General features: G+C 45.0%; 1 protein-coding gene and 1 pseudogene across 1 annotated transcript; both read right to left on the bottom strand.

The window, feature by feature from the left end:
- Positions 1-35,387: 35,387 nt before the first annotated feature.
- Positions 35,388-83,674, bottom strand: ATP6V1B2 (ATPase H+ transporting V1 subunit B2). The gene is made up of 14 exons (XM_040346129.1): positions 83,501-83,674; positions 59,946-60,001; positions 56,895-56,993; positions 56,382-56,475; positions 55,945-56,022; positions 55,209-55,348; positions 52,931-53,032; positions 51,889-51,986; positions 51,635-51,758; positions 46,106-46,256; positions 45,911-45,993; positions 45,729-45,833; positions 39,987-40,116; positions 35,388-35,928 (listed from the first exon to the last, which is right to left on the bottom strand). The coding sequence occupies exons 1-14, from the start codon at positions 83,625-83,627 to the stop codon at positions 35,786-35,788; spliced, it is 1,530 nt and encodes a 509-aa protein (XP_040202063.1). The 5' UTR covers positions 83,628-83,674; the 3' UTR covers positions 35,388-35,785.
- LOC120933990 lies at positions 62,685-62,767 on the bottom strand (annotated as a pseudogene).
- Positions 83,675-106,475: the final 22,801 nt, after the last annotated feature.

The following is a 106,475-nucleotide window of genomic DNA, read 5'->3' as shown; positions in this document are numbered from 1 at the left end:
CCCTCTGTCACCCAGTCCCTCTGTCACCCAGCTCCTCTGTCACCCAGCTCCTCTGTCACCCAGTCACTCTGTCACCCAGTCCCTCTGTCACCCAGTCCCTCTGTCACCCAGTCCCTCTGTCACCCAGTCCCTCTGTCACCCAGTCCCTCTGTCACCCTGTCCCTCTGTCACCCAGCTCTCCGTCACCCAGCTCTCCGTCACCCAGCTCCTCTGTCACCCAGCTCCTCTGTCACCCAGTCACTCTGTCACCCAGTCCCTCTGTCACCCAGCTCTCCGTCACTCTGTCACCCAGTCCCTCTGTCACCCAGTCCCTCTGTCACCCTGTCCCTCTGTCACCCTGTCCCTCTGTCACCCAGCTCTCCGTCACCCAGCCCTCCGTCACCCAGCCCTCCGTCACCCTGTCCCCTGTCACCCAGTCCTCTGTCGCCCTCTGTCACCCAGCCCTCTGTCACCCAGCCCTCTGTCACCCAGTCCCCTGTCACCCTGTCCCCTGTCACCCAGCCCTCTGTCACCCACTCCCCTGTCACCCAGCCCTCTGTCACCCATCCCCCTGTCACCCAGCCCTCTGTCACCCACTCCCCTGTCACCCACTCCCCTGTCACCCACTCCCCTGTCACCCAGCCCTCTGTCACCCAGCCCTCTGTCACCCAGCCCTCTGTCACCCAGCCCTCTGTCACCCAGCCCTCTGTCACCCAGTCCCCTGTCACCCAGCCCCCTGTCACCCAGCCCCCTGTCACCCAGCCCCCTGTCACCCAGCCCTCTGTCACCCAGTCCCCTGTCACCCAGTCCCCCGTCACCCTGTCCCCTGTCACCCAGCCCTCTGTCACCCACTCCCCTGTCACTCAGCCCCCTGTCACCCTGTCCCCTGTCACCCTGTCCCCTGTCACCCTGTCCCCTGTCACCCTGTCCCCTGTCACCCTGTCCCCTGTCACCCATTCCCCTGTCACCCATTCCCCTGTCACCCATTCCCCTGTCACCCAGTACCCTGTCCCCTGTCACCCTGTCCCCTGTCACCCAGTCCTCTGTCCCTCTGTCACCCAGTCCTCTGTCACCCAGTCCTCTGTCCCTCTGTCACCCAGCCCTCTGTCACCCAGCCCTCTGTCACCCAGTCCCCTGTCACCCAGTCCCCTGTCACGGGCCCGCTGATTTCATGATACGCCCCTGCCCCCAAAACTGGCAAAAAAATATGTAAAAAAACGTATTTTTTTTTGGGGGGGGGGGGGTGTCCCTGAATGGCAGTTTGGAAATGTGGTCACCCTAGATGGAATCTCTACAGTCATAAGCCAAAAAAGCAAATGTTTATTGAGTTACCAACTGTCCTTAATTAGTAGGAATGTTTCTTATACTTATTACACTTAAAGGTGTTGTAAAGGTAAAAGTTTTTTTTACCTTAATGCATCCTATGCATTAAGGTAAAAAAACATCTGACAGCACTGGCCCCCCACGAGCCCCCGTTTTACTTACCTCACCGTTCGAAAGTCCCGGGCGCGTGCTTGTCATCCTGGCCGTTGATTGGCTAGGCTGGGCGGATTGATAGCAGCGCAGCCATTGTTGGCTGGCGCTGCTGTCAATCACAGCGGATGACGCGGCGCGCCGGGGGGCGGGGCCGAGTGATACAGTCGGCGGCTATGGCCACCGCTGTTTCACGGGAGCGCGCTCGCAAAAGCTTTCCACCATGCGAGGGAGCTCGCATGAACGTGGAAAGCTTTTGCGAGGAGGAGCCGAGACAGCCGCCGAGGGACCACAGAAGACAGGATTCGAGGCCACTCTGTGCAAAACGAGCTGCACAGTGTAGGTAAGTATAACATATTTGTTATTTAAAAAAAAAAAAAATTCTGCCCTTAGTGTCCCTTTAAGCCAGCCATAGACGGTTCCAATCTCAGCCGGTTCAGCAGAGACCAGCCAAGATTGTACCCAATGGAAATTAATGGACTAATAAATTGGACTTTTGGCGGTACAGGTAGTTAATGTAAAAGATCTATAAATATTTATTTTGTAAAAAATGCATAAATAGAAACTTTTATACATAATTTCATAAAACATATGATAATATGATACGGTTTTATGAAATTATGTATACAAGTTTCTATTTATGCATTTTTTACAAAATAAATATTTATAGATCTTTTACATTAACTACCTGTACCGCCAAAAGTCCAATTTATTAGTCCATTAATTTCCATTGTCACTTTCCCGGGACGTTGGTACATTAAAATTAGTGCATTCACAGTGATTAGTCACCCTGTGATTATATGATGCAAGTCTGGCAAGGCCCATTTTTTTTTTTTTTTATAAAGTGTATTTTGTGCGTGTACTCGAGAGAGGAACCGGACTGCAGGAGTTGGGAGTAGGCAGGCCTCCCCCAGAGGCAATCTGCCACCTTTCTCCATGCCCCGGGTGGCAATGGCGGGTGTGTGAGGGGGAACAGCCCACCCCACACAGCCCACCCTACCTGCCTCGCTTTGAAGCCCAACGGGGCAGAGGGACTCCCTATAAGAGAGTGAGAGGATTTTGCCTGCTCAACCAGCCCCGTTAGTCCTTCGCCTCTCTTTTTTAGAGACCGCGTGGTCAAAGTGCGTGCATGTTAACCCAATTTCAAGTGCGTGTAAGTGTGGTGGTTTTTGTGGGAGGGGGGTGGGCGTACTAAGCGCAGGCTTACCTCGCATAGCACACCCACCGGGAGCCGGGCTGAGACCACCAAACTCAATTCACATGTAGCCGAGACCGGGATCCGAACCCCTAGCTGCAGAGGTGAATGGCTTGTCAGCGCAGTGCCAATCGCGTTGAGCCACTGCAGCTCCCGCTCGGCAAGACCCATTTAAAGATTGATATGCCCCCCGAAACATGTCATCTTGGTAACCAGCTAAGTGTACTGTTCCTTGGTGTCCCTTCAGTTTGTTTCGGGTCAGCAGCTTCTGGGTTCTGGTGACATCACTTCCTGGTTTGAGGCCCTTGGGGCTTTCTCATCGTGGCTGGCAGCCATTTATCTCCCTGTCCTTACTTGATGTTTGACTGGAGATCAGCACATTACATCTGCTCCCAGCCTGCTCACTTTCCATCATTGCCTGGGATTACTGCTCAGCACCATGTAAGATTTATTTGATCATTTCAATAAAGGTATGTATCTCGGCCCATTCTTGATTCATCAGGCCTTAATAATTAGAAAAGTATGTGGACTGCATAGAAGGTAAAATATATGGTATTGACCACTGTGTGAGCTAGCACAGTGTTCATCAGCTGGTTCTGGCAGAAGCGCACAAGAAGTATGCAAACCAAGGGTTCTGACTTTACTGATCTGCATGCCTATCCCACGTCAATGAAATATTCTGACAACTAGTGATTTTAGGAGGAGGATAGGATTGGTAGTCCTTGGATTTCTCTCAGCACAGGTTTCCTTTAAAGCACCCACAATGTGTCCCTGACTGTAATTAAATCCTCCCAAAAGGTAATGTTGCACCTCAGGGTTACTCATTAGTTTTGTCCATAACATTAAATAAAACAAGTTTAGTAAATCTGTGTGGACGTAGAAAGGTTAAGCGAGCAACCCTTTACAGGGTATGGAGGCCAAACATTTGATAACTATTGTGTTATGTTATATGAAGCCATATTAATGTTATTGAAATACACCTATCAGTACCAAGATACAAACAGGTTCTAGAACTACAATGAGGGCAACACGCAGTTTCTACACATCCCAATATGTCTGAAATCCCGAAGGTGTAACAATCTGTAAGCTTTGACTTTAAGCTTAAAAGAGTTTGCCTCCTTCATATTCCCATTGGCCCATTACATTGTGGGATGCCTGTAGCCCCCAAATGTCCCTGATTTCGAGGGACTATTCCTGATTTTGAGGGACTGTTCCTGATTTGGAACAATGTCCCTCTTTTTTGGTCTGATCTATATAGTTGCATATATAATTCGCTTTTTTTAAAAAAAAAATGTGTTTATCGGTGCTAAACCTTTCAACTGATGTCTAAATTGCTGCATTTGTGAATTTTAAAAGCCAATATAAAGATATAGTATATAGGTAAAATAATAACTTGTGGGTGTAACTAATGAATTATTTTAATATCATTCTCCTTTAAGGGGGCGTGGCAGGCGGTGTGTCCTATGCATACATACCTTTGCTAATAGGTATCCCTCATTCCCTTTTTAAAAAATTGGGAGGTATGCCAACTGTCCAATAGGGATATGTAGTAGGCAGAAGGTTGCAGGCCAACACTTAACACAGCCAGGAGATGCTAAAGTGTGTTTGTTATAGCCCCCTTGGATTTTCTGTGACTGATGTGCTGAAGAAACCATGTAAAAGAAGGCATTGCTAGGTGCCTGTATTGTAGTTGTGGGGCAATTTAGTACCAATAGCTCTCCCAAAACACCCAAACCTCTACCACCAGAGATGCATACTTCCCGCCATCCCAAGGCTGGCGGTTTAGCCTGCCATAATGTTGACAGCCTTCCCTTCTTTGTACTTGATACCCATAAACCTTATGGGACAGTCTCCTGAGCATCTCCTACATCTGGTTGGAGAGGATGAGGAACTTTAGGGCAGTGACCTGTGTGATAAAACACATTATCCTGTCTATATGGATTGCATACAGGCTTTGCAGTGCTTTTACTTCATGGCTAGGCTGATCAACTTGGAATCTGTGGCTCTCTTGTGGTAGAGCACACAGAACATGTGCCCCAGCAAAAGTTTGACGAGCAGAGGGTGGGTGGGCTGTTCATATTTCTACAAGTCTGAAAGTGCATTTACTCTTTACTAGAAGACTGAATACAGCCTTTCAGCCTACCATGTTACTCTCTCTCCCCTCCACACACCCATCAGTTCTTCTGGCTGATACCAAAGTTGCCAGAGTGCCAAACAAGGCCTGCTTTTGATATCGAATACCAAATTATGTTTGGTTAAATCAAGCAGACGATTATATGATTAGCAGATTACCTGTTGCAGGTCAAATAAATAATCTGAAAGTGTTTTCTATATCTCTGTTACCAGTATGTCTGGAATTTTACACTACAGCATAGGTGTCAAACACAAGCCCGCGGGCCGAATCCGGCCCTCCAGGCCATTTCATGTGGCCCTCGCACTTCCAGCCCTTACGTTTTGCTTTTAAGCAATGCATTCAGCTTCTTCCCAGGAGCAATAAAGAAAGGGATGTGCACTGTGATGTAAGGGAGAGTGGGGGACGACTTCTGATGGTGGGGTGGCTCTTGACATCTAATATATGGGGAGGGAATGCGCTGGTCATCTAATCTTACAGATACAAGATGCCTTTTCAGGGCACTCATATTGCTGATGCGGCCCACAATGAAATTTAGTTTGACACCCCTGCACTACAACATACATATCACTATATTATTATTCCACACATTTACCAGCACTTACGTATTCATGTTCTGGTTCTCATCTCACCAGAGGATAATTAGTCTAATTTCCACCTCTTTTCGCTAATCAGTTCCTTAAATGCTTACAACGTTTTTTTTTTTTTTTAGGTGCAGGAATAACTGTAGCAATTAAACTGTCACTTCCCCTAGGTGTGTAGTTAGGTGGCAGGGATTACTATTGTTCCGCTTCCCTCCCATTGGAATCCTATGAACACAACTTTCACCTGGGCACGTTGAGATGCAGAGGTGTCATTTTGACCATAGAGCCGTCATCTTTATGCAACACCTTCCAACTTTCTGTGATAGGGAAAAGGGATATGTTAAAAATAGAATCCCAAAACAATAAAAAATGGAAAAAAAAAATTGAATGGCTTTATTGTAATTCCAAAAGCAGGATATTCTTCTGCATTTATTGCTATCACTAGATACACGGCATGTGGGCATAAAAGTGCCCTGAAAGCATGGGTTGTGTATTACTTCTATTAGGGTGTGATTGGTAGCCTCCTCCCAGAGCATATACAAGGGGATAGGGATCATTGGGTGTAATTTCTGGCCACATAGACACAGCAAAGTAAATCTGTATTCTCATAATATTTATGTGTCCAGTGTACAAAACTAAGAAAATGTAATTATTACAGTAGAATAGTGGCTAGGGTACAAGCATTTAAATATTTTCATATACCTAACAAGTAGTAACCTATTTACATCAGTGCAGTACATTATAATGCATTATGTGGCACGATAATGTGTTGCGTTGATTTCAAGGGGCTGCCAATGCACAAAAATGTCCCACTAATTTTAACACAACACATTGCACTACAACATACGTGCACTGGCTTAAAGGGGTTTGGTAAGTCACATACAATCATTACTTGTATCCTCTCTGTTTTAAAAAGATCTAAGGTACTGTAGGTGTGTTTTTTTTTTAATTATAATCCTAAATATCTTTTCTCACATCGCTGCTCTACGGTCACATAGTTCCCCCCTCTGCCCGATCTAAACAAAGCAGCAGGAGGGGCTGAGATTCCCCTCTGATGTCAGAAGTCCAGCAGAGGGAGGTCACATGACCACAGGGCCGTGATGTGACAGGAGGTATTTAGAATTATAATATAAAAACAATTGACCTACAGTGCTTTAGATCTGCCCAAAACAGAGGGGATGCCAGTAATGTGGTTATGTTGGGTAGCAGGATTAGCGGCAGGGAGCAAAACAGCTCACAGACAGACTGAGCTGACAGGCAGGGAGGGAGAGAGAGACTGCAGGCTGACATAGGCACATAAACTGACCACAGAATCATGGATCAGTAGCCATCATTACCATGCCCAGCACACGAAGGGGTATACAGGAACAGACAGGATCAAGCAGGCATTTTACAGCATAGAGAGGGGAAAGGTACACTGCAACAGCTCTATGCTGTCATTCATGCTTTAAAGGAACAGGAGATTTTTTTCTAGGGTTACAACCCCTTTAATTCATTAAAAAAATGGCACTGCAATGCATCAGTGTGTGTTTTTCTAATCTGCACATTCCCACAATGCAAATGCACCAATACACCGATGTCTGTAGCTGATACTGGAGTAATTTTAGCTGACAGCTGTGGAGTAATTCATCTTCAAACTAAGGCTGGCCAAAGATTTCTTTCCTGCAAGTACAGACCGTGTTGACAGGGGAATACTTCCCGCCGAGCCATTGTGTTCCCCCAGAAGGGGGGCGGGGGAAGCCGTCCCCACCAGGTGAACTCGGTGATTATTGCTAGTGGCTAGAGCAGTCACTTACAATAATCATGTAAAATCCAGCAGGCTGGTTGTAACCAAGTTAATCGATTGGGTACATTCAGCCTTCCCATACATGGTTTGAATCTTGGATGGTTCCTCCTGAACCTTGTGACTACCAGGGCTCTCTTTCACTTCCTGTTGTGTCTATGGGGCAGGAAGTGAAGGGAAATCTCCCCAACGGAACACAGATGGCATTAAAAGGGTTATAGCCCTTCCTTACTATATCCAAAATGAAAACAAAAAAGTCAAATTTCACTTTCCCTCCCTCTCTCTCCACCCCTCCCCTGAAAAAGTCTTCAGGCCAGTCCAGTGTCTTTGGGCATTAAAGGATATGTTCACAGAGCTGTGTAAATGAATGATGTGGATGGAGCAAAGCATGGGCGTGCTGATTTAAAAAAGTGACAGCTAGTACAGGGAACTCCTCCCCGTACAGTTGTCACTGGAAGGGGGGGGGGGTATGGGGGGAATCAGGCAGTGGCTGCAGCATTGGGAGCATGTTACATGCTCTACCCTTAAAACGAGTAACGTGTTCCCAAAGGTGAACTTATCCTTTAAAAACTTAACTTCAGGTTGGAAAAACAGAATTTATATTTCAGTTTGAGAGTACTGAAAATTTTCAAAAAAACACATTATAAATCGTAAAAGAACATTGTCACCTTGACCATACTGGTTCCCCAAGATGAACTTACATTTACCTTACCAGCATGGCCCTTCTCCTTGGCTAGCACTTACAGTAAATTCCCAGTGTGGGAAACAAGGGATTGGGGGCTTGGGAGCAGTAACTTGGTGACAGTGCTTGTGACACTTGGTGATTGGCCAATAGACCCAAGCACCTGTTTCACCATACCCAAAAGAGCCAGGTATTGTCACCTCATTGGGTGGGGGCCTTTACAGAAACACTTTAACTTTGGGCAAAAAGCAAAAGAACAAAAACATACAGCGCAAAAGGGTTAAGTGAATGTCACTTTATAGTCTGTAATGTGTGGAAAAACATATATGCATGAAAAATTGAAAAGTTGAAAAAATTGAAAAAATTGAAGTAGCCACTAATAGCACACAGGAAAATAGCACATTAAAATTTTTTTATTTTTTTTTAAAAATACTAATAACAATAGTCCGCATAACATAAGCAGCAGTTCACATGGAGATGGTAGAGTGAAAACACATACACTTCGGGGGAGATGTTAGGAGTGTATCCAAGTAGTGTGCATACACTTGTATGCAGAGGTAAAACAATACCTCAACAAAAGTCACGGCTCACCAGTACAATCTTTGATGCCCCTATATGTTTGCAGCAAGCACACTGCAGCTGATGTGTAGTGCCGACACTCGGGAAATCCTCTCTGTGACACTAGCGCCAGCATCTCTACTGCTCATTTTCTGCCCTCACTGATTGGTGCTTTGAGTCACCTGACGCTGGATCGAAGGTGTTCGGACACCTCCTGCTCTCTGTGTGACTCCATCAGGCTACCATCCCCCTTTCCTCGCTCCCGTGTGACGCGGCTGCGTCACTGAACCGGCTTGGTGGCTCCCCTCCAGGACTTCCCCTGCCGCTGGAGATCTCTGTTTGCGAGGAAGATCTCTGTTTGCGAGGAAGGTTTCCTTTCCATCAGCCCCTGAGCTAGTGGTCTTTAAACGGCAGTATCCATCTCTGCATGGATATAACTTTTACATCTGCTCCCAGTGTGGCTGTCATCATCCCACCAACGGATTCAATCTCCCTGCATTGAGACGTAGAAGCGGCTGCTTTTGTTGAGGTATTGTTTTACCTCTGCATACAAGTGTATGCACACTACTTGTATACACTCCTAACATCTCCCCCGAAGTGTATGTGTTTTCACTCTACCATCTCCACGTGAACTGCTGCTTATGTTATGCGGACTATTGTTATTAGTATTTTTTAAAAAAATTTAAAAAAAATTTATGTGCTATTTTCCTGTGTGCTATTAGTGGCTACTTCAACTTTTCAATTTTTCATGCATATATGTTTTTCCACACATTACAGACGATAAAGTGACATTCACTTAACCCTTGTGCGCTGTATGTTTTTGTTCTTTTGCTTTTTGCCCATGTCTCCTTAGTGGTTGACAGCTGCACGGATTGTGTTTTAGTGAAACTTCTTTAACCACTGACAACACTGTGGTTTACCGTCCTTATGGTGTAGCGCTTCATGCGGGTGTTTCTTTGTACACTTTAACTTTGGCCTGCATGGACATTAATATCTTTGTACAGCTGAAAATATCCCTGGAATTCAGATAGCTAGGAACTATTCTCTTTTATTTAGTGATGTGTCTAAACCAAGGCTGGACAACCAAGTTCAGGGGGCTTAAAATAAGCCCTTATAGTGGAACTGAAGTCACCATATTTACCCTCTCTCTAAGCCCTTAAGGGTTCCCACACCGGTACTGGCAATTTCTCCCCCACTCCATCATGGTGCGGGTATTCACCTGTCTTCAATGGCCAGCACAGGAGGATGGAACTCCTGCACATGCACAGGAGTCAGTTATCTGAAAACATAGGGACCGTGCCAGCATGTGCAGCTTAGTGTACATGCCAAAGAAGACTGAGCAGGTAGTAGAGCTGCACGATTCTTGCCTAAATGAGAATCGCGATTCTTTTGCTTAGAATGAAGATCACGATTATCGCGGCGTAAAATTTTTCACATTATACAAAAAAATGTGGGCTAACTTTACTGGTTATTTTTATTTTTTTAATTCATTAGTAATTTTTCCCCCAAAAATTTCATTTGAAAGACCGCTGCACAAGTACAGTGTGACATAAAAGATTGCAACGACCACCATTTTATCATCTAGGTAGGTGGGATGTTCTTCATGTATGAGGAGAAAGGTGGGATTCCTCCTCATGTGAGTCTGGAGTAGTCTGAAGAGGCTGGCAATGAATGGGGTCCTGTGTGACTCACCAAAGTCCAGGAACTGTTTCATAGAGAGGGGTGAGGGGGAGAACTTGGAGTAGTAGTCCACCAGTCCCTGGGTGCTGGTGAGGGAGGCACTTCTCATGAGGGCCCTGAGCAGCCTCATTGTGTGAGCAGATGGGGCTCTTTTCCTCTCCAGCTACCACATAGGCACACACCGCCTCCCTGCCATAGGCCGCACGTCCCGGGCTCCCTCCATTACAAGGATGCAGCTTCTCCACTCGCACACGTTCCTCCCGCGCTATCCAATCACAGCCACAGGAACACAGCCAGGGGGTATGGCTATACGAATAAACAACCATCGCCATGTTCCTCCCCCTGGCCAATCACGTTATCCACATAGCTTTCTTAAAACCAATGGAGGACCGTGTCTTATGAATGAATGAAAAACTTATATAGCGCGGCACATGCGAACTGAATCGCCTCTGGAATCGTAGATTCAGAGAAAAGCATTTTCCATGAATGCAGCACCCACTCCATTGCCATGAATGCAGCACACAGAGTGCATCTATACTAGAGTTGCACGATTCTGGGAAAAATGAGAATCACGATTCTTTTGCTTAGAATGAAGATCACGATTCTCAAAAACTTTATTTGAAAAATGTACAATCTCTGAACATTAGGTTATCAAACCAAAAAAATAAGCCATATAGAAAAGGGAGATCATCACTATGACACATGAATGTGAATGTAGCGGCGACATCCCTGGATTGTATAGAACAAACAAAGGACTGTTCCCCCTTGGATGGGACTTTTAAGGCCACAAACACTGAAGTGCGTAGTAAATTAATTTATTTTTACATAAAGATAGATCACATACAATGATCAATGGTTAAAAAGCATAATTTGTTTTGCTTTGTTTGTCACATGTATTATACCACATCTCGTGGTTTATGCCTTAACCATTGATTATTGTTGTGTGATCTATCTTTTTATGTAAAAATCAATAAATTTTCTAACGCAGTTCAGTGTTTGTGGCCTTAAAGTCCCATCAGAGATTAGGGGACAGTTCTTTGTTCTAAAATAAGCCATAATACTGAACTCTGGCTTCAAGTGAACAAATTTTAACCACTTAAGCCCCGGACCATTATGCAGCTAAAGGACCAGGCCCCTTTTTAGCGATTCGGCACTGCGTCGCTTTAACTGACAATTGTCATGCAACGTGGCTCCCAAACAAATTTGATGTCCTTTTTTTCCCACAAACAGAACTTTCCTTTGGTGGCATTTGATCACCTCTTCGGTTATTTTTTGCGCTATAAACAAAAGCGACATTTTTGAAAAAAATGCAATATTTTTTACTTTTTCCTATAATAAATATTCCCCAAAAATATATATAAAAATCTTTTTTCCTCCTCAGTTTAGGCTGATACGTATTCTTCTACATATTTTCGCAATAAGTGTTTATTGATTGGTTTGAGCAAAAGTTATAGCGTTTACAAAATAGGGGATAGTTTTATGGCATTTTTATTATTATTTTTTTTTTTTTTTACTAGTAATGGCAGTGATCAGTGATTTTTTTTCATGACTGACATTATGGCGGACACATCAGACACTGTTGACACTATTTTGGGACCACTGTCATTTTTACAGCAAACAGTGCTATAAAAATGCACTGATAACTGTAAAAATGACACTGGCAGTGAAGAGGTTAACCTGTAGGGGGCGCTAAAGGGGTTAAGTGTTCCCTGTGTGTTTATTACTGTAGGGGGCGTGGCTAGGCATGTGTCACGTCACTGATCGTCGTTCCCTATGACAGGGAACAGACGATCAGTGACAGGCTCACTAGAAAGCACGGGAGAGGTTTGCTTACACTTTCCTCTCTGTGACCCGATCGCAGGACACTGGCAGCGATCGGGTCCACGGGTCCGGTCACGGAGCACAGGACCGGGTTTGCGAGCGCACCGCCGGTGCGCGCTCGCGACCCACAGCTGGACTTCTTAAAGGGGTCGTACCTGTACGTCCATATGCCCAGTCATGCCATTCTGCCGATGTAAATAGTCGTGCGGCGGTCCTTACAATGAATGTAATGAAAAACAATGTGAAATAAAGAAATAACAATTACATTCAAAACAACATTCAGGTATGTCAGATAAAGATAAACAGATTTAAAGATTTTTAGCTAGAAACACAAGCCTATCCACATTTTGTGGCTTCAGTGCAGAACGGCGACAAATGACAATGTTGCCCCCTGTGCTAAAAACCCTTTCAGAAGGGGAACTGGTTGTAAGAATGCAAAGGTATTTTCTGGCCAGTGCAGACAATCTCGGATACTGCTGCTTGTGAACCTTCCACAACATCAAACCACAGAAGTTTTGGGATTGTGTTCTGTGTTCTGTGGACTGATGAAACAAAATTAGAAGTGTTTGGGCCCATGGATCAACGCTATGTTTGGAGGAGGAAGAACAAGGCCTATGATGAAAAGAACACCTTGCCTACTGTGAAGCATGACGGGGGGTCAATCATGCTTTGGGGCTGTTTTGCTTCAGCAGGTACAGGGAAGCTTCAGTGTGTGCAAGGTACCATGAATTCTCTTCAGTACCAGGAGATATTGGATAACAATGTGATGCAGTCCGTCACAAACCTGAGGCTTGGAAAACGTTGGACCTTTCAACAGGACAATAATCCCAAGCATACCTCCAAGTCCACTAGAGCATGGTTGCAGATTAAAGGCTGGAACATTTTGGAGTGGCCATCGCAGTCACCAGACTTAAATCCGATTGAGAACCTCTGGTGGGACTTAAAGAAAGCAGTTGCAGTGCGCAAGCCTAAGAATGTGACTGAACTGGAGGCTTTTGCCCATGACGAATGGGCGAAGATACCCGTAGATCGCTGCAAGACACTTGAGTCAAGCTATGCTTCAAGTTTAAAAGCTGTTATAACTGTAAAAGGATGTTGTACTAAGTACTAAGATTGAATGTCAATTGGGGGTTGAATAAAACTGATAATGATGTGAGCACAGAAAAGACATTTGTGGTTATTTCATTATAAATGTTATGTTATATTTGTCTGACCTACACGTGCCTCTTTGATTTAATTGTAAGCAGGATGATCAATGTCAAACTTGGCAAAACAATCAATTTCAGTGGGGGTTGAATAATTTTGAATACAACTGTATATATCAGTCCTCCCCATGTCACCATGCTGCACCACCCACAGATCTACATTTTAAAATGGTCAATTAAAAATCAAAAATCTATATCAACGTTAAACTCAATAAGAAAAAAAAATTATATAAATATATATATATTTTTTTGGAAGTTTAACTTTGATATAGATTTTTATTTTTTTAATTAACCATTTTAAAATGTACATCTGTGGGTGGTGCTGCATGGTGACATAGAGAGGACTGAGATTACCCCATCTATGTCATGAGCTTTATGGATATCAATGTGCATTTGTGTTGGAAAAAGCATGCCATGCCTGGTGCGCACACTCCACAACACACACATCAAAGAGGGGCCCCTGATCCCATCTAATACAGGACACATTCATTGCCGGATGTCAGTGAAATCAATAGATCGTTTTATTATTGATAAAAATAGATGGGCTTAATTATTTACCTGGAAAATGAAGGTTGCTAAGGTGACAATGTTTTCATGTTTCAGCAGCTCCTGGAACGAAAACACCAACTGTCAAATCAAATATTTTACCATAAAACTGCCAATCTGTTACTCATCACACCACAAACATTCGGTTTACCTGGCTTCAGGACTTTTATTTTACAAATTCCATCCCTAAAAGGATCGGAGAGATGCGACAAGGTTTTTTCCTTATTTTATTGCAACCAGCCAGGTCGGAGCACTGCGCAGTCACTGTAGTGTTTCCCGGGCGGCTCTCTCCGACGATACGTGGTGCCGCCCAGGTATCACCGCAGCGCATCACGTTCTCTGCCCGACGTCCGTTCCTGTTGCCGACGTCAGTTCCTCCATCTGCGCCATTTGCGTTCCACTCTGGCTCGGACGTCTTTTCCTACGGTCCTAAAAATCGTGGGTAATCCAGGCTACAGATCGCGGGGGGGGGGGGGTGAATCGATTCTCATACGATTAATCGTGCAGCTCTAGCAGGTAGGTAAGTTTATTTTATTGCAGAAGAGACATTGCATGAGATAAATAGCCTGCTTTTAAGTTTTTTGATATTACCTTTAGTTGTGCTTTATTACCTCTTAAAGGCAGCATATTTAATAGAATTAAAAAATGATAATTTAACCACTCTTACACCGAGGACGTCATATCACGTCCTAGACTTTGTGCGGTGATTTCTGAATGATGCCTGCAGCTACAGGCATTATTCAGATATCACTTTTTTCTGCCGGTGATTCTGTGCCCGATAAGAATGATCATAGCGGCAGTTCCACCGATTGATCGTTCTTATAGGCGCGGGAGGGGACGTTCCCTGGGCTCTCCCATGCTATCGGGGGCCCGGAGAACAAATCGGCCGGTGCCAACTCATGACGATAGAGATTTCCAGTCATCTCCATGACCGTCGGAGGCCCGGGCGTACCCGTAAGTAAACAAAGCCGCAATCGCGGCTGTCAGCATGAGATCGTGAATTTTTTTCCTGATCTCATGCTTTCTAGCCTGGAGGAGAGATGTGGGGTCTTATTGACCCCGCATCTCTCCATAAAGAGGACCTGTTATAATTTATTACAAGTGATGTTTACATTCCTTCTAATAGGAATAAAAGTGATAAAAACAATTAAAAAAGTGGAATTTTTTTTTAAACGTCACTGTCCCCAGTAGCTCGCGCTCAAAAGTGAACACGCATGCAAGTCCCGCCCACATATGTAAACGCCATTCAAACCCCACGTGAGGTATTTTTTAAAACAACTTTTATTGAACTGATGGGAGGCATACAATTATGCATAGACATTGTACATCAATCCGAACAAAATATATGGTGAACAGCAGGAGACATAAGATCAGGTACAGATACAGAAGAACAATATCAGGCTAAAACAATATCGCCAAATGCAATTCAGAGTATAACATTCGTCTTCGGAAGATACAACAGGAAACATTTTCGTTTTTTTTACACGTGAGGTATATTGAAAGCGTCGCCTATGGAGATTTTTAAGTACAGAAGTTTGGTGCCATTCCATGAGTCTGCGCAATTTTAAAGCGTGACATGTTGGGTATCTATTTACTCGGCGTAACAATTTTAACATTATACCCAAAAAAATGAACTAACTTTACTGTTTTGTTTTTTTTTATTCATAAAAACTTTTTTTCCCCCAAAAAAAGCGTTTGAAAAATTATTGCGCAAATACCGTGCAATATAAAAAGTTACAATGACCGCCATTTTATTTTCTAGGGTGTCTGCTGAAAAAATATATATAATGTTTGGGGGTTCTGACTAATTTTCTAGCAAAAAAATATAAAAATTGGATTTTGTACTCACCGTAAAATCCTTTAGGTACAACCCCTCTCCCTGCACACAGCAGCTTCAGTTCGTCAAAAAGCAGTACAAACATAAAAAGGAGGGGTGGGTGCTGTGTCCGTCCATGAACTACAGAGAAAAGAATTTTACGGTGAGTACAAAAATCCTATTTTCTCTTGAGTTCATGGACAGACAGCAGATTATCTTGACAATAGGGACGTCCCCAAGCAGTGTAAAAAAAAAAGGGGGGTTGGAACAGCAAACAAAACGTCACCCCAAACATAATCAGAGCTCCTCAACAGAGAAGATGCAACACTAGATGGCCGCCTGCAAAACCTTGAGGCCGAAGCAAGCATCCGAAGATGCACTCACGTCAACCTTGTAGAATTTTGTGAAAGTGTGAACGGACAACAAAGTCGCCGCCTTACACACCTGGGAGACAGACGCCTGATGTCGGAAAGCCCAGGAGGCACCTATCGACTGGGTAGAATGCGTTGTGACAGGAAAAGGAGGCGCCTGTCCACGAATGGCATAGGCCTGAATTACGACCTGTCTAATCCACCTAGAGATGGTGGTTGAAGAGACCGCCATACCCTTCTTAGGACCAGCCACTGACACAAACAGTGAGTCAGACTTCCGGAACGAAGCAGGAGCAGACAGGTACACCCGCAGAGCTCGGACCACGTCCAAGGAATGTAAAGCAATCTTTTTTGAATGCGATGGTCGAGGGCACAAGGACGGAAGTACGATTTCCTCATTGAGATGAAAAGCCGTAACGACCTTAGGAAGAATAGAAGGCACCGGGCGTAGCACCGCCTTATCCTTGTGAAGGATCAGATAAGGAGCAAGACAAGGCCGCCAACTCAGAAACCCGTCTGACTGACGTAACAGCCACAAAAAAGGCCACCTTCTGAGAGAGTCAATAGAGGAATCTCCCTAATGTTTTCAAACGGCAGTATCTGAAGCACCGAGAGGACCAGATTCAAGTCCCACAAAGACAGAGGTGGATGCACCGGGGGAGCCACATGTCAATTACCCCACGTACCAGCAGATCCTGAACTGTCCCAAACAGGGCTGTCCGACGGGTCAGCTGAAGCTGGAGGTTGGAGGGGAAAAATCTGTTTGGTGGGCAAGAGAGAAACTATCTTGTACCCTGAGGAAACTACTTTGCAAACCCACCGGTCGGAGATCTGCGATGTCCACTGGGTCGCGAAGACATCCCCCCACCCGAGAGATGGGGTAAACCTTCATGCATTTGTTCGCAGGCTTGTTGGGCTTGCGAAACCAGGGACGCTTCTGTCCCTCAGCTAGCGCTTTATTGGCCTGGGATTGTTTACTGGCCGCGCTGGGCGGACGGAAAAAAACGCTTGTGCACGGTGAAGGAGGGCCCTTGCCTACGGCGTGGCTCCTTACCCTTTTTGGATTGTGGGAGCAGCGTACTCTTACCCCCTGTGGCATCTTTAATGTTGTCACCCAGGGATGCTCCAAAAAGTCTGTTGCCCTTAAAGGGCAAATCCATCAGGGCCTTCTTGGAAGATTGGTCCGCAGACCAACACTTTAGCCAGAGCAGATGGCGTAACACCACCGCATGGCTTGAGACTCTGGCCAGCAGACGAATAGTGTCCAAGGCTGATTCGCAGACAAATTTTAGGCCTTGTACAAACTGGTCGGCTAGCGCTACCTCGTCCGAGGGAGCCCGACGTGCTTTTAACCCGTTGTGCAGCATCTTTGCCCATTCAGTGAGCATCTGAGACACCAAAGCCCCAACTATCGGTGGGCGCACAGCTGACCCCACCACCGTGTATAGGTTGCGGGAGACCACCTTAGCCTTCTTGTCCGCAGGGTCCTTGAAAGCAGGAGCCCCTTCCACTGGAATCGTGGTTACCTTATTTAGTCTGGACACAGGAGGGTCCACTATCGGAGGAGTGGTCCATTTTTTCAGGAAACGCTCCTCAAGAGGGCAACGCACCGCCAGATTTTTAGGGACAATGAAAACCTTCCGTGATTTATCCCATTCCTTGTATAAGAGTTTGTCTAGATAAGGCACACAATGAAACACCTTAGCAATGCGGGACGGCTTACGGAACCCAAAAGGGACCAAAGCCTCTGTTGCTTCCGCAGACTCCTCTATTTTTAGAGCATCTCGCACTGCGGTGATAAGATTACCTATCAGAGCCTTTTCGTGTGCTGACCCGGAGTCATTCTCACTGTCCGGCCGGTCCTCAGATACATCAGAGCCAGGGCCATGAGCCGTAGCTGGACCCAACTCCGCATCAGAGTTGTCCCCAGAAGATGGCGGGGGAGGGGGGCATTTTTTACCCCCCCCCCGTGTTCCTACGCGCCACTTCCACCATGGCAACAAAAGCATCTAGGATTGCCAACATAGCATCCAATACATCAGGTGCAGGGGCAATCAATTTCTAGCTCAGGTGTTTCAGGGGAAAAGGCTTCTGCTTCAGACGCCATGCTGACCCACACGTCTGACACCCACAGGGACTCCAAGGCAAGGTACAACAACCCACCCTCCTAGCTGCGAGAGAGACGAGGGGTTCCCCCCCCCCCCCAGAGGACTCACCACCCTTGACAGTATAGTACGCTTGCAAAGCAGGAACAAAAATTGTCTCTGGACAGCCGCACTCTGAACAAAATGTAGCCTTTTATTAAAAGAAGGACAGCACTACAAGTCACAGCAAAATAAAATAAAACCTGACCTCTGACAGGTTTTGCACTGAAACTAGTGCTTAGTCATAGCTTTGCTAAGTGCATGGCCTGCACCTGAATTGTCTGCAATGGAGGATATTCATCTGGGTTCCCACCTGGCGCGGCTATTCCCTTTTCCCATAGTACGCTTGCAGTCTGCTTCCTGCTTGAGCTGCTTCCTTGTCAGCTGTCTGTGTCAGTCTGACTACTGCGCAGCGTGTGTCTGCAAGTTTGTGCCGTTTAAATGTGATCCAGCGTGGACAGCAAGAAAATGGCCACTGAGCGGCCGATAGAGGCCAAACAACGCAGCGGGCCACAAGAACATGGCCGCCGAGCGGCAGGTAGAGGCAAAAACACAGTGGACCAGAGCACAGCGTGGATCACACGCAAAATGGCCGATTAACAGATAATGCCAAACAAGGCGCGGACCACAAAAACATGTCCGGGGGAGGGAGGGAGGAAAGATGAGACCCCCTACTCGACCTCCCCGGGAATGTCCAGCTATGTCCTCCTGCCAAAGCAGGGGATTACTACTTGCCCTTCCTGCATGGATTCTGCTGGAAGCATCCCAGACAGACCATCTTCCGCATGGTCATAGAGGTAACTGTCGGCCCGGCCGCTACGACTCAGCCCTATAGACCGGTCATATGCTAGCCCTCTAGCGTGAAGCTCACCGGCCACCTGTAAAGCGACGGGCATGTCGTGGATGACCCAGCGCATAGCTACAGTTGGCACACGCGCGATGGCCGAGACTACAAGGATCTGGGATCCAGCCTGGCACCCAGTCGGCAGTTGATCACAGGAACAAAAAAAAAATTCAATTTGGAATAGATCTTCAGGCCTATGGGCCTGAAGGGAGCGATGTCTTCTCCTTAGCTAGGCAGACAAAAAAAATGATCTGTGAGATGCAGAGAGAGAGGTTACTGTATGGTGTGTTTAACACTTTCTATAAGTTTCTGCCTAGTCACTCCTGAATGAAGGCTAATACCCACTTTGTCAAGATTAAGGCTGTGTCCGTCTATGAACGAAAGAGAAATTAACCACTTCAGACCCGCGCTATTGACAAAAGACGTCAACAGCGCGGCTCTCAAGTTGCCCGGGTGGACGTCTTTTTAAAAGCATTACCCGCTGCGCGCCACCCAGTGGCGCGTGCGGGTAATGCTTTTAAAAAGACGTCCACCCAGGCAACTTGGGAGCCGCACTGTTGACGTCTTTTGTAAACACTGTCCCGGCGCATCGCTGAAGAGCCGGTGCGTGTACCTGGCGGCCGCGATGTCCGCTGGGTACACGCGATCGGCGGTGACACAGCAGGTGACAGCAGGGACGTGGAGCTCTGTGTGTAAACACAGAGCTCCACGTGCTGTCAGAGGAGAGGAGACCAATCTCTGTCCCTTGTACCCCCCCTCCCCCCACACAGTTAGAACACACCCAGAGAATACATTTAACCCCTTCCTCACCCCCTAGTGTTAACCCCTTCCCTGCCAGTCACATTTATACAGTAATTAGTGCATTTTTATAGCACTGATCGCTGTATAAATGTGAATGGTCCCAAATTTGTGTCAAAAGTGTCCGATATGTCCGCCGCAATATCGCAGTCCCAATAAAAATCGCAGATCGCCGCCATTACTAGTAAAAAAAAAATTTAAAAAAATCATAATTCTGTCCCCTATTTTGTAGGCGCTATAACTTTTGCGCAAACCAGACGCTTATTGCGAATTTTTTTTTTTTTTAAATTGGATATTTATCATAGCAACAAGTAAAAAATATATATATTTTTTAAATTGTCGCTCTTTTTTTGTTTATAGCGCAAAAAATAAAAACCGCAGAGGTGATCAAATACCACCAAAATAAAGTTCTATTTGTGGGGAAAAAGGGACGTAAATTTTGTTTGGGGGCCACGTCGCACGACCGCGCAAATGTCAGTTAAAGCGACGCAGTGCCGGAAGCTGAAATTTCGCCTGGGCACGAAGGGGGTTTATGTGCCCAGTAAGCAAGTGGTTAAGTTACCACAGCACTTTCTACAGTATGGATATTACTAGCACCAGTGCTATGTTTAACAGACTTAACAGACAGTGCCCGCTATGCCAAATAACAAGTTCCAGCCAGCTGCAATCACCAATAACATGTACAATATCTGAAAGTGTATGATGTCCCCAAGGACCGTTCTTCTAAATCACTACTGCATAATTGCAATACTTGGCTGGCATCTAAGACTGTTATAATAAAATCGATGATAAATTATTCATTTTGCAGTTAGTTTTAACAATCAGGCAAAACGGGAGACTGCAATTAATTGGCATTTTTAATTTATCTGTCATTATATTAGATCTTGTATACATTGCACTGAAATCTTCATCTTGTATTATTTATAAAACAAATAAGTCTAAAAGGAAAAACCTAGAACACAGGTGCAAATGAAATGGTATACTTGTACTTGCAGACTAAAGCCTTATACACACAATCAGGTTGGACGAATTTGTCAGTTTTGTTGTTGTCTGCTAGTCTCCAAATCGAAAGTGAAGAGGAAGCCCGAATGGGTAAAACATGTTGGACATTCTACTGTATATAATATCTCAACAATCAACTATTGGTGAAACTCAATACAATATTTGATTTTATTCTATTTTTGTATGTATACAATATGTAAGATTAAAATATATCTTTTTATCTGTAAACTGTTTCTGGTGTACGGTTTCTGTGGTCTCAGAACTATCCAACTGCATTCGTACAGTCCCATGCCCCATCCCTTACTGGGATAATATATATATCCTTATTTTTAGGGACGGTAATGCTTTTGGCTACCCATTATAATATTCTTTGTGCACACTCTATGCTTTATTAAATTTTCTTTTTCAATTTTTTGGAGCCTACACATCCAGTTTTTGTCTAACAAAAATTCGTAATTGGCTGTCAAATACAGCATACCAACGATCAGAAAATCGGCAGATGGTTCATCGGACAAAATTTTACTTCAGATTTTCCGACCTTGTGTAGACCCTTTTCACACCTGAGCGGTTTGAAGCTTCTGCAGAATGTTTCAATGCTCGACACTAGGCGTTAACACTACACTCAACCACTATTCAGTGGTGCTCAGTGTAGTGTTGCTTGAAGCTCTAAAAAAAGGTACTCAAACTTCTTTTGGAGCACATTGCACATTCTGGCCCCAGTAGGCTTCAATGGGAAGAACTGCCAGGTTGTAACCCTTCCATGCTCTATCGAAAACAAATTTAGCAAAAGTTATTTTGACTGCTAGACACCAGAGACTATGCAATATGTACATACAATATTTTCTTGTGCTTGGGCTCCCTTTCTCGGTAACCCAGAGTTCCTTCTGGGGATGGATAGTCCCAGCTTCTTTAAACCACTGGACAAAATCTTCCTACAGTACCCCAGCAGGTGGCTCAGACACTTCTTTACGCACTTTTTTGAATTCTAGGGACCAGAGATCGCTGCATAAACAACCTGAAACGGATCAATCACCTGTGCAAAATTATGGAAAGCCTGAAAACATGACCTGTTGGGGTACTTGAGGACTAAAGTTGAGAAACATTGGTCTAGACCTGTTGGGGGTACTCGAGGACTGGATTTGAGAAACGTTGGTCTAGAACATGAAAGACCATAGTGGGCTTCCTAGCAGATGTGAGGCATAGGCTACCCTTTGCGGGCAAATGCTTGTTTGGACCAACCTTGAACGCCTTTATCCAGGAGGTTAGACTGTAGGAAAAAGCAAGCTCTTATTCCTTTAATAAAAAAATAAAAAAAGTCTGAAGTGACAGGTCTGAAACCGGTGCTGCCTTTGGAATACACATACTTTTTCGTAAGCAGAAACCTATGTCCCAGTTCCAAGAGACTAACTGGACCCCAGAATCCTCTGAATCTGGAGGCAAGTCCTTTTCACAGTAAAGGGGCACCCCCACTTACACAGGTGAGGGGGATGTCTATCTGCTTTCACAGCCATCTGGACTCGAAGTCACAGATGTTTGCGTCTGCAGCAGGGGCGGACTGACCATTCGGTCCGTCGGGCACTGCCCGAGGGCCCCGTGGTGGGAGGGCCCGGGCTGGCTCAGTCCGCCCATGGAGGTGCCTGCAGCAGCGTCAGCTTCTACAGTACACAATGAAAAAAACCCAGAGAAAGCAGTGCCTTGGATCCCTCTAGCTAGGTTGATGTGGCTGCGCTGTTGTATGAGAGGCTTGTGAGGTGTGAGCTGGAGATGGATGGAGCCGTGCAGGGATTTACAGTCACTGTGACAGGCGCTCCGGCCACCTCTCCCCCCTGTGGAATTCAGCTGAGGGGGCGGGGCCGTAAGTCACTGCCGCGGAGGACTGTCTGTGAAGGAGCTGCTGGACTCGGAGGCAGAGTGAAATGTGAATTGCACAGGCATGGCATCCACACTGACCTGCCTGTGCAGAAGCAGGTCAGTGTCATAATGAAAGCACTGTCTGTGTCTCATCTGTGTTATAAGAGCCATGCTGATTGTTACTTTACCTTCTTTCCCTGTGCTGCGTCTGTGCTTATTTACCAGGTAGCAGGTCAGGTGCTATTCACTAGTGCACATGATGAGCCATCCATCCCAGCCAGCTCATCCCTCCCGAGCCTCTCATACAACAGCCACATCATCCTAGCTAGCAGGATTTAATGGTTCAAGACACTGCTTTCTCAGGGGTACAGACTCGTTTTTTTTTTTTATTGTGTATGATAAGCTGCCACTGCTCCGGGCACCTCCAGGTTTCGGACTGAGCCGGCCCGGGCCCTCCCACCACGGGGCCCTCAGGCAGTGCCCAACTGACCGATTGGTCAGTCCGCCCCTGCACACTGATATACTAAAAGTAGTTTCTGTATAACCTTTGGCGACTTCTTGGTGCAATTTCCATAGACATCTGTGCAGCAACCCGCACAGACGTCTCTGAAATCACCCGCCAAATTCACACTGACATGCGGGTATGAAATCGTGCGAGTTTAGCTGAACTGTCTCACACAATTTCATTCCCGCTGTCAGTGTGAACCTGGACTAAGGCCTGATTCACATCTATGGCATTTTTTGTGCTTTTTGCATTTTGTAGATTTGCACAACAGTCCATTTAACATGGTTTCCTATGGAACACGTTCTGTAGTGCAAATCTGCAAAATGCAAAAAGCACTAAAAATGCATACTGTAGGTGTGAATCCAGCCTAAGTGAGTGTTATTCCCTATATATATTCCTTACATTGGTGATCAGTGAGAAGAATGTTCCTTACATTGGTGATCAGTGGGAAGAATGTCCCTTACATTGGTGATCAGTGGGAAGAATGTCCCTTACATTGGTGATCAGTGGGAAGAATGTCCCTTACATTGGTGATCAGTGGGAAGAATATCCCTTACATTGGTGATCAGTGGGAAGAATGTCCCTTACATTGGTGATCAGTGGGAAGAATATCCCTTACATTGGTGATCAGTGAGAAGAATGTCCCTTACATTGGTGATCAGTGGGAAGAATATCCCTTACATTGGTGATCAGTGAGAAGAATGTTCCTTACATTGGTGATCAGTGGGAAGAATGTCCCTTACATTGGTGATCGGTGGGAAGAATGTTCCTTACATTGGTGATCGGTGGGAAGAATGTCCCTTACATTGGTGATCGGTGGGAAGAATATCCCTTACATTGGTGATCAGTGAGAAGAATGTTCCTTACATTGGTGATCAGTGGGAAGAATGTCCCTTACATTGGTGATCGGTGGGAAGAATGTCCCTTACATTGGTGATCAGTGGGAAGAATGTTCCTTACATTGGTGATCGGTGGGAAGAATGTTCCTTACATTGGTGATCGGTGGGAAGAATGTTCCTTACATTGGTGATCGGTGGGAAGAATGTTCCTTACATTGGTGATCAGTGGGAAGAATGTTCTTTACATTGGTAGTCAGTGAAAATGATTTAAAGTAAATACAATTATTAAAAAAAAATGTAAAACACACCCATAATCCCTTCACACACTCTATATAAAAAGGGTTATGTAGGATGAGCATATGTATGTAAACAATAATGGATACATGTATAGTATCCACCAAAACATCAGAGTGAGAGCAATTCTAGGGCCATATATCATAGTTAAAGGGGTTGTATGGGTTCAGTTTTTTTTTTTTTTTTAATAACAAACATGTCATACTTACCTCCACTGTGCAGTTTGTTTTGCACGAAGTGGCCCCGATCGTCATCTTCTGGGGTCCCACGGAGGCTCTCACGGTTCCTCCCCGCAAGAGCTAACCCCCTCTGGGAAGCTCTCTCCCGAGTGGGTTACCTTGCAGGCGCACTCCTGTGTGATACACTTGGCGGCCATACCCGATAAGTGTATGACTCAGCCCCACCCCCTGGCGTGCAACAACATTAATTTGATTGACAGCAGTGAGAGCCAATGGCTGCGCTGCTATCAATCTAACCAATGAAGAGCCGATTGGAAAGCTATGCGGGAATATTGTGCTAATTTATGAAAACCTTAATTTCGAAAATGTACCATTGTTGCACTTTAATGTACATTTTATTTTTCTTTAATTCCTATAATAAACATTTATTTGGAACATAGCATCCAGAAATTCTTTGAATGCATGCAATATGGGCAGTGCAATATGTAGGTAGGATTTGTGTGGATGCAGCTTGAACGTGGGCAGGGACACATGGGCAGAGACACAGGGGGCCCCATGATCTCCTTTTGCCCGGGGGCCCCATGAGCTGTCAGTCCGCCCCTGGTCTGCAGTGTGTTTAGAAGCTACAAACTAAAATGGTCTGCTTTCTACCTCAATGTTTTGTTCGCTACAGAGTCATACTCATAAGTTTCAGCCACGACAATATATCATGGGGTTCATTTTGGCTCTCTCTGGTGTGGAAATGTGTCTGGATTTAAGTACCATCAAGGAACAGATATCAGTCTTGGCCTGTTTCAGAGACCTCTTTCTTGCTAAAAGCCTTTGAATAGGACTTGTCTGTTCTGTTGACGTCTCATTTTGAGCCTCTCCAAGTGATTTCCTTGTTGCTCTTTACAAGCAAGAGGCTGGATTTTGGGTGCTCACAGGGTAGTGGAGTTGGCTGCGTATTCCTGCAAATAATATTTTCTGGTTCGTTGCCAGCAAAAGGTGGTATTGAAGCCTCTTTTTTTTACATAAGGTTTATTCGTTAGGACAATGCATTGTCAATTTTTTTCTCCCAAAGCATTCTAAGAGAATGCTTTTCCAGTGAAGGTGCAGCAGTGTCAGTGCTTCTTATGAAAATTCAGCATCAAGTATCGGTTGTTCTAGTTTGCAAAGCCGATACCTGGTCTTCCCTTCACACATTTGTGTATGTGTGAACAGAAGACCAGGCACTGGCGCAGCTATAGCGGTCGCAATTGTGACCCAGCCGCATGCTCCAGGAGACCTGTTCCTCCTCCCCGATTTACTCCAGGACAGGGGGAGTGGCATATACACAATCTAATGCCCCCCCCATCTTCCTTCAGCAGCTGCTAAAAAAGCCTGCTTCTCCTCCTCACCCACCCCCACCTGCATTCAGCAGCTCCAGGAGGGGGTTGGTTTGTGAATATTCTGCCCCTCCTCTCCAAGTTACTCAGCTCCCCTGGTCCCCCCACATCCCAGGAGACACCAACAACCCTGCTGGAATGAGTTTGAATGAGTAAAGGAGAAACCCATTGTTTAAGGGCATATGGCTCAAAATTACATCTGGCAATAGTGGATAAAAAAGCATGTAGTCATTTACAATAACTTTTAGGCAGGACAAAGAGGGACTCAGCCTTCTGATCAGAGGCTATAGCTGCTAGGTAGACCCCCGAAATCCAATCAGGTAAGGGCAATTTCCTTATGTTTTGGGGTGGACCAGAGGGAAGAGATAAAAAATGTCCTTATTAAAATATAGCTCACCTTAAAAAGTACCAGATACACTCACCGGTAACGGATTTTCTAGGAAATCTTCCAGGAGGGCACACCTGAGACGACAGTCCCACCTGACAGGAAACACAATCAACAACAGAGTTTAAAAGGCCCCACCCTTCCCTCTGTCCCTCAGTTATGACAAAGTATAGACCCACACCGGTGTCAGAGGGTACCTTCTGTGAACACAAAAATCACCAACATTTAAGGGTGGAAAGTAGACCTGTCGTCCTGGAAGACTTCCTAGAAAATCAGTTACCGGTAAGTGTAACTGGTACTTTTCTCCAGTCATCTTCCAGGACAGCACATCTGAGACGATGAGCAAGAAGTTCAGGCCTACCTTAGGGAGGGATCACCGCCTGTAGGACCTTCCTGCCGAATGCCAAGTCTTGAGGGAACAACAGCTCCACTCTGTAGTGCCTCAGAAAAGTACTTTGGCTCGTCCAAGTTGCTGCTCTGCAGATTTGATCAATCGAAGCGCCTGCCCTTTCTGCCCAGGAGGTCGCCAGAGATCTGGTTGAGTGAGCTTTAATGAGTTGGAACAGGTTTTCCTGACTGTTCATAAGCTACTGCGATAGTCTGTTTAATCCACCTGGCTATCGTAGGCTTAGAGGCTTGAAGCCCTTTCTTTTGACCGGAGAAATTAATTAACAAATGATTTGATCTCCTGAACTCACTCACTCTATTCAAATAGGCTAGAACACACCTTTTAACATCTAATAAACGAAATCTTTCCTCTGTCATTTTTTGGGTTCTGACAAAATCCTATGACCTGTGGAATTCAGAGGTCACTTTCGGCAAATATAAAGGATCCTGTCTGAGGATAACCCCATCCTCTAAAAGCAACAAAAAAGGCTCTTTTATAGTCAGAGCTTGTAAATCACTAACCCTTCTGGCTGTCGTGATTGCCAGAAGAAAGGCCATCTTAAGTAAAATAAATTTAACAGAAATTTGAGCCACCGGCTCAAAAGGCTCTTTGGTTAGAGCATCTAGTACCAAGGATAAATCCCAAGGTGGAAACCTGATTGTCTTCACCGGGGTTACCCTTTCCCTGGCTGTCAAAAATCTTTTTATCAGTGGGTTCAGGGCCAGTCTTTGGTCAAAAAATACCGATAAGGCTGCCTCCTGAACCTTGAGTGTATTTACTGCCAAGCCCTGATCAACTCCCTCTTGGAGAAAATCTAGGACCAAGGGGACAACTTGGAGAGGACCTTCTCTAGGTTGAGCCCAGCGAGAGAAAACTTTCCATACTTTAGCATATATACTCCTAGTGACTGGTTTCCTATTCTGCAAGAGTGTCAATCACCTTTTCCGAGCATTCCCCTTCGCCTGAGGATCTCCCTCTCAAACACCATGCCGTCAGGGAAAGAAAACCTGGATCGGGATGTAACACTGGCCCCTAAGAGAGATCGCGTCTGGACGGGAGATGCAGCAGAGGAGCCATCGACCACCTTCTTAATGTGGGGAACCATGCTTGCTTCGACCACCAGGGTGCGATCAGAATAAGGCATCCTTTTGACCTGGATAACTTCTGTAGCACCCGGGGGATCAGTGCCAGAGGAGGGAATGCATAGGCTAGAGTGAACTCCCATTTTTGTGCTAAGGCATCTATCCCGCAAGTGTCCTGCTCTCCTGCTGAGAGAGAATTACTTGTGGACTTTCCTGTTCTTCTTGCAGGCAAATAAATCGATTTATGGTCTACCAAAGTGTTGGCTTACCAGATAGAAAACCTAGTTGTTTAGCTCCCATTCTCCCTGATGAGAGAATATTTTTCTCCAAGTCCCCCAGGATTTCCTGGGTCAGTTTCATCAGCCTACTGGACCTTGTTCCCCCCTGATGATTTAGGTAGGACACAGCTACTGCATTGTCCGAGAGGATTTGTACTTCTCTTCCTTGGAGCTGGTCTTTGAAAAAGTTTAGAGCTTTTCCGACCGCTAACAGTTCCCTGAAATTAGAGGAAGCTTTGCTCTGCTCCCGGTCCCAAGGGCCCTGGGCAAGAGATCTCCTATATGAGTTCCCCAGCCCTAGGCACTTGCGTCTGTAGTCAGAATCAATGGATTATGCTGGGTCCAGGACCACTCCTTCTGACAGGTTGTCTGCACTGAGCCACCAGTCTAGGGAGTTCCTTGCCTCTTCTGAAAGGGACACTGTTATGTCCAGGGCTTCTCTTCTCCCATCCCAGGAGGAGAGAAGGAATCCCTGGAGTTTCCGGGAATGGAATTGGGCCCAGTGAACCGCTGGGATGCAGGATGACATGAGTCCCAGCACTCTCATCATGGTCCTTAGAGAGACCTCTCTGGTACCAAGCAAAGCAGAGACTGCCCTTTGGTGATCTTTTCTTCTGGTAGAAAGATCTTTTGGTTCACGGAGTCCACCTGGTACCCTAGAAACACCTTGGATTGTTTGGGGCCTAGGGATGATTTCTCCTTGCTGATTAGCCACCCCAGATACTCTAGTGTGGACAGCACCTTGTCTCTGTCTGCCTGGAGTTGTTCCAAGGCTGGACTGAAGATCAGCATATCGTCCAAGTATGGGATCAAGGTTATCCCCTGGAGGTGTAGGAATGACACCACCTCGGCCAGAACCTTGGTAAAAATTCTTGGACTGGCCGCTAGGCCAAAGGGGATAGCCTTGAACTGCCAGTGTTGGACGCCCTGCTTCGTCTGCACTGCAAACCTCAGGAACTTCTGATGTTTCGGGGAAATGGGAACATGCAGGTAAGCATCCTTTAGGTCCAGTGTGATCATAAAGACTCCTTCCTGGAGGTGTCTTCTGACCGTGTAGATGCTTTCCATCCTGAGCTTTTTGTAAACCAGGTGTTGGTTTAGTTTCCGTAGATTTATAATCAGCCGGAATTTTCTGGATGGTTTTGGTACCACGAAAATGTGGGTGTAAAACCCCTGGCCGATTTGATCTACTGGAACAGGAATGATGACCTTCTGTTCCGCTAGTTACTCTCCAATAGGCCCCCTTCTTTTAATGGGTCTTTGGGGAGATGGGTCAGGATAAAGTTTGGTGGAGAGGGAGACAGAAATTCTAACTTGTATCCCTCCTTTTTCAGATTTAGAATATAAGGACTCTGCGTGATATTTTCCCACTGAGGGAGAAACCACGGGAGCCTTCCGCCAACTCTTATGCTGGCGTCATTTGGATTCTTTGTTGGAAGTAGTAGCTCCGGAAAAAGGATCCCACCTTTTTCCTTTTCCGAATCCCCACTTTTTCTTTGGCTCCTTCTTTCCTTGAAAAAGTATTTTTGAAGGGGGGCCACGAAAAAATGTCTTCCCTTTATCTTTTTTGGATTAAGCAGGGAACTTCTTTCCTTTCTCTGTGGAACGAGGCAGTAGCTGCTCCAAATCAGAACCAAAGAGCAGGGATCCCTCAAAGGGAATCCCGCGAAGGCGAGACTTGGATGTGAAATCTCCATCCCATGTCTTTACCCAAAGGGCTCTTCTGGCAGAATTTAAAAGAGCTGCTGACTTGGCGGTAGTGCTGACTGTTTCCACTGCGGCATCTGCTAGATAGGCCACTGCTTTCCCCACCACTTCTAGGGAGTCTAGCACTTCTTTGCATTTGCTGTCCTGTGCTACATGGTCCATTAATCTGCGGACCCAAGCGTCTGCATTTCTAAAAACACATGCAGAGGCCAATGCAGGGCCCATAGCAGCTGCATTGGCGTCCCATGCTCTGCGCAACAGAGTCTCGGATTTCTTATCCATTGGATCCCGAATGTTACCAGAATCTTCAAAGTATATATCTGAGTGTTTGGATACCTTAGCTAAAGAAGCATCCAAACGCGGGACTTTGAAGAATCTGTTTTCTTCCTCTGCTTTGAAGGGGCACCTACACTTCCAGGTTTTAAGCCTTAATACCCTGCGCTCCGGTTCCTTCCATTCTCTTAGGATAATATCTTTAAGAGATTGATGTACAGGAAAGGATTTGGTTTGTGCTTTACCAAGTCCCCTGTACAATTTATCTTGTACCGATACCTGCGTGGGCGGCAGCTGGATGTCCTCAGAAGTATAAACTGCTTTGAGGAGATCCTCCATATCCTCCGCAGAAAAGAGGTGCCCGCCAGGTCTAGTATCTCTTGCTGAGATGATTGACCCGGGGATTCCAACTCTTCAACCTAGTAGGTCAAAGACGGCCCCTGAGACCCATCTGTAATACTAGTTTGGGTCTCCACCAATGAAGGGGAATTTTCCGTACTTAGGGGGGCTAAATCCTTATTTGCCACCATGGCTTTAAAGGATTGTAGAGTAGCGAGCATTTCAGTCTGTAAAGCTCTGCACTCTTTCATGGCCTGCGCTGTCTCCCTACCTGCTAACTTATAAATACATTTAAAACAGAAGGGTTTTGTATGGTCCTGTGGGAGCTTATCACCACAGTTTCCACAGCGCTTAGATTTGCCAGATGACTTGTCCCTAGATTTACTGGTAGTCTCCTGGGCAGGGCATTCAGTTTCTGAAAAAACAAACAATAAGAAACCCCTGTTACCCATGAGCTACCCTTGGGGGAGAGTGAATAAAGGGCCACCCCAGAAACACTACCCCCACCAGCCAAGTCACTTACCCCCCTGTGGAGACTTGTGTTGCTGGAATCGATCCGTCCTCCATCTTGCTCAAGGCAACCCCGCCATAGGCAAAGGATCACTGCCTGTAGTGTAGGCTGGGGGGAGATGTAGGACTGTGGACCCCAGCTCCGTTGCCGCTCTGAGGCCTGCACGTTCACCGCCATTTTGGCGTAGTCCAAGCGCGCGGAAGTGACGTCATCCCGGCGCGCCGCTTGTTAGGCTCCTGGACATGCGCAGTGGAATCCTGAGGACGCTGAAGACCGCACAGCTCTGAGTTTTGGCTGTGCCTAATCCTCACAGAGCCTGCACCAGAGACACCGAGGAAAGGCAGCAGTAGCCCGTGCGACTCCTCCCCGGCCCGATGGGACATCCGAGTGGCTCCTCCTTACCACCCACCACTATTGGGTAGGAGGAGAGAGTGGGATAGATGGTCCCTGGAGACATGACACCCTCACGGTGACCAAAATGCCGCCAGTATTCTCAGGAAGCTTTGCGGTAGCCCAGCATACCTTGCTTTTCTGAAAATATAGAATGGGGGACCCTCCTTGGAATAAAGCTAGAGCCTTTATCTGTCCACGCAAACCCCACTGTTTGCTTTTTGGTCAGAATATCCAAGGAGCTACTTCAAAAAATAAATTGTTTCGCTGCCATCCTGTGGGAAACTCAATCTATAACTGAGGGAAGGGTGGGCCCTTTTAAACTGTTGTTGATTGTGTTTCCTGTCAGGTGGGACCGTTATCTCAGGTGTGCCGTCCTGACTGGAGAAAAATAAATGCACCTTTTCTCCTGGCAAAAGAAAAGTGCATTTATATTTTTCTCAAGGCGCCTGCAGAGCATTGCACCCGCGATCAGCAGATCACAGGTGCAATGTCCAGCTCCTGCAGACTGTCGGCATAACCGTCTGCCTGTACCTCGTACGGGCAGTTACCTGAAAGCAGGACGATCAATAGACTACAAGGACACTCTACAGCACCCTCACAGCTCATTGAAAACTACAAGCAGTCAGCCACAATGGCCAACGGCATTCATGTTGCAAATGTGTGGGCGGAGCCCTGCATGGTCACGCCGTTTTCAAATATGACAGCGGGTGCAGGGAGAAGATCCCCAGCCTGATGTTACAGGGAAGGGGGCAAGCAGGGGGAAGAGCTGCAGATGCTCAAACATGTTACATGCTGCACCTTAAAAAACTGGGTGAAACGTAACATGTCCCAAAAGTGAACTTATCCTTTAAGGTGGTTAATCTCAAGACCACCTTGTTCTTGTGCAAAACAAAAGACCTACCAACTCAGAATTAAACCTAACAGGTGTAATGGCGACCAGGAAGTGCTGGAAGTAGTGACAGCTCAATGACTTACCTGTGAAACAAAGCCCTCCATCGCTATGTGCTGATATGCAGTGCACAGTAGCACGTTATTGCATCAACCACCTGGGGCCAGTTTAAAAAAACTGCTTTAAGAAGGCTCTATCATGCTTCACTTTGGTTTAGTGCAGGATTTAGTGCAAATTTGCTTGGAATCTAGGAGCCAGCTAAAAAAAGTTAAGAGCCAAAAAACGCTACCCGTCCCGCTAAGCTCGCACGCAGAAGGGAACGCGATTGGTAGAGCGAGAGCAATAATTTTAGCCCTAGACCTCCTCTAACTCAAAACATGCAACCTGTAGAATTTTTTAAATGTCGCCTATGGAGATTTTAAAGGGTAAAGTTTGTTGCCATTTCACAAGCGGACGCAATTTTGAAGCGTGACATGTTGGGTATCAATTTACTCGGCGTAACTTTCACAATATAAAAAAAAATTGGGCAAACTTTACTGTTGTATTATTTTTTATTAAAAAAAAGTGCGCTGGTAAGACCGCTGCGCAAATACAGTGTGACAGAAAGTATTGCAACAACCGCCATTTTATTCTCTAGGGTGTTAGAATAAAATATATATATATAATGTTTGGGGGTTCGAACACATTAGAACTGCTGTTTTGCTACTTGTAATGTAACCTGTAATGCCAACGGCCAACAAAAGATGGCGCCAGATAACATAAGGAAGCTGAGGCCTGCAGAAGGCCCGCGCCAGCCGGTAATTGAGGCTGCGGCTTTCTGCAGGCCTCAGCTTCCTTATGTGAAGGCTGCAAAGCCGCGGCCTCAATTACCGGCCGGCGCGGGTCCGCCACGATCGCTCTCCGCACCGGCCTTCTGCAGGCTTAAGCTTCCCCAGGCGCCAGGTCACGATTTCTTGTTGCAATTGAGACTGAGCGCCCAGATTTTGTCGAGGCCTGGTTTAGTGGCACTTTTTTTTGTTCCTTTCAACTAAGGATGTCCCGATACTAGTATCGGTACCGATACCTCGGGGGAAATGCTCCAATGCTTCACCCGATACCTGGGCAGTCAGGAATCGGGTGGTGGGGGGAGGTACATATCTTGTTCCCCTGTGCTCATGTCTTGTCCACCCGTGCTCATGTCTTGAACCCCTCAATTTGTCAGGATGGAGAGCGGAGGTAAGAGCCGCTAAACCCGGCTCCTACCTTTTCAGCCCTATAGCGGAGACACTTCCTGATACCCAGCCAACAAACGCAAAATAACCACGGCCCTGTGGTCATACGCTAATAAGGAAGAACACATTGACGTGCTGCAATATGGAGGCATATGAAAAAAAAAATTCAGGGGTTCGGCTGCTGGTGGGGTAATTCGGCAACTTGGCTTGTGTGCCCACAGGTGGCACTGTGCCACGTGTTCGCCATCGCTATTTTAGAGGAACGTTACTCCCAAAATGGAGTTGATTTAAATCCCTTCCTCCACATGGAAAAATTCGTTTGTATGTGCTTTTTAAGAAGAATTTCTCTGGATAAACCCCCCACCTCCATTCTGGCTTAGGTCAGAATGCTGTGTGCTTGGTCCTGCAGCCTCCTTGGATATCTCCCTGTAGACTGCATTATAAGGAACACAGAGCGACCAAAGGGTAGACCCGATGTACAATCGTTAGCTGGCTGCCTGAATGCAAAAGAGTCAGACAAGATGGCAGCACAAGACCCAGGCTATGTCAGCTGAACAACGTTGCATTTGCTGTGCAATTAAATGTTTTAAAGAATGTAGTAACATATTTAGGAGGGGGAAACAAGAAAAACATTGCAATGAGAACTCATGACACATTCTTCTTTCTATCATAATATTTATTTAGATATGCTGTTCTTCAATAAATGTATACACCGTTTACAGATGGAATGGACCAACTATTGCACCAAAATTCACACAAACATCAAAATGTACCCCACAGCAGAAGACAAGCCGCCTGGGAATGTGTGGGGCACGGGGCTTACTAAAGCAAAGGAAGAGACACTATCAGAGTTGGACAGAGGAGTTTGACAATCGCAGATCATACCAATCACAAGAGCCAGAAGGAATGGGCAGCAATCTCCCTGCTGGGAAACCCAACATGTTCAATGAAACTGAAGTACCTGCATAGACTAAGACTGACAATATGTGGCAGCTGTGGGGCTAGCATCCTCTAGGAAAGACAGACTTTAACTCCACAACAGCCAGCCACAAGTTACCTTGACTTATATGGACCAACAACCTTAAAACACGTGTTACCTCACATAAAACAGACTTTAAAAGCTTTCAATCGACAGCTGAATTCACGGCATTTCCACCAACACTTCAGCCTCTCTCAGCCTAAATTGGATGAAAACTGACAGCTGTTCAGTTACACCACAAATCCAATAGAAAGGTAAAGGAGCAGAGGCTGTTTACTTATATTAGGAAATAAGTTGCATCACTTAGAAACTACCAGGATGGGAACCATTTTCTCTGTAGCCATCTGCGCAAGGCAGCAGGTGTTTTAGTCTTTTCACAGGGTCATTTTTAAAGTTACTTCTGGTGAGAAGTAATGCATTAAGACATCTAAAGCATTATGAAAAAATACAATAAAACTATGTGCACATCACTGCACAATAAATAACTTTAGTGCCTGAAAAAGCGACAGTCACAGCATGAAACTGAGACATTGTGTATAAACTCATTCTGTAACCTCTCCTATGTATTTGTACTTCAAGCATGCCTCTCCCAGTGCTGGAATATTACACAGAACAGTAAGCAGCTTGATGGAAGGTAAATCAATGCTTTGAGGCCCAACACCAGAACACAAAACCCCTTATGTCCACTCCCCTGGAGCACAAGGACCACCTTTACTTCTGCAGTCTTCAGTCTGGTCACATGACATCATGGGTACTCTGTCTCTTCGGCTCCATTCACACCTAGGCGTTTTTACGCCCGACGCTATTGCAGCCTGAAATACGCTGGAGGGGTGATGTAACATTGTCGGCTATGGAGATGGTTCACATCTCCACGCCGAAACGTCGTACGCCTGAAGTTTAAAACAAGTCCCGGACCCTTTTTTTCAGGCGGCTTCGGCGTTCGGCATAGCCGACAATGTTTAAATCACCCTCTGGCGTATTTTGGGCTAAAAAACTAAGCGTTTTGTCGTGGCAAATCGCGGTACAATACGCCGCGTTCAGGTGTGAATGCAGCCTTCAGGTGGGCCCTGAATGCCGCAGACTGAAAATATGGGCTTGGCTCTGCTGTCCGCAGAATTCTCCTGTGAAACCAGGGTGGTTCAGGGACAAAATCCAGGGGATGTCATTGAGAAACCCTGGGCTCACAGGAGGTGGGTTTAATAATGCTGCATATCATTCAACCTGGAAGATGATTGCTACCATCACAGAGCGGACAGTATAAGGGGGCAGCACTGAGAGGTTAAGTATTCCGCCAAGAGCAAATTCTTTTTTTTCATTGCAGTGCATTATTATTTATCTAACCTGGAGTTGGGTTTGTATCCAACTATGAGTGTGCTGCATTTTAATAAAGAAAAACAAAAAAAAAACTATGAAATACAGAATATAATGTTAAATAACATTTCCCACTTTACAAACACATGTTGTGTACCCGGCACCCATGTTGACAGCCATTCGGGGGATTTTTCAAAGAACACAGCCATTCAGTATGCCAGAAACTAGCAGTATATTGGTTTACCCACAAATGACTGTTTCCACAATAAAAGGGTGACAGGTGCACTTTGAGACGATTCCTGCCCTTCTCATTCAAGGGGGTCCATAAAAGACTGTAAACTGTGGGGTGTGGGGCGGCTGCAGAATGATGGAGGGGATGGAAAGAGTGGAACTCAGTGCTTGGCGGAGGAGTCTCGGGGGTAGAATTCTGCCAAGGTGCTTGCAGGGATTCTCTTGAGCATTTCTTTGGGGAAGATTCGAAGGAGCTGCCAGCCGATGTCCAGAGTCTCGTACACTGTGCGGTTGTCATATGGACCTGAGGAAGCAAGGAAGAGGTGTGAAAAGCATGTCAGAACATCAAGATCATAAACGGAAGACAGCGGCAGACAGGATAGTACCACTAGACTATGAAGACAACTGTATGTTAATTGCAAAGTTATTCCTCCGATTCTACTGCATGAAATGTCACTTATTGAATCAGACTGTGGCTAAAGATAAAAGCACACACGAATCTGTTGTGCAACATTCTTAAACTGCTGTTTACTGCCACCGTGTGGCAGCTTGGTGGAACATTGCTCTCTCTTATTAAAATACCTATTAAATGTGGGCTATAATTTAGTACGTATGGGGTTAATAGTGGGCCACGCCAGACCCCCCTGGTGCCCTTGCTGCTCCCATCCATGTGTACCAAAGCTGCTATTATCCCTTAACGAGCCACTCGTTGCCTTGGCAACTGACTGCCACCCACACGCACACACATCCCCCATGTGACAGTCCTTCGCAAGCTATTTAAAGGAGGGCTGAACAGCAGGATCGGCAGTGATAATGGGTGACGGCTCAGGACCACCCGGCGCCACCTCACTGCCAAACTCCATTTAACTCCTTCTGTGTTGCATAGAAAGTCTTGCTACATCACCACATACATAGCCATGATAAAATGTTGTCTCCGATACAAATTTACATCATTCACTGTCATCAGTGCATTCAGAGAATTCTGACAAAATCTAGCATATAAAATCTCAGGAACAATTCCTCCTGGAAAAGCAAAGCCCATAAATACCCTACCAGCGTCAAAGAGCAATTAGCTGTTAGAGAGTGCAGGACCACAAATGAGTACAGATTATTTGTACTGTGGGAAAGTGAGTAGCCATAATCAGAAGAAAGAAACATGTGAACCATAACTATCCGCGCAATGAACATATCTTAATGCACCTACAAATTGTAAAGCTTAAAGTGATTGTAAAGTTTTTAACATGTTATACTTACCTGCTGCTCTGTTGCAGTGGATTTGCACAGAGCAGCCCAGATCCTCCTCTTCTCGGGTCCCTCTTCTGTGATCCTTGCCCCTCCCTCCTGTTGAGTGCCCCTACAGTAAGCAGTCAGACACTGCGGTTCAGCCCTGTTCCCCCCTCACTCCTGATTGGTTGACTTAAGGGGTTGCAAACCCAAGCCAAGTGCTTCTCCTAGGGGTTTATATGATGCAAGGGGGATCTGCCAGAGCCTCTAAGGGACCCCAGAAGTCGAGGATCGGGGCCACTCTGTGCAAAACGAACTGCACAGTGGAGGCAAGTATAATACGTTTGTAATTTTTAATAAACGAAGGCTTACAATCACTTTACTTTGAGAGCAGGAGGAGACAACCAAGCCACTAATCAATGGCCGAGGGGTGGATAGAGATGAGGCTCAGGTAAGTATTAAGGGGCTGCTGCACACAGAAAGCTTTTAGAATGCATTGAGAAACTTTCTCCCTTTACAACCCCTTTAAACTGTTGCCAAGCCCAGGACCCTGCACTCACTATATCTGGTGTTACACAGAACATGGAAATGCAATTATTTTAGTAAATATTAACTACTAAATACCTTTTCTGGTCAGCAGCATATAATAGTCTTGTGATGTCTATCAGTGTCTGGTTAAAGCTTGTAGGAGGAGTTTTCATCCTACTCTGACTGTCCTATGAGGCTGCAGGACTCCTGACATTCTGTCTGGACTGTGCCGATTGGCTCTGTGCCGATTACATGAACCAACCCAAGAAAAAAACGCTCTAGCAATACACACAAAACTGAGCATGTGCAGAGTGCCCCCAAAGCTCTGTTCTAAAAGGATATGGATTGGAGACCGTAAAAAGGGAGGATCATAGAAGATAGACTCAACAGCCTTTTTACACAATGCTCAGGATTAACCCCTTAGATTCCACAGTGAGTATAACAAGCATGCTTTACTGCATATACACACAGATTTTACTGTTGTCAGTTTAGTAACACTAAGTGCAACTTTCCTGGACACAAAATGCTGTAAATAGAAGGTTTAGAATTTCTGGATCTTCAAACATGCCCATTTGAAGATCGCGGATCAAATGGTTTAATACCTCATGGATGACTGACCAAATACAAAATACAGTATATTAGGACTTCTGACTTACTGCATACTTGTTTTGGGTCAGGAATTTAAAGTACTGAAACCATAAATCGTGAGGCAGAAAGCATTTTTAAGTTGTTTTTTTGTCGCAGCTTACACGGACAAAATGGATTAAAACTGAAAGAATATTTTGAACAGTCACACTGAAGGGGTCACTTGTAAAGTTTTATTCAGCCAGCGCAGAGCTCTAGAGCAGGTGGGGGATTAACAAAGCTTTATAAGTGATGACGACAGTGTGCAACCCTATGGTCAGATAGTGACAACGAGATGGAGTGGTTTGCACCACGTGGAGACCAAAACTGAGGAGGATCCTTATATGAATCTGCAAACTGGAATATGTTCCTTAAAAAACTATTGTGGTTACCGACGGCTCCGTCGCTTACCGGAGCCGTCGGAAGCGGCGGAGGCGATCGGGTCTGTTCGGCAGCTGTGTGGAAATGCGAGTGAGGGAAAAATTGCCCCCACCCGTCCCCATAGCTCTGCTGGGCGGAAGTGACGTCAAAACGTCAGTCCCGCCCAGCGTCTTAAAGAAACATTTTATTTTTTGTCATTTGAAAAAAATGACATTTTTAAAAAAAAAAATCTTTTTTTGCATTGAAGTCTTAATATGAGATCTGAGGTCTTTTTGACCCCAGATCTCATATTTAAGAGGACCTGTCATGTTTTTTTCTATTACAAGGGATGTTTACATTCCTTGTAATAGGAATAAAAGTGATCAATTATTTTTTTATTTCAGTGTAAAAAATTATAAACTAAAAAAAAAAATGTTTTAAAGCCCCCCATCCCGACGAGCTCGCACACAGAAGCGAACGCATACGCGAGTAGCGCCCGCATATGAAAACGGTGTTCAAACCACACAAGTGAGGTATCGCCGCGATCATTAGAGCAAGAGCAATAATTCTAGCCCTAGAGCTACTCTAACTCTGCAAAAAATGCAACCTGTAGAATTTTTTAAACGTCGCCTATCGAGATTTTTAAGGGTAAAAGTTTGACGCCATGCCACGAGCGGGCACAATTTTTAAGCGTGACATGTTGGGTATCATTTTACTAGGCGTCGCAAAATTTATTGTCGTCTTATCTTAATTCAAAAAAGTGTTTTTCTTCCAAAAAGAGTGCGCTTGTAAGACCGCTGCGCAAATACGGTGTGACAAAAAGTATTGCGATGACTGCCATTTTATTCTCTAGGGTGTTAGAAAAAAATATATATATAATGTTTGGGGGTTTCAAGTAATTTTCTAGCAAAAAAAAAAAGTTTTAGTCTCGTAAACACAGAATCTGAAAAACAAGCCCGGTGGGCAAGTGGTTAAAGAGGTCCCGCCATGTTTTTCTATTACAATGAATGTTTGCATTCCTTGTTCTACAATAGTTGGTCAAACTGATAGGGTGGTGCCCGAGATAACAAATGAATCGCTCTTGGAGAAAAATAAAATTTAAAGAGGAGCTCCTGTTTGGGCAAGTTTTTTTTTTTTTAAGAGTCAGCAGCTACAAATACTGCAGCTGCTGACTCAATATAAGAACATTTACCTGTCCAGGGATCTTCCCCTTTTGGGTGGCGTTCTGCTTTAATGTATGCTTGTGCATTTTTGCAAAATGCTTATGCTTGGGATGGTCCTATATGGCAAATGCCAGGACTGCGGTGTTAAAGACTTCTTGATCAAGAGGTCAGATTCTCAGTTCACCTGCCATGTCTAAGGGTTAATTAATCTATCTACTTTCCAACCAATTTTTTTCTAAATAAAATATCCAACATGAGCAGAGGTTGTCCATTTCTATATCAAATGCAACTACAAGTTTGTCAACATAATAGTAATTAACATCTTTTGACAAGAACGCTGTATTGACTTCTTCCTTCCTATGCCACCTGGTGGCCAAATCAAGAAAACCAGTGTATCTGAAAGAAATTTGAATCTGTCCTACAAGACACAGCACAAGTACTGATCTTAGATGTCCACACTTACCTTGGGCTATGAAGTTCTTCTCAAACTTCTGTAGGAACTCTAGGTACAGAAGGTCATCAGGGGTCAAAGCTTCTTCACCTACAACTGCCTTCATGGCTTGGACATCTTTCCCGATAGCGTAACAGGCATACTAAGGAGACAAAAAAGTGACCACTCAGTTTTCTGTACAAAGTATACAAAATATGGGGAGGCAGAAAGGTGATTGAATTTCTACCAACAAACACTTATACACAATGTATGATCAACAAGATCTCCCAGACTGCTGTGTGTTGGGGTAATGCTGTAAGATACAACTCAGTACGGGTTCAGCCTTTTTTTTTTTTATTCAGGATCTGAAGCGAATAGCAGTTTTTCCGATTATCAAATATAGGGGAAAATATGTGCAAACTTTACTTGCATGCAGAGTACGGCTGTGCTTGGGTCACACATACCCAAAGCCAGATAAGATAAGCCCAACGAAGCCTTGGCACAAAAAACATAAAAGAAAAACACCTACAATTTTAAAGCATATTTATTAAAACTAGATTGCACTAACAAAATAGAGATGAAAATCATACCCATGGAAATGGCAGGGACGCCGTCCGTGTTCCAACTGGTGGCAGAAGTGATGTAGCACGAGAAATGACACGTTTTGTCAGCAGCATCTGCCATCAGCCATGATTAAGCACTAACCAATAGTGCGAAACACGTAGGCTGTAATCTTTATTTTTGCTGTGATTTGTAGTGCCATTTTTTATCTTTTTTACAATAAAGACAACCATCAAGGTTTTTTTTTTTTTGGAGTGCGGCTGTTCATTTATCTATATCACTTGTCGGCAGCATCTGCCGTCATCAGGGGTCGGCCCCGAGGACACAAGACGCTGCTGATGAAACCCGCTGCATCACTTCCGCCACCAGTTGGAATGCGAACGTCATCCCTGCCAATTCTATGGGCATGATTTTCATCTCTATTTTGTAAGTGCAATCTAGTTTTAATAAATATGCTTTTTAACGTTACTGCACTGTGAGAAGCTTCTGTTTTATTCTTTTTGGTTGAATATACCATATCCATTCGGATAACATTATTTGTCTGAGCTAATGTTTCTGGATCCTTGGTCGTTGTCGTTTTTGACTACCTCTCATGGGTGTCAATTTTGTTCGGCGAGTAAGATACTTACCTAGGTAGCTGGTGAAAGGAGACGTACTTCTCTTTGGAGACACCATTGTTTTTCATCGTCACGTTTGATGATGAACTAGAAAATATACTGCCACTTGGTGGAGGATTATTAGACTTTGTTTATTCAATCACTTACCTGTGTATGTTATTTTTGACATGCCTAACTTTTTGTCCCATTTTTATTTATCGTTTCGCACACTATGGAATCACAGTTTTCCTTCCATATTTGAAACCTTTGAGCTTTACTACCTGCTGCTTCACTTACACATTGTATTGTATTATATTGTTTAGCAAATTTTCCAGGCTACGCAGGAGGAAGAGCCCATTATTTTTCTCTTTCACTAGGACAAAAAAGACTGAACTTTCCCAGTGGGAATGCAGACAGCAATAAAAACGTGATGGAAGTTCACTTCTAAGCTTTCATTTTATCCACAATTAGAACTTGAAGTGTAATGTAACACATCGATTTAAAGTGGACATAAACCCTTACATATACCTAGTGAAGTGAATAGCCTCAGGTCATGCACAGGGATTAAACAAATCCTCCTAGTTGTACAACAGCTGCAACATCATTTAGACACCCATAAATTACGCGATCTGTTCCAATCAGGTTTCCGTCCGGGTCACGGAACAGAAACGGCGCTGCTCAAAATATTGGATGACGCTCTAGAGGCCGCAGACGAAGGAGAATCTTGTCTCCTGATACTGCTGGACCTAAGCGCGGCTTTTGACACTGTAGACCACGGACTACTACTGGCTAGGCTAGCTGAAGTAGCCAGTCGTGGAATGTGATTTACCCTGGTTCTCGTCCTTCTTGGAAAACCGATCACAAATAAGGAAACTGGGGTCTTTCACTTCTGAAAAACGTACAGTGTCATGCGGAGTCCCTCATGGATCCCCTTTGTCGCCTGTTCTGTTTAATATCTATCTTCGCCCTCTCTTTGAAACCATCAGTAACCAGAAGTTACTTTACTACTCCTATGCAGACGACACACAACTGTATTTCCGCATCTGCAAAAAAAAGGATCATTCTCTTGGACTAGAGAAATGCCTCACTCTAATAGATAACTGGATGACAAACAGTTATCTTAAACTCAACGGTTCGAAAACAAAACTTCTCCTGTTTCACGCCAACCGGAAAAATCTCCCCACGACAACATGGACACCCCCACCCATTCTGGATAAAACTATCACCCCTAGCACCAAAGTCAAAAGTCTCAGAGTCATTTTCGACACCAACATGACAATGGATGCACAAATAGGGTCAGTAGTCAGCGGATCCCACCATCTGCTGCGCCTGCTGCGCCGACTCACGCCCTTTATCCCGAAAGAAGACATTGCAGTCGTGGTGGGAACATTCATTAATTCCAGACGTGACTACACAAATGCCCTCTATCTCGGACTCCCCAAATACCAAAACGCTCGTCTGCAAGTCGTTCAAAATACGGCCGCTCGACTAGTGACTGGAAAAAAACCATGGGAATCAATCTCACCTTCACTGAGATCCCTTCATTGGTTGCCAGTAAAAGACAGAATCACTTTCAAGGCACTTTGCCTAACGCATAAGTGTATTCACGGAAATGCCCCCAAATATCTATGCTAAAAAATAAAAGCCCATAACCCCAATCGCATTCTGCGATCCACCAATCAAAACCTACTCCAGATACCCAAAGCCAGATACAAGTCCAAAGGAGATCGAAGATTTGCAGTCCAGTGACCTCGGCTGTGGAACGTGCTACCAACCACCATCCGATTGGAGTTGGACCACTTGGCCTTCAGGAGAAAGATTAAAACCCATCTCTTCTAAAGGGGAAAAGGGTTTTACCCAGGGAATGGATACAGCGCCCAGAGGCGATTCAGTTTGCATGTGTTGCGCTATATAAGTTTTTCACTCACTCAAGCAGGGGAACTAGACTGCAGAATGACACACTGTGCTGGATAGAGACAAGTAAAGAAATATGTCCTTTATTCATTTTTCATGTCATTGGCTGACACCGCTAACAGTTCTCAAAACAGTTACATTTAAAGCAGAACTAAACCCATGGATTTAACGATTCAAAAACAGCTACATTCCAAGCATGCCAGGAATGCTAACGAATACATATGCTTTTGCTCCCAAACTGTCAAACCATTGGCTGGTGTCAGAACTGATCACATGTGCAGCACCATGGCAGTGGCAGATTAGAGGCCAAGATGGCAGCTTCCTTGGTTGAAAAGGAAGCATGCCATTAATAGCACCATGTAATGTGCATACTGGAGTGATACAATGTGAATTGTGGTTTGACTATTTGGTTATGGCTTACAATTCACATTGTGTCATTCCAGTATGCACATTATAATATATTGCAGATTCTTTAGCGCTGCACTATATACCATATATGCTTGACTTTGAGTGCCAGCAGCTTTTGGTTTTGTTATTTGGGTTCTAGCGCAGTTTTTTCCCAATTTTTTCAATGGTATAGCACCATAACAACTGCAAATCAAACAGTAGCGAAGATGGAAGCTTCCTCAGCTGTAATGGATAGGGAGGGTTTAGATACACTTTAAAAGTGCTACTAAACCAATCAATTAAATCTGACTCTCAAAAAGTTATAATCGAGCCGTCTAGCCTCTGGTTGTAATTGTCAATTTGACCGTGTGCTTATGTCAGCTCTCAAGCAACTTTCAAATGGCTAGTGTCATAGCTGATCATATGTGCACACTATGGCAACTGCAGATCTAAATAAAGGCCAAGATGTCACCATCTACAGCTGTAAAATCATAGGAGGGTTTAGCGACACTTCAAATTAGTTTTTTTGATAAAAGGGGTTGTAAAGGTTCGTTTTTTATTTTCTAAATAGGTTCCTTTAAGCTAGTACATTGTTGGTTCACTTACCTTTTTCTTCCATTTCCCTTCAAAATGATTTTTTTCTTTGTCTGAATTTCTCATTTCCTGTTCCTCCTCAGTAAGCTGTTCTGACTGACTTTCCACGCCTCGGATGATGGTGGAAAGCTTACCGAGGAGAAACAGGAAGTGAGAAATTCAGACAAAGAAAAAAAACATTTAGAAGGGAAATCGAAGGAAAAAGGTAAGTGAACCAACAATTCACGAGCTTATAGGAACCTATTTAGAAAATAAAAAACGAACCTTTGCAACCCCTTTAGGCTTCATTCACACTTGGCGGACTCCGTCGCCTGCTCCCATCGGCTCAGCGGGAGATCAGTCCGCAGATCTCCGCTGAGCCGACGATGACAAGCTCCTCTCTGCTCACTGAGCGGGGAGGGGCTTGTCGGGCACCGCTGTGTCCCTATGGAGTGATCTGATGAAAACGGACAGCATGTCCGTTTTCATCAGATCTTACCCGATCTGATCCGCATGGACGGATGGGGACGTGGCCCCCATACGTCTGTTTTTAGCGGGTCGGATGTCAACGGACATGTCCCCGCTGACATCCGATGCTCCATAGCGATGCATGGAGCGGCCGTTCAGGTCCGCCGACAGACGGACCCGAACGGCCAAGTGTGAATGAGGCCTTAAGCAACAAAGCACCATTGCGTGTTTCAGCGAGTTTTTACGCATGTTGATATCAGCTTGCATGCGTGTCAGTTAGGTGCCCTGTTCACACCACAGTGTTCATGTGACGTTATTCTCCCCCCCCCCCCCCCCCCATGCAGAAAACTGCATACACATTCCTGCAAAGAAAAAAATCTTCAAGTGACACCAGTGTTGTGGCGTGAACAAGGCACATAGAAAACAATTGTGTTTTTTGTGTTCTTGCAGAACGCGTGCAGAAAAACTGACGTCTGTGGCACCATGGTGCAAATGAGGCCTTAAATTACACAACGGTATACACTGTTCAGAATTGTGGTTGCATTATTTTCAGTATGACACAGCTCTGTAACCATGTTGCTTTCAATTAGGCTTTGCAGACAGCATTCCAGAAAAAGTCTGAGGGATGATACACACCACAATTTATGCGTTCCAGATGTGTTTGTTGCATGCGCATTTACGCACTTTTTTGATGAGTTTAATATGTTCCAGTTCATTTCTGTATTTTGACCATTAAAGAACCTTGGGACAATGTGTCTTGTGTTGCATTTGTGTGGCATATTCATCCATTCTGGTTCATTTACATGCATTTTGCTGCATTCCATACAGAAAAAAAATGCAGCAGGTCCTACTTTTGTCTGCACTGGAACACTGGTGTGAACTAGGGCCATTGGAATACATTAAAAACACTTTACATACATTTTAAATGCAGTATGAAACACACTAAACTGCATCTGTGTGAATCAGCCCAGAGTTTCAGTATCTTCACATCTGCTTTCTTTCAAGAAATCAATACGAGCGCAAAGATTTGAACCTTGCTGGTTACCATGGGTCTCGAATACATAAAGAAGAAAACCCTTTTGAATCTATTCCTGACAATTACTTCAAACCCAGTTTAGACCTTCAGGTTAGATCATGTTAGGTGTTCAGCTTTAGATATTTTATACTTTTTCCAGCTTTAGATATTTTATACTGTTTCCCCCTATAAATGGAACCGTACCCCATGCTGCACAGTGAGGACAAACTAGTACATTAAAAAGGCACAAGGATCACTCACCAGCTGGTTGGACACATCTGAATGGTCCTTTCTGGTCATGCCTTCGCCAATGGCGGACTTCATCAGACGGGAGAGTGAAGGCAGTACGTTGATAGGTGGATAGATCTAACAATGAGAGTTTGTCAACAACCACTCTGTGGGTATAGACACAGATCAAGAGACCTTATCCCATCCCCTCTTACCTGTCTGTTGTGTAGTTGCCGTTCTACATAGATCTGTCCTTCTGTGATGTATCCCGTCAAATCAGGGATAGGATGGGTGATGTCTAAAAAAAAAAACAAGCAGTGTCAGATATTCGGTAGCGACAATATTCTCACGCATTCTCTACAACATTCTGAAAACTAGTCTATGTTCTCATATGTATAGCACACACTGACCATCATTGGGCATAGTAAGGATGGGGATTTGTGTAATAGAGCCATTCCTGCCCTCCACACGTCCAGCTCTTTCATAGATTGTGGCCAAGTCAGTGTACATGTAACCTGGAAAACCTCTTCTACCAGGGACCTCTTCTCGTGCGGCCGACACCTGGATAGAGCAAGAATAGCAGATTTTCAATACAAATTTCCAATCTCAGTAACTATTATGATTTAAGATACAATGCTTCCATTGTTTACAGAAATGGCTACTGTTAAATTGGCATTTAGTAAAATTAAAGGAGTTGTAAAGGCAGGTTTTTTTCTAATGTATCCTATGCATTAAGAAAAAAAAAAAAAAAACTTGTGTGTAGCAGCCCCCCCCCCCCCCCCCCAATTACCTACCTGAGCTCCTCCTCTCCAGCAATGACCACGATCCCCTCAGCCATCCAGTATACTCCTGTTTGGCTGAGACAGAGCAGTGTCTCTAGTGGCTCCCACAGCTGTCAAAGTCAGTAAGCCAATCAGGGGAGAGAGGGGGAGGGGCCAGTCATGGCACAAGCTCCTTTAGAAACGGCACGCTCGTCGCTTCAAAGGGTTTCTAAATTGCGCCTGTGCCGTTGTCTACGGTGCATGCGCCGTAGACATCAGCGCCTGTCTCATTTGTAAATATCTCCTAAACCATGGAGGTTTGGGAGATATCTCGAGCACCTACAGGTAAGCCTTAATCTAGACTTACCTGTAGTGTTTGTAAAGGGTTTACAACCACTTTAAAGGATATTAATAGTTCTCTCAATATAAAATGTGTACTTTTTTTTTTTCTTATAATTTTGCCCTGGCTCCAGTCTACAATTGAAAGGGAACAGGCTGAGGGAGATATGCTTGCTTCACTTCGTTTACTAGTCAGATGTCTACTCAAAAAGCTGTAATATGTTATACAGGGCTTGACAAATTTGCTTGGAATCTAGGAGCCAGCTAAAAAAGTTAGGAGCCAGGAACGCACCCTGTCCCGCAGAGCTCGCACGCAGAAGCGAACGCATACGTGAGTAGCGCCAGCATATGGAAGCAGTGTTCAAACCACACATGTGAGGTATTGCCGCGATTGGTAGAGTGAGAGCAATAATTCTAGCCCCAGACCTAATGTGTAGCTCAAACCATGCAACCTGTAGAATTTTTTTAAACGTCGCCTATGGAGATTTTAAAGGGTAAAAGTTTGTCGCCATTCCATGAGCGGATGCAATTTTGAAGCATGACATGTTGGGTATCAATTTACTTGTCGTACCATTATCTTTCACAATATAAAAAAAAAAAAATGGGCTAACTTTACTGGTGTCTTATTTTTTAATTAAAAAAGTGTATTTCTTCCCAAAAAAGCAAGTTTGTAAGAGCAGTGCGCAAATACGGTGTGACAGAAAGTATTGCAACGACCGTCATTTTATTCTCTAGGGTGTTAGAATAAAAAAAAAAAAAATTATATATATATATATATATATATATATATATATATATATATATATATATATATATATATATATATATATATATATATATTAGTGCTGTCAAGCGATTAAAATTTCTAATCGCGATTAATCGCATTAATGTCATAGTTAACTCACGATTAATCACGCGATTAAGGAGGTTCACCCTTTAAAACATTTTTTTTTTTTGTTTTCTTATTCATTTTATTTTTTTTTATAATATTAAATTGTGTTTTTTTATTTTTTTACATTTTGATCACTTTTATTGCTGTCACAAGGAATGTAAACATCCCTTGTGACAGCAATAGGTGGTGACAGGTACTCTTTATGGAGGGATCGGGGGTCTAAAAGACCTCCGAGCCCTCCTTTGCACTTCAAAGTATTCAGATCGCCGAAAACGGCGATTCTGAATACTGTGTACTTTTTTAAATCCGGCGCCATTGGCAGCCGAGAAACCCGGAAGTGACGTCATGACGCCGCTTCCGTGGTTTCAATGCGGAGACTGAATCAAAGCCGCTTACGGCTTAGTGTCAGTCTCCAACCTGGACACAGAAGGCGGCGGATCGAGGATCGGGTCTCCCGGTGGGATGGGAGGCCCGGTCAGAGCGGCGAAAGGCGGCGGGAGGGGGGGGGATGTCCCCTCCCGCTCCTCCGGCATAACATCCGAGCGGCTTTTAGCCGCATCGGTTGTTATGTTTGGATAGCCGATCGCCCGCTCTAAACAACGGTACCGGGATGATGCCTGCGGCTGCAGGCATCATCCCGGTATAACCCCCGAACGCCGCCTCGTTAATCGCGCGATAAAAATTTTTACGGCGTTAACATGGGTTTGCGTTAATAGCGCGTTTAACTGACAGCACTAATATATATATATATATATAATGTTTGGGGGTTCTAATTAGAGGGAAGGAGATGGCAGTAAAAACAGACAGGGGAAGCTCTATTAGCATTGCTGGTTGTCTTGTCATACCAACGGCCACCACAAAACAGCGCCAGATCATAGAAGGAAGCATAAGCCTGCAGTAGGCCGTAAAGCCGCGGCCTCAATTACCGGCCGGCCCGATTGCGCGTTGGGGGCGCACGGAGACACAGGATACCCAAGCCGTGCCGCTCCAGGTCGCTAATTCTAGTTGCAATGGCAACCTGCCGCCCGGGATTTGTCGAACCCTGATGTTATACCCTCCCCTTGCAACCAATTCAGTTTTAGGCTGCTATATTGTAAGAGGATAAATACTGACTTCAGCTCCACCAAAAGGAAAAAGTATAAAACGTTCAAATATTGGCTAGCTTTATTAACCGTCTCAACCAACACCACTGGATTAACAAGAGCCGTGCAAACCATTCACCTACATAATGGCTGACACCTGACTTTAAAGTGGTTCTAAAAGGCAGAAGTTTTTACTTTAATGCATTCTCTGCAAAAAGGAAAAAACCTGCATGCAGCTCCCCCCCCCCCCAGTCCCCCCCCTTATACTTACCTGATCCCCACCATCTCAATACAGCGATATGCATCAGAGCAGTAGCTATATCCCACCTCAAATGTTCAGACAAAAAAGTGAGATCAACTGGCTCCTGCTGCTGTCAATCACAGTCAATGAGGGAGTGGAGGGCGGGGCAGCACCTCATTCTGTGTGTCAATTGAGTAAGTCGCTTGCTATAGGAGCACTCAGCGAAGTGGAGGGGCCAGGAATGCTGTGGGGGACCCAAGAGGCAGATCAGGGCTTTTCTGTGCAAACTCACTGCACAAGGCAAGTATGACTTTATACCAAGCATTTACAATCACTTTAAAGCTTTTCTATTGCTTTAGGGAAGTTCAAGCTCCCTGGCTCTTAAATGGCCTCCTATATTAGCCTAACAATCTTCTGAGTTCTAATGTGTTTTTTTTAGACCCAAGCATAGGCACACAATAGTGGCTAGCACTTCACTAGGGAGTGCTGTAGCTTTGTATCCAGCCAGTATCATTTACCTGGATAAAAGTATTGGGTTTCTGTAGTTGGCCACCAGGTTTGCACACATCTCAGGAGGGATTTTGTCCCACTCCCTATTGCAGAGCCTCTCCAAGTCACTGAGGTTTCGTTGCCGACGTTTGGTAGCTCCAACCTTCAGCTCCCACCACATATTTTCTATGGGATTAAGGTCTGGAGACTGGCTAGGCCACTCCAGGACCTTAACATGCTTCTTGAACCATTACTTTGTAGCCTTGGCCGTGTGTTTTGGGCCATTGTCATGCTGCAATAACCGTCCACAACCCATTTTCAATGCCTTGCCCGAGGGAAGGAGGTTCCCACCCAATATTTGTGTAGGTTTACAATATTAACCCCGACATCCTTGGACAGCTCTTTGGTCTTGGCCATGGTGGAAAAATTGGAATCTGATTGCTTCTGTGGACCGGTGTCTTTTATACAGTTAACAAGCTGAGATTAGGAGCACTCCCTTTAACCACTTCATTACTGGGCATTTAAATCCCCTTCGTGCCCAGACCAATTTTCAGCTTTCAGCGCTGACGCATTTTGAATGACAATTGCGCGATCATACAACACGGTACCCAAATTATATTTTTATAATTTTTTTCTCACAAATAGAGCTTTCTTTTGGTGGTATTTGATAATCTCTGCGATTTTTATTTTTTGCGCTATAAACAAACAAATACAGAAAATTTGGAAAAAAAAAAACACAATATTTTTTACTTTTTGTTATAATTATATCCCATATTTTTTTCCTCGGTTTAGGCCGATACGTATTCTTCTACATATTTTTGTTAAAAAAAAAAAAAAAAATCGCAATAAGCGTATTTGATCGGTTTGCGCAAAAGTTATAGCACCTTCAAAATAGGGGATAGATTTATGATTTTTTTTTTTTTTTACTAGTAAAGGCGGCAATCTGCGTTTTTTTTGTCAGGCCTGCGATATTGCGATGGACATATCGGACACTTTTGACACAAATTTGGGACCATTCAAATTTATACAGCGAACAGTGCTATAAAAATGCACTGATTACTGTATAAATGTGACTGGCAGTAGAGGGGTTAACACTGGGGGGTGAGGAAGGGGTTAAATGTGTATCCTGGGTGTGTTCTAACTGTGTGGGGGGAGGGGACTGACTGGGGGAGGTGACCGATGCTGTGTCCCTATGTACAAGAGACACAGATCGGTCTCCTCTCTCCCTGACAGGTCGTGGAGCTCTGTGTTTACACACAGAGCTCCACATCCCTGCTGTCACCGCCGATCGCGTGTACCCGGCTGACATCGCGGCCGCCAGGTACACGCATCGGCTTATCAGCGATGCACCGGCACAGTGTTTACCCGCTTCGTGCCCCCCAGCGGCGCGCGTGGGTAATGCACAGAAAAAGACGTCCACTCGGCACTTGAGAGCCACGCTGTGGACGTCTTGTCTATAGCGCGGATCTTAAGTGGTTAAGAGGGTGCTCCTAATCTCAGCTCATTACCTGTATAGAAGACACCTGGGAGCCAGAAATCTTGGCAATTGATAGGGGATCAACTACTTATTTCACTCATTAGAATGCAAATCAATGCATAATTTTTTTGAAATGTGGATTTTTTGTTATCCCTACATTAGCACTGTAAAGTGATTGTAATGGAAATGTTTTTCAAACATGTTACATTTACCTGCTTTGTGCAATGATTTTACAAAGAGCAGCCCAGATCCACTTCTTCTGGGGTCCCTCACCAGCGCTCCTGGCACCTCTCCTTTTCTGAGGACCCCCATAGCAAGCTGCTTGCCATTTGTGACACTCGTGTGGGCTCGCTCCCAAGCCATGCGATGTATTGTCCATCTCCACACATAGTGCGGATCTGCCCAACACTCTTGCCTCACAGGCTGTGATTGACCGCAGCATAAGCCAATGGCTCCCACTGCTGCCTCAATGGCCAGTGAGGAGAGAGCAGAGAGATGCTGCTCTCGAGCACAGCACTGGATCTTGAACGGTTTCAAAGTATTTGCCTGGGGTTGGTTGTGGGGGTGAACCAGACCAGAAGAGCATTAAGGTAAAAACCTACCGTTACAACCAATTAACACTTCTTGGATACAAGTACAATTATTTTAAAAAGCTTACCTCTCTCAGGGCTTCAGCATATGAGCTCATGTCCGTCAGAATGACCAGCACGTGCTTCTCGCATTGATATGCCAGATACTCAGCAGTGGTGAGAGCAAGACGAGGGGTGATGATACGTTCAATGCTGTGGGCAACACACAATATGAACTGCATGACCTTTTCCTATTACAGAACCTCAGTACATAAGCAAACACCCTTCAGCCAATGAGGCACTTCCTCACCCATTCCCCAACAATGCTGGGTTGCATACTTACGTAGGATCGTTGGCCAAGTTCAAGAAGAGACACACATTGTCCATTGATCCGTTCTCCTCGAAATCTGACTTAAAGAAGCGAGCTGTCTCCATGTTTACCTTGGGTAGTAAAAAAAAAAAAAAAAATTATATAGAAAACGTACAAAAAAAAAAAAATTGGAAAATTGGCACCAAGCATGCTGGAACATCAAGGGTATGGGAGAGTGCAAGGCCACACCAGCAGGCTGGTACAGAAACCTTAAAAACTACACCCGACCTACTCTGGTCTTCCACCTCTACTGTAGATGTAAGGACAAGGTAGGAACTGGGAGCATAAAAAAAGTAAGAACATTTTAAAAAGTTCAAACTGATGCTGCATCTGTCTCCCGACGCCTAAACAGCGAACTGAGCAATCAAAGAGCGCTGAACGCTCAGTTCTCATTGAGCAGAGAGCTCTGCTCCTCACTGGAGCACCAGGCTGTAGGAGTGGCTGGCTCAGGCGCCAATTGGCGTGCCAGCTGCTGGTCAGGAATCTGGGTGGATCCCAACATTAAAGTTGGACTCAATCCAGAGCCTGGACTGGCTGAGTGATGTCAGCCGACAGTGGAATTTAGCTTGCTGTTGGCTGAAACCGGGTACAGGAACGCAGAACATAGTGCCCACTCCTGTGACCCATAACAGGGTCAACAGAGCTTTAGCCATACTTCTTTAACCAAAACACCAACTTAAAGGGCAAGTTCACCATTACAGAAAAATCTGTAAGGTGAACTTACACAGGACCCCCCTCCTATACCCTCCCCCCCTCCACCCCAGACCCGCTGACGTGAATAGCGGCAATCTCCTGTTCTGAGCCCCGGAATAGCCAGGCATAGAAATCCCTGCAGCTGAATCCCCACGTGGGGATGTTTCAGGGCATTTTAATTGGTCGGCACCGACCAATTTAGAACCTGCGTAGCCCAACCTGTCAACGGGGAAGACAGCGCGACAACAATGAGGTTTTACACAGATGTTCTCTGTACCTACAAACACTACTTATCCTATACTACATTTTGTCAAATGCTTACCCCCATAGCAGCAAAAACAATGGCAAAGTTATCTTCACTGTAATCCATAACATCCTTGGATTTCTTTACCAGGCCTGCCTGGCGACAGATTTGCGCTGCAATCTGATAGGATACAAGAAAAATGACAGATGAGTACATACATATGGTTACTATATAGAGCTTCCGCCAAATGCTAAAAATTCCCAAAGCAAGAGTTTAGAAGTTTAAAAAATGGCATTTGCTATTCTCTGAAAGGGAAGTATAGGTGCTTAAATTTTTAGATACATAGATTACATACATCTACCTAAATCTTAGCAATGAGTTAATGTTTTACAAAGATTGTTTCTAATCATGTGCAAATATATATATATGCTGAGGGCTTTCATACTGGAGCAGTGCGCTGGCAGAACGGAAAAAGAAAAAGTCCTGCCACCTTTGGAGCGGTGAAGGTGTGTATACCGCTCCTGCCCATTGAATTCAATGGGACAGCGCAGCTATACTGCCGGAAGTGCGCCTCCGCTAGCGGCCGAATACCGCCGCAAAGCCGACGGTAAAGCGCCGCTAAAAATAACGGTGCTTTACCGCCACCGCACCTCCGGGTGGCGGTAAAGCCACCCGGAGGTATGAAAGTATGAAATAGGCCTTAATAGGCGTAAGCCTTACACTTCACTGCATGGCCATTTTAGCTCAACAAGCATAGGAAGTTTTTTAGTAAACATATATTTGCAGTTTTTACTGCAGTATTCGCCTTAAAACAGACATAAAACCCAAACAATGACATCTTGGGAGTGCATGTAAAAACAGAAAAACTTCAGAGGAAAGGAGGGACAGTGGACAACGAATAGCCCACAGATGACCCAGGCAGCAAATCCGTTGTTTGAGCTCGCTCCTCTCCCCTGAAGCCATCCGTTTGTGGGATCACTTGACAGGACCGCCCGGGCTGCACGATTCTGGTCAAAATGAGAATCATGATTCTTTTGCTTAGACTAAAGATCACGATTCTCAAAAAAAATTATGCCAGAACCCCCCCCAAAAAAATTTTTTTTATAAATAAACCTGTGATTTATCTGAAAAATATGAATATATAAAAAAAGAGACCAGTGATATGTCTATAATGTTAAAGATCATAACTCCTATGAAAAAAGCAGAAACAAACTTTGATTCTGCTTTTTTCATAGGAGCTATATGGTCTTTAACATTATAGACATATCACTGGTCTCTTTTTTTTATAGATCAGAAGCAGTACTGCCAACAACCATTGGGTGGCGCATGGATACACACAGTTGTACAGAACTGGGAGAAGGCTGAATACATCACAAACAGTACCGCAGGCAACCACTGGGTGGCGCATGGATACAAACTACTGCAGGCTGCTTACGTCGGTTTTGATATCGGTGGCTTTTGCGTTCCACGCTGGTTACGTGGAATCAGCGGTGAAAACAGAAGAATCGCCGGTCATCCCGCGGGGAGAATCGAAATCGCGATTCTCTCCGCGATTAATCGTGCAGCTCTACTTTCTTCTACTGCCTAGTTATTGGAGTTAGAAGCAGGATGGGAGCTTAAGCTTACTATAAGTAGGGTTAACAGAAAAATAAAAACTATAAAATTGAGGACCATGTTGAGGTCGCCCTGGGGCCCAGAATTTTAGGAATGAGATGGGCCAGGATGTGTGTATTGAGGCAACATAACAGCCAACGTCTTAGTCTGCAAAAGCACATGTAAGCCATGCTTCCATGTAACCTAAATACATTTCACCATTTCTTTATCCTTTGCTGCATATCCTTTTCCATCTGAACTCTTGTAGCCACTTTGCATCCACTTCCAGTCGGCAAGGACAACTGCATGGCATTTCCCAGGATTCATGCCTGACAATCTCAACACAAGAGCACAACTGGGAGACAGCGTTGTCAGGCTACAACAGTAAGTGCCTGATGAAGTACTCTAATGACAGGATAACCATCTTTTATGATAATGAAAGCATATTTCAAAGTACTGCAAATTTTGAATTACATTACTAATTTAATTTATGTATACCTAAATTTATCTAACTTTCCCATATTATATGATTGCACCACTTTATTTTAGCATCGGTGCCCATACCGAGCATTTGCCGACAGTCCACGCCTCATCAGTGCCCATCATTGCCAGCTATCAGTGCTGCATATTAATACCACTGTCACATGACATTAATAAAGTATCAGTATCGGCGAGTACTTGAAAAAGTCTTAAAGTGGTATCGGTGCAACCCTAGTCATACATGTAGGAATTTGTAGCTTATACAAGGTAATGCCAAACTTACCTCATTGTGGGGAAGACCAGCAGCAGAGAAGATGGGGATCTTCTGTCCACGAGCAATACTGTTCATACCATCGATGGCAGATATGCCAGTCTGGATCATTTCCTCTGGGTAGATTCTGCACTGTGGATTAATGGGCTGTCCTGTAGGGAGGGCACACCATGGGTAATGAGACATCTAGCATGTTTGCTGCTACAGTGGCAGGCCTAGCATATTCAGAAAAAATGTATGGATTTTTTTTTTTAACTTTCAATACATCTGAATATGTGCATGCAAATTTATCCACCCTGAAGAGTCCAACAATTTGGACAGTTCTAGTAAAATAAATAAATGATTCTCTCAAAAAAATTTGAAATTATGTTCAGCCATGCTGATTTACATCAGTGTTTCTCAACCTTTTTCTATTCAAGGCATGCTTTAAAATTCTACTCAATATCAAGGCACCCCATTCTAAAAACGTAAAAAACTAAATAGTTTTACATAATGTGGCAAAATCCCCACACGTAGAACCCTCAACATTAGCAAGTAGTCCTTTAAATATTAATGGGATGTAATGCATCTCACCAAATGGAAAAAAACACATGCTGCATTTGTTACAGCTTGATGCATTGCACATTGTGTGTTGTGGTGCACTGTAATATAGCTGTATTGTGAAGGTCTGCTAGGGTGCCATTCACAATGACACAATGGTGTAAAGGAGCTTCAAGAGTTTAAGGAACCCTCACAATTCTCTACTTACCCATGATGTCTAGATAATCCTCTGCCAGCACAGTGGGTCCCCGATCTATGGGTTTTCCTGAGCCGTTAAACACACGACCTGGAAGAAATAGAAAAAGCAATTCTTGAACTTCAAGACAGAAAGCCTCAAAATAAGCATGTGATGGATTCAGAGTTTCTAGTAGGTATGTCATAGTTGCTAATGTTAAAGTGCTGCTCAGAGGAACAAAATACACCATGACAAATTTCCTGAACATAGGGAAAGCTTTCTTACATACAACGGTTCAGTAAACAAGTGTAAATATATATATATGTCACAATTTAAAAAATGTCAAAGTTTGATACAGATAGAACAGATGAAGGCCAAAACTTTTCCAGGAGTTCAACCAAAATAGCACTGACCCTGCAGCTCAGAACAGTCGGTAGCAGTAATTTATTGTATGGTGAGACTTTACATACCCAGCATGTCCTCAGATACTGGGGTTCTCAGAATATCACCAGAAAATTCACAGGATGTCTTTTTGGCATCAATACCCGACGTTCCCTCAAATACCTAAACAAGATGAGACAAAGAACTTGGAATAAAGACAGGTAGGCAAGCTACTCACAACTAGAATAGCCGCCTATTCTCCAAAGGCACACAAACCTTAATATGGGTGCTCAAGTGTTTTTATCGTCCTGATACACAACACATTTTCTTTACACCCTCTAGGAAGCATTCCAAGACCAACATGTGGCATGTTGGTCAAGAAAGGGCATAGAGGATGTCATTTTTTAATGCAAATCCAACCATGCAGACTGAAAACGATGGGCTGTGGAAAATGTTACACATACTGTATTGAGATTAAACCCAATTCCTCATTTGTAGAGGCCAAGATCATGTTTTCATTATAGATGTAACATTTCTTGGTCCCCACATCAAACCTGTACACATGCTATGAATTATGGCACAATTTGTTTCCAACATTTTACCTGTACCACAGCTTTGGACCCACTGACTTCCAGCACCTGTCCACTTCTTTTTGTACCATCAGGGAGAGTCAAGTGGACAATCTCGGAATACCTGGGGAACTGAAACACAAACATGAGTAAGGAAAGTGACACACAAAAGATCAATCAGTTACAGTTTATTGTAAAGTGATTGTGACTATAGCTTGACCGATATATCAGCCGATTTCTGGCACTTTTTAATTAAATCGGCATTGGCTGATTGTTTTAAAAAAAAAGCCGATTTACTTCAAGGCGACTTTCAAATAGCTTCTGTATCATAGAAGTCATTGCAAGTTGCCTGAAGTTTCCCATGGAGTGACTGGGCCTCCTGCCAAGTGTGAGAAAAGAATACAATGTTTCTACTTATCAATGAACTGAACTTGTAGAAGTTCTCAGTTTAACCATTTAAAGACAAAATCTTTTCTAACGCTTGTTTACAATAAAAAATCCTGTATTTTCTGCTAGAAAATCACTTAGAACCCCCAAACATTATATATTGTTTTTTAGCATAGACCCTAGGGAATAAAATAGCGGCTGTTACAATATTATGTCACACAGTATTTGCGCAGCGGTCTTTCAAACGCAATTTTTGGGGAAAAAATACACTTTAATAAATAAAAAAAAAACGAAACAGTAAAGTTAGCCCTTTTTTTTTTTCTTCGTCCAAAATTTTTGATTACCTGTTTTTGTGCCTGCTTCCTGATTCCCTTACCGAAGATGGCCGGGGCAGCACCCGAGAGTCAAAGGAGAGATCGGCTTCAGGTGCCAACATCGCGGGCGCCCAGGACAGGTAAGTGTCCATATATTAAAAGTCTGCAGCTGCAGTATTTGTAGCTGCTGACTTTTAATATATTTTTTTGGGCGGAACTCAGATGCTCCCACACTGGAGCGGACAGGCGTTGACGGTAAAACGCCGCTAGTTTTAGCGGTGCTATTCGGCTGCTAGCGGGCGTTTATAACCCAGCTAGCGGCTGATGAAGAGGTTAAATGCGCCCGTGTAGCGCCGCTGCAGAAGCACTTTGCAGGCGCTTCGGGAGCAGTGGTGGAGGAGTGGTATACACTGCTCCAAAGATGCTGCTTGCAGGACTTTTTTTTTTTTTTTTAACATCCTGCCAGCGCACCGCCTCAGTGTGAAAGCCCTCAAGCATTCACACTGAGACTGCAGGGGAGCAGTTTTACAGGCACTTTACAGGTGCTATTTTTAGCCCAAAAGCGCCTGAAAAACACCCCAGTGTGAAAGGGGTCTAACTGTTCGATTTTATGAGATGAAGGGGAATTTTTTTTTTTTTAAATCGGCCTAACATATCGGCTCAAAAAAAAGAAAAAAAAAAATCGGCATCATATATCGGCTATCAGCCACAATTTCTAAATATCGGCATCGGCCAGAGAAAGAACACATATCGTTGGACCTCCAATTGAGACAACTGCACATAAGTGTCTAAATTATTATCCAGACTTATATTAAAAGCCATGTGCAGTGCCCCTAAAAACTCCAGGACGACGACGTATTGGCATTTCCTTTGAAGTGTAATGGACAGAAAAGTAGATGCTCACGCATCCAAGCCAACAAGGAAGAAATCTGTACCTAATGTGACAATCATAAAACTGCTGATTAATACCAGATGGCACATCATTCCATTTTTTAGTAGAGGCCAGAAAGCCAAACACTGGTGTCTACTTCTTAGTATCCTAGTCAAATAAAAGTAGTACGAAAAATACAGTGAGCAGGCATTCACATTAAAGCCTGCAAACACTGAATGGGCAAGTAAATAACCTATATCGGAGCTCTAGAACCCCAAGATAGAAAAATGACTGCACATTTAGGGCTCATTCACATATGCTGGGCCTCTCCCACAGCTCTGCTTCTGCACAGGATATGTACAGCACATTGATACATATAAAATATATAGATGCGCTAATATTAACTTAAAAAGTGATAAACGTACAGACTAATCAGGGAGATAAAATCTCCATATACTGTGAAATGCAACCAAGTCCTTAAATAGTGCACAGTGATTAGCAAAGTCCCAATCAGGAAAAAACACCTCCTTCAGTATGAATGCTGATCCAGCACTTCACCGCTGTGATCAGATGAACAGGCACTCACAGGCAGGTATTACATGAAAGAAAGAAAGAAAACCTCATTGCGCAATATTCGATGACAGATGGTAAATGTAATTCAGAGCATCAGCATATGCACTCACGAATCCCCGCTTTCAATAAAGCATGAAACGCCACTCAGTATTTTGTTTCCTCAGCTCGACCCGATGCACTCGGATTTGATCGCAGGCTCCTCCCTACGCGTTACGTCACAGGCACGTGACTTACTCATGGGACCCATGAGTAAGTCGCGTGCCTGTGACGTAACGCATAGGGAGGAGCCTGCGATCGAATCCGAGTGCATCGGATCGAGCTGAGGAAACAGCATACTGAGCGGCGTTTCATGCTTTATTGAAAGCGGGGATTCGTGAGTGCATATGCTGATGCTCTGAATTACATTTACCATCTGTCATCGAATATTGCGCAATGAGGTTTTCTTTCATGTAATACCTGCCTGTGAGTGCCTGTTCATCTGATCACAGCGGTGAAGTGCTGGATCAGCATTCATACTGAAGGAGGTGTTTTTTCCTGATTGGGACTTTGCTAATCACTGTGCACTATTTAAGGACTTGGTTGCATTTCACAGTATATGGAGATTTTATCTCCCTGATTAGTCTGTACGTTTATCACTTTTTAAGTTAATATTAGCGCATCTATATATTTTATATGTTTCACTGTTTTGATTTGGTATCACCCAGATAGCAGCTGTATTATTTGTTTTTTTAATTTAGGTGCACCTGGAATTAATTATTTAATAGCGCTGTAGTATATTTTCATACAGCACATTGATGCCGTCACTTATGTACCCAGGTAACGCCTGGGTTTCCGAAAACATTTGGCACACAAAGTGGATGATATCCTTTGTGGATTTTGAGGATTAGATTTAAAAGAAAGTTTTTTTTGCCTGGCGTCCAGCTTTAACCACAACTTTACCTTGACATTGTCCAGGATAACAAGGGGGCCATTGACTCCTGACACCGTTCGATAAGCTGAAAAACAAAGATTAACAGAAATCAATATCAGATCTTCAATAATTGACGCAGAATTCAAAAGTAAGCCAGTCCAATATGAAAGCCAGTACATTAAGGCCCTTCACCAAGCAGGTATTCTACAAAGAACAAACCTCAGCATTCATTTATGAACACTTTTTGCAGTGTACAAAAATTATGCAATATGACCATTTGCAGATCAATAAGGCCTCATGCAGACAGCTCCTGAGTTTTGAGGTGTAAAATGTCTGTTGCTTTCCTGTGCCCAAGAAGATGAAGTGGCGTGTAGAGTCAAAAATATAAGTGAATGGTTCAATGCAGCAGACTGCTTGTTAACATGAAAGGCTTCTGCAGTTGCCCACACATGCACGTAATGAAAGGCTTCTGCAGTTGCCCACACATGCACGTATGGCACACTTCCCTGAAGAAAGTGGCACGTCCAGGGAAACATGCCATACATGCATCTCACTGGATGTACCACTTTCAGAGAAATAAGCTGTATGTGCATACGTGGGTTTACAAGCAGCCAGCCGTGTACAGCCAGTTGTCCGATCAGCTGTACGTGGAACTGTTCCCCCCCCCCCCCAGACACAGGGAAATGCCATCCATTTCCCATTTCTAAATTCAGGGGTGTGTAAAAATCTGTCTGCATGAGCCCTATAGATTAGGGTGACCAGACACCCCCGGTTTCTGGGGACAGTCCCCGGATTGAGGACACTGTCCCCGGACCAAGTCTGTCCCCAGTTTTGTCCCCGGATTGGATTTGAACAGGGGCTGGGGCAATTTCTAAGACAGTCAGTGCAGAATAATAATAATAAAAAAAAAAAAAAAAAAATCTGAATTACACTCATCGCTCCTACTTGCTTAGGGAGATCTATTTGTTTCAATGATCTGTGCCTCTTTCTGATGATCATGTGCTGGTTGGAGCGGAGGGAATATTTCTTCAGTTTCGGTCGCATGCCCATTCAGCTCCGCCCGCATGTTCTTCTGCCTTGGCTCAAGTCCCAGCCAGCCGCCTGCATATCTCCTTGCCTTACCTGGCGGAGTGATCTTCCTCCGCTCCCCACCCAGTAGTAGCCGGGGCCCGGAGAGTAAGACTTGACAGGCTGTGAGGTGGGTGGCGGCAGCGACGGGCAGAGAGTCGCTGATTGCTGCCATTACTAGTGAAAAAAAAAAAAATGCCCCCGGATTTTAAAAATCTTGTCACCTTACTATAGATGTCATTACATCACTGGGCAGGGATAACCTGAAGCACCTCCTGGGAGGTAGAATTTTTCTAAGGCTTGAGGGCCTTGAGGTTTCACTAGGCATAGGCTTATGGTGCCTCCAGAATTATACAGCCATTTAGTCTTCTGGAGGCTTACTATACATTTTATCTGCCCTGTACAATACATGGAGAAGCATTTTAAATAATCAGCATACAATTGCCTTGGTGTTTCCAGGAGAGGAAATGGAGACATCACCCCAACAGGCACAAATAAAAAATCAGATAGTTCCTCAACATGAACCTCTAAAAAACTTCAACATTTGTAAAATGTTTTCATTTGTGGCAAGTGAGATCAGTGGAATGTATTCTATAAACTCAATGTGAACTCGTGCTAGTCACATTGCACATTTTATACAGTATGTGGCATTGTCTCCCATCAACCAGAACACACAATATTGAAAGCCGTTGAGCACTAATGAGTGATTCAGAGCAGTAATTACCTAGAATAAGGGACAGATCTGGATAGAAATGATTGCTGTTCTTAGGAGCCAACCCCACATGGTCCAGATTGTCATTATCTATAGATAACTTGTTGGCTCCAACACAATCCACTCATTGAGAAATATTTGCTTTGCATTCGCTCATTTTCAGTGAATAAAGGAACATTTTCCTGGCAATGCTAGTAGGTCAGTTAAAATGTAATTAAATCCCACGACTGCCGAAGCTTGGGACACAAAATCCAAAGCTTATTGAACAGCTCCACACAGTGGTCAAAAAAGAGCACTACCCAATCTACGCAACATTTTTTTTATAAAGTAGACTTAAAGGGTTAATAAAGGGAAAAAAAATTCCTTTAAAATAAAAATTATGTCATACTTAACTCCACTGTGCAGTTCGTTTTGCACAGAGTGGCCCCGATCCACGTCTTCTGGGGTCCCTCGGCAGCTGTCTCTGGTCCTCCCCGCAAGAACTCACCACAGTCATGCGAGAACGCTCGCATGGTGGTGAGTATTTGTGGGCGCGCTCCAGTGATACAGCGAGCGGCCATACACTTGTGCAAACACTTGTGCAAGTATGGCACCCCTGGACTGCCACTCCAGGGGAACAATCACCATAGGCTTTTCAAACAACCCTGACCAACAGCCCAGGACAGTCACAGCCTCCTTCCCTACCAGGAAGGATCGAGAGCTCCGGAAACTCAGGGAGAGAGCCTGTCGCCTCTTTTGCTCCCTACCTAATTATACTCGGGAGGTACTAGCCCTATGGTACGACCCCCCCTTAACAGTAGGGTGGGGTCGACGTTCCCTCTCGAGAAACTGGCAAGGTTAAGGACTCCATCAAATCCAGGCCAGAAGGCCAGGGACCCAACCCTTCAGCTTTGACCGCATGTTTCTCTGTCCCGATCAGAAGGCTTTCACCTCCACGCCAGCAGGTTCTTCATCTGCCACCGCCATCCCTTTCCACCTCGCCGTGTACTAGGGATGGTTAGCATAGCGCCACCTCCTGGCAACTAAGAACAGATACTACACTTGACCTTAGCCAAAAGGCCGAGAAGCGATGATCTGGCTAATGCTGTCTTCAGCGTTAACACACATTTAGACGCATCAGGCGTTTTTACATCTCAACGCTGCTGCTCCAGAATACCCTAGCCTTTTTACTTACAACTTGAAAACGTCTATGCCACTTACAACTTCTAAAAGCCTATGTGTGCATGGACACATGGAACAACATGGAACAGCGTTTTTAAGCTGTAAAAAAAAAAAAAAAAAATGACGCTGCTAAAAGCAGTAAAAAACACCCTGTGCGCATGAGGCCCACAAGTCTTAATTTGCAGCTTTCATGAATATATTAGATGACCATGCCATGAAGGCTGTCACCATGGCACATTTTCTTCCAACAAAGGCTACAAGTGAATTTCATGCACATTACACAGGCATGATCCACGGTTGTATCCAAACCTATCCTGAAAAGTTAAATTGAGCGCTAGAAGATATGAAGTGAAAAAGCTGCAGGAGATTAGTAGCAATGAGATGCAACGAAGGTAAAAGGATATGTTAATTAAAAAAATAGTTTATAATGCACAGCAAAAACAATCTGTTAGAGCCGGTTCACACAGGAGCAACACGACTCTTTGCGAGGCGACCTGAGCGTGCACCACAGCGCGATTTGGGGCGACTTACAAAGCGACTTCAAGTCGCCTCCAGGACAGGCAACTTTCCAGTGGCCAATTAAAAAAAACAATCAACTCTGTGGGAGGGGTTTGCCTGAGAAAACAATTTTCTCTGCCTGTATTGTTGCTTCAGTTAAGACAGCGATCCGACTTGGAGGCGACATCCATTGAAATCAATGGGTACAAGTTGCCTAGAAGTCGGATTGAAGTAGCACAGGTACCTTTTCTGAAGTCAGAGCGACTTCAGTAGTGTACAATAAGACGGCTCCATTCACTTCCGTTTATTTTCTGAACCGCATGACTTGGGGCGACTTCAAGTCGGATCTCAATTCGCCCCTGTGTAAACCGGCTCTAAAGGTTTATATTTATAAAGCAAAACTTTACTATAAATACATTAACTAGGAGGCTGCAGGAAACCATTCAAAGATTGGCTGGGCAATGGAGCCTCACGCATCATCGGGGGCCTGGCTGCCTAAACCCAAAATGGCTGTGCAGGACACTTGCATGCTTTTTCAAATCAAAAAATTTTAAAAGGCCAAACATTTCTAAAAAAAAAAAAAAAACACTAAAAATCATACTTCCTTTACTTTTTGTAAATAAAAATGCCAGTACAGAACGGAAATTCCCAAAATGAACCTTTTTTGAAAAGGAGACGCCTCGAGGCAATCTCATTTTTTGCGACAGCTTTTTCTTGCAAAGAAGCCTGCTGTTGAGGGGTTGGTATAACGTTCGTCTGCGCATGAGCCAGCTGTGAGGTTGGCCAGAGGATGTTCTCTTTCTTCGTGGCTCCAGTACCGGGTTACATAGTTGGTAAGGTTGAAAAAAAAACAAAAAAATAAAATAAAAAACAAGACCACCAGTTCCGGAGACCTGTCACTGCGACCTTTGAATATGTGTTCCCAGCAGCTGGAGTGTCCCCATCCTACCCATACCCCGTGCTGTGCCCAAGGCTTAGGTTCTGCTGGTGCCTTGCTAATGGTTCCCAGGTTTTCACTTTTTCCACACCTACCCGCTTTCAAAGTGGTCAACCTTTGTGAGGGCATTTTAATGTCTCAATTCACATATTTTAACATACTGCACTAGGAAATGTTTGCGCCTTGTTTTTGATTTTCCAGTTGCCTATAATGAACTGCCCTCACCTGGTTTCTTGGTAACAGCAAATTTTTAGTCAGTTTTATAATACATTTTAGGACTACTTGCATTTACTTAGGCCAATTGTTTTTGTGCATGTACATTTTTGGATGCGATTGTGATTCACTTGACATTTTCTAGTAATCTTGTATTTATCTTTGGTGCTACTGCCTGCTTTGATAATTCCTCTGTTGCATAAGCTCTTTGGGGTTGAGCCCTGAAGAGTCCTTCATTCATTGAATTATCTCTTTGGTATGTTGCTATAGTATTAAGGTGCATGACTGTCAGGGTAGAGTCAGTAGACACTTACAAAGTGGTAATATATGTTCCAACAAATGCAACCAAAACTGAAATAAGGGTAGTTTTAGGTGAAGATCACCTCTAAACATGCTGATCGTGCTTTTTTTTGGGTTGAAAGATAGATTCAGGAATGAATAAGGATCAGAGCTGGGTCCCCTATGATCAGTACTGGCTGCTGCCTCTACCACATTTTCAAGAACATTCCAAGTATGTGAATTGTTGAACAATATTCTACAATATTTAGTTCCAACGTTACCAGATCTCTGCAGAAGAGTACTATGTGGTCCATCATCTCATATTGTAGGATGACATATATATGTGGAATGTGACACTTTAGAATGTACAGTGTGGCCTCATCTGCCTCTCTGTAGCAGTACGGTGCTGTTTCTCACCTCTGCTGCTCTACAAAGACGAATACATAATTGCTTGACGTAGCTTTTTCAGTAAGGCACTGCAATGTACAGTGAAGCTTAAAGTGGAGGTACACTCAAAAAAAAAAAAAAATACACCAAAATCCTGTATATATATAAAAAAAAAAAAATGTTACTTACTAGAAATGGCAGTTGCTCTTCTGCCTTTTTCCATACTGCGGCAGGTCTTCTTCCTCGTCCTCCCCACAGTGTCTTCTAGGGAAAGGAGGGCGCGCTGCCTTCTGGGAACTGTGAAGCTGCAAGGCTCCACTGCCTGTTTCCCTCAGCAAGGATAGCGGCGCCAGGAGCTGCCAGGATCGAGCGATCTGCCTCGGGGGGGGGGGGGGGGGGGGGGGGCGACATCACGGGCGCCTAGGACAGGCAAGTGTCCTTATTAAAAGTCAGCAGCTACAGTGTTCGTAGTTGCTGACAAAAAAAAAGTGGAACTCCGCTTTAAACTAATGTATCCCTGTTTACTGTAGTCAGATATGTGAAAATCCCAGCCAATGCATGACAGAGTGGCCATAAAAACCTAAAAATTAGAATAGGCAAACCACTTTTCATTTTGGAGTATGGGAGGTTTATAACCCCCGGACTTTTTTTTGCATGTCCCATAGCCAAAAAGGAAGTGAGGAAATCCCTGCAAATTAAGGGAATTTCTTGGGGCCCCCCAGAACTCCCATTGGAAGATTACCCCTCTATTACTTTTCTGGGGACAACCCAAAATTTGGGATTTGCTTTTATTTCAATAAATGCCTGACGGGTTCTAATCCCTCTCCACTGTCCAAAACTAAAAAAATAAAAAAAAGTTTTGCCTTTAGTCATAATTTTTTATTTTCTTATTTAGCCTAAACAAAAACGAAATAGTCAGCCACACAATGCGAAGTGTCAGGATACACCTAGTGGCTGCAGATGCTGATGGAAAACGTTTCCGACCTTCCCATGCGACATGAGATGACCAAATGATCGACTTCTGTCAAATAGGAAGGTCACACACTAATTGAAATTTGGATAGTCCCTGTTGGAGCAGCCAAATTTCAATCAATATATGACCAGCTTAAAGGGGTTATAAACCCTCAATTTTTTTTAACCTTAATGCAACCTTAAAACACCCTTTACAACCCCTTTAAGGCTAGGTTCCCACTATTGTGGGTGTGGGAATTGCATGCGTTCCAGCACCGCAGTTTAGCAGATGTACCATTGATTCCTGTTTCCAGTGCACAGAATGGCATGAAGCCAAAAGCAGCATGCAGTTTCCCTGCGACCATATATTTAAAAAAGAATCATGGATTTTTTCTTTATGTTTCGAACAGGTACACAGCAGCCCATTCAAATGAATAGGCTGCTATGTCTGTGCAAACAGAGAAATGCATAGATGTGAATCTAGGAAGGGAAGGTGTCCCCAACTAATACGAGTCACTGACTTCCTATAATGAAGACGCAAGAAGGCTCTGCAATGGAAATACAGCCACAGAAAAATAAAAGATTTGACAGGTTACTTGTCTCTACTCTACTGAATAAAATAATTAAAGGGATAATAAATACTCTTTTTTTTGTAAGTTAAACAAAACATGTTATACTGACCTGTGTAATGGTTTTGCACAGAGAAGCCCGGATCCTCCTCTTCTTGTGTCCCCCTTTGGTGCTCCTGGCCCCTCCCTCCTGGGGCCCCCCCCACAGCAAGCAGCTTGCTATGGGCACACCCAAGCCACAGCCCGGCCCCACCCCCTTTCTCGCCTCAATGGGACCGCACAGCTGTCTCAGCAAATTGGGGGGGGGGGGGGGGTCCGACGCAGACAAGACTCTTCTGCAACATCGCTGGATCTAGATGGATCTTAAGTATTAGGGGGGTGAGGGAGGCTGCTGCACACAGAAGGATTTTTTATCTTAATGCATAAAATGTATTAAAATAAAAACTTCTGACTTTACAATCCCTTTTAAAATGCATAAGTGAAGGTAAGCAAAGGACAAAATCCCTACAGCAATAAAAAGCAGATTTGGGCTTTAAATATGACTGTCACATTTAAAGCCTCTTTGTACTTACAGCGATCAGGCTGTCTGAACGTGGGACATGGAAACTGCACAGTTTTGCAATAGCCATTTTGAATTACAGCTAAGGAAAAAAGTTCCCATTTTACAGAAGGGAGGATTGGTGAAATACAGCTATAACATTATAGACTTCTGCTTCATTTTCAGACCCAAAGCAGCTTCATGATCATTATTACACATGCCATCACCCATTAAAATGAAACTTAAAAGATAAGCTCACCTTTGTGTCATGTTCCACCCTAAAAACTTTCCCACTCATGCAGCCGCCCACTCCATTGCCTCTAGTGACAGCAAACAGGGGGATCTCCTCCCCATATTTGCTGTCACCATTTAAAAAAAAAAAAAAGTTCTGTGAATGGAAAACCACAAGTACCTGCAGCCTTTTTGTGGCTGTCTGCTCGTAGTTCTCAATGAAATACAAAAGGTGCTGTTGAGTGCTCTGGTAATTTATTGTTTCCCCCTGTTAGTGTGAAAATGTCTGCCCATAAAAAAGGTACGAACAGAGATATACCGATTACATGAGACCTGCATGGCATCAGCGATCTGCTGATCGCAGATGCAATGCTTTACAGCAGGGATATGGAATTAGCGGACCTCCAGCTGTTGCAAAACTACAAGTCCCATCGTGCCTCTGGGTGTCATGCTTGTGGCTGTCAGAGTCTTGCTATGCCTGATGGGACTTGTAGTTCTGCAACAGCTGGAGGTCCACAAATTGCATATCCCTGCTTTACAGGCTCCAATTAAAAAATATATATATTAAACATACTTTTTACCTGCGAAAAGATGTGCATTTTTTTACCAAGGTGAACTTATCCCCAAAAGTGTTACTAAACCAACAGTAAAAATCAGTCTGTATATGAAGCAAATAATGCTTGTTATACTCACTGGAAACTAAGGGGTTAATCCTGTGCATTGTGTAAAACTGTTGTTGGATCCTGTCTTCTCTGATCCTTATTATTTTACAATGTCCAATCCATCTTCTGATCGGATGGATACTTGGGGGCACTGTGCACATGCTCAGTCTGGTGTGTATTGCTATATTTTTTTTGTTTTTGATCAGCACAGGGCCAATCAGCGCTGTCCAGACAGAGGGTCAAGTGTCCTGCAGTCAGCCAGATATAGGGAATGTAGGTCCTGGGTTTAGTAACATTTTAACTGAAAACAAAAAATAGTGAGCAGTCAGGCTCCTTACTGTAGAGGCAATAGAGCAGGGTCGGCAACCTACGCCCCGCCGCCATTAAATGTCAGTGCACCCGGCCCGCGGACGTTTTAACCACGGTCGGCTTTTAGGATAACAACCAATACGGCTAAGAAGCCGCTTGGCTGTAATCTCAAGCAGCAGGAGGGGACCAAAGTTTGTTGACTGGACAGTGACGAAGCAGCAGCAGACAGATAAGTGAGCACTCTGCTCTCTCCTGACAGCACATTTGCACTGTAGAAGTGCCCGTGTACTGACTCCTATTGCTGGTCTATGGGGGACCACAGGTTTCCCCATATTCTCACACATTTTAATAAATATGCACAAAAAGTCTAATGCAACATAAAATTGTCTGCGTAGTCTAGGCCTAAAAACACGGCTGTGTATGGGAATCAATTGACTGCATCATTCACAGGATATAGGAGGGATGAGACCATTGCTCTCCTTTTCAGAGATTTTTTTTTTTACACTTCCGAATACAGACTATCCCCCCCCCCCCCCAAGCAGAGATTTCATTTCCTCTTCTGTGAGCGTTGTGTCACCCAGAACTGCAATCATAATTTTTCCAGGAAGCCGTCACGGGACAATGACACAACTAACCATTTTCATGAACCATATAATCTGCCTCAAAATAAACCTACTTCTTCCACTGGAGGGGAGAGTAGGGATAAAAACAGTGATAAGTGACTAGTGTGTTGCAGTTAAAGTAAATTTATTTTTATACATAAAAGAAAAACCATAGCATGCGCATAAGACCACATGATCTGAACTAGCAGAGTGTAAGGGCTGATGTCCCTACCCAATACGCTCCCCCAAAGCTTCTTGCTCCTTTTGCAGCCGATGCCGAAATCGGCCGTGTTGGCAACCCAAGTAGTGGCGTCACTCCCCCCGTCATATATCAGGGCTTGGGCCTAGCGACTGATTGCCAAGGGACTATTACAGGGGAGGTGGTCATATGCTTTTCTACACCTGAAAGTGCTGTGTAATGCCCCCTGCTCCAAAGGAGTGTAGTTAAGGCAGGCCCATATGCAGTTTGAATCCAGCTGAAGTGATCGATCAACTTGGGTGCAACCAGTCTGCTGGGTTTTACCTTCGATTATCGCTATTGTCTATCAATCACTATCACGAGAAGATAATGGCTCAGCAGGAGGGGTTCCCACATCAACTGGGGGGATTGAGCGAATTTGCTGGCAAGAAATTTGCTTTGTGTATGGCTGGCCTAAAAACGCTGTCACTTTGTCTCGCATGGGCAGGGTAACAGTATCTTGAAAGCTGAACTCTGGACAAAAACAATATTGGGGCACTAGCTAGGTACCAGTAACATACCTCTAACAATGTGTCTGCCACTTGTGGCTGCTGATTCGCTTTTGAAATCTGCTGCTCACTCAGCAGCTCCTCCATTCAGAAAATGTCTTGTATTCTTTTTAAGGACAACAAAGCACTCAAAGCATTAGACAAGGAGAGATGGTAATGTTAATGTGCCCGCTATCCAACCACAGAACGTCTTATTCTGTGAAAAGAAAGCAGGACGTTTTCTGATCGAAGGAGCTGGAGACCAAATGCCCCAACTGGGGTATATATTTGCTTGTTGGTATTTTGAGCACCAGCTCCATCTCAGGGGAACAATACCAACTGAAAAAAACTCCAACATGTTGATCAGCTGTTCTGTAAACCAGACGAAGGGCATCAGTGGTAAAGCCAAGCTGCAACAGTTACATGTACTAGAATTCTGCCATTTAAGGATGAGCTCAGGTGTGTTTGCAACTCCACGTGCCCATGCCCGCGCCCACCAGGTAGCTGGCTCTCCTCAGTGCTAATCACAGGCAGGGATACATTTCTCGATCCGCAGCTGCACGGATTGGGAAATGTCTATCTGTGATTAGTGCTGCGGAGTGTCAGCTTCCTGGCGGGAGCGGGCACGTGGCGTTGTGAACAAACCTGAGCTCATCCTTACATTTAAATAGTGTTAAAGTGGCTCTAAAGTCACACTTTACCATAATGCATTAGGCTAAAAAATAAAAATATTCAGAGACTTCTCAATCTCCCCCCCTAAGTACTTACCCAAGACCGGTATCCATCCATGCTGTGCTTGTCTGTAGGTCTTCTCTCCTCTCTTACAGGCTTGGCTAAGAACAGGGGGAGCCATTTGCTCCCGTCACTGTCAGTCAACTTCAGCGAAGAGAGAGGGAGGCGGGGCCAGGCCACAATGTATGTCAATGGACACACAGAGCTCACCTCAAGAGTGAGCAGACACGTGTGCCACCACAAGATGGTGCCCATTCTCATGGTGCAATTTTGGAAAAGGTTCCTGTGCTACTTTGGTGTGATTTACAGTGCGACTTAGACCCACAGGTTATGCAAAAACAGTCAAGTCACACTACATAACTGCAATGAAAACCGCAGCAAAATCTCATCTCAGGCTGGGTACACATGTACAATCTTTTCTCGTTCAACCCAACAGGCTTAATAAAATAAAATAACCTGAGAGGTCACCTTACCAAGAATGTCAAGTATGGCGATCGCACCGGCTGAGCTATTGCGTTCTAACAGGGGAAATGCCCCCCTGCCAGAACACTTCGCCCAGCGTCTGTCAGATAAAGAGCCGTACACACGAAAGTTGGCTAGATCCTGCCAAACCCACCGTTTTGTACCCAGCCTAAGGCTGGCCATACATGAAGAAAATTTGTTTCCTGCAACTATGGGTTGCAGGAAGGAAAATCACTTGATTACCCCAATCGACAGTGTTGATGCAGGAATCCCTACTACGGGCCATTGTCTTCTCCCAGCGGGGGAAGCCGTCCCTGCTGGGAGAAAGTGCTATAGCCGCTAGCGATAATTGCAAAAGAATCCAGGAGGCTGGTTGTACCCAAATTGATCCATCAACTTGGTACATTCTGCCTGCCCATTAGCCGGTTTGAATCTCGACCGCCTCCTGCTGAACCGACCCAGATTCAAACCGCGTATGGCCGGACCTTAAGCAATTATTTCAAGTCACAGGTAGACACCTACAATCTTGTTTACACAACATAATGCAGATAAAGGCAGCCGTGACCCCACACAAAACAATGTAGCCTGATGGTGCAGAATGAGAACATTCCAAAGAATTTATAAATACATACTACATATAGCTACTTTCATCTGGTTCTGGAGAAAGATTGTGCCGGCTGGTCACTGGTGGTGGGTGTTCAGACTGGAACACAACTCAGATGGTAATAGTGTTTGCTCTTCTGAGATGGAGTCAGCATTGGGAAGAGATGAGCTCTGTACCCCTATCTGGCCCTGCAAATACACATAAATGTACAGGGGGAACAAGTAACAAACTGCACCCATCTAGCTGCTGAGGAACTAGAAGTTCCAGCATGCCAAGCACAAAGGTTACACAGAAATTGTGTGTACACCTCGATCCGTGTTACTCATCACTTTGTATGGAGAGCGCAATGACACTCACTGGTAGCAATTCAGGACCACAGAAGTATGGAAGTGTGCTGAGATCAGATCTCATGAATCTGACCAATGGGAGGACACGTTATTTTTTATGATTAGGACCGTATATAAATTTACCGATCACCTCCTAAAGAGGATCGATTGTTTCTAATCTTGCCGTTTGTGTGCAACCAATGAATAAGCTGTCACTTTCAACCAATTGGTTACATGGATCAAAAGTCATACAACCCACTAAATGGCTTATAATAATCCCCTCCCTGCCCCCCTTTACCCAATAATACCTGATCCAAACATTGTCTTCTGCCTAACTGAAGACATTAACCTGTAATGAGATGGCAGACAGACATATGCAGGTTGTGTAGTGCTGGTGCCCAGTTCCGGGTGAACATTAATGGGGTTGTAAACCCTGAAGGTTTTTCACCCTAATGCATTAAGGTGAAAAACCTTTGGTACTGCAGTCCCCCAGTCCACCCTTATACTTACCTGACCCCAATCTTTCTCCAGCCAGAAACTAGTACACTAGCTCTAGCTGGCGTCTCGTGTCCTGATTGGACAGATTGATAGCAGCGCAGCCATTGGCTGCCGTTAATCAAATTTAATGATGCAACGCCGGGGCCGAGTCCTGCATTCTGTGTAAATACACAGATCAGGGACTTGGGAGCCCGCACGGGTGTCCACCAAGGAGAGCACTTCAACGTGGACACCCGATGCAGGGAGGAGCCACAAGCGCACCTGAGGGACCCCAGAAGAGGAGATCCGGGGCCACTCTATATAAAACAAACTGCACAGTGGAGGTATGACATGTTTTTTTTTTTTTTTTAAACAAGGGTTTACAACCCCTTTAACTTGATAAAAGCTAAACAGTTTAAATTATTCTTATATAGGATTTATAAAGTGCCAGCAGTTTACGCAGCGCTTAAAATGAAGACATTACAATTTGGTACAAGAGGAATCAGAGGACCCTGCTCAGAGCTTACAATGTTCTAAACAGCGATGCAAAGACATTTCGGTGGCTAAAAAAAGATAATAAAATCAGATGAAATTGGTGTTTTTGGCATTTTACCAAAAAAACGGGGTTACTTACCGGTAACATCCCTTTTCCTGGAGTCTTTCAGGACAGGTACTGTAGAGAGACACAGGCTCCTCCCCTCACAGGAAACACCGCCTTCCAATTAAGAATTTAAGCCTCATCCTCCCTCAGCTCCTCAGTTTTTTCCAGAGTACCTCCGGCCAGCTGGGGAGACACAAGAACACGTCATAAAAGTATAAAATTACATCTTACCTGACGGCCTCGTCTGATGAGTTTCCATAATATCCCCTACAACAAAGAGGGTGGGTACCAGTGCTGTCCTGAAAGACTCCAGGAAAAGGGATGTTACCGGTAAGTAACCCCGTTTTTCCCTGTTCGTCTTTCAGGACAGGTACTGTAGAGAGGATAAGCGAGCACCTTACCCTAGGGTGGGACAACTGCTTGCAGTACTTTGCGTCCAAAAGCCTGGTCTTTGGTTGAAAGTAGGTCCAGTCTGTAATGTTTTACAAACGTTGAGAAACTAGACCATGTTGCAGCCTTGCAGATCTGCTCCGGGGAAGCACCAGCACACTCTGCTTGGGAAGTTGCTACTGCCCTGGTGGAATGAGCCTTGATACCCTGTGGAGGCTCTACTCCCCTAGAAGAATAGGCTAGAACGATGGCTGCCCTTAACCACCTGGCTATCGTGCGTCTAGAAGCCCTAGACCCTTTCTTGGACCCAGAAAACAAAACAAATAGTGAATCAGCTTTCCTGAACTGACTTGTGTAATCCAAGTATTGTAGGACACACCTCCTAACGTCTAGGTTGTGAAACTTGTGTTCCTGTTCCCTCACAGGATTTGAACAAAAAGAAGGCAATGTTATTTCTTGACTTCTGTGAAACTTAGAAGCTACCTTTGGTAGAAAAGCCGGATCTGTCTTAAAAATGATGCGATCCGGAAAAACTTGAAAAAAGGGGACCCTAATAGATAGGGCCTCGAGTTCGCTCACTCTCCTGGCAGTAGTGATCGCTACTAAAAATACTGTTTTGAGAGTGATCACTTTTAAACTACATTTGTCTAAAGGCTCAAATGGTTCTACTGTAAAGGCTTGAAGAACCAATGAGAGATCCCAAACTGGGAAGTTGGAGGTTTTAACAGGTCTCCGTCTACTCAAAGCCTTAAAAAATCTAGAGACCCAAGGGTCAAATGCTAGTTGTTTTTCAAAAAATACACTTAGCGCTGACACCTGACCCTTCAGCGTGCTAGTTGCCAACCCTTTATCAGCTCCAGCTTGAAGAAATTCTAAAACAGCCACAGAGCTGTTGACACTGAATGAGCTTTCTGCACACCAGATGTTAAACCGTTTCCACACTTTTTGGTAAATGGCTTGCGTCTCCTTCTTTCTACAGCTTAGGAGTGTTTCAACCAAGCGTTCTGAAAACCCTTTGCCCCTCAGCAGCTCTTCCTCAGAAGCCAGGCTGCCAGGTTCCATCTCTCTACCTGCGGGCAGCAGATTGGACCCTGCAAAAGGAGATCCTCCCGAATTGGTAGAATCCAAGGAGATTCTATCGATAGATTTTTTAGGATAGAGAACCATGGTCTCCTGGGCCAATGAGGTGCGATGAGAATGAGTGTTGTGTTCTCCCCCTGCAGTTTCCTCAGGACTGCTGGTATTAGAACCGGAGGGGGGAAAGCATAACACCTGGAGAACTTCCAGGTTTGGGCCAGAGCGTCCACCGCCAGAGCTCCATCCCATCTGTTTAGGGAAAAAAAGAGCCGAGTTTTGGCATTTTCTCTTGAGGCGAATAAATCCACCTCCGGAAGACCCCATCTTTGAGTGATCGCTCTGAAAACTTCCTGATTCAGAACCCAATCGCCCTCCCTCAGTTTCTTCCTGCTGAGGAAGTCTGCGACTTGATTTAATTCTCCCTTCAGATGTATGGCTGAGAGGGACAAGACATTGGCCTCCGCCCATATGAGAATTGATTTTGTCAGATCCCATAAGGACTTGCTCCTGGTGCCCCCCTGCTTGTTGACATAAGCTACTGCCGAGGAGTTGTCTGTCCTGATTCGAACATGCTGTCCCTGCAGCTCCTTCTGAAAGGCTTTGAGGGCTAACTCTATCGCTTTTAGTTCTCTCCAATTCGAAGATTTTTGCGAGTCCTCTTTTGCCCAGCGACCCTGTGTCAGAAGGGAGTCCAGGTGTGCTCCCCAACCGGAGCCACTGGCATCTGTTGTCACTGTTCTGGAGATCGGGGAGATCCAATCCAGGCCCTGTAAAAGGTTCGCCCCCTTCCTCCACCACCAAAGGGACCTCTTGATGTGAACCGGTATGGATATCAGGGAATCCAAGGATTCCTGTTTGTGGTCCCAAATGTTCAGTATGAACAGTTGTAGAGGTCGGAAATGCAGACCCGCCCACTGCACTGCAGGAAGACAAGATGTTAATAACCCCAGAGCTGACATGACTTTCCTTATCGGAAGCTGGCCACTGCTCTGAAGAAGAGATATTACGTTGTCCACCTTCTGAACTTTTTCTATTGGGAGAAAAGTCATCTGTCTGGTTGAGTCCAGTACATATCCCAGAAAAGTGACTCTTTGGGAGGGTGTCAGGCTGGATTTTTCCAGATTGAGTAACCAACCTAGGTTTTCCAGAATCCCCTTTGTAACCTGGAGGTCCTGGGACAACCGTGTCGGGGAGTCTGCAAAAAATAGCAGATCGTCCAGATAAGCTACCACCAGGATGCCCTTGAGACGTAGAAAGGCTAGTACCTCCACCATCACTTTGGTGAATATGCGGGGGGAAGAGGAGAGCCCGAAGGGGAGTGCTTTGAATTGCAGGTGAAACATCCCCTCTCTGGACCTCACGGCCAGTCTGAGAAATCTCTGATGGCATTCCGCTATTGGGATGTGTAGGTAGGCATCCTTTAAATCTATGGATGCCATGAAGCAGTTCGGAAGGAGGAGTGTCCTCACGGAATAGATGGAATCCATCCGAAACCGTTTGTACGTGACCGAGGTGTTTAGAGGTTTTAAATTCAGTATAAGCCTGAATTTCCCTGAAGGCTTGCGGACCACAAATATGTGGGAGTAGAAGCCCTTTCCTATCTCCTCCGATGGAACCCGAACTACCACCTCCTGATTCTCCAACTCCTGAAGAGAGGAGATCAGAGCCACAGATTTCTCTTTGCATTGGGGCAAATTGGTGACTAAGAGTCTGGATGGGGGGGGACTTGAGAACTCTAGTCTGTATCCTCTCCTTATGATCCCCAGCACAAATTGGTTGCTGGTGATCGTCTCCCATTGTGGGAGAAAGGCCCCCAACCTTCCTCCCACCTTGACTCCGTCATTGAGGTTTTTGGGGCTGTTCAGGAGCACGAAAAAGTGCCCCGGCACGGCCTTTTCCTTTTGGTCCCCAAAACTTTTTCTTTCCCTCAGGTTTGGGGACTTCCACCTTCTTTTGGGTCCAGAATTTTTTCTTTGTCTGTCCCCCAAATTTTTTCTTTAAGGGGAAAGCCTTCTTCTTGTCGGCTGTACGATCTAAGACAGCCTCCAAGCCTGGCCCAAATAGTAAGTCTCCTGTAAGGGGGATCCCGCACAATTTAACCTTTGAGGCGCTATCCCCCTGCCATGTCTTGAGCCAGAGAGCTCTTCTTGCAGAATTAGATAGAGCTGCAGATCTGGCAGACATGTGGATTGACTCTGCTGAGGCGTCCGCTACATATCGTACGCCACTCAGTAAAGTTGGAAAAGAGGAAAGTATAGTCTCTTTTGGCGTTCCGGCCTCAATATGTGCCTTAATTTGTAAGAGCCAATGCTCTAAATTACGGGCCACCACTGTTGCTGCCATAAGGTTCCCCTGGGAAGCATCCCAGGACTTTTTTAATAGCGAATCCATCCGCCTGTCCATGGGGTCTGAAAGGACCCCCATGTCCTCAAACGCCAAGTCCGTATGTCGGGATACCTGCGAAAAGGCGGCATCTAGTTTGGGGGATTTGTTCCACACTGAAGCCTCCTCTTCAGAAAAAGGAAACCTCCTCTTCAAAGAGTTTGAGAAGAAAGGTTTCCTCTCTGGATCCTGCCATTCTTTTTTGATGGCATTGACCAGTACTTCATGGACTGGAAAAACCCTTTTCTTTTGTTCTCCTAAACCACTGTACATCTGGTCATGGAGTGACAGTGTCTTTTTCTCCTCAACTATCCCTAAAGTAGCGTGGATAGTTTCCAATAACTCTTCCACCTCTTCAAGGGAAAGCTTGTAGCGAGAGACCTTTGAGGACCCTGCCTCTGTCTTCTCACTATCTGACTCCTCTTGGGAGCTAGAAGCGGCACTGTCTTGCTCCTCCTCAGCATCCTCTCTGATATCCGCAGGTTTCTCTCTACTCCCAGAGGGAAGAACCTCAGGATTCGGTGGAATTACCTGTTGCGCTACAGAAGGGCTGCTTTGGGGCAATTGAAAATTAGCAAAAATATCTTTAAACGATTGAAAGGTGCCAGAAAGCTCTTTCATAGAAGCTGCTAATTCAGATGCCTGCTCTGCCTCCCTTTCTTTAACCAGCCCCTCAATACATCTCCTGCAAAGTGCTTTGTTCCAACTCTCACTAAGTGAAGATCTGCAGGAAGGGCATTTCTTCCTGCTGTGGGCTGATTTTTCTGTGGATTTCTGAAAAACACAGAAGAAAGTGGAGGCTAGATTAAAAGAGAGACCAGCGCATAACACAGGTAACCACCAGGAGTGTTCTAGGACCAACCACCACCAGGGTTCCAGACACACTACACTAACAAACTCCCCGACCACCAGGAGAAAAAAACAAAAAAATCACCAGTGAAGCTGTGCAACATGATAAGGGAACACCACCCCAGGGTTCTCCTTACCTTAGAGTGGCTGGTGCTGTCGTCATCCGGAGGTGCACGGGAAGCCTCTGCTTCCGACATCTCGCTGAGGAATGTGGTCGCGACTGCCTGCCAAAACGCCGACCCTACGGCTGAGAAGAGAGAGGCCGCACCAGCCCAGCGTCAGGCCTTTTCACACTGCAGCGTCCGGGACCAGTGACGCGTATCCGGCGGAAGTGCCCGCCCCCCCCCCCCCGGAACTGACGTCACTCGTCATCCGGTCCGGCCCAGCTCCTGGCCGACTGTGAAATCTCACAGGGAGCGTGCACCCCGCCTGCAGCGCCACCCCTGTGCGTTTAGTAAATAGGCCTCCGCGGTTGAATCCACCCCAGGAATGTCCGCGGGACGCTACACGGCGATGTCCTGGGTAAGTGACTTCCCCAGTCAACCAGGACGCCATGCATTAAAAAATAGCCCTGAGCCCAGGGAGAACAGGTCCCCCCTCTCAGGAAAACTGGCCTCAGCTTCCCCAGCTGTCTGGCCCTTGGCCCCCAGCGGTGTCTCCCCTCCGGAGGAAACACCATAAACTGAGGAGCTGAGGGAGGATGAGGCTTAAATTCTTAATTGGAAGGCGGTGTTTCCTGTGAGGGGAGGAGCCTGTGTCTCTCTACAGTACCTGTCCTGAAAGACGAACAGGGAAAAAGGTGCCGATAATGGCACTGAAAACTATTTTGATGTGATTTTACTATCATTATGGTGTGTTTTTTATAGGTCATGTGACTCAAAGACCGCATCAAAAACATAAGTGCGGTTTTGATTAATTTTAACAGGTAGGTGCATTTTTGATGTTTTTTTTTTTTAACTGACCAAAAATGTAGCAAGATTTTTAATACCACAAAGGAAGCGCAACAGACCAGTGTGAAGACTAAGGATGAGCTCTGGCGTGTTGCAGAGCCCGCCAGGAAGTGTGCACGGCGCTGCGCTAATAACTGTGGTTAGGGAGACATTGTCCCGATGCTCGGCTGCAGGGATCGTTAAATGTCTCCCTGGCTGTGATTAGCGCAGCGCCGTGCACACTTCCTGGCGGGCTCTGCACGTGTTCTATGCGAACACGCCAGAGCTCATCCTTAGTGAAGACATACATAGACATTAAAAGGATGCATTTTTCTTTATCTTTTCTTGCGCTAAAGGTGGCGATAATTGCCGACAATAAATTCATGTTCATTTAAATATTAATTATATTTATATATTTATTTTATATTAATTAAAGTCAAATATGAAACGATTATATATATTTTTTAAAAACTGTCATTTTTGGTTTGCGACCAAGTCCATCCTGCATTTTCGGTAGCAAAACTTCCATTTGGTGCACCTCTGGTTCTAAGGGCTCACATAGGCTTTCTTCATGCATGCGACTGGGAGCAGTAAAACCAGGTGGTAAAGTTGCTTTTATATCACCCCTAAATGAACACTGATATGCAGCTTCTCACGGCTGCACACATACAGCAAGTCACTTTTGGTGGGAGCTGTTTACTCCTAACGCAACCAGGTCTACAGGGGGCGCAACACAACTCTGTGCAAAGCGAATAAGGCTATTGCTGAAATGTGTCAGATTTATTGTCATTCAGATGTACCAATAAACGACAATTCAAGGATTACAGTATTACCAAAGCGCACAATTGCGGCGCAGTAGTGCAACATTTATATAGGGTTAAATCAGGTTGTGAGGAAGTGACATATCGAATCAGCACGGTCTGTCAAATGCCTTCTGAAAACAAGTCACTGCAGATCGCTTTTCAGAGTGTGAGCACTTTTGTGACAATCCCTTCATTTATGGCCCGTACACACGATCCGAATACTGTATGACGGATCGTACGACTTTTTTTGCTTAATAGTCGCAAGTAAAATGAAATGGGTTATTAAAGTCACGAAAATTCTCGTACGACAGAAAAAAAAAACCCGAAGTGATGTCATGTGTTGTAATGTATTTGTATTGTATTTTCGGACGACAACTATACTGACTAAACAAAAATCGTACAATCTGACATCGTACGAGGAAAATTTTCGTGCTTGTCCGATCTAATAATATCGGATGAACTGTCGTGATCGGCTCTCGAAAGTAGTGTACACACGATCCGAAAATCGTACGATTCTTCATCGGACGATCGTTTTCGTCTGATATTCGGATCGTGTGTACGGCATTAGTGTTAATTTCGTCACGAGCATATGCAGTGTGTTCGCAGGGTGTTTTTTTTTTGAGCACGGATATATATTTTTCTCACCGAGTTGTAGTTACATGTGTCTACGGTGCCTTCATGTATATTTACGTATAAAAAAAAAATTGTAGCACAATGTCCTTTTTTTAAATGCACCACAATGGTGTAAACTAGTTTTACTGAAATACATTTTTTTTTTGCATGTGTATTTAAAAATGTGTTCAACTGTATCTGGTGTCAAGTCCAAAAAAGGTTTATTTTTATATAATCCTTTAAAAGGTTTACATGAAGCAAATTCCACCATTTTGTCTTTAAAATATAAATTGCAAAATGCTACATATATATTCCACAATATAATGTCTGGAACAGCATTAGCTTCCTATATCAGAACACAGTGAGGATTTCACAATCCGCAGAACGAATACATCTAGGGAGGAGGGCAGGAATGAATGAAGGAGGGGGGGGGGGGAGGGATGATCACATGATGGGAAGACATGTGATGTGTTCTATCACATGACACACAAGCTTTCAATGAACCACCTCACTTCCCTATTCTTCATACATTCCATAGATAGACTATAGAAGGAGCTGAGTGGGTGAGGTGCTGGATTCACAAACGCTGGAAAGAAACCTTGGCTCCGTGTCATGTAAACAGCTGAATGTGTAAACCGACAACAGAGAGCTGATACATTTTATGACTCCAAAGCAGCCCCAGGCGGCACAAACACCATCACATCACCAGCGCCAATGTTACCTTTTATAAAAAGACAATCAGTTTTTAAATGAGGAAAACAAATGAATCACTCCAAGTCTAAAACTAATCATGTATGTCACTATACAATGAGATCTACACTTCAGGATAATGAAGGAACGCTGCAAGAAATGATGATCACATTTTACCAAAAACTAACAACACCCAGAATGGATTCACTAAAACTTGAGTGCGCAAAATATGGTGCCACTGTGCTTGGTAGCCAATCAGCTTCTAACTTGAGCTTGTTACTGGAAGCCGGTTTCTATGCAGGACCGCAGCAGATTTTGTACTTTACAGTTTTAATAAATCAACACCTACATGTATTTTCAATGCAGCCTCCCCTTCCCCCATCAGAGCACACCATAATCACTAACACTGGGCTAATCATTTGTGTATAAAAGGAAAGGGAAGCAGCGAAGCGATGCAGCCGGTCACTACCAGCGCCCTTCAGAATGAGGAAACATCACTAGAAATACAGCTGACCATTTATTGCCCCCCCCCCTCCCCCCTCCGACATGAAACTGTCACCCATTCCAAGAGATCAGAGGTCTGTCACCTTCATCTATGCAGGAAAATCAGGTTCTCAAACCAAACAAATGCTAGAAAATCTCTAAACTATTCAAACATAATTGTTCCTGAGAAAAAAATCCCTCCACTTTGCAATTGTCAAGTCTCTATTGCCCGGCTTCTCAGGACAGGCAGATCTTGGGGTAACCGACCGGACCTGCTCACTGGCAGCAATCATAAAGCTGGGGATACACTAGAAAAACTTTCTTCAACAGTTTTGTTGTAAAAACATTTGTTTTTCTAAACATTCGTCAATTTTTATGGGACGATCGCATCCGTGTCATGTTTATGCTCACAGCCATGCTGGGCTGTATTTACCATCACAGGATGCCAAGGTGTTCTGTGCATCCCTGTGTGGGTAGTCCCGTTGTCCATTGGAATGCAGATGTATGAACACTGCCACAACTCCCATTAGGACAGCCGTGTAGGAGCGTGTCCCTGAACTCACCCAGGGTGCATTTGGGGCCTTGCAAACGGACCCAAACAGGTGACATATTGGGAGCAGAGGCTGTATCCGTGCAGCTGCTGCATCCCAATAGACAACAATGGGACTGGCAGCACAGAGATGTACAGAATACCAGCGAAAAATAGTCCTGCATGAGGTACGCATGTCATTGCCCCCTGTGTAAATGAGGCCAAAAAGTGAACAGTGTACAGCCAGTAATATGTATATATGTGGCAGAATGGCGGCGAGCTTTTACACTGAGCGGCTCCAGAGTCCTCTTCAAACTCTTTCAAAAAGAAGGCAAGCTGTCACAGAATTCTCCCGATTTTCCTTGGTATTGTTTTCCCTTGTAAAGCACTTTGAGACGCTACCTTTAGACCCCTTTCTCACTGAGCCACCCCAGGCATCGGCGCTAAAACTCTATTTGTTTTTGTGGTGCTTTTCGGACGCTAGCAGGGCGTTATTAAAGTGGGAGTTCACCCAATTCGTTATTTTTTTCTATTTTTCCCCTAGCTTCATGCTCGTTTTGTCTAGGGGAATCGGCTAGTTGTTTTAAAATATGATCCGTACTTACCCGTTTTCGAGATGCATCTTCTTCCGTCGCTTCCGGGTATGGGTCTTCGGGAGCGGGCGTTCCTTCTTGATTGACAGTCTTCCGAGAGGCTTCCGATGGTCGCATCCATCACGTCACTCGTAGCCGAAAGAAGCCGAACGTCGGTGCGGATCTATACTGCGCCTGCGCACCGACGTTCGGCTTCTTTCGGAAAATCGTGACGCGATGGATGCGACCGTCGGAAGCCTCTCGGAAGACTGTCAATCAAGAAGGAACGCCCAGTCCCGCAGCCCATACCCGGAAGCGGCGGAGAAGATGCATCTTGTAAACGGGTAAGTACGGATCATATTTTAAAACAAATAGCCGATTCCCCTAGACAAAACGAGCATCCATCTAAGGGGAAAATGTGTTCGCTATGGGTGAACCTCCGCTTTAACCCCCACTAGCAGCAGAAAAAGGGTTAAAAGCTACAGCGGCGCTGCCCATTGATTTCAATGGGCAGGGGCGCTTTAGGAGCAGCGTATTCACCGCTCGTAATGCGCTGCAAAAAAGCTGCTGGCAGGACTTTTTCCGACACCCTGCCAGCGCAGGGCTCCAGTGCGAAAGCCCTCAGTCTTTCACACTGGGGTGAATGGAGCAGCTCTTTCAGGGCGCTTTGCAGGCACTATTTCTAGCACTGTAGAGCCCCGTGCAAATCGACTCAGTGTGAAAGGGGTCTTAAAGGCACTGTGTAAAATAAAGTTTATTATATATGTGTAAAAGCTAGTGCTGGAAGTGTTCTGACTCAGCACCCCCAGCACACACACAGCTCCTGGGCACTGTTTACAATGAAGAGATGGTGGGTACAGGCTCCTTCCTGATCACGTGATCATCGTAAAAAAAAAAAATCCCCACAACGATCACATGACTTGGCAGCCCATGTAACATCTGTGAATGTACAATGTATATGTAAAGCACTGCGTAAATTGACGGCGCTATACAAGTACCTTAAATAATAATATATACAGACTATACACACAATATATATATATATATATATATATATATATATATATATATATATATATATATATAGCACTCTTCATAATATATATATATATATATATATATATATTGTATATGAAAATAAACGACTCCTCGGGTCTGGGCCCCTTCCACCATCCATTGACAGCACACAGACAGACAGACAAGGACCCCTCCCCCGCACTCACTGAGCCTGGGCTGGGACAGGTAGTTTCTGCTGACGGCCTGGACGTGCTCCCGGGCAGCTGACACAGCGGGGTTACCGGGGCCGCCCCTCATCCCGGTATCTGCTCCTCTCATTACTCTCACCGCCATCTTCCCTTCAGCTGTGACTGTGTGTGTGTCGCCTGCAATTGCGCTGCCCCGCCTTCTTATAAACTCTGTGACGTCAACACGCAAGGACCGGCCTATGTCGGAACTCGGTTTATGGGGAAGGAGGGGTCTGGAGTCTCCGCTGGTTGGGCTCTGTCTGTCCGGTGTGGCAGAGCCACGAAGTACACAGTACAGGCATAGCTTATGTTACTAGAGTGGAAATGACCCGTGTAAAAATGAATAATACGGGACGGGCGGCGTACCGAGCATGCCACCGGTACCCCAAGACATCCACTTCCGGCGGCTTCACAGTAGTAGTAGTAAGATGGCTGACTTCCGGTATGCGGCTAAGGCTGCTGTCCTTGGTGCTGAAAGTTAAATGTGGAGACCCCAGTACAGACATGAGTGATATTCATCACACAGTACACATAGTTCTGTCCTCCAGGAGCAGCTGATTGACCCCAAACCACTCACCCTGTGGGTCTACCAAAACCCATAATAGAATAGGTTTGCCAAATGCCAACAACTTTATAAACACCTGGCAATGCCTAAATATACATACATTGTGGGTTATTTACTAATGGCAAATCCTCTTTGTACTACAAGTGCAAAGTGTACTTGAAGTTGCACTGAAAGTGCACTTGGAAGTGCAGTCGCTGTAGATCCGAGGGGGACATGCAAGGAAAATAAAAAACTGAATTTTAGCTTGCACATGATTGGATGATAAAATCAGCAGAGCTTCCCCTCATTTCAGATCTACCCCTCAGATTCACAGCGACTGCACTTCCAAGTGCACTTTCAGTGCAATTTCAAGTGTACTTATAGTGCAACGTGGATTTGCCTTTTGTAAATAACCCCCAGTATCTCACAAAAGTGAGTACACCCCTCACATCTTTTCATGTGACAACACTGAAGAAATTACACTTTGCTACAATGTAAAGTAGTGAGTGTACAGCTTGTATAACAGTGTCAATTTGCTGTCCCCTCAAAATACCTCAACACACAGACTATAATGTCTAAACCGCTTGCAACAAAAGTGAGTACACCCCTAAGTGAAAATGTCCAAATTGGGCCCAAAGTGTCAATATTTTGTGTGGCTACCATTATTTTCCAGCACTGCCTTACCCCTCTTGGGCATGGAGTTCACCAGAGCTTCATAGGTTGCCACTGGAGTCCTCTTCCACTCCTCCATGATGACATCACAGAGCTGGTAGATGTTAGAGACGTTGCACTCCTCTACTTTCCATTTGAGGATGCTCCACAGATGTTCAATAGGGTTTAGGTCTGGAGACATGCTTGGCCAGTCCATCAGCTTCTTTAGCAATTCAGTGGTTGTCTTGGAGGTGTGTTTGGGGTCGTTATCATGTTGGAATACTTCCCTGCGGCCCAGTATCCGAAGGGAGGGGATCCTGCACTACTTCAATATGTCACAATACATGTTGGCATGTATTGTACATGCCAAATTTAACACAACTGCTCTCCATTCACACCTGAGACCTTGTAACACTATTGAGTCACATCACACCGGGCAGGGAAAATGACTAATTGGGCCCAATTTAGACTTGCCAGCAGTTTAGACATTAATGGCTGTGTGTTGAGTTATTTTGAGGGGACAGCAAACTTACACTGCTATACAAGCTGTACACTCACTACTCTACATTGTAGCAAAGTGTCATTTCTTCAGTGTTGTCACATGAAAAGATAGAATAAAATATTTACAAAAATGTGGAGAGGGTTCTCACTTTTGTGAGACACTGTACATATACAGGCATACCCCACTTTTAAGTACACAATGGGACCAGAGCATGTATGTAAAACGAAAATGTACTTAAAGTGAAACAACACCTTTTTTCACTTCTAGGGTGTAGTGGGGGTGTCAGGAGCTGTAGTTGAGGTCTCAGGGGCTGTAGTGGGGGTGTCAGGAGCTGTAGTTGAGGTCTCAGGGGCTGTAGTGGGGGTGACAGGGGCACACTGGAACAGGGTGGGCTATGCTCTCTGAGCTTCAGTTCCTTCTACCGCGGCTGCAAAATGTCTGTACAGTACTTGTAAGGCACTTACGGGTATGTCCTTACTCGCGAGTGTATGTAAAGTGAGTGTACTTAAAGCGGAGTATGCCTGTATATATATATATATATATACACACACATATACAATATATTTTCAAAAGTATTGGGACGCCTTTACACGCATATGAACTTTACTGGCCTCCCAGTCTTAGTCTGTAGGGTTCAATATTGAGTTGGCACACCCTTTGCAGCTATAACAGCTTCAACTCTTCTGGGAAGGCTGTCCACAAGGTTTAGGAGTGTGTCTATAGGAATGCTTGACCATTCTTACAGAAGTGCATTGGTGAGGTCAGGCACTGATGTTGGACAAGAAGTCTCTGCTCTAATTCATCCCAAAGGTGTTCTATCGGGTTGAGGTCAGGACTCTGTGCAGGCCAATCAAGTTTCTCAACCCTAAACTTGCTCATCCATGTCTTTATAGACCTTGCTTTGTACACTGGTGTGCAGTCATGTTGGAACAGGAAGGGGCCATCCCCAAATTATTCCCACAAAGTTGGGAGCATTAAATTGTCTAAAATGTCTTGGTATGCTGATGCCTTAAGAGTTCCCTTCACTGGAACTAAGGGGCCAAGCCCAACCCCTGAAATACAACCCCACATCATAATCACCCCTCCACCAAATGATTTGGACCAGTGCAGAAAGAAAAGTCCATAAAGACATGGATGAGCGAGTTTGGGGTGGGGGAACTTGACTGGCCTGCACAGAGTCCTGGCCTCAACCCGATAGAACACATTTGGGATGAATTAGCGCAGAGACTGCAAGCCAGGCCTTCTTGTCCAACATCAGTGCTTGACCCCAAATGCGCTTCTGGAAGAATGGTCAAACATTCCCAAAGACACACTCCTAAATCTTGAAGCTGTTATAGCTGCAAAGGGTGAGCCAACTCAATATTGGACCCTACGGACTAAGACAGGGATGCCATTAAAGTTCATGTGCGTGTAAAGGCAAGTGTCCCAATACTTTCTGACAATATAGTGTATTTTAGTATATAAAGCTGAACTCCGGACAAAAACAATTTTTGACATGTGCATTGTAAAATGGCCTTATGCAAATTAGGCATTTGCCCAGCTTTTCTGAATGCCTTTTGGGCCAGTTCACACCACAGACACAGCCTCTAACACAGAGGGGTGTTTAGAGGCTTAAAAATAAATTCAAACGCCCTTAGAAATTGCATTGTTGATGCCCAGTGTGCATGAGGTCTTAAAATAAATCCACACTAATAAAGTGTGTCCCATTTGGCTAGGGTCAGCGTCACTGCTGGTAGCATGAGGAGATACCTGGAACCTATAGAGGTTGGACAGGCATCCCAACTCCTCCAGGATGGCACATTAGTACGTGTCATTGCCAGAAGGTTTGCTGTGTCTCCTAGCACAGTCTCAAGAGCATGGAGGAGATTCCAGGAGATAGGCAGGTACTCTAGGACAGGGGTCTCCAAACTTTCTAAACAATTTACTGTCCTCCAGCCCCAGGGGGGCTGGACTGTGGCCAATGGGAGTACAAAATGTCCCAGCATCAGTGGGAATAATCAATCCCCCATCATTGGTGTTATCGGGGGGAATTGTGCCTCATCATTGGTGTCATTGAGCCCCATCATTGGTGTTATTGGGAGGAATTGTGCCCCATTATTGGGGTAATTGGGCTCCATCGTTGGTGTTATTGGGAGGAATTGTGCCCCATTATTGGGGTCATTGGGCTACATCGTTGGTGTTATTGGGAGGAATTGTGCCCCATTATTGGGGTCATTGGGCTCCATCGTTGGTGTTATCGGGAGGAATTGTGACCCATCATTGGTATCATTGGGCCCATTGTTGGTGTAATTGGGAGGAATTGTGCCCCATCATTGGTGTTATTGGGCCCAATTTTTAGTGTCCTTTGGGAGGAACTACAGTGCCTTGAAAAAGTATTCATACCCCTTGAAATTTTCTCATGTTACAGCCAAAAACGTAAATGTATTTTATTGTTATTTTATGTGATAGACCAACACAAAGTGGCACAGACATTTTAAACTTGAAGAAAAATTATATACCTAGATTCACGTAGGGTGGCGTATGTTTGAGCCAGCGTAGCGTATCGTATTTACGCTACGCCGCTGCAAGTTAAAGAGGCAAGTGCTGTATTCACACAGCACTTGCGTCCTAAGTTACGGCGGCGTAGCTTAAATGTGCCGGCGTAAGCACGCCTAATTCAAATTGGAAAGAGGTGGGCGAGTTTTATGTTAATAAGGCATGACCCCACGTAATTGACGTTTTGAACGTACGGCGCGTGCGCCGTCCGTGGATGTAACCCAGTGCGCATGCTCGAAATTACGGCGCAAAGACTCATTGGTTTCGACGTGAACGTAAATTACGGCCAGCCCCATTCACGGATGACTTACGCAAACGATGTAAAAATTTCAAAATTTGACGCGGTTCCGACGTCCATACTTAACATTGGCTGCGCCATCTTTTTGGTGGTTTATCTTTACGCCTGAAAACGCCTTGCTTAAACGGCGTATCTTTACTGCGACGGGCAAGCGTACGTTCGTGAATAGGCGTATCTCGCTGATTTACGCATTCTAGGCGTAAATCAGTGTACAAGCCCCTAGTGGCCAGCGTAAACAGACAGCTAAGATACGACGGCGCCGGCGGTCGTATCTTAGTAACATTTAAGCGTATCTCAATTTAAAAATATATGCTTAAATATACGACGGCGCAGATTCGGAGTTACGACGGCGTATCTACTGATACACCGGCGTATCTCTCCCTGAATCTGGCTAATAGTTTTTAAAATGTTTTACAAATAAATATGTGAAAAGGGTGACGTGCATTTCTATTCAGCCCCCTTTACTCTGATACCCCCAACTAAAATCTAGTGAAACAAATTGCCTTCAGAAGCAAGCTAATTAGTAAATAGAGTCCACCTGTGTGTAATTTAATCTCAGTATAAATACAGCTGTTCTGTGAAGCCCTCAGAGGTTTGTTAGAGAACCTTAGTGAAGGCCAAGGAACACACCACAGAGGCCAGGGATAAGGTTGTGGAGAACTTTAAAGCAGGGTTAGGTTTTAAAAAAATATCCCAAGCTTTGAACATCTCAAAACCAGCACCAAACCTGCACCAAAAAGGCAGCAAGCTGGATTTTACTAAATGCAGCGGACCCACAATGGATGGGTGTGAAGAGATCTATAGGACTTTTTTAGCACAGAGGTGGAGGTAAGACAGATCAGTGTGACTAGAGCCTAACATATTGTACACTTTAAGGGGTATATTCAGTGCAGGTGAACCTTCCTGGTGCGTTTTCAGTGACAGGTATTGATCCACCACCCGTGCTTTATACTGTAAATATGCCCCTAGGTGTAAATATCTTACATTTTTTAGAGGAGAAGTTTATTTTGCTATGCATAGAATGAAGACCATGACTGTTTACAATAAACTTCAGTCTGCCCTTACCAACAGGATGAACAGGTATTGTTTACTAATGACCATATGAGCACTGTGTATAGAAACAAGATTTCAGACATGGCTGGTCAGTACCTGCAGACACCGCTTGACAAACAACACAGATTTTATCATGTGGCACCTTCACAAGTTTTCATATTCTGTGGCAATTTTTTGAATTTTTCTAAACTGAAAAATGTCTGCGCTTGCTGAGAGGTTTTTCACAACAGTCTTCATGCATGAAACAGTAGCTGCACAACAGTAGGGATGAGGTTTGGGTCAACCACTACCATGGATTTGAAAGAGGAAATCCTGCAGGTTCGAGAGTTGTGAACCCAGCAAATTTTTGTGCAGATTTGCCAAAAATAATTTTTGAAAATGATAATTCACTTCATGGCCTCCAAATATGGCCAGCAGGCTTAGCATGGCTAATAAGGGGGCTTATGGATAAGCCAGCCATACACTATACACCAGGGCTCGACAAATCCCGGTCGCCAGGTCACCACGGCGACTAGAAATAGGGTCCTGGCGACTTGGCTTGGAAGGGGGGGCATCTGGTGGTGAGCCGTTGGTATTACAAGTTATTTACCACCAGATGTGTAATCTGGCGCCATCTGGTGGTGGCCGTTGATATTACAAGTTAAGCATTACAAGTTAAACAGCAATTCTAATGTAATTTTTCACTATTTTCACTGCCATCTTCTTCCCTCAAATTAGAACCCCCAAACATTATATATATTTTTTATCCTAACACCCTAGAGAATAAAATGGCGATCGTTGCAATACTTTCTGTCACGCCGTATTTGCGCAGCGGTCTTACAAGCACACTTTTTTTGTGAAAAAATTACACTTTTAATATTTTTTTAATATTATGAAAGATAATGTTACGCCGAGTAAATTGATACCCAACATGTCACGCTTCAAAATTACGTCCGCTCGTGAAATGGCGACAAACTTTTACCCTTTAAAATCTCCATAGGCGACGTTTAAAAAACTCTACAAGTTGCATGTTTTGAGTTACAGAGGAGGTCTGCGCGCAAGCTCGTCGGAACGGGGTGCGTTTTCTGGCTCCTAACTTTTTTAGCTGGCTCCTAGATTCCAAGCAAATTTGTCAACCCTGCTATACACTATACACTAAAAAAGGGATGAACAATTGAAGTCACTCAATTCCCCCATTGATGTTTAACAGCATTGATAGACAAATCTGCATTGCACCGGCGACTGACAGAATATCCAACAATGCCTGAAAATTATTGGATACAGGCACTATTCAGCAAAAATTTGATTGATGTATGGCTGGCTTAACTGTCTTGGAAGCTGTTGTAGGGAAAAATTTAAAACCGCATAAAAAGGTATTATGCTGCGTACACACGATCATTTTTCAGCATGAAAGAAAACTTTGTTTTTCAGCATGTCTAAAAAACAAAGTTTTCCCAACTTCATCATTAAAACGACATTGCCTACACACCATCGTTTTTAAAAAATGATGACGGCACTATAAAGGAGAAGTTCCATTCGCCTTTGGGCTGCTTTAGCTGATTCCATGTTAGTAAAAGACGATTCGCGCTTTTTTGTCTGTTACAGCGTGATGAGTGTGCTTACTCCATTATGAACGGTAGTTTTACCAGAACGAGTGCTCCCGTCTCATAACTTGCTTCTGAGCATGCGTGTTTTTTTCCCGTCGTTTTAGCCCACGCACGATCATTTTGTACAACCCGAAAAACGACATTGTTTAAAACAACGTTAAAAAATGCAGCATGTTCGATTTTTTTTTTGTAGTTTTTCAGAACCTGAAAAATTATATGAAGCCCACACACGATCATTTTAACCACATAAGGACCGCCTCCTGCACATATACGTCGGCAGAATGGCATGGCTGGGCACATCCACGTACAGGTACATCCTGTAATAGTACCCAGCCGTGGGTCGTGGGCGCGCACCCGCGACCCGGTCCGAAGCTCCGGGACCGCGGGTCCCGCGGACCCGATCGCCGCTGGAGTACGGTAATCGGTCCCCGGAGCTGAAGAACGGGGAGAGCCGTGTGTAAACACGGCTTCCCCGTTCTTCACTGTGGCGGCTGCATCGATCGAGTGATCCCTTTTATAGGGAGACACGATCGATGACGTCAGACCTACAGCCACACCCCCCTACAGTTTTAAACACACACTAGGTGAACCCTAACTCCTACAGCGCCCCCTGTGGTTAACTCCCAAACTGCAACTGTAATTTTCACAATAAACAATGCAATTTAAATGCATTTTTTGCTGTGAAAATGACAATGGTCCCAAAAACGTGTCAAAATTGTCCGAAGTGTCCGCCATAATGTCGCAGTCACGAAAAAAATCCCTGATCACCGCCATAAGTAGTAAAAAAAAAAAAAATTATAAAAATGCAATAAAACTATCCCCTATTTTGTAAACGCTATAAATTTTGCGCAAACCAACCGATAAACACTTATTGCGATTTCTTTTACCAAAAATATGTAGAAGAATATGTAACGGCCTAAACTGAGGAAAAAAAATGTTTTTTTATATATTTTTGGGGGATATTTATTATAGCAAAAAGTAAAAAATATAATTTTTTTTCAAAATTGTCGCTCTATTTTTGTTTATAGCGCAAAAACGAAAAACCGCAGAGGTGATCAAATACCACCAAAAGAAAGCTCTATTTGTGGGGAAAAAAGGACGCCAATTTTGTTTGGGAGCCACTTCGCACGACCGCGCAATTGTCAGTTAAATCGACGCAGTGCCGAATCGCAAAAAGTGCTCTGGTCTTTGACCAGCAATATGGTCCGGGGGTTAAGTGGTTAAACCATTAATAAATTATATCATGGCCATGTGGAATGTCCACCGGGGATGGGGTTAAAAAATCCATTTATAGTCATGATCAAATAGCTTTTACATTTATTTTTAAGAACAGAGAGGCTTCATTTAAAGTTCCGTATTCCTTTTTCCCTTTTTTTTCTGCTTTCACTGATGATGAGTTTGATGTTTCTGACAGGATGTATTTGAGTAGGAACAACTAAGGTGCATGAGGCAACTGAGGCATGGGCACAGTGAGGCGAGGACACAGTGAGGCACAGTGAGGCATGGACACAGTGAGGCATGGGCACAGTGAGGCATGGGCACAGTGAGGCACAGTGAGGCATGGAAACAGTGAGGCATGGGCACAGTGGGGCATGGGCACAGTGAGGCACAGTGAGGCATGGAAACAGTGAGGCATGGGCACAGTGATGCATGCTCATGGACACAGTGAGGCAAAGTGAGGCACAGTGAGGCACAGTGAGGCATGCAGATGAACACCCTAGGCTTATACTCGAGTCAATAAGTTTTCCCATTTTTTGTGGTAAAACTAGATGCCTCGGCTTATATTCGGGTCGGCTTATACTGGAATATATACGGTATATCAAATCATCAGAAAAATAAATTCACAAAAGTGCATAATAGTAGTTAGTTTAAAATAATGTGCTGAAAGTGCATAATAGTCCATATACAGTAATAAATAAAGTGCCCAGTTCTCCTTCTTCAGTGAAAACAGCTTCATCCTCCACCGATGTTAGCCGATGTTGTAGTAATTTTCGGTTAATTGGGTAATGTGTGGTGGTGGTCCCTTTAAGGCTGCATCACATGCACTCATCCAAATGTTAGGGTAAAACAAAGTGACCTTTCATAGTGTAATATTGCCAATAAAATACTTTTTATTAGAGGAATAACTCTTACATCAAAAAAGAAGAACAAACGCCTTTGGTATATTATATACTCAGCATACTATGATCTATCCGACCCTGATAAAGCCACGTGGGCGTGACGTAACGCGTAGGACATTCTGGACTGGAATTGATGTTTGCAGATCATAGTATGCACAGGTGTTCCATGCATCCACGTGCAAGGAGTCCCATGCATGTAAATTCGGGATGCAGCGGCTGCACGGATACAGCTGCTGGTCCCCATTTGACATTTGTGAGTGCATGTTCCTAAATGCAGACAGTGTGCATCCTGTGCATGCAAATGGCCCTTTGCATGTGTGTAAGGATAGATATGCCTGTGTAAGTGAGACCTTATTATCATATTGGCCCTCTATGATAATTGGCGTTATTTGCAGTGACTGAATGACAACTTCTTGGTAGTAACCTAAGAAAGAAAGGACAATATACATGACATTTCCAGATTTTGTAGACATGGACAGTTTATACAAGTCCAGATCTGCTACCAGTGAGCAGTCCTTAGAGGTCTCATCCAGTTAAAGCAGCTTATTGTTTGTTTTTATGTTGTTCAAGTAATTATCACTGCATGTCTGAAAGCAATGTAAATAGAACTGCTTGTGGTTTAACGCCAAATACTACTCTCTTAGTGCTATTCCACCTCATGTGAAACAATCCACACTCACCAGAATCCAGTGACCCCCTTGTTATACAAGAGCAGTCAACTGCCCTTTTTAAGGCCACCTCAAGACTATTCAGATCTCCCAGTCGGCATCAACCATAGATGGGGGTGCTCGGGTCCTTGTTCTGTCTGTTCAGTTAGCAGAAGTTGGAAAGGAGTCCTCTCATAGTGTGAAAACTGCTTTATGTTTTATTAACAATTACTGATATAAAAACTGCTTACAATTAAAAACATTAGTCCAATAGTGCAAAGCAGTATGGAAGGCCCCGTACACACGACCAAACATGTATGCTGAAACTGGTCCGCGGGCCAGTTTCAGCATACATGTTCGGTCGTGTGTAGGCGCGAGCGGGCCGAATTCCAGCAAACATTTGCCCGCCGGGCCTTTTCCCAGCGGGCAAATATTCCTGGACGTGTTTTAAAACCGTCCGCTGGAATCCTGCCCGCTCGGACATGTACGGTCGTCAGTACAGACCTACCGTACATGTCCGAGCGCCCGGCGTCCCTCGCATGCGTCGAATGACTTCGACGCATGCGTGGAAGCCTTTAAATGGCAGGCCCGCCCACGTCTCCGCGTCATCGCCGCGGCGACGACGCGGACACGCCCCGCGTATTGTTTTTGCGCGGACTTCTGTACGGTGGTTAGTACAACCATCGTACAGAAGCCCTCTGGCAGGCATGTACGGTAAAAACGGGCCGAAGCCGCCTTGTCCTTGGTGTGCGTTCCACTTGGACCGGAATTGATGCACCAGAAGTTCTGTCTGACATATTTCATCATCAATATGTGATGTCCTTAGAAGCTGGAAGTCACAGTGCGCAACGTAAACAATGGGGTAGATTCACGTAGATCCGCGTATCTTTGCGGCGGCGTAACGTATCCGATTTACGTTACGCCTCCGCAACTTAGACGGGCAAGTCCTGTATTCTCAAAGCACTTGCTCCGTAATTTGCGGCGGCGTAGCGTAAATCGGCCGGCGTAAGCCCGCCTAATTTAAATGTGGGACAGGGGGGCGTGTTTTATGTTAATGTTCTGTGACCCGACGCGATTGACGTTTTTCCCGAACGGCGCATGCGCCGTCCGTGGAATTTCCCAGTGTGCATTGCTCCTAATACGCCGCAAGGACGTCATTGGTTTCGACGTGAACATAAATGACGTCCAGCCCCATTCACGGACGACTTACGCAAACGACGCAACTTTTTCAAATTTCGACGCGGGAATGACGGCCATACTTAACATTGGTACGCCGCACTTACGCCACGATATAGCAGGGGTAACTATACGCTGGGAAAAGCCTAACGTAAACAGCGCAACTGTACTGCGTCGGCCGGGCGTACGTTCGTGAATTTGCGTATCTAGCTGATTTACATATTTAGACGCGTAAATCAGCGTGCACGCCCCTAGCGGCCAGCGTAAATATGCAGTTACGATCCGACGGCGTAAGAGACTTACGCCTGTCGGATCTAAGGGAAATCTATGCGTAACTGATTCTATGAATCAGGCACATAGATACGACGGCGCAACTCAGAGATACGACGGCGTATCTGGAGATACGCCGTTGTATCTCCACTGAGAATCTGGCCCTAAGACTTTACCCTTATGCCCCGTAAAACAGGATCGGAAATTCCGACAAGAAAACCATGGATTTTTTTCAGATGGAATATTGGCTTAAACTTGTGTTGCATACACACAGTCACACAAATGTTTTTGGAAATTCCGACCGTCAAGAACGCGGTAACGTACAACACTACAATGAGAAAAATGAAGTTCAATGCTTCCGAGCATGCGTCAAATTGATTCCGAGCATGCGTAGCATTTTTGGGCGTCGGAATTGCATACAGACGATCAGAATTTCTGACAAGAACGTTTCTTGTCGAAAAATTTGAGAACCAGCTCTCAAATTTTTGTTGTCGGAAATTCTGACAGAAAATGTCCAATGTAGCCTACACATGGTCGGAGTTTCCGACCAAAATCTCACATTGAACTTTTCGTGTCGGAATTTCAGATTGAGTGTACGCGGCATTATCCACAAAATGAATGCTTTAAAGAGAAAATTGAAAAAGTCCAACTGGGGAGTTATTTTTATTGAATACAAAGTCTAGCCAAAAGAGACTATATAAAAGTGGAGCTCCACCTAAATATGGAAGCTCCACTTGTTTGCTTCCTCCCCACCCCCCTCCGCTGCCACATTTGGCACCTTTCGGGAGGGAGCAGGTACCTCTTTTTTGACAGGTAACTGTTCCCACTTTTGAGGTCCCCTGGAAGTTCGGCCCCCCTCCTCCTTCCCCCACCTCCGGGCTATTCACAAAGCACAGTGCACATGCGCAGTAGGTAGGGTGACCAGACATCCCCGGTTTCTGGGGACAGTCCCCGGATTGAGGACACTGTCCCCGGACCAAGTCTGTCCCCGGTTTTGTCCCCTGATTGGGTTTGAACAGGGGCTGGGATTTCAAAGACAGTCAGTGCAGAATAAAAATACAAATTTGTATTACACGCCTACCCCCCCCCCCCCCAGCTTCTACTAGCTTAGGGGCAGGGCTGTCTTAATGAGTGGGCACACCTGGGCACAGCCCAGGGGCCCCAGCTGCATGGGGGGCCCCTGCACTTTCCCCAAAACAGCTGATCCTTAAACCCAGGCTGCCCCAAAATCGGATGCCCCATAATGGCACTGAGAGTGATGGCTACACAGGGGAGGCAGGCTGGCAGCAGTGTGCTGTGCAGAACGATAACTATTATTTCACAGCCAGCAGGGAGGGGCAGGGCCGGAGTGCCAGTGATGCTCCAGGAGCTGGAGTGGGTGCATGTGTTTCTTTGCTGTACAGAATGATTGTTCATGTAGTCAAAGCGGAGCTCCGCTTGTCTGCCTCCTACCTACTTGATGTCTATTTACCTGCGCTGTCTCCATTGTAGGGGCCCCAGAGCATTACTTTGCCCAGGGGCCCATGATGCTATTGAGATGGCACTGCTTTGGGGGGTGTCTTTTTTCCATTATCTATGCCCCTTTATGATGATCATGTGCTGGTTGGAGCAGAGGGAATATTTCTTCAGTTTCGGGTGCCCATTCAGCGCCGCTTGCATGTTCTTCAACCTTGGCTCAAGTCCCTGGAGAGTAAGGGTGCATTCACACCTCAGCGTAGGTGATCTGCCGCGTATTGCGGCGACATCAAATAGGCGTTTTGTCCCGTGATTTGCGGCGACAAAACGCGACGTTTGAAACATTGTTTTTTGCTGGAGGGGTGATTTTTTACATGGTCGGCTATGCCCGAACGCCGAAGCCGCCCGAAAAAAAGGGTCCGGGACTTGTTTTGAGCTTCAGGCGTTTTGGCGTTCGGCGTGGAGATGTGAACCATCTCCATAGCCGACCATGTAAAATCACCCCTCCAGCGTATTAGGGGCTGCTGCGGCGTCGCGCTTCAGGCGTATATACGCCTAGGTGTGAATGCAGCCTAAGACTTGATAGGCTGGTGGCGGCTGTGATGGGCAGAGAGTCGCTAATTGCCGCCATTACTTGTAAAAAAAAAAATATGTCCCCGGTTTTTATTTTAAAAATCTGGTCACCTTAGCAGTAGAGAATCGGCTGTGACTGTCACTGCCAGTTTCCCTTACAAGGAATGGCAGAGGCAGCACCCGAGAGCCAATTGAAAAAGCGGCATGATCCCTGTACAGATAAATATCCTAATGTTAAAAAGTCAGCAGCTACAGCATTTGTAGCTGCTGACTTTATTTATTTATTTTTTGGTGGGGGGAGGGGGCTGAAGCTCTGCTTTAAAGTTAAAGCGGTTGTAAACCCGCATGAGAATTTTTTTTTTTCCTCCTGTAAGGGAAAAGTCATAATGAGCTAATATGCACCGCATATTAGCTCATTATGAAATACTTGCCTCGGAACGAGGTGCGTAGCACTTACCTGGTTCACGCCGAGCGAGATTTCATCTTGCCTCGGCGTGTCTTCCGGGTATCGCCGCAGCGGCGCATTGCGAGGGGAATATCTCCTAAACCGTGCAGGTTTAGGAGATATTCTCCTTACCTACAGGTAAGCCTTGTTATAGGCTTACCTGTAGGTAAAAGTACAAAAATTGGGTTTACAACCACTTTAAAAAAGTGATACTCTCTTTACAATAGGGCCATCTAGTGGGCTGAAAAAATATTGCAATTCCCACTTCAAACTATTCTACTAAATAAATGAAAAGGCAAAATTAATGTACCTAAATGCTTCATGATCTGTCTTATTACCTATGTGCATAAATATATACAGTTGTGCTCATGAGTTTACATACCATGGCAGAATTTATGATTTATTGGCCATTTTTGAGAGAACACAAAAACTTTACTTTCGCTGATGGTTAGTGTTCGGCTGAAGCCATTTATTATCAATCAACTGTGTTTACTCTTTTTAAATCAAAATGGCAACAGAAATTACCCTGATCAAAAGTTTACATACCCCAGTTCTTAATACATTGTATTGCCCCCTTTAACATCGATGACAGCTTAAAGTCTTTTGTGGTATTTGTGGATGAGGCTCTTTATCTTCTCAGGTGGTAAAGCTGCCCATTCCTCTAGGTGACAACCTAGAAAAACTGCCTTTTCATGCACTACCTGTTATATGGTAACAATGCCCGCTCTGTTCCTAGCTTCCAAATAGTTTTTCTAGGTTGTCACCCTGTCATGTAGGTTTCAGTGGAGACCACAAGTTGCTTCTTTAACACAAAGAATGCAGCATGGTCCATTATTGTCAACATCAAGAAACCCACCCTGAGAAATCCAATGCAGCCATTACTTGAGTGCATGCATGCATGTATACAGGAATCTCTGCAAACAGGCTGCAGTCTGTGCAAACAAGCTGCTCCCTAGCACCCTAGACCGGTATTGAGATATAGGCCTGACAAGTTTGGATCTCTCTTGGGAACTCGGGGCCTGATTCCCAAAAGAGATACGCAGACTTAACTGCTGTTCAGTCTGTGCCTAACTTTGGAAACGATCCTCAAAAGGCTTTTTCCAAAGTTAGGCAGAAAATCTCACATGTGTAAGACACTTACACGGTCAGATCTTAGGATGCAGTACCGCATCCGCCGCTGGGGGCATTTCTCATGGAAATGCAGCTTTGAGTATGCAAATGAGGACTTAAGCAGATCCACAACGCTTTCCAGCACTGTGATTTCTGCGTAAGTTCCGATTTTGCCTGCGCAAAACTAGGGCTGGTTTTACAATGTGGAAAGTTAGTCACACCTTGTAAAGGCCCATTCAAGCGACGGCATTTGGTATACATTCCCGAGGGAGAACTCCACGGCAATTTTTAAATTCAAAACCGGCATGGGTTCCCCCCCCAGGAGCATACCAGGCCCTTAGGTCTGGTATGGGTTGTAAGGAGACCCCCCCCACGCCGAAAAATCGACGTAGGGGGTCCCCCTACAATCCATACCAGACCCGTATCCAAAGCACGCTACCCGGCCGGTCAGGAATGGGAGTGGGGACGAGCGAGCGCCCCTCCTGAGCCGTGCCAGGCCGCATGCCCTCAACATGGGGGGGTTGGGTGCTCTGGGGCAGGGGGGCGCACTGCGGGCCCCCCCACCCCAGAGCACCCTGTCCCCATGTTGATGAGGACAGGACCTCTTCCCGACAACCCTTGCCGTTGGTTGTTGGGGTCTGCGGGCGGGGGCTTATCGGAATCTGGGAGTCCCCTCAAATAAGGGGGCCCCCAGATACCGGCCCCCCACCCTAAGTGAATGGATATGGGGTACATCATACCCCTACCCATTCACCTGGAGGCAAAAAGTAAAAGTTAGTAAACACACAACACAAGGGTTTTTAAAATAATTTATTATTCTGCTCCGGAGGCCCCCCCTGTCTTCTTTATTAGCTCTATTACCAGGGGGGGCTTCTTCTTCCACTCTCCGGGGGTCTTCTTCCACTCTCCGGGGGTCTTCTTCCACTCTCCGGGGGGGGTTTCTTCTTCCGCTCTCCAGGGGGGGCTTCTCCGCTCTCCGGGGGTCTTCTTCTCTCTTCGCCGCTCTCCGCTGTTGACTCGGCGAACCCCGGTTCTTCTCCAGCTGTCCGGTGCCTTCTTCTTCAGCGCTGGCTGCCTGCTATCTTTGTGTGTTAGCTCAATTACTAACAGGCAGCCGGCGCGGTCTTCTGTGACGTCAGGTTCTTCTTCTCCCCTCTTCCGATGTTGACTCGTCGCCTCTTGTCACTGTAATGATGGAAGCGCGCCTTGCATCCCATTTATATAGGCATCACCGTCCAATCATGCTCCGGCAGGTACCCACATGGTGGGTGCCTACCCACGTGCACCCACCACGTGGGTACCTACCGGAGCATGATGGGACGGTGATGCCTATATAAATGGGATGCGAGGCGCGCTTCCATCATTGCAGTGACAAGAGGCGACGAGTCAACATCGGAAGAGGGGAGAAGAAGAACCTGACGTCACAGAAGACCGCGCCGGCTGCCTGTTAGTAATTGAGCTAACACACAAAGATAGCAGGCAGCCAGCGCTGAAGAAGAAGGCACCGGACAGCTGCAGAAGAACCGGGGTTCGCCGAGTCAACAGCGGAGAGCGGCGAAGAGAGAAGAAGACCCCCGGAGAGCGGAGAAGCCCCCCCCGGAGAGCGGAAGAAGAAACCCCCCCGGAGAGTGGAAGAAGACCCCCGGAGAGTGGAAGAAGACCCCCGGAGAGTGGAAGAAGAAGCCCCCCCTGGTAATAGAGCTAATAAAGAAGACAGGGGGGCCTCCGGAGCAGAATAAATTATTTTAAAAACCCTTGTGTTGTGTGTTTACTAACTTTTACTTTTTGCCTCCAGGTGAATGGGTAGGGGTACGATGTACCCCATATCCATTCACTTAGGGTGGGGGGCCGGTATCTGGGGGCCCCCTTATTTGAGGGGACTCCCAGATTCCGATAAGCCCCCGCCCGCAGACCCCGACAACCAACGGCAAGGGTTGTCGGGAAGAGGTCCTGTCCTCATCAACATGGGGACAGGGTGCTCTGGGGTGGGGGGGCCCGCAGTGCGCCCCCCTGCCCCAGAGCACCCAACCCCCCCATGTTGAGGGCATGCGGCCTGGCACGGCTCAGGAGGGGGCGCTCGCTCGTCCCCACTCCCTTCCTGACCGGCCGGGTAGCGTGCTTTGGATACGGGTCTGGTATGGATTGTAGGGGGACCCCCTACGTCGAATTTTCGGCGTGGGGGGGTCTCCTTACAACCCATACCAGACCTAAGGGCCTGGTATGCTCCTGGGGGGGGGACCCATGCCGGTTTTTTCTTTGAAAATTGGCATGGAGTTCTCCCTCTCAGGAATGCATGCTGAGCGACGCTGTCATTTTTTTTCATAATTATTTGTTTTCCCGGCGCGTATATTTTTTTTCACCCGTCGCAACTTTAGTGTCCCGTCGCAATCCACAAAGCCGCCCGGCGTCAATTACGTTCGCGCGCTGCACGTCGGGAAAATGACGTCACACGCATGCGCAGTACGGCCGGCGCGGGAGCGCGCCTCATTTAAATTTTAAACGCCCCCCGGAGAGGAGGACCGCCTTGCGACGGCGGCACTTAAGTTACACGGCCTGAAATTTCTAGGTAAGTGCTTTGTGGATCAGGCACTTAGGTAGAGATTTTAAGTCAGTGTAACTTAACTGCTGAAAGTTAAGTTAGGCAGCTTTTTTGGGAATCAGGCCCTCTGTGCCCTATGATTCATAAGCAATCCAATTACTGGCATAACTGAACTGTTTTAATAATTGAAAACAAATGGTCGTCAAATACAAAAGGAGGATATTTAAGCATCAAATCTGGCATCAGTTATTTTAATTACATGTATTTTTTTTATTGCATAATCAATTTCCTATAAAAATGGTCAATTCGCATTAAAAAAATATCAATATTTTGTACATAAAAAAGATATTTGTGTTAAACCTATATCTCTCATCTATTGCTTTTCTTATATCCACTTCATTCCACAATCCACATACGGTACCTTTTTCCTGCTCTCCTCCACTGACACCTCACAGAGCCTCACAATATTAATCAGTGAGACCCTGCTGATTTTTTAAAAGGTCGATAGAACTTTTTTTGTTAAATATTGCAATACAGTAAGGCTGCATATGCTATAATGATTGTGTCTATTTTATCAGCAAAGTGCTGCAGCAAGCGTTAAAAAACCCTAATCTGGCAGGAATTGGAGAGTTAAAGGGTCACTAAAGGAATTTTTTTTTTTTTAGCTAAATAGCTTCCTTTACCTTACTGCAGTACTGGTTTCATGTCCTCATTGTTCGTTTTTTCTTTGAAGTTGCTGTAATTCTGCTCTGATCTCCACACTTCCTGCTTGTCTGGCTCCTTACAACCATCGTACTGGGAGCTTTTCACTGTGGTCTAAGCTGTCATAACTGTGTGTCTAAAACTTAACAGAACCAATCAGATTCATTTTAAAAACAAAACACTGTCCTGGATTTGTTTGTTTTTGTTCTGTGGGTCTCTTTACTTCACAGAAACATGAAAGCAGTTTAAAACCGAAAGTGAAACTAGAGGCACATTATATGATTGAATTTAATCAATTTTTAATATTTTTTAAAAGGAATCAGTTAACTTGTATGTCTCTATACCCTGTAAACAGTAATTTCAGCAAAAAAAAAAAAAAAATTCCTTTAGTGACCCTTTAAGCCTGGTACACACCACTGACATCTCTGGTTGGAGCCCCTGTACTTAATGATAGAAAGACGGTATGAAGATGGCATAAAAAGCTAAGAGCGCTTGATCAGGAACCAGTCAGCTGCCGGTTTTGCAGCATGGAAACGGACGGCTTCTAACGAACTGGCCGCCTTACACGTGGGCCAAATGTGTAAGCAGCAACCCACCTCTCCAACATACCACCTTGAACACGGCTCCAATCAAAAGTGCTTCTCAGGACTGGGGAGCAATGTTTATTAGAGCAGTGTTCAGTCAAGCCACTGCTTGTGGGTGAAAGATGCTGTTTGGTCCTATTGCTGCTAACAAAGAGTTTTGAAGCCTGGCAGAGAGACCCAGATGAAAAATTTATGGTGCAGCTACATGATTGTGTATGGCCAGCGGTTCGGCAGGCAGATTTTTTTTTATCTTAATGCATTCTATACATTAAGATAAACAACCTTCTGTGTTCAGCAGCCCGCCCCCCCCCCCTCCACAATACTTGCCTGAGCCCCATCTTGAGCGGTTTGCATGAAAATCTTGGCTGCCCTGGACTCTCCCTCCTAATTGGCGGAGACACAGCAGCGGCCATCATTGGCTCCCGCTGCTGTTAAGCAAAGCATGTGAGACATGGGGGCAGGGCTGAGCCACGGCTCCATGTCAGAACGGGCACACCGAGCAGAGGCTAGGCCAGGGGCATCGGGAGGGGGTGGCTAGCTGTGGCTTAAGCCCTGAATGTGACCCCGTATAGCCCCAAGTCTCACGGTGGCAGGACTGCATTAGCCCCGGGCCGCCGAGCGAGTGGCGAGTGCCGGATCAATCTGATCCCGAGCGCCGCCGAGAGTGTGGCCGAGTCCCATAGCAGGTCCCGCCTTCTGGAGCCTGTGCAACGCCTATGATGGACGTCCCACTGGTCCAATGACGTGACCGCAGGACGTGTGGCGTCCATCATAGGCGCTGCACTGGCTCCAGAAGGCGGGAATTACAATATGGCCGCTGCGTCAGTGCCACATCCCTGCTTGGCGTTTGGGTGGGCCGCTGGCAGCTCTCCTCTCCTCAAGGCTCCTCGGCTCTCCTCCCCTCCAGCCAGGCTCTTCGGCTCTCTGACAGAATGACTGCCTACTGCTATGACACGGCTGAGCTGAGGTAGGTCAGAACCATCAGACAGTGTTATAGTGTGTATGTAAATGTCAGTGTATGTTAGTGTAGGTTGGTCAGTGTAAGTAGGTCAGTGTATGAAGGTAACTACCGCCAGTGCAGGTAGGTCAGTGTATGTAGGTCACTACCGTCGATGTATGTAGGTCAGTGTATGTAGGTCACTACCATCAGTGCAGATAGGTCAGTGTATGTAGGTCAGTGACACTGACCTACATACACTGACCTACCTGCACTGACGGTAGTGACCTACATACACTGACCTACATACACTGACTCAGTGTATGTAGGTCACTACCGTCAGTGCAGGTAGGTCAGTGTATGTAGGTCAGTGTATGTAGGTCACTACCATCAGTGCAGGTAGGTCAGTGTATGTCAGGTAGGTCAATGTATGTAGGTCACATGCTAGCAAAAAAAAAAGCCTGCATCACATACAAACCGTCCCCCCCCCCCCCCCGATTCCCGGCCGTGGACTTCGGGCTGAAGCCCCTGGTCTTTTTGCCACCTAGCAACGCCCCTGGGCTAGGCTCTGGTGCCCCCATAGCAAACTGCATGCTGTGGGAGCACTCGGCAGGAGGGAGGAGCTGGAAGTGCTGGCAGGGGGCCCAAGAATAGGAGGATGGGGGCTGTTCTGTGGAAAACCACTGCACAGAGCAGGTAAGTATAACATGTTTGTTATTTTTAAACAAACAAACAAAAAAACAAGACTTTAATGTCACTTTGTGTCATCCCTCTTTTTATTGCTTGGGTTGAGACAGGGAGGCCTGTACAGCTGGATTTTTACTTTTACACAATTTGTAAAATTCATGGAGTACATACTTTTTTTATGACATTGTTACAACTTAGATTTATTTGTATCAGTAAGGTATATATATATATATATATATATATATATATATATATATATATATATATATATCTGTCACAACTCTTAAAGAACTGTGGCAAGCATCTCTCCTGTGAAGTGGTGGACTTTTATAGGCAGGGAAGCTAATTTGAGCCCACTCAGCCTCTTTGCCCCCATGTGGTGTACTGAATGGGCATCTTCAGAGACTAGAGGTCAGCTGACTGGTGAGGAATGTGAAGTGGAAGGGGCTGGACACCATAGAGGTGATTAAATACCACCAAAACAAAGCTCAATTTGTGGTAAAAAAAAAAAAAAAAGGACATCAATTTTATTTGGGTACAACGTTGCATGAACATGCAATTGTCAGTTAAAATAACAGAGTGCCGTATCTCAAAAAATGGCATCGTCATTAAAGTGGAGTTCCACCCATAAACATAACATTACATCAGTAGTTTTAAAAAAATGTCATTAGTCCTTTACGAAAATTTTTTTTTTTTTTAGATGCCTTCAAAGTGTTGTTGCTAGGCAGAATAGTTAATCTTCCCACTTCCTGCACCTAGGTGCTTAATGCTTCCTAACCTACACCGCACAGACTCCTGGGAATGTAGTGGGTGTAACTTTCCAGGAGTCTGTGCACTCCCCAGTCTCAAAGAATCATGTGACTTGGACAGCACAGGTGCTGAAACCTGATCTGACACTGCTTGTGCAGCACTGAACATGTGCGAGATCTGCAAGGCTGAAATCCAGGAAGTCATACAGTCTGGCTTCATGATGCCCACACTTAAGATGGCCCCAGTCAATTTCTATTTTATAAAGTGTCTAAATGCTGTAACAACCTAACAAAACGGACCTTAGTTTACAGACTAACTTTACTAAAATACATTAAGCTTGTGTATTACAGGGGTATTTATATTTAAAAAGTGAAATTGTGGCCGGAACTCCGCTTTAAGGGGGTAAAACCTTCCAGGGCTGAAGTGGTTATAGTGTTTTATGCTCCATCCTGAGGAAGTGGGCAGTGTAGTGCCACTAAACGTGTTGATGGTGTTTAAGACTATTCTGTCAGCAATAAATATCAAATCAATGGAGAATCAATTTCTTAGCTTCTCCTTCACAATTGGGGGCCTCTGCTGACACCAGTTTCCTGTTTTTGAGGTTAATAAACGTCCTATTGTAAACACACTGGAATCCTGAGACCGCTGACCCCAAGATCATCTGGGTCATCCCACCAGCAGTCCAGCATCAGGGGTGACCTTACTCTGTGCAGGGACAGTATTAGGCACCATGAGGAATTACTTCTGACTTGAGACATGATGGGAGTGATGTTGACCTTTTCTCTCTTCTCACTCATTCCCTTTGCTCTATAAAGATAGTAGGGACAGGATTTGTTGCACATGAGTACTTATAATCATTGCATGCTGAGTGTGCGCACATTGCATATTAAGATCACAAAACCTAATTAGCAGAAATCTAGCACATACCAGTGAATGGCTTGAAAGAGGCCATAATGCAAAGCTTCCCTATTAGATTTATGCCAAACGAATAAAATACAAAATTAAATATTGCTAGATGTTGGATAAGTAAACATTATTAGATGTAAAAGAGAAATCACTGCTCTAGGATACTAATCAGAAAGTCTCCTCACCTGATCCAAAGCCACGGGTGCTGGCAATGCATGGAATGATGCAAAATGAAGAAAAACGTTCTGAACAGCCGCACTCCAAAAATAAATTGCTTTTATTTTAAAATCAAAAAACACACAAAAAGCATGCCACAGCAGACGGGGTAAAAAGCTGACGCGTTTCACACCAAACTTTAGTGCTTATTCATAGCTTACAACATAGAAAGTGGATGTCCAGTATATATACAACTATAGGTCACATGACAAAAAGGAGCTGGGAACCCAATAAACAATCCAATTAGCAAGTTACCAATTAGTATCTGGTGTGAACCTAGACAAATCCAGATTGCATGGTTGAGAGAGCAAACACACCTATGTGAAATTTAAAGGAACACTAAAGGTTCGTTTTTATTAGATCAATTGATTGCTGTCAGCTAGAGCATTTAAATATCACTTACCTCGTTTTTCCTTTTGACCTCCATAATACAGTAATCCAGGTTTGAAAATGCCATTTCCTGTCTCTCCTCTTCTTGCTTTCCACCAGCATCTGAGCCGTTTTGCATGGTGGAAAGCAGAATGTGCTCACCCCCTGTCTATGACTACAGCCCTGCGTGAAGATGCTCTCGTATCCCTCACAGGCATGGAGGCTAAGCCTAATGGGAATTGTAGTTCCCATTAGGCCGTGATGTAGCAAGAATGAATGCGCACCGCAAACCAGGAAGT

The sequence above is a fragment of the Rana temporaria genome, chromosome 3 (genome assembly GCF_905171775.1).
Source record: "Rana temporaria chromosome 3, aRanTem1.1, whole genome shotgun sequence".
In the NCBI taxonomy this organism is placed as follows: domain Eukaryota; kingdom Metazoa; phylum Chordata; class Amphibia; order Anura; family Ranidae; genus Rana; species Rana temporaria.
The sequence above is the reverse complement of the archived record's forward strand: the minus strand, read 5'-3'. Positions and strand labels throughout refer to the sequence as shown.

Bases quoted from the DNA above. Each gene is read 5' to 3' on its own strand.
- ATP6V1B2 (XM_040346129.1), bottom strand. From the start codon at position 83,627: ATGGCGGTGAGAGTAATGAGAGGAGCAGATACCGGGATGAGGGGCGGC. The intron at 60,002-83,500 runs GTGAGTGCGGGG...TTTGTTTTTCAG, and splicing joins CCTGTCCCAGCCCAGGCTCA to CTTATCGAACGGTGTCAGGA. The intron at 46,257-51,634 runs GTAAGCTTTTTA...TGCTCTATCCAG, and splicing joins ATGCTGAAGCCCTGAGAGAG to GTGTCGGCCGCACGAGAAGA.